The sequence below is a fragment of the Lepisma saccharinum genome, chromosome 1 (genome assembly GCF_977018435.1).
Source record: "Lepisma saccharinum chromosome 1, izLepSacc3.1, whole genome shotgun sequence".
Taxonomy (NCBI): domain Eukaryota; kingdom Metazoa; phylum Arthropoda; class Insecta; order Zygentoma; family Lepismatidae; genus Lepisma; species Lepisma saccharinum.
The window spans coordinates 197,500,879-197,640,170 of NC_139229.1; the positions used below are offsets into that span (position 1 = coordinate 197,500,879).

General features: G+C 37.8%; 3 protein-coding genes across 3 annotated transcripts in view; 2 read left to right on the forward strand and 1 right to left on the reverse strand.

Annotated features, from left to right (window-relative positions):
- LOC145991109 (uncharacterized) overlaps nucleotides 1-10,467 on the forward strand; it is a 44,381-nt gene extending 33,914 nt beyond the window's left edge. Inside the window, exon 4 of the mRNA XM_083126864.1 lies at nucleotides 10,120-10,467. Within this exon, the coding sequence (XP_082982990.1) occupies nucleotides 10,120-10,299 (180 nt within the window). The 3' untranslated portion in view covers nucleotides 10,300-10,467. The remainder of the gene's footprint in view (nucleotides 1-10,119) is intronic.
- A 37,051-nt stretch (nucleotides 10,468-47,518) lies between these two features.
- On the forward strand, nucleotides 47,519-83,373 carry LOC145991112 (uncharacterized). Its single transcript, XM_083126878.1, has 4 exons — nucleotides 47,519-47,676; nucleotides 57,980-58,135; nucleotides 74,585-74,752; nucleotides 83,016-83,373. Exons 1-4 carry the CDS (start codon nucleotides 47,566-47,568, stop codon nucleotides 83,193-83,195), a joined length of 615 nt encoding a protein of 204 aa, XP_082983004.1. The 5' UTR covers nucleotides 47,519-47,565; the 3' UTR covers nucleotides 83,196-83,373.
- A 9,114-nt stretch (nucleotides 83,374-92,487) lies between these two features.
- On the reverse strand, nucleotides 92,488-119,290 carry LOC145991119 (uncharacterized). Its single transcript, XM_083126891.1, has 4 exons — nucleotides 119,173-119,290; nucleotides 111,026-111,181; nucleotides 95,750-95,917; nucleotides 92,488-92,919 (listed from the first exon to the last, which is right to left on the reverse strand). The coding sequence occupies exons 1-4, from the start codon at nucleotides 119,248-119,250 to the stop codon at nucleotides 92,728-92,730; spliced, it is 594 nt and encodes a 197-aa protein (XP_082983017.1). The 5' UTR covers nucleotides 119,251-119,290; the 3' UTR covers nucleotides 92,488-92,727.
- Between the last annotated feature and the right edge of the window lie 20,002 nt (nucleotides 119,291-139,292).

A 139,292-nucleotide genomic window follows, 5' to 3' on the forward strand; every position in this document is an offset into this window, starting at 1 on the left:
GAACTGAGAATTTGGTTTGAAAGTTGCTATGATTCCAGTCTGTTTGTGACTACCTTTGTTTGCATCAGAATTGGTAATCATTCCTTCTACCACATTACAATGGATGTTCAAAGTCTCAAAGGCCAAGAATGTAGGAATATTGCTACCTATGTGTTTGATGGCAGGCTCAAGTTTTGTGTTGTTCTCAAAACCTAGTAGGTTACCAAACGTACCCAGATCAACTGTTTCAGTTGCAGAAACTAATTCTACTCTGTGTGTGTAACATAATTTTGTGATAGTAACACTCCTGTAGACAGATGAGCTTGTAATGTTGATAGATTATACTGACCATGAGTAATAATATTTTTTTTCATTTCCTACTGCAACCCTATTATTGTGTTTTGTGATATTGGGAATAAGATACATACTATAAAAAGCACGTAGAGCTATGGATTTAGGATAGATAATATCATTGTGTAAGCTAAGTTTTAATTCTGAAGTCTCACTGGTAAGATGAAACACTCCCATGATCCTTTATATGCCACTATGCTTTCTGAAAACTTCAATTGGTGGTTTATTTATTTGAGATAAGAAGGCCAGCATAGAAACACATAGGTGGCCACAATTTACATCCTCAAAACCCTGGATACGTTCATCACTATAATAATGATTAGAAGTATTAAGATAACTAGCTAAACCTAATGGAGGTATATCACCAAAAGGATCAAAAACAAAAGCTATGTTAGCTTGTTTGTAATAACAAATCCAGTGAGTGCTTTAATTTTTGAAACTATTCAAATTGACTACTCCACACTCTATTTTATATGGTCCCTTGATAGGTAGAGAATCTGACATGAAACCACCTCTGGAGTGTTTAATTTTCAATAACTTAATCATATTTTAAATATCATATTTGGATAATGGTTATATTTTTTAAATTTATTTTCTCAAACATTAATACCCTTGCCTTTCTTCCCCGTTGCCAGATTATGACGTTTTTGTTCTTCTAGTTCAGCTTTGTTCCTTTTTGCGTCAATTACTGTTTTTGCTATAGCTGCATTACCCCCTGCTGGACTCCCCACAGCACCTATTGGTGTTAAAATAGCTGGAATACTGAATATTTATTTATTTATTCCTTTGCTTCCTACAGAGAGAATCTCCAATTACAGGAAAGCTTACATAAATTCAAATAATAAACATATAAGAGTGTAGATTACATATAAACACATACACACACACAAGATAATAAGTGAAGTACTACAGGACATAGATCCAACCATATACACATATATTCATAGTTCAGAACATAGCCTTTATATAGTATTGAACGGCAAAAAATAATAAAAAAATTAAAAAAAATAGCATAGAATATAAAATAATTTCAGAATAAAGGAAAACAATGCACAGTACAGTAGAAAATAATGGCGAGTAGAATGGATTCACATATGTATATCTAGTCTTTTTCAAATATGAAACCACCAGTGGGTTTCATTTTTCTGGAACTCTGCAATCTCTTCAATTGAGGTGTACTAAGTGTTAATTTCATTCCATTACCCTTATTCAAACAAGATTTTTTTCTTCTCCTGTTGTTTTTTAGTGAGGAGATTGTTTAAGGATCCTAGAGATTTTAGATCTGAATAAAGTACTTGTTATACAATACCTTTAGGTTTCATCATAATTGGTATTTATATATATATTTAGGATTATAGTCCCCACACTAATTTTTGTTTTGTATTCATGACAATGGTTGTACCTAATACTACTATTTTTTCAACTAATGAAGCATATTTGCTGATTAGTCTACCAAATACTGCTTGCTCCAATTTTTGATCAGCCTTATGACAAGCACTAAGATCATTGTGAGTATTGTAGGCAATGTCATGGTCTTTTCAAGCTGTATCCAAAGGATTAATTCCTCTGTCTCCCTTTTCCAGTCTTTGTTCTAGTTTAGTCCCTGGACCACAGTATAAGGTAACCAGGTAAGTTCATTTCGAAAGGAAGTTCGTTATTAATGTCAAACACTAAACTCTGACCTTTCAAGAATTTGGGATGTAGAGAATTAATAATTTTAAAATTATTAATAATAAAAAACTACAACTGAGTTTTCAAGACAATGGTCAAGTGGCTTTATTTCTGATTTAAAGGTAGCTATGCCCAGTCCCCCTTACAGTTTCATAAGCTGCTGGTATTTGTGTTGCTCCAAACTTTTTGAAAATACATATAAGTGTCTGTTTGTAGTTCAATTTTTATATTTTCCAATGAAGAAATCTCAAAGGATTGAAACTGCTCACGCAAATCAGCAATTATACTACCATAATCTTCTTGAGTTTTGATACCCTGGATAATAGCTTGTACGTGTAGTTCTGTTCGAATACTGTTTGTTTAATTATTTAATTGTTGTTTCAGTTGTTCTACATTAGTAGTCTGAGCTTGTCTGAATTTCTCAACCTCATTTTTTAATTTTTCCTACACTCTCTTCTAAGTTTTGAAGATTGTCTATTGAGGCAAAATTAGTGTATGTTTGCAGTAAGGATTTGAGTTCAGCATCAATTTTGAGAATAGGATCCAGACAATGAGACTGAAGGCTAGCTATCTCAGATTGGAGACTAGAGTTGAGAGTTTCCTGCAATGTTCGTATATCAGTACGTAATTTCTTGACTAATATCAAGTACAAGAATTTCATCACTGTGATCATTGGGTTTTGTATGACCAAAAATATCATTAGGTATTTTGGTAATGGTTATTTATTATAGGACAAGTGATATTCAACTCCAAAAGCAAAGGTATAAGTTTGTTGTAATCTTAGGTACAAAATTAGTGTCTAAAAAATTTGAAAAAAATGAAAAATTTGAAAATATCCAAAAATGTGAAAAATTTGGAAAACAATTTTAAAAATTGAAAAAAAAATTTAAAAAACGATGGAAAAAATGATTGAAAATTTTGAAAAATTTGAGATAAATGAAAAATTTGACAAAATTTAAAAAACTCGTCCTTAGTGAAGATGTGTTGATTGAAAGGGCATAATCCAGTCACTTCAAAGCCCTTCATGGCAAGTATAACATATCCAATTCTAACATCTGGAGCATACAACATTGAAGTCATATTAATGGGGAAAGGAACATTAATTTTTGACAATGTTTTGTATAAAGTATTTCTTTTCTCTGAGTGAATTGAACATTCCAAAATAATATGATGAGGATCACCCCCTTAAATCACCACAGTCACAATTCGGAGATTTTAAAATTTGTATTTTAAATAAATGATGATATGTTCTCTCGTGACCACTTCTTAGTCTATTTATTAAAACAATTGCATTTCTTGAACCTTTACAATTATAAAACCAATTTTTTTTCCTAATGTAATCAACATACGGACGATAACTTTCACCAACACTTTCTAATGCATTATTACACCATAAGTTCCATTCTTCAAAAATGTTCTTCTTAACCCTCGGCAAAAGATCTGTGTAATGCAATGGTAACTGGATTGTTTCATTCATCTGAGCAGAGTGTTTTGCATATCTGTCTGCTTGTTCATTTCCGTAAATATTAATGTGTGATTTTACCCACACATAATGAACTACTTTTCCATTGCTAATTAAGCTATTAGTTGCACGAATACAATTGATGATATATGGTGATATTTTAAACATTTTTTTATAATTTGATTGTATTGCTTGTAAAACACTTTGCGAATCAACTAGTATTAGAAATTTCTGTTCAGGAACTGTACCAATATAAATCAAAGCTTGATATACCGCATATATTTCTGCTGTAAATATGGATGCCTCCACTGGTAACCTAAACATTTTTGATATATTTCTTTCAGTATCATAAATAGCTGCTCCTACTCCACTTTCAGTTTTAGACCCATCTGTATATATGTGATAAAATTCTTCCCAAGATTCTCTAAACTCAGCCGAATGATTATATTTCGGGAAATATATATTTTGAATTGGTTGTGTGGGAAATTCTAACGAGTATACTGGCAATGTTCTTGCTATGAGTACTTGACTACATTCATGGTGATATTTACTAAATAGTTGTACCCAAAGCATAGCTGATTTATCATTGGTTATTCCTGAATCATGCAGCTCTAAAATGTTTAATAAAACATCATTGAATGGATGCCATGGTGAATGTTGTATTTTAAATAACATTTTTATTGCGATTAACTTTATCCTCACTGAAACCGAACATTCTACTGACTCCATATATACCACTACATTAGGGGTACTGTTCATTAATCCCAAACATCTTTTTAGGATTTTTCGTTGGTGGACTTCTAGTGGAGAAAGTTTTGTTACTGGAAGATTACACAAGACCATTAATCCATAATCTAATACTGCTCGATAATAATTCTTATAAAACATAAGCATGATTGTAGGATGTGCTCCCCATTTGGTATTTGCCATGGCTTTAATTAAATGAAATATTTTATCGGATCTATTTTTCATCATATTTATTTGATACTGCCATGATAATGATGCATCAAAGTATACACCTAGATATTTTACTTGTGAAACAATTGGAATGTGTAATCTCCTAGCAATAATGTTCAAAATATTTTGAAGACCCTTATGTTTAAATACTACTACTTTGGACTTTTCTAAAGATATTGATAATTTTTCTGCTTTAGCCATTGGTTAAATTCTATTAATTTATCTTCAAACATTGACACATCTTTCAAGTGATTGTTTGAGTCTAAATATATACATACATCATCAGCATATTGTAGAAACTGAAATGGAGAATCTATTATTGTTTTAATATCTGATAAATAAACATTAAATAATAATGGGCTAAGAGGACTTCCCTGTGGAAGTCCTTGTCCAATATATATTGGACCTACCATTTCTGAACCAAAATGAAAATAAAGTTGTCTTTTAGATAACAATTTCCATGTCAATATGAGTATACAATGTGGCACTTTTATTAATTGTAGTTGTCTCAATAGAACAGTAATATCTACGGTGTCATATGCACTTTGAATATCAATAAAGGCTGAAAGTACTGATTGGTTTATTTTAATACACTATAAATATGAGAAGATAATGTTGCTAATGCATACAGGGTTCCATAACCTTTACGAAATCCCATTTGTCTGGGAGAAAATACCTTTTGACCTTCCATACACCACTCAAATCTTTTTAATAAAAGCTTCTCGAAAATTTTTGCCAATACGGAGCTAAGAGCTATTGGGCGATATGACTGACCCAACGAAGGTTTTTTTCCTGGTTTTAAAATTGGCATAATAAATTGAGAGGTTCATGCAACGGGAATTTTACCCGATAGGAATATTTGATTGAAAATTTTACAAAACGTGCTTAGTGCATTCTGTGGAAGATTTCGTACCATAGAATACGTAATTCCATCAATGCCAGGAGCAGAATCTTTAGACCCTTGAAGAATTTCATGAATTTCGTTTACAGTGATAGATGATGTGAACCCCTTTGAGTATTTTTATGTAGATGAAAACGTGTAGAATATATTAGGAGGTTCGCAGGCTGATGTAAAGGGTGTAGGAATTACTTCATTAATAAAATCGGTTTTCCATTCAGTGGACAAAGGTAAAGTCATGTGCATTTCTAAGTGACCTGAACTTGCGCCATATAACGTCTAATTTTGTTTTAGGGTTTATTTCTTCGCAATATTTTTGCCATGAAAATCTCTTAGCCTTTATATATACTTTTCTAGATTTTGCAGTTGCTCGTTTTAAATTTATCAAAGTTGCAGGTGAAGGAGTACTTACAAATTGTTTCAATGCTTGTAATCGCTTCCTTTTAGCTTGAAAACGTTCTTCATTCCACCAATCTATTTTAGGAAAATTTCGATCGTATTGCGGTTTCAGTCGGGGACAGGCATAATCCATAACTTGAGTTATTATATCCACAAATTTTTCATATTGTACAGTATATTGGTTTTGATATTCTTTAGCTGAAAATTTTAAGTCTAAAATTGAATTATATTTCATCCAATCTGCCCTCTTTACGCTCCACTTACGAATTATTTTTTGTTTTATTAATTTTGGAAATTTTTGAGATGATGTTAGCGTGATGAAACATGGAAAATGATCACTTGTTCGTAAATCAATGTCTATTTCCCACACAAATTCAAAACACTGATTATCAGATATTAAAGTTAGATCAATTGAGAACATATTGTTTCCATTTGGTGGTACATTTGTTGGAAATCCATCATTTATAACTGTCAAGTTATTATAATCCATCCAATCATCAACTGTCTTTCCCAAAGTATCAATTCTATGATCACCCCACAATGTATTATGGCAATTAAAATCTCCTGTTATGATAAACGGATGTTGAAAGCCAGACAAAAGAGAATTTAGATGAGAGCTCTGTATTTGTAGTTCAAACATTAAAAAAATAGAAAAAAAGATATGTATCATTTATGACACACATATTTTGTTGTGACAAATTAGCCCAATGGTATCTTTTTTGCATTATAATCTCAAGGTTGTAAGTTCGAATCCGGTTGCGGAAACCATTTCTTTTCATATTTGTACTTTGCTGATTCTGATTATCTCCGTCACTTTCATTGTATCGCGTAACATGATATTGACATGAATCATCGTATGATTCACATAATTCGAAAAAAATAAATATATGAATATTTTAGTGAAAACTCCTAGAAATAATTACGTGATAATTTATAAATAATTTGTAACATGATTAGTTACTGAATCGTGAAAAAATATATAATATTACGTAATATTGAAATTAATATCTCATTTCTAAAAAGGAATGGTCTTAGAAATCAATTTTTCAACTGCGGAAAAATACATTATTGATGTCTTTACTTATTTCTGTTGTATCATAGAAGAACGCTTAATTGTTTTCTCTGAATATAATAGACTTTCAAAATTGTTATTTACAAGTAGCCAGATTACATTATGAAATTTGATGTGACTTTTTCAGCATTCAAGCAGTATTGCATATCAACATTTCATAACCAGATTTTACACATGGGAAGAGTTGTATTGTGCTTATAAATACACTAAGCAGTTTTGTTAATATGCAAATGGTCAAGTTATAATACTACTAGCTTCTGCTGTTGCTGACAGTCATATGTTCAATGATACAAACATTTCTTACAACTACTTTCCAAAGGCTTGATTGATTGATTTGCTTTATTTTACTTCGCTTTTTGTGCTACTTTTGGCTAATATGCGAAGATTTGCTAACCATTCTACCACGGAGACAGGCAATTTTCCAAAGGATTCGTCGCTTTGTCACCAGAAGATTCGTGCGTGCAAGCGTAAAGATGTCAATATACGACATCTTTATGTCGTAAGACATACAAGATGTGTGTGGTTTATATTTCAATACAGGGGACTACATGCGGAATCTACTAGCATACGCAGGATTTTTTTGAGGGGTTGGAATTATGAAGGTGTGATTTTAGAGAAGAGGGTTTAATTTTAAGAGTTATTCAAAGACAAGAATAGTTGGTTATCTGGTGTAATTTTAGGAGGAGTTTGAATTTATCACTTTGGTTTATCCGAATTTTTTACTGTTTTCACGTGACAATTTTGATTTCTCAAATTTACCTCTTTGCGTTCACCAATGGCGCAATCTGAAGGTTCTAGCGCTTAAGTTGATTTTAAAATCTAATGCAGGGTCAATAAACACCGTCTTTATATAAGACTGTATACCTAACGCTTCCTCTTTCGTTATGTTCATAAACGTCTATTTACAGGAAATGTGAACAGCTTTAACTTCACGTAGCTACGAATTAGGGATTTTAATTATCCTTAGATTTTCTTAGAGAGAGAGAGAGAAAGAGAGTGTGGCTCTCGTCGATCTCGTCTCAAAAAGTGTCGAAATATTTGGACTCATTGTCGTCTCAAGTTTTAAAACACTTAACTCGTCTCAAAATTCAAGACGGGACTGAGATAAAAAAGATATTACTCTCATCTCCTCACAATCTCCAATTCCAACAAAATCTCCATAGGCCATAGGATTTTCTTTCGGACAAAGTTCATAAATATGTTATGGAAAAAATGGGTGATAATTTGAAGAGAGAGAAGTACTTAATACTAAGCTGATCCTGTTTCCGACTCCAACAAAACCGTTTTCGAAGTTTTCTTTACTTTTATAAAGCGCTATGATATCCGAAAATCTGAAAAATTATATTTGCTTGGAATTACTTCCAGAGCATTCACGTGAGTCCTCGTGTGGTTTACTTTTGTTGTTGTCTAGATATTTCCAATAGTTTCGTGGCTATGTAAGCCTCTAGACACCAGGCAAATCAAACCACACGAAAATTCGCCTGAATGTTTTAGAAGAAATTCTAAGCAGATTTACTTTCTTACTAAATTTTTAGGTCTTCGAAAGTAAAAAAAAAATCAAAGACTGTTTTGTTGGCGGGGGCCAAAGGCGCAGCCAAACCTTATTGGCACATGTCGTTCATGTCGACATTCACAATTCCTGTTTCCTTTATTCCAAGTCAGATCGTAGACATATCTGAAAAAACAAAATTTCAATAATTGAAGTGTTTTCTTTGTGTTATGTATGATGAGTCTATTCGCAAATTATTAACATGATTATAGTGTATGAAATAAATTTTAGATAATCCTTTTCACTTCCCAATTCTACGTAATTTGGAATAACCTTCTTCCCCATTTAAGTTCGTATTTAATTCGATATTCGACCTACAGTTTAAATTAATATGAACCACTGAATCGAATTGAGAACACCTTGATTCAAACAAATAACATATCTAATTCACCGAAACTTTAATACAATACATCCATTTGGATTAACGTCTTAAATCAACTACTATATATTAGCTTCCGAGCAAGTCACGCCCAATAACAAACGTCATTTAGTTTTAATACCTCTTGAATGTACAACTGCTTCAATTTAATAGATGAACAAATAATATTATACCTAAATAAGAAATTTCGTTTTGCACAAGTCCTAATTATTTAATGAACTAATATTTACATCTTCAAGAGCTAAGAATACATTGAAATCTAGTGTTACAAAATATAAATCTTCAAAGGTTTAAATAACAGATCAGACAGGGAATAACACATTCACCCATCCAAAATGAGGAACATTTTTTTTTCAAATGACTTTGAATGTCTGTCATTCATGCTATAATAATCCATTTGTCAGTATATTTGTAATACAGCAACATTAATTCCATTCTGAATCTGTAGAAATGTAGCAGGTCTGGTAAAAATATTACTACTTTATATTAGCATTAGGTATGTTCATAAACTCTTTTCTATTTATCTGTTCCTCACAGTTGTTTCGAGTATTTGTGTTCGTTGTTCTGTATTTATACATATTGCAACACTGTTCTTTCACATCTTGTTGATAGGTTCACATACATGTAGAAATGCATGCATGCTTCAATGCAAAAGCGTGGTCCTACATTTCGTATCAGGTAATTGTCTGACGTTAGAAACAAGAAACGTGTGGATTTTTTATGAAGTAGAGTGCACAACAGATCAGTCATTGTGCATTTTCCTTGTCTGTGGTTGCTTAATCTATACCTGCTGCGAAATGCGACACGTTCCCAAAAAATGCATCTCTACAAATATTCACAATTTTCAGTATCAAATACCAAGCAAATTAATCATGCGAAGGAAAATTTGTCATATTTCAACTTCGATTACAATGTTCGCTACGAACAATGAACACAGAACGTACATTTTCATTCATGAATCTCCGTTTAAGCAGAGCATTACACACTTCTCCCATGTGACATTTGAAGATTCATTCCCTTGATACGTCACGAGCAAGGAAAAAACAATTGAAGCACTCTTTAGCTACCGACCTTGCTTGGAAAGCAGGGTCTATTCTCAATAATAATAATAAAAAAAAACTTCAAATAAATCACATTGGGCGTACAGATGGTTAACTTGACTAAACTTCGGATTAGAAAGCTACCAAGTGCCCTTTACACTTGAGTTTATTAATTTCAGACGTGTTTCCAGCCAATAGGCGGGCCCCATTCTGACGGAACAAAACTTTCTTATTTAACTGTATATTTAAAATTACAGATTGTCATGAATAGTTTCTGTTTATCGTGTAAAATGAAACAGAAAACGGAACATAAATACCTGTTTCATTAGAATCCTGAAACTTTTTTCCTTGTTTATTTACAGGGAACATATACTACTAGGAATGCCATTTTACAAATTGTGAAGGACACCAAAGATAGTTTGAAACTCAAGAACTACGAAGGAGATTATTACATTAAGTTATTCTACTACCTTAAAGGCGAATTGGCAGGTTGTCAGTACGTAGAAGCTACGCTTAAAGAAGATAAGGGTGGAAGAGGATAGAAGAAAAACTGACAACAAATGACATGAAGTGTTAATGTTAGGTTAAAGTTGCACTCTGATTTTATGTACGTGAGCACTGTTTGTTACTAAATTGTTTTGTATTCACACAAAACTCACTTCAAGCAAATGTATTAGCAAAATGTTAAACAGTAAAACTTAATAATGATTAGTCCGAAAATTTGAATTATTAATGAATTCTACCTTGTACCTGTATATGTTTCGTCAGGGATGTATTTGAGATTTTCTTTCACGTTGCGTGTGGTAAAGTTTTATAAGCAGCTTAAGGATAGCCATATCTTAGATTAATAAGATCCATGATCGCTTTTCAGTCACATAACAGGTAGGTATGTAAAATTCCCCGTGCCACTTAAAGGACCATTTTTGGAGGTTATGTGATTAGCACCACTCCCTGGCCACCTATATCCCCAGGTACCTATTTATTCGAGGCTGGGTGGGCCTCAGAACCACTTTATATGTTGATAAAGCTGGAAACATTTTTACCTTATGTCACCCACCCCGGAATCGAACCCGTTGTCTCCCGCCTGGCAGTCAGACCCCTTACCGAATGGACCACTAATTATACACCAGGACATTAATAAAAATTGGTGGGAATTTTTAAACGGACAAGCACATATGCGATTTCATGATCTCTATTGATATCTTAGATTTAATGAATGTTTGATTATACTGTAGTATCAAATTAAGAGCTTGGTGCAATAACAAGACAAGCCCCATCCGGTAAATCTTAAAACAGAGCAATTTTTTTAATAAAAATATGAGGCTTGAAAAACATAAAATTCATTTTCAACTTTAAGCGTTCATATTCAAAAAATATATATACATAGTGTCCGAAAAGTCACGCAACCCGGTGTTTACGACCGTATAACGGAATAGCGAAACAGAATGCGAAGAAACGCTTTCTGCAAAGAGAATGCCCTGTATAATGGGAAAATTTAGAGAGACAAACATATGTAAGAACATGAATGTTTTAATAACAAATAAGCAAAGTGTTGCCAAAGGCGGAAAATATTTTTTTGCAAATCTTGTGTATTGATACACAGAACTCACTGAGGTAAATTATTGCAACATTTCACAATACCAACGAACAATTTGGATGTCCATCTATTGAATTTGACAGAAAAAGAACTTTGACGAATTTTCAAAAACATTGCACAAGGAAATAAATGAGCTGTTTCAAATGTCGATGATTTCACAATATTATAAGGGACACTGGCGCCACTGTTGTTGTAATGTGTCTCTAACAGACGTGTTTCACCTAAGGCTACCACACTAAGGCACTTTTAACGAAAAAGGAGAAAGTTGGTTATTCTCGAACATAAGCAATAAATTACATACACCTTGCAACCCTGCTATGTTATTACAGAAGAACGTGTATCAATTGTTATGTTTTCTGTGCCTTAGGTGGTTACTGTTTGCCGGGAACGGCATTCCAGATTGTGTCTACTTATGCTGACGTCGTGGGTGTGTTTTCAAGATGCCATATTCTACACAAGAAAGAGTGTTTATTGTTGAAGAATATATCCGAACATCGTCATATTCTGATGTAAGATAAGCATTTAGTGCCAAGTTTCCGACTACTTCCTCTCTAGATAAGTCCTCAATTTTTCGTCTTGTGCAAAGGTTTCGCCAAACTGGGTCAGTACATGACAGGCAACGTTCAGGGCGCCCTTCTGTGTTAGGAGCTGATGTTCTGCAGCGTGTTATTGGTGACGTTGCCACAAAAGTCTGTTCTGAAGCTCGCCTCAGAATTGGACTTACGCAAGTCAACTGCTCACAAGGCTATACGGAAATTGAAATTTTACCCGTATAGAGTTCGTGTTGTTCATGAATTGAAAGCGGTGGATGTCCTGGCACGGTTGCGTTACTGTCATTGGTTTCAATCATTCGTTCGACAAAATGGTGTCAATGTACTCAATAAAGTTTTTTTAGCGACGAAGCCTGATTTCAATTGGATGCGTATGTCAACAGCCAAAATTCTAGGCATTGGGCGACAGAAAACCCACATCAGTTGCATGAACTACCCTTGCACTCTCCGAAAATCGGTGTATGGTGTGGAATATCGCGACGTCGTATTGTGGGACCGTTATTCTTTGAGACAACAGTGGATACCGCTGTGTTCGTGGATCTCATAATGTGTTCGTGGAAGAAGACGAACGTGATGCTTGGCTACAACAAGATGGAACAACTTGCCATACATCTAATGAATCTCTTCGTATGATGAGAGAATCTTTTGGTGATCGTCCAATAGCAAAGGATTTATGGCTGAGTCGCTCGCCCGATTTAACATCCACAGATTTTTTTTCTGTGGGGTTACTTAAAGGGGAAAGTATACCAAACGAGACCCAGAATATTGGAGGAGCTGAAACGAAACATTACACAGGAAATTGATAATATCAGTGCTGCAACCCTCAGGAAGGTATCTGAGAACATGATCAAGCGAACCAACTTATGTATCCACGCAAATGGTGGACACTTCGAACATTTGCTTTAATTTGTAGGAATACCCACATTTCAGGGTTGCAAAGTGTATGTAATTTATTGCATATGTTCGAGAATAACCAACTTTCTCCTTTGTCGTTAAAAGTGCCTTAGTGTCATAGCCTGAGGCGAAACACGTCTGTTAGTGACACGTATCAGCAACAGTGTTGCCAGCGTCCCTCGTAATATTGTGATAACATCGATTTTTGAAACAGCCCATTTATTCTCCTTTTTCTGTCAAATTCAATAGATGGCCATCCAAATTGTTCGTTGGTATTGTGAAATGTTGCAATAATTTACCTCAGTGAGTTCTGTGTATTACACACGATTTGATAAGAAAAAAATTCCGCCTTTGGCAACACTTTGCTTATTTGTTATTAAAACATGCATGTTCTTACATATGTTTGTTTCTCTAAATATACAGGGCATTCTCTTGACAGAAAGGGTCTCTTCTCATTCCGTTTCGCTATTCCGTCATACGGTCGTATAAACCGGGTTGCGTGACTTTTCGGACACTCTGTATATGTATCTCATCCCTGACTCAAAGAAAAGTATGTTGTAAGTGTTATTTTGCACAAATTAAATTCTTTTCTAAAATAATACACACCTTTTTTTAGCTTGTCATGTTCTTTCCCTCATATAACAAACCAGCTGAAAGTCTTCCCGCAACAATGTGATAATCCACATTGCCTAAATAGCTTTAATAACTTTTACAACATTAAGTTTTATTATATACCATATCCTTCAGGTAATTGTTGTTACTTTACGAAGACATCCGATGAACTTCAGATTTAAAAAAAATATATCATGCCGTTAATAGTTTTGTAGCAAATATTTTGCCCCTAGGAAGTTATAAAAATAATAGACATAATATGGAAAGCCATATTTTGTTTATTTTTTATTTACTTTACGACTTTAATACGAAGAATTATCACCTGATTGATGATAGTCAATGTTCTCATCACTATCTTTTATAAGGGAACTGGAATCATCACTAGAATTAGGCAAAAAAGTGGCAAAATTAAATAATTACCTTCTGGGATGGTAATCATATTACATAGTCGCTTGTAATGTTCTTCTCAAAGAAGAGATAAAAAATCATTTGAACAACAACATGACAGTCTGCATGGTACAGCTATCCCTTAAAAATTTACAGAAATATTACCAGAGATAGTCAGGCCCGTAGCTAGGCAGGGGCCAGGGGGGGCTGAGCCCCCCCTGGCATTGTCGTCAGCCCCCCCTGGCGTTGTCGTCAGCCCCCTGGTATTAGGTAAAACTATTGCATAATTTGTTTGCCGTGACAAGTGAAAATGTAGAGTGTGGATATTATTTGCTCATAACTTGATAGAAGGATAAATTCACAGTACATGAAGAGCGGCTATCATATTTGTTCATCTTCTTTATAAACCGAAGTTTAAGTAACGGGAAGTATTTAGAAGGTTCTCCAAATTTCTTCCACAGGGGATCTATGCACCTTCGCTCCCCCTCTTTCGGCTTTCCCTTGTAGCAGGTCCTTTCCATCTGCATCAAAGGTTATCGGCTCCCAAATTTTGCGAAGGGAAGTTTTATTGCCCGGTCGGGGGGTGCAATATAAGGGCTTGCCCATGCCCTGTCGGGGAAAAACATTGACAAAGACACTTTGTTGAGTTCTTCATTCGTGTAAAGAAGGTTTCGCGTTTGCGCGGGTGTTATTGTGTTTCGTATCTTCGTAAAACTGGGTCGTGTGATAGTGAGTGGTTTTAGTGACGAATAATATAACCATGTTTCGTCCTTGAGGTGTAGTATTGTGATATTTTAACGATTCCCCAGCATCATGGATAAATTTATAATTCGTAAAAAAACATCTGAATCTTTGACCACGGCGACCACCGTACCTACTCTTTCCCCATCTACGGCTGCCTCCAATCAAGAAGAGGATTTCTTGCCTACAGAAGCGAAGGACATTTCCAAACCAGGTGAGAAAAGTAAAGAGCTAAAACTCAAACATTACCCCCGAAATTCTGATGGGCGGTGTTTTCAAAGTGACTGGTTTAAAAGGTTCAAATGGTTAGAGTATTCACAATTTTTAGATGCAGCATTCTGCTATGCTTGTAGACAATATCGGCCTTTCGGATGCAAAGAAGTGGCCTTTACATGTAAAGGTTTTAAGAACTGGAAGGCAGCTCTCGATAAAACCAAAGCAGGGCTAGTGAAACATGATGCGACACTTACACACATAGAAGCAATGTCAAGGTGGGCAGAAAAGCAAAACCGTTTGTTGGTGGGAAAATCTATTTCTACACTAGTCAATCAGAATGTTCTTGAAAAGAATCAATATTATATTAAGAGCATTGCTGAAGTTATTCAGTTCCTTGCAATAAACGAATTGCCTCTTAGGGGAACGTACCACTTAGAAGAACATGAGGAACAAAGCCTGTTTCGAAATCTTTTCGAGTTCACGCTTCGAAAAGATGAGAAACTGGCAGACTGTTTTAAGCATTTGCCTAAAAACGCAACTTACTTGTCCCCTAAAATTCAAAATGACATTATTGAAATAATGGCTGACATCGTACGTGAAAACATTGTTAGTGACATTAATAGTGCCGATGTTCCTTTGTATACTTTGCTTGAAGATGGTACACGAGATAAAAACAACAGAGAAAACGTAGCCGTAGGAATCCGCTATGTAAAGAATGGGACAGTCATGGAATCAATTCTGTGCATAGAAACACTGTCAGCTTTTGATGCAGAGTCTTTTGCAGATCTAACAATAAATATTTTTCAGAAATATGGTTTGGATAGTGCGAAATTGCTCAGCCAGTGTTTTGACGGGGCTTCAGTTATGAGTGGGAAGAAAGGGGGTGTGCAAGCTTTAATCCAGCAACGGCTTGGGCGTCTAATTCCTTACGTTCGTTGTTTTAACCATCGGTTACATTTGGTAATTGTTAAATGTGTGGATGAAATTTCTCCAATTAAACACTTTTTCGAACAGAGTTCCATGTTGCACAATTTTCTAAAAAAGGGAAAAGTTGCCATTTTATACGAGGGGAGAAGTCTTTCGCGACTTTTAGAACAACGTTGGTCAGGACATTTAAAAATGACGAGAACAATATTTGAAAACTACAGAGATATAATTCATGTTTTGCGGTTGGTGAAAAATGGAAATTTTAACGGGGATGACGTAGCAGCAAGTGTTGGTTTGCTTGTAGTCATTAGCAAACCTCTCAGTTTCGGTTTTGCTTAGTGTTCATGAAAAAGATCCTTGAAATATTAAGCCCAGTTGATAAAATGCTTCAAGCACGTAATGTTCATTTGGATGCTGGTAGAAAGATGATTGAAGCTGCCACAGAAACATTAAGGAGCATGCGTCAGGAAGATGTGTACGAAGGCATTCTGCAAGAAAGTAATGTACTGCTAGAAGAGGATGGAATTCATGACGAGATTGTTGAGCACCCCACAAGAAAGAGAAAACGAAATACACAGTTGCAAGACTTCGTTATCACTGACGTCCTAGGAGAGGAAAAGCTCACATCTCTCACACAAATATTCTACGAATGTTTAGATCTTGTGCTAACAGAAATAAATAGACGTTTTACCAATAACGGCGACTTATTGGAGGCTATATCATCGGCTGAGTCCCTTCAATTTAGCAACATTGAATATTTATCAGCCTTTGGAATCACCATTCCGTCAAAAGAGGAACTAACTGTTGCCAATGCATATCTCAAGAAACTGGATTCCCCTGATACTTTTAAAGAACTGTACAAAACTAGAATGGCCTACGAAGACACTTATGCTCTACTTGCTGGCATAAGAACTTTTGCATGCAGTACAGCGTTGTGTGAATCCACTTTCTCTGTGTTAACCCGCATCAATAGCCCTCAGAGACTGTCAATGTGCAGCAAGCTTCTGGCAAATCTTGTTTTTCTGGCATTTGAGAAGAAACGAGCATCGCATCGAACATAGATATGTCGAGACTGCTTCACAGGTTCAACAACATGAAGAATCGCCGACTCCAACTTTTTAAGGCAGAGGTATGTACTATTATGTCACTATTATTGAATATTGTGCATTTTTCATATACTAACTAACTAACTCTCTAGCCTTCTTAAACCCGAAGGTTCATGACTGCAGCAACACAGGCCTTCCATCTTTCCCTATCTTGAGCAAGATCTATATACTCTTTTCCATCCCTACTGATTTCCCTTAGGTCCATCTCAACGTTATCCCTCCATCTTCGTCTTGGCCTTCCTACAGGTCTCTTACCATCAGGTTTCCCAACAAGAATCCTGTAAACTCCTCTTTCCTCTCCCATTCGTGCCACATGGCCTGCCCACCTAAGTCTTCTTGATTTAATTATTCTAATAATATCTGCACATGAATACAAATTATGTAGTTCTAAATTATGTAACCTTCACCACTCACCTGTCTCCTCATCCCTTTTAGGTCCAAATATTTTCCTAAGGATCTTATTTTCAAATACTCTCAATTTATGTTCCTCTTTCAATGTAAGGGACCAAGTTTCACATCCATATAATACTACAGGCAAAATTACTGTTTTGTATATTTTAACTTTTAGTTTCTTAGATATTAAACGAGAAGACAAAAGTTTATGAAGAGAGAAGTAACATGCATTTTTCATATGGGATACAAATATTTGTGTAATCAAAAGTGTATGAAGTGTTTAGTAAGGAATGAGGTCAGTAGGATTCAATTAACACTTCGAGAGATGACCGTGTTTTAGAAGATATTGAAAAAGAGGGTATTATTTGAATTATATTTCTATTTCTTTAATGTTTTATATTAACTTAATGACCCCCTTAACACACACAAAATAGCTTACCTTTATTTAATGTGAAACATTTTTTTAAAAAAGTCACCTGATAAACCGTGAGCCCCCCCTAGAGATCAATTCTAGCTACGGGCCTGGAGATAGTTGGATACGACAACAACGCACAACTTGAGCCGAAAGAAGAATTTTCACCAAAAGTGTGGCTTGTCATGTTCTTGCACCAAGATCTTTAAATATATAAAATATACATTGGTGAATACAAGGACGTAGCTAGGTTGTTCAGTTTGGGGGGCCAAAACGTAAGATATTTTGTATCAAACTATTATAAATTAACAAACTATTTATACACCATGTAGGCCTATACTGTATACACGCAATATATATATATATATATATATATATATATATATATATATATATATATATATAGTCTTGAAAAGGAAAGGAGCAAGGACCTACTCGTTGGCGAATGGTAGCATCGTCGTCTGGTAATCAAGGGGTTCCGGGTTCGATACCCGCTGGAAGCTCATAGTAGTTCGGATCCCACTTTACACTGTAGAACCAGTCCCGATTAGCCTTACTGTGTATGAAGTGGACTTAAAACACCAACTCAGTCAATCAATATATTGGAAAGGAACATCATTTTCCATTGTAGCCCCCAACAGTCTCGCGAAATCCACAGCCATTATTCGGGAAACTAAATGCAGAATGTACTCATTAACTTAATGGCTGATACACCAAGAACAATGTTATTTAGTCTTTAGATTTGTAAATTTTCTCGAAGAAAATTGAGAAGTAGATAAACCCTTTTCCGTGGATTTAGATATAAAGTGCTGGAACCAGGTTTACAAGTATGTGCAAATATGAAATGTGTGCGTAATAACTCAAGCTAGGTATCTCAAGCACACAGTTCATACCGGAATCGAATGCAGAATGTCTTAGTTCAAGACTACCGCGTTAAGCACTATTCTATAGGGCGGGCCCGAGTCTTCAATGGCATCTGATTGTTCACTTGGGAAATGATGACGATAAGAAATTTTATGCACACGTCTAATTTTTTAAAATTAATCTTATTTGTGTGTGGAAAACTGAATATATGATGCCACTGGATAAAACAAAGTTCCCACACGCTCAAATGATTACGCTCTCGTCTTTGGTTCGGCAGGTTCAACAAGGGGTCCCGGGTTCGATTTCCGATGGAGTCACATAGTATAGTTCGGATTTCACTTTAAACTGTAGGTCCAGTTCCGATTAGCCTTACTGTGCATAAAGTGCGCTTAAAACACGAACTCGACGATTGGAAGGTTTTAGAACAACTCAACATGGTGTTTTATGCATCGCACAATTTTGCTTCTTTTCACCTTACTTTTACAGTTTTTCTTCCTAAAAATTCCACTGAGTATAACACGCTACGAAACCAGATGCACAAGGTTCGGACCTTGGACAAGTATGGTTATATCATGTCTGTCCCATCGCCATTCCTTCGGCTCATCATTCATCCTCATCGTCGCATTTAACCCAAGAGGTAGAAAAGCGGCGTAATATGGAAATATATAAATGATTGATTTGGTTTATTTGACTTCGCTTTTCTGACACTTTTTGGCTAATCGTGAAGATGAAGATGACAATGAGTGATGTGAAATTGATGAGAGGACCATCGTAAAGATCACACACGCCCAGTCCGGGATTCGAACCCAGGACCCCTGGCATCGTAATGCACGTTGTTAACCACAGCACAACAAATAGAAACAGAAAATGCTTGATAAGTAATTTGCTTCTCGATAACTCATGATTATATTATATAACTATTATTCGCTATATGACTAGGGATTAATTATATTTGTATGTCTAGCCAACCTTACCCGCATTTGTAGGTGGAGGCTAAATGACGAAAAATCACAGAAAGTCAGAAATATATACTTGTAACATAATACTTATAGAGCATGCATGCTGTAAATAAAATTGCTACATACCTAGCTTTCTTCCTTAATTGAAACGTGGTTTATTCTTCATTATACATGAGATCAACCACCCTGGAAGTCGAACCCAGGATCTTGTGTGGTAGTCAGACTCTTTTAGAACGTCAATATGTTGGACATTTGGTCGATCAGATATCCTGATCCATTGTTTCCAGGGGAAGACAATCTGGCAGCTTATCATTCGACATTTCACTCGCGATGTAGGAAAACGAGATCACAAACACTTTGTGATTCTATCTTCTCGCGTTAACAGAAGTTAACCACCGATCAGACCACAAACCCATACTTCAAACTATCTGACAGATATCAAGTGTTCAGTGTTCACGAAATCAACAGATGAACCGACCGCTTCGATGTTTCTCCGAATTTTCAGAAAGTAGCCTTTTCCTCCTTTGCAGGGCAAGTCATTAGCAGGAGGGTTGAGTGCACGTGAGAAGAACCGCTATGTCATTCATTCTCTCGCCGAAAAAGGGACAAGCAATAGAATTCTGTTCTTGGAATTTGAAACGCATGGGGATATCTTTTCTGAACCATAAAATAATAAACCCAGAAAGTTCTAGCCACCCACAGCTAAATCTTCCTGTTTATGTCGTTCTTACGGCGCCCATGGTGTCAGTGCAGGGCCAGATGAAGAGGAAGTACGGGTTTTGGGGGGGGATCCTGGATCTGGCGTGCAGCAGGGAGGAAAAGTGCATTTTCAATAGGTGCCAGACTTCCCTGACCGGGACAGACCACAAAACCATTAACTGCATCCTCTGCTATCTGCTAATACATATGTTTGTGTTCAACAAGCAAGAAAGAGGGAAATAAGAAAGAAATGCCTTGCTTGGGTTCGTGCTACTGAAAATTGAAGAAGTGTTTCAAACTGCATGCAAAATTTACTGAAGAATTATTTTGCAATATTTGTCATCAAAGTAAAATTTCCAGAAAATACAGAACAGTTTCCCGGGGCCACGTGGACGTTTGTCGGGAACAGTGCCCCCGCGTTCCCCCTTAACGACGTCCCTGGGTGAATAACAGAAAATCGCATTCTTCGTGAAATGCCACCATGTTTAGCACTCTGTCATATTACTGATGATCTTCCAAGTTCTTATGAACAATGTGATTATATTTTCCCTAGCTGTTGACAACTAATGTGTTGAGAATAATGTTAAGTATTGAATTTTTAAAATTTACATATACCACGTATGAGAGGAGTCACTCAGTATACTAGTAAAATTGGCATTAATTTTACCTATCCGACATGTTTCATGTTTACTACATCTGTTGAAGAGATTATACAGTTTCTACTATCTGGTGTACATGGTAACTCCTTACAAGAAATACCACATCTGTTGAAGAGGTTATAAAATTTATCCTATCTCATGCGCATGGCAATTCCTTCCAAGAAATAACACATCTGTTGAAGAGGTAATAGAGTTTATTTTATCTGATGTACATGGCAACGTCATCCAAGAAATACCACATCTGTTGAAGCGTTTATAGAGTTTATTCTATCTGATGTACCTAGTAACTCCATTCAAGAAATACACATGTGTTGAAGTGGTTATAAAATTTCTTTTATCTTATGTACATGGCAACTCCATCCAAGAAATACAACATCTTTGGAAGAGGTTATAGAGTTAATTCTATCTGATGTACATGGCAATTCAATCCAAGATATAACACATCTGTTAAAGAGGTTTTAGAGTATATGTGTTTTCAAGAGATGGATATTTATGTATGCTAGTGCAGAAGTTGTCTACAGTTTGCATTGAGTTCTCTTAATTCTTGAAGCTCCTACTGGAGGAAATAATGTGAACGAACATAGTGGTGGACAACTTGCATAGTTATACTCATGGATCACACTGTACATGACAACTCCTTCCAAGAAATATCACATCAGTTGAAGAGGATATAGAGTTTATTTTTACTGATGTACATTGCAACTCCATCTAAGAAATACAGAAACCCGTTGAGGATTGATTGATTGATTGATTGATTTGGAGTTATAAGAGTAAGAAGAGTAAAGCTAATTTGGACAGGACCTATAGTTTAGAGTGGGATCTGAAGCACTATGTGCCTCCACCAGATATTGAACACACATGTTAAAGATATTATAAAGTTAATTTTATATGATGTACATGACACTTCCATCGAAGAAATACCTCATCTGTTGTTGAGGTTTAGTGTTTCTTATATCCGATATACATGGCGAAACTTTCCAAGAAATACCACTTCTGTTGAATAGATTAAGAGTTTCTTCCATCTGATATACATGGCATAGACTTCCCAGAAATACCCTATCTGTTGAAGATGTTAACAGTATATTTTATCGGATGTAGGCTATGTACATGACAAATCCATCTTAGAAATACCACATTTGTTAAAGAAGTTAAAATTTCCTTTATCTTATGTACAGTGGTGGAAAAAAGTTCTTCCCCATAAGACTTTAATGGCAGTAAATAATGCCGGAAGGGTAGACAACACACATTGCACCTTTAGGTGATCGGGTGATTCTGTCTGTCTCAAGAGCAACTCGTGTATCATGAAATAGCCTACAGACACAGGGAATGTAGGAAAGTCACGTGACTTGTCAGGTTGAATGTTGTTCATCAGAAAATCGCATTTTCTCAAGAAAGGTCGCAGAACCGACAATAGCTACAAGTTATATCTCCCAAAATGATTCGCCTGAACGAAACGCTAAAACAATTCTTGCCTTAATTACATAGGCTACTTTACTATATGTGCCGCGGTAGCTCGGTCGTTATGGCGTTTGATTACCATGCGAGAGTACTGAGTTCGATCCCCGACTAGGGAGAATTGGAATTTTGTCCACCGGTTCAAGTGGCTCCGGCGCCCAACCAGCGTCGTATAAAGTGGGTACCTGTAGGATACTCGGGTTGGGGAAGGGTAAAGACGGACAGGGGCGTGGTGCTGATCACATTATTCCCATCTTCGGCCGTAACAAGAAAGTGTGAGGCCATAACTACGCACCCCCTACACGCCTTCATGGCTTGGTGCAAAGCAGAAGGTAGCACTTTGCTTCTTCATTTACTATACGTCCCGATTTGTCGGAACAGAACTTTCTAATCTCTACGTGGACTTTCTTCCAAGTTCCGCAGGGATGTGAATAGGCTCCAATTCTTGACACAATTCATCCATGTTATATTTCGTTATATAAACTAGGGCCGATGTCCTCCTGTCTGTGTGTGTGTGTTGGGGGGGGGGAGCAGGGGTATAATTCAAACATGGGAGGTGATACTTTTCCCACTACTCCATTCTCCGATTCTTCGTATCCGAAATAACTCTCAATTCTACACACTGATGATGTAGCATTTCCTACATCTTAGCATGCAAATATCTAGTAGCAAAGTAATGTGTAGGCACGTAGTGGTTCGGATCCCACTTTAAACTGTAGATGCTTTCCCGATTAGTCTTACTGTGCATAAAGTGGACTTAAGACACCAAATCAACCAACCAACACAATCCCGTTATTGTCCAGATTATCGAATCCAGAACCTTCGTCGCGAATAACATAAGCAGAAAGAAAATGTGAAATTACCGAACAGAAACAGAACCTAAAACGTACAACGGATAGATTGGATTAAGTCGACGATACAGCACGCGTTCTGAAATGAAGAAGAATACGAAAGTTGAAGGACCGCGACACAGACACACACACACACACTTTTCCTCCCCTCAATAGTAAGCTATTCTTCTTGCAGAGAAGCCTTTACGTAGGCCTTCAAGGCCAAGACGAGAAAGTGTTCTACATGCAATGACGGGACCAAAAAATACGTCTAATTTAATATGAAAGTTGTGTGTCTCCTTATTTCGTACGTCATTGATAACATGAACACGTGGCCTCGTCTGCTAACCCTAGTTACGTAGAGCAGACGCCTGTTTGCCACCCTTTGGTTGAGTGACCTTCGCTCGTCGTTAGCAAGAGTGAATGACTCACCAGATACCTATTGCCTGTAAGCATATACAAGAATAGATATTTCGTTAGCGTCTGTAAGTATTGTTTCATCTGCAGTTAAATCAGTTAACGTTCGAATAGTTTCCTAATGGTTACGTTACTTATAAATTAGTTCTCAGTAGTGTGCTTTCTATCTATTTTCACTTGGTTTTTTTATACAGCCTGCATGTATTATCTTTTTCCTGAAACAAGACGAAATTCGAAGACGCAAAAAAAAGTCGTATAAGAGTAGTTAACAAAAAGAAAGAACAAAACGAAAATGTAAATGTTGAAATAAATTATTGTAGAGATCGAGTGAATAACATTTTGTCACGGGGCCTCCTCGATGGCTTAGTGATAATGTCGTCGGCTTGTAATCAAGGGATCCGGGTTCGATATACGGTGGAGGCACGTAGTGGTTCGTATCCCATTTTAAACTGAAGTTCCAGTCCCGAATAGCTTATCTGTGCACAAAGCAAAAAACTAAAATAATAAATTGTCACAGTGTAAGAAAATTTCATGTTCAACCACAAACGAAACAAAAAAATGATAATTTATTCCATGTTGGAGTTCACATCTGTAGCATCTAACCAAAACAATTATGGATCGCAACATATTTTCTCAGATCCATTTTCATTACACGTGTATGATAAAATGACAGAAGTAGAGGAAATAGAAAGCCAAGCGAGACACGGATGCCTTCTCCAGAATTTTAAATCTCGTTACGTAAGGTTCTGGGTTGAAGTCCCGGCCAGACATGACTTTCTTGTTCTTGCCCTTTTATCTGCTCTATTTCATCATAAATCGACGTAATGGTTTACTTACAGGGGAAGAATAATGACAATAATTGCCAATAACAAACAGAACAACAACTCAATTGGGGAGATGTCAAGAAAGAAACAAGACTTGACAGTGTCTCCGTCTCTCGGTTTCTCGATTGAAAATTGTTCCCCCGTTCTCGGTCTCGACTAGTTAAATATAGAAATCGAAAACGTATGTGAAGATACATATATTTCATATATCCCGGTTTTGTAGGAGATTTCGTGAGAGATGAAATAAGTACTCTTCGATCATATTTATTTTTATTATTTTTGTTACGTAACATCACTTTTCTTCCCAATCGTGGACGAGTGACCATTAAATGAAATTAATGGCGAAATACTCAAAAACCTGTGACAAGGACGGTACTCAAACCCGGCAACTTTGGTGACGAGATCGAATGTCGACCACTTAATGAACTTGCCCACCGAGTCTGCTGAATGTTGCTTGTGTCAGGTAATTCGTAATAACTGTCAATATCCCAAATTCATTATCATTTGTTTCATAATTTATCTTATTGATGTGATTAACATGAAGTCGAAGAATTAGTTGAAAGGCAAAAATGCAAGATTGAATGTTTCTGATGTTACTTCGTGCCGAATAATATGACGTGCTATTATTTAATGAATATATTAATAATATAATATACTTAGTCATTCCATTGATTGATCCCAATTGCTCACACAAAATATGGTATAATATCCACTGCTAAACTATCTCCATGGAGGAGTGGTTAGCACAAAATAGACAAAATGGACCCCTGGTTCGAATCTCGGCCTGGCCATGGGTGTTCTTGGTGAGAGTCCCATAATTAATGTCATCATATCATTACTCATTACTCATCTTTATCAACGCTATTTGCCAAACGTGAAAGGGCCGGCCCCGTGGCGGAGTGGCAGTCTGCCTGCAGTTTGTGCAGGAAGCAGTTCGTAGCGAGCTCCGCTCGTCGCGTGAGAAGGCTTAGCGATCGAACTGTCCGAGTTAGCTAGGGCCGTATACGGTTTGCTAGTGTTGAGTTAGTTTTTTTTTTTTTCCTTTGAAGTGCAAGCGAGGTCTTGACTACAATTACCGTGCGCCAGTGAAGATACGATGAAATAGATCACGATGAATACACAAAGAGAAAACACCTTGAAATTTGTTTTCATTGATGTCAAAACGCGACCTACGTCATTGGATTTTCATCGATGGTTTCATGATGTCTACCAAGTGCCTACGAACCAAGTGCTCAGTTTCGAAATTGATTACTTTCGTAAGTGTTTGTACGTGAATTTTGCGACAAAAGTGGTAGGAGAACGGTTACTAAATGATTGTGGTGCTGAGGTAATCTATAGTGACGTAGATGGTGACCATCAAGTTGAAGTAGAATGGACCCACCAGCGACATGTAATGGTCAGAATCCATGTAGTCCCAATTGAATTAAGTGCAGAAGTGATAAGTCGTGTCATGAGGTCTTATGGGGAAGTGTTAAAAATTGAAGACGAGACATACTCTGCAGATCACATTTACCCTACTCGAACTGGACGTGTCTTGATCAAAATGATACTACGTAAACCCATAGCCTCATATGTAATCATGAATGGAGACTCCTATTGGGTAACATACCCTGGGCAGGCTCGTACGTGCATCGCGTGTTCGGGAGAGGGTCAATTTGTCGCCCAGTGTCCCAAGCGTCGATCCCCTGGGAACCAGCCCCGCAGGGGGCCGTTTAATATACCCGCTGACAATGTACCGATGGTATATGAACCTACTGTGCTACCCGTACTGACTAAACCAAGAGATTCAGCTCCATCAGGTGCAGAAGTTCCTGCGTCAAGAGATAACAATGGAGGGAACACGGACAGCCCCACCGACGAGCAGACAGGTACCAGACAACCAGTTAGTGAGAAGAATACACCAACAGGAAGGGAAGAGATGGAGCAGCCAACCTTGTCCACTTCCGAGGAGAAGCATCACATACCCCCGCCCCCACCCCCAAGTGCTTTGTTCGCGGAGGCCGAATTCCTCGTAGTTACCTCTCCTAGGAAATCACGGTCAAGATCTGTATCAAGGTTACGGTCAGTGGCGGAAGAGTCCATGGTGTTACGAAGAAAGAAGAAGAAAAATAATGAATGCGTAAGTTCCACAATAGTTCATAACGAATTTAGAGTAGAACCTGGTACCCCAAAACAAGATGTTTCAAAGGTTAGTTTAACAAGTAATTCAGCAAATGTAACTAAATAGAAACCTTCAACGAGTAACAAACTTACCCCAGATTTATTTAGTGGAAAGCTTAGTTAATGCATTATAGGCAGAAATGAGAGATCAGTAATGTTGAAGAATGTAAGAAAGTTTAGTTTTCTTTTGTGGACAGTTATCATCATGCAAACCTTTACCTTGGCATCTATAAATTTGAATCAAATGCAAAGTAAGACCAAAATAATTGCTCTCAATGACTTTCTCATTAAATCCTCTATTGATGTGGCCCTCTTACAAGAGGTCGCCATAGACGATTTTTCTGTACTGAGCATGTTTAAAGTATACAACAATTTTACTCCCTTTGCACAAGGGACTGCCATAGCATGTAGGCGACACCTGGATTTACGTAATGTAGTGCCCCATCCCACGGGCAGACAAATAAGTGCCAAATTAGGCTCAGTGTTTCTCTGTAATGTGTATGCTCCGTCAGGAAGCCAAAACAGACGGGAAAGAGAAGATTTTTTTTTCAACAGTTGTAGGGCCCGAGTTGACATCCCACACACTAGACACTATACAAGTGGGAGATTTTAACTGCGTAATTCGTTCACAAGATCAAAATCCAGGATATAACTTCTCACGTGCGTTCTATGAATTAACGCAGGGGTTACAACTGCGTGACGCTTGGATACACGCCAACGGCGAAAGTCAAGGTTACACACATATCACCTCCAATAGTACGTCAAGGATCGATAGGTTTTATGTCGCACCAAGATTTCAGGAATAATTAGTGTTCAAAATTTTCCAGTATGTTTTAGTGATCATAGTGTACCAATTCTCAAAATAAATTTAGATTTGGTTAAACCCCGACAAGGTAGCGGATACTGGCTTTTAAATTGCACATTATTATTAAATGGTAGTTATGTCCAGCTAATCAGGGAAACGTGGAACGAACTCAAGGCCTCTCGGCCAGTGCAAAAGACCCTAATCGAGTGGTGGGAAACTCGAGTTAAGCCTAAATTTCGTCAGGTCAGTAAATTCTTCAGTGCAGAGGTTAGTAGAGATCAAAGAAACAAATACAATTTTTTGTATACAGTCTTGAATGATCTCCATCGTTTAGCACTGCAAGGTAATTTCGATCGTCCTTCTTGCAAATTAAATAAAAGCACAATTACTTGCTATACATAGGAAACGAAAATCTGCAGCAACAATAAAGAGCAAGATTCTTCCTATAGACCCGGACGAGCAAGCCACACTAAGTCACATTCTTCAAGAACATAAACACGCCAGGAGTCACGTTATTCATAAATTAACTTTAGCTTCCGGTGAAGTTGTCACCAGCCCTCATAGTATACACGACAGGTTTTTGCAATACTATAAAAATCTTCTTGGTCAAGCCTTTAATCCCGCAGAAACGCAATGTAATTTTTTGAACTACCTCCCTGCATCACTGACGGAAAATGAAAGAACTGAGCTCACACAACCGTTTAGTAAAAAGGAGGTTCATGATGCAGTATTCAAAGCTCCGAGAAATAAAACTACAGCCGAAGATGGACTACCATCAGAATTCTATCAATGTTTCTGGGATCTAATAGGAGACGAATTAACGGAATGGGTCAACGAAGTGTTGACAACAGGAACAATAGGAAAGACCAGTAGCACGGGAGTTATAGTGTTAGTTCCCAAGAAGGCAAATAAAAAATTCGTTACAGAATTTAGACCAATTTCAATATTGAGTAGTGATATCAAACTTATAAGTAGGTGCATAAATCAGCGTCTAAAAATATATGGTTAAACTTATTGGCAATTTACAGTTCGCTTGTAATACGTCTCAAATATACATCACTTGCTGCAAACGATAAGAGACGTCATTATTACCAAACAAAATAAGAATGCATCAGAGGCAATTCTATCTTTAGACTTTTCACAAGCGTATGACAGAGTGAGTCACGAATATCTGTACAAAGTCTTAGAAGCATATGGCTTCGGAGACACTTTTATTAATTGGATAAAAACATTATATAATCATATGCTGCTAAAACTTAAAATAAATGGTTTCTTGACAACAAGTTTTAAAATGCGACGGGGTGTACTACAAGGTAGTCCCTTGAGTAGCACAGTGTACGTCCTCACAATAGCCCCCTTTTTGTTTAGTATCCAGCATCATTTACAGGGTATTTCTATGGCTTCCACCACAATACAAGTTGGCAGTTTCATGGATGACGTCACGATTTTTCTCAGGGATGAAAGAGATCTGGACAGTGTTAAAAGCCAAATACATACCTTTGAGCTCACATCAGGAGCAAAACTAAACAATCGAAAGTCATTCCTGATGCCCCTTGGCAAGGAGAATCCTTTCACAAATAATACGGAGATCCCTGTAGACAAGAAAATAAAAGTTTTAGGTATAAACTTCTATGCAAATATCGATGAAACGATCGAAGCCAATAGTAACCTCACGTGCGAGAGGGCAATCTACGTCCTCAGAGTGAACAAGACGCGCTCTCTGAGTTTAAAAGCACGAGTAAGATTTATAAACGTTTTTGCTCTCTCTAAACTTTGGTATGTAGCAAAAATCCTACCTTTCAAACCACAGCACTTAGCCAAGGTCAACAAAGCTGTTGGCTGCTTTTTGTGGCACGATACAATTTTCCGGGTGGCAATAAATGTTTTCACGTTATCAGAGAAGACAGGTGGGTTGGGACTAATACACGTGAACACACAGGCAACATCATTGTTTGTACAGACTGGCCTTCAAACAGCTTTCTCACTGCACGAGTCAAAGACCCAAGCATGTATACAGACGATCATACGAAACATTCCATTAGAAGCTCCCATCGATATCCAAAGTATCCCCAAAAGGTTTTTGTTTTATAAGGACATCGCTTTACAGGTATGCTACCAGTTATTACGACATGAGACAATTACACCATCTGTTAAAACGTTATATAGTGAAATCATTAGTTCAAAGCACACAGTACCACGAATAGTAAGGGATTTCAATACACATAATTGGCCACAAATATGGGAAAATGTCTCCGCCAAACACCTTTCAAAAGCTGGCCAATCAATATGGTACAAAGTGGTTCATCGTGTTATAGTGACAAGAGATAGGACATACCAATATGGAATCAGTGACTCTCCTAACTGTATATCCTGCAACATGCCAGACTCTTTAACCCACAGGTTAACGAAGTGTCGAAACTCCTCCACGGCATGGAACAAATTGAGAACAATGCTCAGTCGTATATGCCGCACCTCATTAACAAAGTTTACGGATACAGATATAGTTTTTCCTGATTTCAATTTTTTTTCCACCAACAAAACAACGAGCAGTACAATGGTTGATAACTGAATACTTATTATATATATTTCGCAATGACGAGAGCAGTTTTCAGAAACAATTCAGGATCTTCTTGCAAGAACAATACGAAAAAATTCCTCTCCAAGCAAGGAAGAAATGGTATGCAAATTTCTTATTAGTGCTTTATACTTAATTTAGGTCAAACAAAAATGTAAAGGTTAACCAGATAGAAATACAAATTGTCATAGCAGTCATATACTTATGTCAAAAACAATGTAATTCCATAACTTGTATATCAGAATGAGACAATAAAAAAAAAGAGTGGTTAGCATATCGCGCTACAACGCCATGGGTTCCGGGTTCGAATCCTGGCCTGGGCATGGATGTTTGTGAGTGTCTATTCATCAATTTCATCATATCATCACTCACCCCCATCTTCGCAAATTAGCCGAAGTAGCACAAAAAGCGAAGTAAAATAAAGCAAATCAAACCAAACCAAAAGTGAAATAGCTACACTAAATAACAAACATCCAATCAAATGGAACACCTGCACCGATTTAATTCTATACCGTACCAAATTCCCACTTTATTACTGCATCTTGCTTCATTTTACAGCGTGTCAATTGTTTTCCGATTCGAAAACAATTGGAATGTTGTTTTGTGCAGTTGATTGTGTATTGTTTCGTTGTTTAGATTGTTTAATTAACGTCGCATTAATTAGTTTTAGACCAATCGTGACAGATCGAATCGAGAACACAAAGGAATTGTCAAATACAAGTTAGAGACTACGGCTCTCTTTAAAGGTAGAATTCCGTGAATACGACTGAAGTGACTGCAGAATATTATGGATAAAATTTGTTTCTCTTTTTCCATTTTTTTCTGTTTCAGTTATTTTACTTCGCTTTTCTTGTACCACTCTTGTTAATCGTGTTTGCGAGGAACAATTAAACTCGTGAAATGGTCGATGGGACAAAAAAATCTATGCCTCTCCCACGGTTCAAAACTGTGACCACAAAATATTGTCTTATTTTTAAAATTTACGCCAAATATGGTTTTCTCGTCTTTTTCTCAAGGCGTTCCATTGGCTCTCCGATGGCGTAGTGGTAACGTCTGCGACATGTAATCAAAGGCTTGTGAATTCAATACCAGGTTGAGGAACAATATTTTCGGATCCCTTTTTAATCTGTATGTCCAGTACATAAACTTGACTTAAACAATTAGCGTGTGGCATGTGGTCAGAGACCTGCACAAGACCCGGAGAAAACCCGTCTGCGAGGAGGCGCGCCTACAATAATATGCAACACGCACATCAAGCCCAGGTGTTCGACATCGCGCAAGCGAGCTTCACGTCACAGTTTTGCACAGGCATCGATGCCTTCCAGGTTTTTCTATTACCCGGGTCTTAAGAAGACCCGTGAGACTCGATGTAGTTCTTGCAGGTAGACGACGAGCACTACTGTCAGTGTTGCCAACTGCCATTATATTTCACTACGCATGAAAATATTTGAATTTCTGCTAGGCGCAGGTACCTTGAGGTTTCTTCTGTGTCGTGACCTTGCATAGCCTACCCGATTTTAATATGTTAACGGTAAAGCACCTCAAACTGCCACGGAGCAAAGTATGGGGCATTTAAATGCTTCTGGTGTTTTAAACTGAAGAAGGGTATGGCTAATATTAGCAGTTCTTCCTTCGTTCCTACAACTTCAGACGCAGCTATTGCCCTCTGTAACGGGCACGAAGATGATTTATATTCCGAATTTCCTGATCAAGTTCTATGTTTCAGGAATGTGCTTAAATCTGAAATCAAGTGCTTTAGGAAAGTTTCTTCTCCTTGATAGCTCTACACTAGCTTCCAGTGTTCTCTGTATCCTGTACCGCCTTCTGTTTGGGGGAAGGGATAAGTAAGTATTTGTATTTTCTTCTTTTGAATACATAAATGTCAAAGAAAGATATGTTGTAATATGTGAAAATTCAGAGTTAGAGCATCGATTTGTATAGTTATTAATGTAAGTGCAGCCACAACCAGCCATTCTAAGTAATTACGTAAATTTCCTGGAAGAAGCTGACTGTACTTGAGGGACCCAAGTTTATTTCTTGCGGAAGCGTAATTTACGATTTTGTTACGCCACTGCGTCAAATATTTAATATTATAAGAACATTCAGACGTAACAACAAAATGAGATTCACAGTTATTATTATCATCTAAGTCCTAAAATTCAAAGTTAACTGGTACAATTTATGTGCAACAAAGTCAAAATTGCTAATTAAAAAAAAAGTCAAAATTGCTAATTTTAAAAAAAAGTCAAATTAGCTGTATCAGTTGATTACACCAAACATTTCACATTTATTGTGCAAATGACTATCGTTTTAAGATTTGCTGATGTTGAAACCGATTGTGTAGAAGAGCTTGTAGGTAGATACATTGGGCCCCTAGACAGGATTGTGGTTTAGCGCACTCCCTTCCCCCCGCTCTATCAAGCACTGACATTTTATGTGCGTCCTTCCATATTTTCTACTTAAGCCATGGTTTGTGACATTTACATCCTACAAACTTCGAAATGAGGAAACAAAGAACGACTCATTAAATAATATATAGGTTATATTTCAAGATTCTTAGTTTGTATTCCTGATTTTTTTAAAAAACGTTTAGCACATTTAAGGATATTTCAGTTATCTTACTGCCTAAAGAACATCTTAAAAAACGTATTATTACTACTACTTTGGTTAATGAAAATTCCAGCAGCGTGTTACTGTAGCTCTGTCAAGTGTAAATTTCTCTGTCGCGTACTATTAAATATAATTTTCGTCAGAAATTAATTATTATTGTAGGCTATTATATAAATATGATAATTTGCTGACGTTTCCTTGATGACTGTGTATCGATTTACATTGATATTTCAAACTTAAAGAACGATGGGGCCTTGCATTCAAATCTCGCCCAGGACCTCGCGATATGTTGCTAAGCCACTGCACATAAGATTTTGTAACTTCTCAAATCAGTGTCATTATTATGTCAAACCAACTACCACATATTTTCTAAATTTGTTTCGATGGTCTTGAAATAGGTCTGTGTGTCTTGTTCATTTTATGTCGCCTTTCTGGTCTTGAAATCGTAAATCTTCTCTCGGTTTCAATTTTACGTTGCTTGTTTGTTGAAATGTGTAAATAGCATTGCGTATTATTTGCACCCGTGTGAAAATACAAGCTAACAATTATATTTTGTATCGTATTACTATCAATGCGGTCTGAGAACAAGATAACTAGCAACAACACTAGCGAACGACGATTTGTTGAAAGAGATGACAATATTCAAAAACCTTTTATAATGCAAATTCTGATTTCATGTTCTATTTTATGGACCATCGTGCCTTAGTGTTCAGGGGGGGGGGGATCTTGAGCAACTAATTCGGATATTGAATTGGCAAAATTACACTTGAGAGAAAATCTGTTTGATTGATTCATTCATTTATTTGGTCAATTTATGCACAATAAGGCTAATCGGGACTGGACCTATAGTTTAAAGTGGGACCGAACCATCATGTGCTTCCACCGGGTATCGAACCTGGTACCCTTTGATTACAAGGCGACGACAGTACCACTGCGCCATAGGGGAGCACCCCAAAAAAGTATAATGTAGAACAACCACCAGTCACACAAAGTATTTACGATGGCACTTTTTGCGAAACTTGGTTCGTGCTCCTGTACAGGTGTCAGCAGTGGCAGCAATTAGGGGCGGGGCCGAGAGAGTGCAGTTGTCCCCCCCCCCACTTTTTGATACTTTTGCACCACGTTAACCTCATGTACCAAGGGAAATTAAATTACCCTTGCCCCCCTCCCCCGTACATTTGCACTTTGACCCTCTAGTTTTGGAACCCAATCGCCGCCACTGGGTGTGAGCGATACAAATGTTTTCTAGCAAGGAATAAATGTCTGCAATTTCAAATTGATAAAAGTGATGAACATTTTAAGTGCTCCTAGAACAGTTTAGAATCTACAAGTTGGCAACGGTGACTGCGTGACTCATGTATCTGGAGACGGTGCAAAACCGGAATGAGCACTCGCTGAAGATAAGCGAGCTTCGTCTTGCAAGGCCTTCCAGTTACCCGTGGGCTTTCGATGCTTGACGGGTCAAAACTCAGGTATATAGTTTTACTCGCTCGCCCGACCAGCCAGGCGGGCCTAGTAAGCGATTCTGGCCGTTGTGCAGCCCTCTGCATGTGGTCTGTGATGAGAACCATCATTTCAGTGAACCTTCTTGACAATGACTAGTATCACTCGAAAGAATATTTCCTTAGGACTAGCTCTTCCTTAAATTTTCTTTTGTAGGTCTCGTAGCACCGAGCTGTTTGTTGTGGCTGGGGCATGAGTCATGTGGTGTGGCTTTTGCTATCAATGCTCAATCCTTCCCGAGAACTCAGATCCACCAGACAAACTTAAACTACGAGGGCCACTATTTATATTTTGAGCCTAACAATGAAAAAACAGGAATTTGGCATTGAAAACTGCTTTATTGTTTTGAAGTATTCTCCTTTATGGTCAATACACTTTTGCATTCGTTAGAACCATTTGTCAAAGCAGTTTTTCCAATCTTCTTGAGACACCTCCATAATATGGTTTTTGAACGCATCTTCCGCCGACGAAAATCGTTGTCCACGCAATTTATTCTTGACATTCGGGAACAAGAAGAAGTCATTGGGTGCCAAATCAGGACTGTATGGTGGATGACCCATCAATTCGATTTTTTGACTGTTCATAAAGTCGGTTGTTAGACGAGATGTGTGACAGCTGGCATTGTCTTGATGAAGAATGATCCGACGGCGTTTGTTTGTTTTCCGTATTTGACCGAAGACCTCTGGCAAACAAATTGTTGTGTAAGATTCAGAGTTGACCGTCCTACGTTCCTCTAAAGGCACAGTTGCCACATGACCAGCTTTCCCGAAAAAACAGGTGACCATTTGTTTCGATGTGCTTCGAGCGCGAACAACTTTTGTTGGATTGGGTTCATCTTGAAACACCCATACGGTCGACTGCTGTTTACGTTCCGGCTCATATGCATATATCCATGATTCGTCACCTGTTACAACCTTATATACGTCTTTTGAAGCACCATGATTGTATTTATTGAGCATTTGTTTCCTCCAATTGACGCGAGCGTCTTTTTGAGTTTTTGTCAAATTGTGTGGGATCCAACGAGAACATACCTTTCTCGCAGCTAAATATTCATGTAATATTTTATATATGCTGGTGGAACTAATGCCTATGGTTGCCTCAATCTCACAGTATGTCACATGACGATCTTGCAGTATTAGGTTTTGCACAGCATCAATGTTTTCTTGAACAACAACTGATTTTGGACGACCTTCGCGAATCTCGCCGGTGAGCGAATAGCGGCCACGATTAAATTCGTTATACCAGCGTTTCACAGTGGCAAAGGATGGGGCTTCATCGCCAAATGTGGAAGTAAGTTGATCGATGCACTCTTGTCTTGATAATCAACGTCGAAAATCGTAAAAATCATCGCACGAAAATGTTCACGAGTTAATTCCATTTTATTGTTGTCGCGCAATCTCCAAGGCAACATAAACAACACAAATGAAGCTATTGACAAAACATTTGAAGTACGTTATGGTCAATAATGCCAGACGATTCCGTGCAAACGTCAAATAGCGCCTAACTTCAATCAGTGTTGCCAAGGCTCAAAATATAAATAGTGGCCCTCGTAATACTTTGTTATTTGGGTTGCATAAACAACAGGCTTTAAGACGTTACGAAATTCTAGGTCCCGTGGCCCAGGTAATTGTTTCTTTGACTGTACATGGCACATTTTTCATTCCAAGAAATTCCACATCTGTTGAAGAGGTTCAGAGTTTCTATTATCTGATATACATCCAAGAAATGCCACTTCTTTTGAAGAGTTTAAATGTTTCTTTTATCTGATATACATACAAATTCTTCCAAGAAATACCATATCTGTTGAAGAAGATAAGAGTTGTTTTTTAAAAAATCTGATATACATGGCAAATCATTCCAAGTATTAGCGCATGGGCAGCGTAAAAAAAAGACCTTCATTCCGTACACTTTTACTCGAAAACCATTTGAGACATTTGAATGAGCTTTGTGGTAAATTGATTACAGTGAATATTGAAAATGTTTTATCACTTGTATAGTTTAAAAAATATTTAGCTGTCAATTATCTTAGATTTTGGATCGGCGTATAGGGCCCGATTCTAAGTTACTGTAAACATTAACCCTTTTCAAATCTTTCTTGCATCCTTCCTGAATTACCTGATTTTTATTTTATTCAAATTCAGAGGCCCATTGTGATTGCAAACATTGATATGCATTTTCAAGACCTCAATGTACCTTTGATATCTTCTGTCTAACGTCGCTATGTTCTCGGATGTTCGAGTCCTACAAGTACAGCCGTCTGCCAATAGAGGACTCTGACCAGGTTTTGCTACAGAAGGCGTGGCCACTGTAGGTGGTTTTCTTCTTCTTGCTCTACCCTTGGCATTGTATTTTCCCTTGGGGGCGGCTATTTACCGTGCTCCAAGCATTTGGGAAACTCCAAAGTTGATTTCTTTCACCCGGCTATTTGTTCATTGTGTTTCATTTGCCTTATTTCTATTTTCCAAAAGGATAAATACATTAATACAGAGACTGTCCTAATTGAATCTTACATAAATTAAATCAAAATTAAAGTTTGTTTTAAGTGAATTCCCCCAGGTACTCATGTCATTCGACGCTGGGTGGGTGCCAAGGCCGCTTCCAACGTTAGAAAAGTTCACGGATTGGAACCGGCCGGGATCGAACCCGGAACCTTTAGCATGGTAGACAGACGCGTTACTAATTGAGTCACCGCGGCCCTTATTACATAATCGATGGTTATAATTTCCTTTGAACTTATTGATTCCCTTGTTCTTTTTAAGTCCACTTTTTGCACAGAGAGCATAATCGGGACTGGACCTTCATTTTAGAGTGGGTCTCCATTGAGTATCGAACCCGGGACCCCTTGATTAAAAGGCGTCGAAACTACCACTGCGCCATCGAGGATTCCCCCAGTTTGAACTTATTGGAAGGCAGATTGGAATCATGGGGCTTCGAAGGACAGTACTAAAGATTTTGCTTGCACGCTACTATTTATAACAATATGTATAAAATATTAATCAGGAACTTTACTTTTCGCCAACCGGATCTAGCATTTTATTTTATTCAATAAAAATTCAACTCTTCATCAATTTGAAATGAATTTCTTTGCCAGTGCACTTGTTTGTATGCAAATTATACCGATCTTAACTACAGGTAAGCTAGATGATGAATACGTGAAGTTATTCGATCTTTTTACCTATTTAGGTAATAATAATATAATTTTAACGTAAACATCATATTATTATTATTATTATTATTATTATTATTATTATTATTATTATTATTATTATTATTATTCCTGACACACTTGGTTGAGTGTATTTCTAGATACGTGCCTTTGGAGGCTCTACAGAAATTGCAGCGAAGGGAAGTGAGACAGTCTGGTTCTCTTTCATACTGTAAATCTCGTTCTTGTACCAAGTTATGTAAACGCTCTCTCGTTCTCGTCTCGATCTCTGAATATAATCTCAATTATAGTCACATTAACTTCAACGTATTTTAAAGATACAATTTGTGTCTATGTAAAGAACACACCTGAGCAATGCATTCACATTTTGAGAACATCGATCTATTTCATAAAGAGGTAAGACAACTATGCTGAAGGTAGATATTTAAATTTTAACACATTGACTGCCGTGTGTATGGTATGTCATACACATGGCTTCTTGCTTCTGGGCCACGTGTATGCTATTCCATACACAAACAAGAACCTGGTTCTTGGCCGCGTGTATGGAAACGCATACACAGTTCAAGCAAAACTATGTGACTGTTAAATAGCCGTGGCGTACAGCTAAGATGGGGCAGTAATAATTTTAATTTCTGCAATGTCTTACAAGAGTAAAAAAATCTTCAAAACTTTATTTACGCTTACGTATTCTTTTCACTAGTACAAATGTATTGACAAGTAAAAAAAGAAGGGTAAATGTGTAAGTACAATTTTTTTTCTGGTTGGAATTCACAGCAAACGATTATACATTATGGAATACATTGCTAGTACGTCATAATTCTTACAAAACGATTCGTTATATAATATTATTTTTTTTGTAAACTTATGTTCCTTGTAGATATATAGATAGATATAAGGATGACATATTTTGTACCGAACACTTTGGAAGTTCAATGATTTTTGTTGAAACACTCCCGGCACATAAAAGGATTTTTGGGACATTTGTCACATACTGTCTTCACCTCCCCGGCAAACTTCTTCCTTGTCGAGTCAGAATTTCCACTTCTGCCATAGATTTTGTAGCAATGTACACAGCGTCCTTGCTTCTTTCTTCCATTATCCCCTACTTTGTCTATCAAGTGATACCTTGTTGCACAGGTAAAGTGAGTTGCTGTCCAGGAGGTAATTGTTCAGAAAGAATATTTAGGATTACAAGTTTCCTGAATTCATTTATGTGTATGTTACTGGACTGGATGCAGTCACTGTAGAGAATGTAGGCATTCACGAGAGCCGTTCCCCATATAAATTCAATAATAACTTTCTTGTACCATTTTGTAGTCTTTCGCAGAGCATTCCCATATGAAGCCAACTGACCACTTACGTCAATGAAGGACTTGCTAGTATTGTAATCAACAATTGCGGTAGGCTTCCTAATTTCTGAACCACGTCTTCCTGTTACAGTTACCTCTTCAGCAGAGTGAGCTGTAGATAGGACTAACACATCTCTCTTATCTTTCCACTTCAGAATAGTCGCACCTTCCTAAGTTTCCTACAATATCACCTTTCCTCAATTTATCTTGAACAACATCTGCTTGCAAATATTTACGGTTAGACCTAATTGTACCGATTAGATGTGTATTATTGTCAATGGCAAGGTAAGCAAGAGGAACGCTGGTGTAATAATTATCTGTGTAAAGGCGCCGGTCGTCACCGAGAAGATCTCTTACAAGCTGTAACACAACAGTTTCAGGAACTGACATGTTACCAGACGTTTATATTTCCAACATAAAGAATAATGTTCCATGTATAGCTCCTGCTGGCACACAACTTGAAAACGTTCACTCTGTATTTATTCTTTTTGTAAGGGATGTACTGCCGAAATGAAAGTCTTAACCGCCATGGTATCATACTTTCGTCGACACATTTTTTCCCCCAGGTGTGTATATTTCTTGGAATTGTGAAATGAGTTTGTTGGTGATATTCGTAATTTTATGAAATCTATCATTAGGGACAGCATGTGAATTGTCTGCAAAATGCCACATTCGTAAAAGCAGTTCAAATCTGTTTCTACTCATTATACTTCGGGGAAGAGGAAAATCAAACAAAGCACTAGTGCTCGCTCCAGTAGTCTGATAATTTTGGTACTTTGATCACCACAAAATTTTAAAACAGTGTGATATTCGGAAAGAACAAGACAAAATGTGGTAACACAAAGCGAATAATTACGTGTATGAAATCATATACACGTGGCATACAACGTCAAATTGAAAACCTACGCCGCGTGTATAGAAAGGCATACACACCACAAAAACCTCAACAATGGGCTTAATTTCAATTGTATTGAGATATTATGCATACACATATCATTCACAGTCGGTCAGTAACAAGAAAATCGGATTGGCCCAGAAGAGATACATTTTCAGTTACACGGTGGCAGTCAATGTGTTAAAAATAATTCACTGCACATTCAATTATACTGTACGTAATGTTATGTTATAATAATGGAACCCACATCATGCAAATTTTCTAATTCTAGTTTCATTAATATTTTACTTTGGCTATTATGTGAATACATTTATCGTGATGGAGAGAGAAATCACACCGGAGCGACAAGTGACCGGCGACCGTGTCGTTTGAGTATTTCACCAATCGAGCGTAGGCTTGTGTTGCCTGTCATGCAGCTTAGGTGTGAAACGTTGCTGCTGATTGGCTCGTTCCAAAGCCACATGTGTTGCGTGTCGCTTCGTTTTGAGTTCTCCCTAAGAGGGCGAGTGACAATGAGTTTGGTTTGAGTTGGTGTTTTAAGTCCACTTTATGCACAGTAAGGCTGATCGGGACTGGACCTACAGTTTAAAGTGGAATCCGAACCACTTGTGCCTCCACCGTGTATCGAACCCGGGACCCCTTGATTACAAAACAATGACGCTACCACTGCGCCATGTGGGAGGCCCAAAGAGAGTGACAATGAATTCAATTACATCTTCATAGATTGTTCATGTCGTTCGGACTTGGACTTTCTCTCAACATCGTGTATCGTGTCGCCTCGGTTTGTTGTTCGTGCATGTTTTGCTTTAGACTGAATTGACTCCTGTTGCTTGATGTGAATGTTGCGTGTCGTTTGGGAACGAGCCAGTCAACAGCAACGGTTCTCACTGTAGCTGCAGACCGAAGTGACAAGCGACACATATCTCTACAGAACAATCCGATCAACAGCAACGTTTCACACAGCTGTAGGATAACATGTCACAGAAGCATGCGTTCACTTCGTGAAATCCTCAAGCGAGACGGGTATTTCACGCCGTCTAAAGCAAAATATTGACTGCGCATGCGCGAACAACATGCCAGGGCGACATGATGTACGGTATGAAAAAGAACTCAGTCCGAGGGACACACAAGCAACAAACAACACAAGCTGAATGATTGGTTGCATTTATTACGGAGAGCCAGTTACCAAGAAACACATATCACTTGTCGCGTGTTGCTTCGATATGAAGTCTCCCTAAAAGTAAGCACCTTTTAAAGTACAGAATGAATAATTAGTAGGTAAACAGTAGTGACAGCGCCAGACTGTCTTGCGTGGGAGAACTAGTGGATACCTGTCAAAGATTTGGGTGAACCACATCTTCACATAAAAATATTTTGATATTCAAATTTTACGTGATCCATACAAAGAGTGTCTTTACCCTTGCAGCCGCTTCTGTAGCCTTCTTAGCGCATATGCTCTTAAGCTGACAATAACTATTAGTTAATCATTTTCAAATGCCATTTTAACATGAATTAATTCAGAGAACAACCAGTGTAGCATATGAATAAGCGCATGACTTTCTAATGTCTGTCTCTGTTTGCATTCACCACAATACAGTTGTGAAATATAAAAACATTGTTTGAAAAGTAATAATAATTGAAGGGAATTGTAATGGTACATATGGTACGGCTAAATGATCAGGCAATAAATTTTATGCTAATTGCGCAGTACTTCCACATTTATGGTAAACACCAACAAATACTGCTGTTTCACTACATCTAACACGGATGATCTTTCTTCTTGCAGCCTGTCACCACTTTTCCTCATTTCTTCAGGTTTTATTTTTTTAATAGTAGTATCTCATACTCTCTGTCTCGACTACTTCAAACATACCTAGATGTTATTAATCTACTTCATTATATATAGATTATCATAATTAAAATTAGAATCATAAATATAAATCGTAAGTGTCAACTGTGACCCTGCGCGCCATGGTGTCACATATTCAGGCGAATTCAGTTTTCCGGGTTTCCAAAAGTTGAAACGAGACGCCAGACAATAAAACATGTTACTTATCAGCCCCATAGATCGGCACCCTGGGCAGGATTGTGGTTTGGTGTCCCCCTTTCCCCATCACTACTAAGCACGGACATTATATGTGTTTCTTTCGATTCTTTCTTCTTATGCAATGGTTTATGATATTTACATATTACAAATTGTGGAATGATGAAACAAAGAAAAACTCAGTAAATAAAACAACAGCAAAAAACGACAACAACAACAACAACAATAATATACTAGTCCTTGGTGGCGTCCCTTCATCATCATTGCGATTAGCCAAAGTTGGCTAAAAAATGCAAAAATTGAATAAAATAAATAAATGATACGTGTTATATTTGAAGATCAGTAAAGCCGGCGAATGGCAAAACTGTCATAACACTAACAACAATAACAGCGGCGCAGCGTAGCGAGCATTTTATTTTCGGAAAGGGTTTACGTTCCTAGAAACTCCTCTATCCCTCTATCCCTCTACTCCAGTAGTCAACCCATCTCATGGTAGGTGTAAACAAAATCCAACCACTGTTTATAAGTTAGACTGTAAATATTTATTTCCCACCAGAATACTTACATTCGCTGGCAGGAAATTTGAACACCAGAGCTTGAATATATTGTTGTAATGCCCTTTTACCACGGATCTGAGGTCACAGAGATGCAACAATGACACATTTAGGTAGAGCTTAAAACACTTGTAATCGAACCTGCTCCGACGGAGTGAAAGGAGATATGGATGTTTGATTTGGACTATACACGCTTGTTCATACCTCGTAGACGGATGATGTATCTCTGTCCAAATGCTCCCAGCTGCCCGTATTGTGAGTGATGCCGAGGTTCGGTACTGCGACCCTCGGCTCACTCTTCCGAGCAATCCCGCACGAGTGTCTGCAAGGCTTATGCAGCCGTAAACTTCGTACACAGTCAAAACTCTGAGAAAATAATGATGCGTGCACATTCTTGAGATTGCTCGGACAATTCCAGTTAATGAACAAGCATAAATAATCTCTTGACGAGGTTTTCTCGTACTTTCAATCACCATATCTCTACAATATTTACTGTTTTTAATAAACGAAGATATATAGATACTGGTTCGTCTAATATCACTAAGATAGCCAGGCTAGGACGTAGGGCAATCCTCAACACCCATAGCTACTTGGTATCCTTTCTTGTAGGTTACTTGAGATCCAGGCCAACCCGACTAAACAAACACTTCAACTACCCTTTAGTAATTTCAACATTCTGAAATATTACATGCAGATATTATGAAAATGCACAGTTTCATTTCATGCAATGGACGAAGAGAAATCGCACATTCTTTTAAATTGACAGTTCCTGTCACAAGATTGATAAATTTTCTTACATTGGGGAACTCAACTCAACTGTACAGTAACACTTCACAAAACTAGAACATTTTTAGAAATATTTTACCCAGCAATAATATCTGATTATGCTTCGGTTAAAACTGCACATCACTGCCTGAACATCAGGGAACCCAATTAATGTTTATGTGTTACTAGTTTCATACCTGAAAAGCGCGCGTAATTTCATAAGCAGGTATTCGTATTCATAAAAGGAACATGAATATGTCTTCACATTTTGAAATACCATGAACGATTGTTAAAAGTTTAAAAAATCTCAAGACTTTTCACACCACAGCAATCGATTCTACGTTCTAAAAATACTTAATATTTTTTTTGTGAATAGCTTCACGGCAGTTCGTCAATTATTTCATAACATCCTTCACGATTGAAAGTTTTGTCTCAAACTTAATTTTTGCTAATATTTAAGTAATAAAACAAGTTTCTTCCAACTTCTTTGCTAACTTCAGACAAATAATTTTTACATATAAATAAATGTGCATGGTATGTAACTATATTCCATGTTTGTTTGAAAGGTGGTCAATGAACATCTTAAGGGTAAACCGTAAGCGCATCTCTGGAGAACAAAATAAATATTATTCACACTGTTATCTACATGGACATATACAGTCAATATTTAACTTCGGTCAAGGACTATGCAGACTAACGATATGGAGGATTATGATTGAATGCGATTTGATTCTATCCTTCTTGCAGATGTGAATTGTTTACTGGATGTATTTTTTCGCTTAGGATTTTTCTTACAGGAATCTTGAGTTATGTGCATAGCGCTTCCCTTATTAAATATCGTAAATTACAAAACGACACATTTAGAAGGTACAATCACCGGCAATAAAAAATGGGACACCTAGGTCCTGAAATACTCGCTTCCATGCAAAGCGTTATGTCTGTTGCCTAACGCTACGCCGGTGGTAGAAATTGCCCTTCAAAATTTACTATTAAAATCCACTTATCGCCGTACGCTCACTTACATAGGAATTTTCCTGTAGGGTCATTCCACGCCATTTCAATTAGGTCATGACACCCACCAACTCCGATTTCGATGAAATTTGGTATACACCCTACCTTCATGGTTGAAAGAAACCCCTTAAAGTTTTTCACTCTATCTCAAACGGTTTTGATTTTACAGCACTTTGAAAATCAAGCAAATCAGTGTTGTCTGTCACTCTTGAGACCCTCGTCACAAGATACCCATGCTTACATTTTATTTCTTTTCTCCTTAACTAATCATCAGATCTCTTTGAAATTTTATACAAAGTTCAATGAAATAATGAGGATTTCAGAAAAAAATACATGAGCGCTCAAAAAAGTTTACAAATGCCTATAAAAAGAATAATCATGGATTTGTATTCTAATTTTTGTGGTGGGAAAACTAGGTTACGAAAATCTAAATTTTCATCATGTGGGTATGATGGAAACAAAAACTTTTGATGTTGAAAATCATTGCAAAGACATGCTCATTCTCCACAAAAAATAAAATTTTTGTTTTTTTTATTCCTTCTAAAGAAACATTTACGTTTTTTGGAAATTTCCTAAAATTTCAGGGTCAATCCGTACCAAATGGTCCAGCACTGGTCACTCGACCATTTTTAAAATTTTTAATTTGTTTGTCGTTGTAACCCCTGTAAAGGGTAGTTATAAAGAGGCATTATTTTTCTAAAACTAGACTTCGTTTGAAAATGGCGGTCATTTTTGTTTAATGACTTGCAACATTTTTGGCCTTTATAAACAGTTGCGATAATTATGATAACTCAGCTAAGAAAAATTATAGAAATCTGGGGTAAAAAACATTGTTTTCAGAACACACCAAGATACATTTAATGTTTGTATCTTTTTCACCACATCTAATGAAAATGGCTGAAATTTAGGGTGAAATTTGACTGATATTCAATTTTGAAGTGAAATCAATGTATAGGATATATTTTGTTTAGTAGGTAAGCAATGAAATTTCAGAGCTATAATTTTTCTTAGACGAAACATGTACATCCAAAGTTTCAGCAGAAACTATTTGAGCTCTGTTACTGGTTTCCGCATTGAGTTAAAGCTCTTTGAAAATGCTCATTTTTCTCAAAATTTGGGCCTCAAATATATGTCTGGTTGGAAGGGTCTTCCCGATGGCGTAGTGATTATGTCGTCGTTTTGTAATCAAGGGGTCCCGGGTTTGATACCCAGTGGAGGCACATACTGGTTTGGATCCCACTTTAATAAACTGTAGGTCCAGTATCGATTAGCCTTCCGTGCATAAAGTTGACTTAAAACTAAAATCAAACCAATATCTGGTCGGGAACCTAATAAAATTTGATATTTACTGCATAAAGAGGTACCTGAAAAAAATTTCGAGATTGATATTACATGGATAGCAAAGTTACAACAGGGGGACGTTTGGCAAAAACAGACAAATTTACGTTATTAGTTACAATTATAATTATTTACTTTTAATGAGCTATCATGCAAATACAATTATTGCACGTATTAATTAATAGCAACATACGAATGGCATAGAAAGCCCATTAGTAGCTATTATCAAAGAAAAGGTGTGTACGGCTGTGTCAAATATTTTCTGCTGAAACTTTGGATGTACATGTTTCCTCTAAGAAAAATTGTAGGTCTGATATTTCATTTCTTACCTACTAAAAAAAATATATCCTATACATTGATTTCGCTTCAAAATTGAATATCAGTCAAATTTCACCCTAAATTTCAGCCATTTTCATTAGGTGTGGTGAAAAAAGATACAAACATTAAATGTAGCCTGAAATGTACTGAAAACAATGTTTTTTACCCCAGATTTCTATAATTTTTCTTAGCTGAGTTATCATAATTATCGCAACTGTCTATATAGGCCAAAAATGTTGCAAGTCATTAAACAAAAATGACCGCCATTTTCAAACGAAGTCTAGTTTTAGAAAAATAATGCCTCTTTATAACTACCCTTTACAGGGGTTACAACGACAAACACATTAAAAATTTTAAAAATGGTCGAGTGACCAGTGCTGGACCATTTGGTACGGATTGACCCTGAAATTTTAGGAAATTTCCAAAAAACGTAAAAGTTTCTTTAGAAGGAATAAAAAAAACAAAAATTTTATTTTTTGTGGAGAATGAGCATGTCTTTGCAATGATTTTCAACATCAAAACTTTTTGGTTCCATCATACCCACATGATGAAAATTCATATTTTCGTAACCTAGTTTTCCCACCACAAAAATTAGGATACAAATCCATTATTATTCTTTTTATAGGCATTTGTAAACTTTTTTGAATGCTCATATATTTTTTTCTGAAATCCTCATTATTTCATTGAACTTTGTATAAAATTTCAAAGAGATCTGATGATTAGTTAAGGAGAAAAGAAATAAAATGTAAGCAAGTGTATCTTGTGTCGATGGTCTCAAGAGTGACAGACAACACTGATTTGCTGACATTTCAAAGTGCTGTAAAATGAAAACCGTTTGAGATAGAGTGAAAAAAAAATTAAGGGGTTTCTTTCAACCATGAAGGAAGGGTGTATACCAAATTTCATCGAAATCGGAGTTGGTGGGTGTCAAAATCTTAGTTTCTTGCGTTGATTTGATGTGGAATGACCCTGTAGTGACTAACATATTCGTGGAACTGCTCAAAAATAGCGGGCTCTGGTCTCGATGGCTAGAAAACAGCGGCGATAGGATTCGATGCGCTGACCACGTAGGATCCAATGAAAAGGATGATTGGTAGGCCAATGCTCTCACAAGGGTGTTACGACATGAAATACAGTTTTCTTTACTTGTTATGGATACTATTCATCCCATGAAGTCTATTGAGGACAGTAATCTTCACCATTCCTTCTGGCTGACATGTTTTGATATTGTGTAATAAAGTATCCCCAAACATAAAACCGCCACCTATAACAAGTCCTTCATTGTTACAGGGATTGGGGAATGGAACCAACTCCCTGCACCATTGACTAACATTATTTGCAACCATAGTTTAAGAAAAGAAAAAACCTATAGAACTTAATATTGTCCCAACATCTACATTAAGGTACATAATATGTAGGTTAATGTAGTTGTTGGGACAATATATATTATATTAATATTGCACCTGCAGTTACACACCATATAATGCATACCAAACACACACACACACACTACTGATGACTTATTACTTATCTTTACTCCACAGTATGCATATTAATCAATTCAATGTATTATTTTATCATTGTATAATATTCATACGATTGTATATTTGTTCGAATTATCTTTATTGTATTATCGTGATCATTATGCTGTCCCCATTTTTTTTATTGGTTCATTTTATCTGTAACAAGAGTTGGTTGTTGGCCCATGAGGCCGAAACAAGACTGCTCTATCTTTTTAAGCGTGGTAGCTACAAGACTTTGCTTGTAGCCATTCTTACGTGTAATATGTTGTATTAATTCTGCGACATATGTGACTGCCCATTGCGTAACTGTCCAAAGATTTCGTAACGTTTTGTGTAATACTTTGAATAATGGAATACCACGCTTTTTTTACCAACATCACGACAATATTCTACTATAATAACACTACGGAAACTAGAGAGAATATGTGAGCAGGCATAAGAGTTGTGGGAAGATTGCAATCACATGAAATGTAATGTTGACAATTAAGAGGATGTGTGTTCCTGTCTGCAGTGCTACGTAATGACGCCATACTTCGACCACAGGATGGCGACTGTGTAATGTCCTGGATTGATTGAACACTGATAACAAGAGTCCATAAATGTTCCAGGGATAAATTCTCCTCACGATTGTAGATCAAGGTCGGTAAGGATGAAGATGTTCCATGGATTTGTTCTTGCTCTTCTCTGTCTGTATGTGCAGGGACATCCGCAATCGGACCAGGCAGAAACGGATGGCGAGCAAGGTGAAGAAGAGGGTGTGGTAAGTGCATTTAAGACACTTTATTGTTATCTTTAAATCAACTAATTCTGGTCACGATCTTTTCTTTTTTTACATAGAACGACTTTACTTCGTTGTGGAATTAATTATGAACTTAAATCCCCACATTTACGTATTTCAATGTTACAAAATCGAACCAAAGATATGCACGCTCTTATGGCGTAGATGTAACATTTTCGCCTTGTAATCAAGAGGTCATGGGTTCGATATCCTGTGGAGGCACATTGCATCGTGGTTCGGATCCTACTTATATCTGTAGGCCGAATCCCGATTAACCTATTTGTGCATAAAGTGAAATTGAAACAAACTTTTTTGTTAGAGGGAAACTAAATTCAACATTCTACCCTTTTAATGTTGCATGTTTGTCTGTAATGATTAACGTTCAAGACATGTAACAGTATGGCATGTGCTTGACAATTGGAAAAGGATGTACGGAATGGTCGAAAAGGGTTGTTACTTCCCGCGGAGCCACTGACGAATTTACTGATCCAAAAGGTGTGTTTCACCTACGTCACAAACTGTTGCATTGTGGCTTCGAGCAGTCATAATTGAGGTCAGTTCTTGTAAGGGTACGGAATTCAAGAGGGTGGGCGGGATATACTAACGCAGACATCCATTATTTTAAACAAACGTGCAGTTTGTGCAAATGTAAACAACGCTACGTGGTGAATATTTCCTTGCGAACGACAAATAAAATTGGCCTCAAACATGGCAGGTGAGCGCATCCTGACGTCACATGAAACCCACCTATAGGTCAGTATTACTTCGTATAATTTTAAAGGTAAAAAATAATTTGTCTTCATGTTAGAGGTTTTATGCAGACAAGCTCTATCAAGTTGTGTAAATGAAAAACAAAGAGTGGTGAACGTCCCTTATTGCTTTCCCGTTCTGTGTACATATACAGGTAGGGCACGAAATGTCATCCATTGAAAATAGTTTGTACATTGTTTATTATACAAAATACGTAGTACAAGGAACTTGGCTTACTCTTACTATAATGCGGAGAGCTAGCCAGTATGGAGCACATGTTCAATATGTCCACCTTCCAGTGGCCTATGCTGGTTTTAACTAGTGGGTAATCTCTGACACTTGATTCATCCACCCACCCCTGAAGTCACCCTGAAAATTTACCTCAACATTCATACAGGATGTATGAATATATGTGTGAAAAATTTTACCTAATTGTTGCGACCACTGTCGAATAATTGTTGTGATTGCACTTGCAGTTAATCTACGTTTAGAATTTCAAACAATAAAACAAGAAAATATAATAAATCTATAAGAAAAAACCTGTAACAAAGAATATTAAAGAAATTCGGTAGTGAAATAAAAACCCTCAATATTAATTGAAGTGTAAAATTCAAGTTACACCAGTACCCAGTTACTCGTGCATTCCCGATTTTTGTTTTTATACACGGAAGTTTAAGTTCAAGACCTGTGGTACAGTGGCTCTCAAAAGTTTTAGGACAACGACATTTAAAACTAGGCAACCCAACTTACCCAAGGCGTTGTTGGGTTGCGTGTAGAGTTAATCTAAATTTCAGGGTTGCCACATGCACAATAGATATTTATAAAATACGCGAAAGAAAGAAATCCAAGTATTATTGCATAAAACTAGAAAAAATATATCAGTATTACATTTGTTGCAAATGAGAAATACTTTCTGTTAGAAAGAAAATCGATTTTCTAGTATTTCATAGCTGATGAGTCTACACAAAGGAAAGATGAGAGATGAAACAAAAGGGGACAACAGAAAGGAGAAGAGGGAAAGCAAAAGGGGAAAAGAAAAAGCAAAGGAGGGAAGAAAATGAAGGACAGAAGTGCATAGGAGAAGTAATGAGGAGAAAGGCAAAAGATGCGAGAAGAGATGAGGAAACTGGAGCAAAGAGAAGAGAAGAGAAGAAGGCAAACAGAATGAGAGAAGAGGAGTTTGGAGAGGAGAGAAGGTGACGAGAAGAGGGGAGTGGAGAATAGAGTGAAACAGAGAAGAACGAAAAGAAGAGGAGAAGAGTGCAGTGGAGTCGGAAATATAGGACAGGAGAGGAGATAAGAGGATTGGAGAAGAGTGGGATGGAGACAAGAGGGGAGAAATGGAGGGAGGGCGATATGAGATAAAGCAGAGGAGAAGGAGGGGAGAGAAGAAGGAGAAGGAGAGGAGAAGAACAGAAAAGACTGGAGACGAGAGGAGGGAAGATGTAGTTGCATACAATATCGTCTCGGCGTCAAAAATTGATGCATTGATCAAATTATCAACATGAAACATTCAATAACCTGAGCACACCCGCGACTCCTGTGCACTGTACTCCCGCGTGGAGGGGAAGGGGAGAGTGGAACATGCTTCCTTAGGGCCCGAGCTGAACGGAAGAAGGGAAAGCTGTATTAGATGCCTTTTGGTTGGGTCAGAGCAAGATAAAAACTTCCACGTAAGATCTTTGATTTTACCTGCGATTATACCACTAAAAACATGAATGTAATTTTAATATTTATAAGAATTATCCAATATTTCTCCACTTCTCGGTTCGTTGAAATGGAGATTTTGTTATTTCCCCTCCCCCCAAACCGTTAATTCCAAACTGAATCATTCCGTTTCACACGGCGTGGACAATGAGCACAATGGGATATGTATAAAACTTATGAAAATTTTCTGCCACCGGAGGGGTTTGAACCCACGACCGGCATGTTCACGATCCTTAACGGTATCCACTACCCTACAAGCTTGCACTCCTGAAAGCAGGTAGAAGCAGCTGACGAATGTGAAATGTAGATCAAACTCTCCTCCTACATGTAATGTGCAAAGAATACTTGTTTGTAACAAAGAAAACGATGGTACTACGAATCGGCGAAAACATTGAATGGAGAATTGCACTTGATAAAAATTGTTCTTTTGATATTTACGGAGGTATCCCTGCATTGAACTTGAGTGGGAAAAGGGGTAAAATTAGTATGTCCTGAATTGCCACAAACATAAATAGTTATTTCATTAATATTTGTAAATGCCTTTGAAGGAGTACACAATTATTGTTAGAGTATCATAATTCACGATCTTAAATAAAAAAAAAATATCCCTTTGAACGTGTATCAATTATTATTATTTTTTTTTAGTAAATTTTAGTAAACTACCTGCATAATATGCGTGGAAGTGCCCGTTTTTTTCGTTTTCGTGAATGCAATTGGCATATATATGTTAATGATTAATTGGAACGATAATTATGAAGAATGATAAATGGTCAGACATAAATTAGAACCAACTTAAAATACACGTTTATGTAAAAATGGATCTGTAGTTTTACTAATGAGAAATTAAATGTGCACTTTATATATGTAGAATATCTTTGTTTTGCGTTGGTGTATTTAATCTCCTTTTTACCTTTAAGATTTTTTTTCTTATTTATTTCATTTTTATTGTAAAAAAATCTTTTAATCTATAAACGAATGAACGTTCTTGTTTAATATACATGTACACTATGTGATCAAAAGTATCCGGACACACCGCGAAACGTGTGTTTATCATAGAGGGCGACACAGTACTGCCATCTACCGCATGGAACACATAGTCAGCGAACTCAGTAGTCTGCAGACAGTGTGAGACAGCAGTATGGGGTGGTCTGAGGAACTCACAGACTTTCAACGTGGTCAGTTGGAGATGTGCCACTTGTGTAGGAAGTCTGTGTGTGAGATTTCCACCCTTCTAAACATCCCTCTGTCCACTGTTTCCAATGTTATAGTGAAGGGATATGTACAACCCAAAAGCGTGCAGGCCAACCTCCCATGTTCACCTCCAGAGACCATCGAGTGTTGAAGAGGGTCCTACAGCATTATCGTCAATCATCCATCGCCACCATCACACAGGAATTCCGAACTGCATCAGGATCTACTCCAAGCACCATTACTGTTTGGCGCAAGGTGCGGCAACTTGGTTTCCATGGCCGAAAAGCTGCCCATAAGTCAAACATCACACAGACAAATGCCAAACGCTGCCTCGTGTGGTGCAAGGAGCGTCGAAACTGGACCATAGAACAGTGGAAAACCGTTATGTGGAGTGATGAATCGCAGTACACAATGTGGCGATCCGATGGTAGGGTGTGGGTGTGGCGAATGCCTGGTGAACGACATCTATCAGCCTTTATAGTGCCGACAGTGAAATTCGAAGGTGGTAGGGTTACAGTGTGGTCATGTTTCTCCTGGAGGGGGCTTGGCCCCCTTGTTGCTTTACATGGCAATGTCACGGCACAAGCTTACGTTGACATTTTAACAGCTTTCATGCTGCCTACCGTCGAAGACCAGTTCGGGGGTGACCATTGTGTCTTTCAACACCACCGAGCACCCGTCCATACTGCAGGGCTTGTGGGGGAGTGGTTTGACGACAACAACGTCCCACTAATGGACTAGCCTGCGCAGAGTCCTGATTTGAATCCCATAGAACATCTCTCTGATGTTTTGGAATGCCGACTTCGTGCTAGACTACACCGATCCACATCAATACCTCTTCTCATTTTGGCGCTCTGCGAGGAATGGGCTGCCATTCCTCAGGAAACCTTCCGGCACCTGATTGAAAGTATGCCTGTGAGAGTGAACGCTGTCATCAAGGCTGAGGGTGGGCCAACACCGTATTGTTTGCCAGTGTTCCCGATGGAGGGTTGCCCAAACTTGTACTTTATTTTCAGGTGGGTGTCCGGATACTTCTGACCACATAGTGTATATATACCAACGAAACCTTTAGTAGAGGATCAACATTGTCTCGGAGAAGATTACTATTGTTCCATAAATCTTGATCCAAAGGCTCCGAGAACTGATCCATTTCTTCGAGGTATCTTTGTTTCTCTATGTCACTTAAAAATTACAAGTTATTCATATTGTATCCGCTCCTTTTTAACAAAGTAAGCTCGAAGACAATCTGTATTCTATTTGCTTATTGTAAACTTGGTCAAACCGGAAATTCTTCTATCGCCTTCGATAATCGAATTGTCTGATCGATTATTTCTCGTTTACCCAGTAACATCCCCCATAGGAGATTTCTGAGACCGGGTTACGCTATTCAAGCTCCCCAATTTTATCAGGATGGTGCAGTGTACGGTGGCTACATTGTTCTGCATCTGAAATTTGCTAAAAATATATAAACAAATAAATGAATTGACACACGTTCAAAGGAATATTTTCATGTATAAGATCGTGAATTATGATACTCTAACAATAATTGTGTACTCCTTCGAAGGCATTTACAAATATTAATGAAATAACTATTTATGTTTGTGGCAATTCAGGACATACTAATTTTACCCCCTTTTCCCACTCAAGTTCAATGCAGGGATACCTCCGTAAATATCAAAGGAACAATTTTTATCAAGTGCAATTCCCCATTCAATGTTTTCGCCGATTCGTAGTACCATCGTTTTCTTTGTTACAAACAAGTATTCTTTGCACATTACATGTAGGAGGAGAGTTTGATCTACATTTCACATTCGTCAGCTGCTTCTACCTGCTTTCAGGAGTGCAAGCTTGTAGGGTAGTGGATACCGTTAAGGATCGTGAACATGCCGGTCGTGGGTTCAAACCCCTCCGGTGGCAGAAAATTTTCATAAGTTTTATACATATCCCATTGTGCTCATTGTCCACGCCGTGTGAAACGGAATGATTCAGTTTGGAATTAACGGTTTGGGGGGAGGGGAAATAACAAAATCTCCATTTCAACGAACCGAGAAGTGGAGAAATATTGGATAATTCTTATAAATATTAAAATTACATTCATGTTTTTAGTGGTATAATCGCAGGTAAAATCAAAGATCTTACGTGGAAGTTTTTGTCTTGCTCTGACCCAACCAAAAGGCATTTCGCACACATCTAATACATTCTCCAATACATTTTAAAATGTTATTGAATGTTTCATGTTGATAATTTGATCAATGCATCAATTTTTGACGCCGAGACGATATTGTATGCAACTACATCTTCCCTCCTCTCGTCTCCAGTCTTTTCTGTTCTTCTCCTCTCCTTCTCCTTCTTCTCTCCCCTCCTTCTCCTCTGCTTTATCTCATATCGCCCTCCCTCCATTTCTCCCCTCTTGTCTCCATCCCACTCTTCTCCAATCCTCTTATCTTTTCTCCTGTCCTATATTTCCGACTCCACTGCACTCTTCTCCTCTTCTTTTCGTTCTTCTCTGTTTCACTCTATTCTCCACTCCCCTCTTCTCGTCACCTTCTCTCCTCTCCAAACTCCTCTTCTCTCATTCTGTTTGCCTTCTTCTCTTCTCTTCTCTTTGCTCCAGTTTCCTCATCTCTTCTCGCATCTTTTGCCTTTCTCCTCATTACTTCTCCTATGCACTTCTGTCCTTCATTTTCTTCCCTCCTTTGCTTTTTCTTTTCCCCTTTTGCTTTCCCTCTTCTCCTTTCTGTTGTCCACTTCTGTTTCATCTCTCATCTTTTCCTTTGTGTAGACTCATCAGCTATGAAATACTAGAAAATCGATTTTCTTTCTAACAGAAAGTATTTCTCATTTGCAACAAATGTAATACTGATATATTTTTCTAGTTTTATGCAATAATACTTGGATTTCTTTCTTTCGCGTATTTTATAAATATCTATTGTGCATGTGGCAACCCTGAAATTTAGATTAACTTGTTACGACCTTACTTATTTTGTAACTTTGCAATGCCGTGTTAAAAAGAGAATTTGATATAGTGTTACCTCAAGTCATTGTTAATGTCCGTGATACTACATGTTGTGACGCAAATATGAACGCGCCAATCAAGGCGTTGTTGAACTAATGTATTCACCTTTCTGTAACTATCTAATGAAGACAGCTCGCTTAAGACAACGAGCATTTATTATGATGTAAATATAGATTTGCCAATCAAAGATTATCCATGTTTGATGAACTAACCTAATTGTAATTAAATAATGGCGGATCATTTAAATTTGTATATTTCCAAAATGTAAGATTTTATCAACGTTAAAGAAATAATTGTTAACTCAAATGAATATGTAAACTTTCTTTGTAAATTATTAATTGCCAAACTATGTATTTTTCAAATATCTTTCTGTTATAATTTAGAGTATTGTAATAAGAAATTACCTAAAGACCGGTGTTCGAGGCTGGAAGTTTGGGTATAAATACGAAGGAATTTGGTCCGTAAGGGGGTCTGTTCTGGTGTCAGTCTAGGTAGAAGTGAATAGGTGCAAGCCGCTCTTCTTTAAAGACCTAGACTGTCCAAATAGGAACGGTCTAATGTAGGAAGAAGTGAATAGGTGTATGCCGCTCTTCTGTAAAACCTAGGTTAGCCGAATGGGATATAAGTTCCAATTTAGGAAGAAGTGAATAGGTGCAAGCCACTCTTCTGTAAAAACCTAAATTGGCAATCTCGGGTGATAACTCCAAGTCTAGGAAGAAGTGAATAGGTGAATGCCGCTCTTCTGTAAAACCTAGGTTTGGGCCACCCTAGTTTGACCTTTCTAGAAAGTTCGAAATTATCTATTAACCATTAATCTCCAAGTTCCAGTTGCGAGTTACCTAACCACTGGCTGTAAACACTCAAGCAGTAAATAAACTTTTCATTAAAACTTCACGACGTTGGTTGGATTTGTTCTGCACCTACCCTGAAGATAGGTTTCAGTGTAGACCCTTAGAGACTCCATGCTCCCGACTATAGGAGTAAAGGGTGAGGAAAGTTGCTAGGTACGTAACAAACTCTACACGCAACCCAACAACGCCTTGGGTAAGTTGGGTTGCCTAGTTTTAAATGTCGTTGTCCTAAAACTTTTGAGAGCCACTGTACAAGAGATACTACTGGCCTACCTACATTAACTATTTGCAATTTCTCCGGAAGACATCCCGTTCCAAATATTTTCACACGCAAATATTGTATTATATCCATTGCCTTTAACTTCAGTAAACACAGCACTAGCACGAATACTAAACCACTAACAGCTAAACAAATATTAAATTCTCGAATCGCTACAACACGCACTCAATTCCCTGCACCAATCTTCTATTGTGGTTCCTTTCTGCTTGACATAGAATTAAATTCCCTATGGATGCTGAAAAATTCCCTTTCCCAGCTTTATATTCCCTGCGATGGGCGAGGTTCTACGTATAAGTTGGAATCATTGCGTTTTTTTGTTTATATATTTTACATTCATACATCCTTTATCTTTATGATCGTTATTAATCTAAAGAGGGGGGGAAGCAACTTAAATTAACTAATATATGTGTACGTATATATACAGCGTGACTTGTAATTAGATGTATTCCCTGAAAGGGGTTAAAGTAGAGACAATTTGCAATAAATTTGACTATATGAGACCCCGTCCGAAAATTAGTAGTTTTCGAGATATTCGAATTTCTATTGTTTTTTTAAAAAAGTTACTATTTTCCACATAGAAAGATTAATTGAGAAAACATAACTCATTGTATGGCACACATTTCAGCGTTTTCTGATAGCTAACAAATAAGAGGTTCGTTGAAAAAAAGTATGTCCCAAATAACAATCACATGTAAGTAACGGGTGGGTCTATACTTACAAGTGATGATAAAAAAAATACACTCATAGATTACTTGGCAACGTATTAGTAAAAAAAATGGTATGACACGAAGCGTACAAATTACTTAAATTACTTCCTTGTGTCATCAGCTATCCAACAAGGTACAAATGTTGGTAACATTCACATTTGTGAACAAGACATAATACTTCATTCATCTTCATGTGAATGGAATCAATGAACAATACAATTAAAGAACATTATACGTCTTGCTCAAAGTGGGCACCTCCGTTACGAATGCAGGCACGCAGGTTTTTACGGACATTTGGTCTCGTAACTCGTGATGTGATGGTGTCTTTGATGTGTTGACCAGCTGTTAAGATCCTCTCCCTGAGCTCTTCTTGCAAGTTTACTGGTGTCTTGTAAACTAAGTCTTTCATGTGGCTCCTGACGTCAACAGATTCCACCAGCTGGAGAAAGTGGCTGAAAGAATCACGGACATTCCGCGGCAAACGGTTGAAAACATTCGCGCGCTGGAAGCAAAAGAAATATGTGAATCAAAGATTGGTTCGGAAGAATATTGCGAAGAAATAAAGAACAACTTTTTAAAAAAATATAGCCGGGTCATCTCCGATTACCTAGGTGACCCAGAGTATACGCCGCTGCCACCTTCTTGTGGTAGAACCACTTCCAGACGGACTCTCATGTTATTGACAACTCAGCGACACAAATCCTCTCCCAATACCTGGGAAAAGGTCATGATGTTGGCTTGCACTTGCTCTATAGCTGCAATTCTCTGTGGACATGACACGAAGGCCAAAGTGATTATGCACGAAGTCCAAAACAATGTTGCTGTATGCGGGCAAGCACCATCTTGCATAAACCATTGTTTCGAAAAATACCACGGTTTTTACTTTCTGCTGCAGTGTCCCCCGTCTACCATGTTGCACAAACTACATTCGGGGCCGGCGCGGGGTGTCTATGCTTCACATCCTTACGGGCTATCATTTGTTGAACCATGCATGAACTAAGCCGCGTTGTATGAAAATATAATTCTCCAACACCCAATAGTATGAAAAGTATAAGTCATTTTCAATTAATGACATTTCGTATATATATGCTGCTCGCCATTCTTCCACACTGCAGTTGCTTGTCAGCCATCTGAAAGCAAAGAACAAATTTAATTAGTTTTGCTGTGATATCCACCTGGGAGTAACAAGATATTGGACCATCCAGAACATACAGCGTGTTTCAAAATGATTACAACGATTTCAACCCATTATATTTTATTCATAAATTGTGAAAATAAGATACAACTTCACACATATGTAATATAACTGTCCAAGTTTAAGTGCCAATGATTGTTGCAAAGGTAACTCACAAATGCTCAATGTGAGCACCCTTCATTACTCTGCACATTTCATTACGTTAATCTAACTCCATCCAGGCATGTTTTACCATGTTTCAGAATGTTCTCATCAATAATAATTAATGCGCTAATGCGGCGAATCTAATAGAGTTATTTGGTGGAGGATCTTCATGAAATCGCGTACAAAACTGACGTTGCACGCTCACGACCGACCCATTCTCCCTTTCTCCTCACCATTGTACAACTGGTCAGCCTGGCACCTGGCGGCAGAATTTAAAACTACTGGGACCGTTCCAAAATGTATTGCTCATGGAATGTGTTATTATCTTTCAGATAATTTTGAAACACCTTTGTACTATATAACGGTGCATATAATGTGCAATGCTTGAAGAAATGTATATTCATACATAAACTTAAGATCATAATGCGCCTATTTATATTTCAGCAAATGACAGTCGCCCTGCATGAATTCAAGCCCTGTGAAAATTACGAGGATGGTAAGCTTGTGTTTAAGGATACTGAGACATGGATGATTAATAAGACTTGCATGGAAGTGAACTCCACCATTATCTTCGAAGAAGATATTGACAAGTCTTTCAAGGTAATATTTTTTTTAATTAATCAAGTTTTTTATCTACTAAGAATCGTGAAGTATTCTCTTTCATTTTGAAACTTGTGACTCTGTATGGTAAGAAAATTAATCTGAATTGAATGTGGGCAAACACTTAACAAGTGAGTAATCATGAATTAATACAGATCTTTGTGTTCAAGAGAACTAATGTGGCTTGCTAACCTAAATGTGTGGTATCTGAAAACATGCTAAAATATGAAAATGGCTACTAAAAATATATTGGTGCTTAAAATACATATTATTAAGTAACTTTTTGGAATTTTTATTTAAATACGTTACTTTTCAATGTATTCATCTCCGTTCATAAAATAAAGCACCACAAACGACATATGGTGAACCAGTCCGATGTCTCAGGTTCGAAACCTGGGCAATTCGCTTCGTTATTTTATCATAATCTTTGCGATAAACCCCAGAACTAGAAAACAACGAAGTCGAAACAAGAAGAAAAGAGAAATATGGGTTATCCAACCTTAATTTTGCTAAAAAGGATAAAAATTATCGAAACTTGAAACATACTATCTTACTCAACATCAAGTTTCACCCGAGAGATACTGTACAATAATTCTTTCACATCTTGATCGGCTCCCCTCCCTGTACAGAAAAGTTCCAAGATTTTCCTTTCAATACAGGTACAATTTGTTAATGGCCTACATTCTCTCTAAAATTCATTAAATTATCCCCAGGTCTCCCCAAACGAATTTTCACAACGGCGTGGTGGTTGTTTTTGTTTTTATACAGGGTGTCATTTTAATGGCGCCCACGGACCACAGATTCATATAGAGGACATCAAAGCAAACAACTTTTCTCAGTAACATTTTTCTCGTTGGTGCATCATTTCGGCGCTACAGCCGTTCAAAAAAGACCGTTTTGCCGCCTGGATGCTGGCAACCCAACACAACATTTGATCGTATCTCTGATGCCATTTCCTGCGGCGAAACAGCGCAAGGCAGGGTTGCAAGGAAAACACAAAAAATTTATGAAAATTGACAAACTACCAACCACATGATTAGGTGTAAAACGAAGCGAGAAACTCGTCCATTAGACCGAACATCATAGCCTACAAGTCAGAAGATCAGAAGTCATCTCAGGGGAAGGGGGAGTGAACCAACGATATGAGAAATGGTAAAAACGTATTCAAAATGAAGTGTCAATATCGAATTTTGTCTCAGCCTGAATGTCAAATATCAACAACAATACATTTTATTGGACTTACAGCTTACATGTGGCTGTTTACGCCGAGCTATATGTCAAATATTTGCAAATCTCGTTGCAAGGTTGATATCTACAGGTTTGTGTCCAGATGCCTTGTGGTACTTTTGTGCTGATAACGGAAGTATCCGAGGTTCACGTTGTTGCATTACGGCTAAAACACGTACAACCACAGTAACAATCTAGTGATGATTCAGTAGCGAATATACTGTCCTGTTCACAGTTGCAAACTATTACATGTGTATCCGGTGCGTAGATAAGCACAGTCGTCGGAGAGCTTGTATTGCTACTACTTATATCCCTGTATTTTCAACCATTTTTGTCACTTGCCTCATAATGCCCTGAATATACATTATATTATGTGTTGCTTACCTTTGGAATCTTGAATTCTTTCATTTATATTTTGTCCTCTGTTCAGTGTGTCACCACGGTGGCCGCGGTGGCTCAGTCGGTAACGCGTCTGACTACCATGCTAAAGGTCCCGGGTTCGATCCCCGGCTGCTTCAAATCCGGGAACTTTTCTAACGATGGAAGCGGCCCCGGCGCCCACCCAGCGTCGAATAACATGGGTACCTGGGGGAAACCCTGGGGGGTAAAGGCGGTCAGGGGCGTGATGCTGATCACATCACCCCCACTCACGACCGGATCAATAAAGTGTGGGGCGTTACCCCTATACGCCTTCATGGCGTAGTGCTATGCACAGGGGAGTACTTTACATATTTTTTTTTTTTACCTTCAGTGTGTCACAGACAACTAGTATCAGAAGGACGAAGTGGATAGACGAAATTGTAGATGCCAACTTGGTAACTAGATTTGCATACATTTTATATGTTAGCTGAGACAAAATTCGATATGACCACTTCCACTTGAATTCTATTTTCTTTCTACCATTTTTCGTATCGTTTGTTTACTCCCTGTTAGGTTACAGAACGTGTTTTCTCGCTTTGTTTTACGGTACATAATGTGGCTGATTGTAGCTATGTCATATTTCACAGAATATGAGTGTTCCTGGCAACCCTGGAACGCATCGCTTCACCTCGGGATATGACGTCACAAATGCAATCAAATGTTGTGTTGGGTTGCCAGCATCCAGGCGGCAAAACGGTCTTTTTTGAACGGCTGTAGCGTCGAATCGACGCACCAACGAAAAAAAGTTGTTTGAGTTGTTTGAGAAAAGTTGTTTGTTTTGATGTCCTTTATACGTTTCCGTGGTCCGTGGGCGCCATTAAAATGACACCCTGTATATTTTACATACATATCTTATTTGTTATTTATTACATATGGTTAATAATCTTATATAAAATGAATTTAATCTGTATTAAAAATGGTCGTATCATCTTCTCTTCCACATTTACGCTCTTTTAAATAATTCTCCCTTGTTGTCAGAAAACGAGACTATTGTACCTTATACTACAATACTCTCACGTATATATCTCGCTCATGATCGTTAACGGATTTTTAATTCAACGTCAATAATGACATTTTTAAACCTTCGTCGACCATCTCGCAAGTGCTGCTCGTTGCAAACTTTGTGAGGATGATTTCGGCTATTGCAATACGTTTCTTCCACAGCCAATCAAAAATTAAATTTGCATCCTCGAAATACAAGGGCCATTTTTTTTCAACCTCCGATGGACAGTAAAAAAAAGACAGGTGTAAGTAACAAAATGAATTTATTACCGAAAGTTATGTACTGGTTACTTTTCGAAATAATCGCCGTGAAGATTCAGGCATTTGTCATAGCAGTGACGGCGCCAGCCTGAAATAAGTGTGGGGGGGGGGCCTAAAGATTTCGGAGTCAAATTCTCGGGGGGCTAACTTATCCCAGCTAAAAGAGATATTTACGTAGAACATTTCTACTGTATATTTTTAACAGTGACATATTTTACAGTTAGATCGAAGGATATATCACTGCATTTTGTTAAATCAAACACAAAAGTACTTTTAGGCATGGATCTTTCATGTCATGTAAAATGTAATAATTTTATTGTTGTCTCTTCTAAAGCAATTTTTGAGTGGAATAATATCACAGACTTACAAATTACTATTCATATAAACAGTACAAAATACGTTATAAAAGCTACGGATAAACGTATAAATATAAACATAACACTATTTCTATGAAAAGGGTTTGAGTACTTTCTTTTTGCTGAAATGAGAAAATCAACGACATCAAGAAATACGATAAGATACGTATATTATCATGAGCAGATATAACCTTGTTTAAATCCAAAGATTTTGCAAGCTCTTTCTCAAAGAGAATAGATAGAGCACTCAACCTCTCGTTACCAGTTTGATTACGAAGATAACACCTGATTTGCTGGTAAAAGCTGTTGATGGGGTATGCACATTTCAATAACTCAAAGCTTGTAAAGTTCGTAAAAGGCAGTTTCTAATGTTTCAACCATTGCAAGGAGGTGCTGAAGGGTCTTTATTTTTGGTTTCTTTCTACCTCTTAGTGTGCCATAACTCTAATTTGTCCAAATCACAACAAAAGGGAGCGGCAAAAGATTGTAGCTTTCTGTGCTTCAGAAAAGTGGTACTAACTTAATAAAGTAGGCATGAAATAAACAACACCACCCTTGAATAGAAAATGTGTTAATTATATTATATTTTCTGCTATCATGATGAAATATCTTACGTTTTCTTGCTCAATGAGTGAAATTCAGGTCTTAAGGCTAAAAGTGGGGAGGATACGAGAAATACCGTCGACATAGGAGGTGCCACTCTTAAGGAACAAACATATTTTCACCACAAATTCACCTCCATTAGGAGACAAATATATTGACATAAAAGCAATTAATAAGGTTGTAACCCTTGCACTGAGCATTTTGATTAGTGAAAATCCGAATTGGATCAAAGATTGATTCTCCTGCACGGATACCACTTTGACGGTACTGCAGAAATTCCTTTCTAACCTTACAAATGATACTTAATTAAGATGTAGGACTAAGACTGCGAGCAATAAAATTGTCCAAGCATGCTGATTTTCGCACTGTATTGCAATGTTTAGTTGATTAGATTTGTATTAAGGTCCACAATACGCACAGAGAGCTACAGTATTCACGAGAGCTACAGTTTCTAGTGAAATCCCAACCGAACCACTAAATGAAATGTTAACCTCAACCGGGGATGGAAGCCAGGACCCCTTGACATCAGGTTTACAACTAGACTATCGGGGCTGGGAGCCCAATTTTTATGTTAGCATTTAAGAGCCCGTATCACCGCTGGTGACGATACCTAAAAAATAGGTTCTTGCGTCGACCTTCTGTGCTCGAACAGTCAAGTGTGTGGCATTTAAATTTTACTGAGTTAAAGATCAAATATGAAGTTAGTTATGTCGCGCAGCCTTTTTTCAAATATATTATTTATTACGTAGTTTTCCTTATCTCAATTTCGTAAAATTCACTTGCTCGCCAATTATATGTAATAACTTAAATCAACATTTTAAAGCGCAAGAAAGCTTCAACTGTTCTTTTACAGCAAAGAAATGAAACTGATCTTACATAATTTTCTTTAGAATGTCTGTAGTTTGTCGACGTACAGAGCAATGTATGTAAATTTTAAATTCGACTTTTCTAAGCTGGTCGCGCTAGCCGTTTCCCCCTCTGTACCGCTCGCGCTCAACCCCCCCCCCCCCCTCCACGGCCCTTTTTTCTTTTACAATCGGTCGGTCTTCCAAGAAAACCGCATGCTGAGAGCTAGGAAAAGAAAAAAGAATGCAGGGAAAGGTTTTGGGGGAGAATCAATGGTTTGGGCGATGCTTGTAAACAGTTCTTCACTACGCTATATCCTAATACTAAATCACGATGGGGTTGTAGTGCAATGACAACAGTGAAGAACGGTGGATTTCCCCAGTATATTGTTCACAAATGGGAAGGGCTGGTTGCACAGACTCAAGTACACCTTTACAAAAGGTTGGCCTGCAAAAGAAAAATTGTGCCAAATTATAACTTTTTTTTTGTGAGAACACGAAAGTCCATTACCAAGGGATTTTTTTTAGGGGGAAGGTGACTTTACTCAAAGTTTTTAGGTAAATATTGTGTAAATTCTATCTGGTGGTCGATTATCAACCAGCCACGCAAATTAATGACTTTTTAGCTGTCGATCATAAATAAGTTCAATGAACGTTCATTGTCAGTTTGAGATATTTCTGAGGGTCAATGGTAAAAAATACTTGATGACCTGTTATGGAAATAGTGCTATTTTTAAACATTTTGAACGTCCGTTCAACTTAATTTCGAATTTGACTCCTTTCATGATTTGTAAGTAGGGGGATAAAATATATTTACTTAATACTTTACTGTGTTATTTTATCACAAATTACATATATATATATATATATATATATATATATATATATATATATATATATATATATATTACAGTCAGACCCAAAGAAGTCACAACATAAGATAGTTCTGTGTCATCATATACAAAAATACTTTTAGGCATAGGTCTTATGTAAAATAAAATACATTAATTATATGTTGCTTTTTCTTTTCCAAATACGTTATTTAGTTGAATAATATGACAGACTTACTATTGATAATGACCATACAAAACACACTATAAAAATTTCATTCACTTTCAACTTTCTGGGGCCGGCCACCGTGGGGGAGTGGTTAGCACATCGCGCTACGACGCCAGGGGTCCCGGGTTCGAATTTCGGCTTGGCCACGGATGTTTGTGAGTGTCCATTCATCAATTTCATCATATCATCACTCATCCCCATCTTCGCAAATTGGCCAAAAGTGGCACAAAAAGCGAAGTAAAATAAAGCAAATCAATCAACTTTCTGGATATACGACAAATAACACTATTTCTGTCTCAGATCCTCCGATTATGGGGAGCAAGGGCCTTGATAAGAGTTCAGCTGACGAAATAAAGCCCTCATTCCATCTCACTGTATTTATTACATTGGTGGGAACAAAACAGGGTCGTGTGTGTCCCGACCCACCTAAAATCACTTTATTAGATGAATTTCAACTTCAGTGGCACCATTGTTCTCTGCTGGCGCTTTATTTTCCATATCTGTCGTTCAAAGACTAATGTACGTATAAACGTGGTTTAGTACCGCAAATTCAAAAGAACTACACATAATTTATTCATGTGCAATATATGGGCAATTTATTCTGCAGACACATACAGATAATACAATTACAGAATGAAATATGTGGAGGTGTTAATAAGAAATTTGCTAGTGGGAGAGTCCAATTACATAGGAAGTAATTCACTACCCTTTCCTTAAGTAGTTACTTGGAACTTTCGTAGGTTTGAAAATAGTATATACTTGTATTTCTATAAAAGCATAATGTTGTTTAAGAACGGTTATTAGATTCCTCTGCACTAAATTTCTAAGTGAGACTATTAAGGGGGAACTTCTTCCTTCCCCCACATTTACTCACCGTATGCAAAGAGTGTGAATACTTTTTTGCTGAAATGGGAAAATGAACCACAGCAAGAAACTAATAAAATACGTCTGTTTTTATGAACAGCTGCAGAATTATCTACAATCTTGTTGAAATTCACAGTTTTGCTAGCTTGTACTCATTGGACGAAATACATACAGCCAGGGACGGAGCTACAAGGAGGTTAGGGGGGATGAAACCCCAACAACAGATCTAAGCTCCCTGTAGCCCCCAGATTTTTATAGTACGGTAGACGCCTTGCGATCGAAAATTAACTTCCCTTAGGGCAAGGCCATTGCAATGTTCAAGTACATTTCCTGCTTTTATAAGATCGCAAGATTATTACAACGTGTTGTACGTAAAATCGTGGTTGGAGGTGGCAGCTGCAGATCTGCATGGTACAACAACGGACCAAAGGCTACCCTCTACCAACCTACCACACACAAACATAAACACAAACATACCCTCTACGCTCTATTTATAATATGTGTGTGTGTTTGTGTGTCTGTATGTATATTACGAGGCGCATCCAGAAAGTAAGTTTCCCTATTTTTTTCCTGTGAAAGTAAACATAATGAGCCGTGTAAATTGCACATGCGCAGCAGAGCTAAGACGTATCAATCATATGCCAGGCGGACAGATCCCGCCCGGCGCCAGTAGCGAGGCAGCAGTGGTCCGAAGTGGAAGCTCGTATTCCTTCTCCCGCCGCATGCCAGTAGCGAGGGAGCAGTGGTCCGAAATAGAAGCTCGTATTCCTTCTCCCGCCGCATGCGAGGTTCGGTCGGTGATAAAGTTCCTGAATGCACAAAGCATTGCGCCAATTGACATTCATCGTCAGCTCTGTGAGGTCTATGGGCCGAACATTATGAGTAAGCAGATGGTGCGTCGCTGGTGTCCGCAGTTTTCGGAAGGTCGTCAAAGTGTCCATGATGAAGAGCGCAGTGGATCATCACTGATGATCTGGTTGAGCTGGTACGGCAGCGCATCGTAGAGAACCGCTTCACGATTACGGAGTTGAGTAGCCTTTTCCCGCAGATATAGATCCACCAACTTATTTGAAACCCTGGCCAGAAACAAGTGGCGCTAGTGTCGAATGTTTAGGAGGGGAGCTCGGAAACTCTAGGGCAAGGGAAGGGATGGCAGAAACACGTGTTTTCCCCCTGTGTTGCCAAATCTAGAAGTGGGCGTGTGCCGTGAAAGGTTTGCAAGTAAACAAATATGCAGGCCGAATATTAAGTTTCGTTTCTAGATGTGGTAATTCAAATAATATAGCATAAGAGAGAGGAGGGAGGGGGACACTAAAGTTAAAAACGCCTGCTGTCTCGCAGAAGGATATCAACAATTTAAACACATAAGATTAATATTCTAAATTATGTAAACTATAAAAAAAAATTATGTAAAAAAAAAAGAAAAAAGCATGAATCCAAGTTTCATCAATGTAAACAACAGGCCTCCCTTCGTTGCGGAATCTGTTGATCGCACGAAGATATCTTGCTCTCCAAACCACAATGTTGCTTCGTTCAACCAGAGCTAAGCGAGAGTTTCTACATTTTTTAAATTTAAAGCCGATTTGTTTCATAATTTTCCGTAATGTTTCTCGCCCCCCCTGATAATTAATTTCTTCCTTAGCAATAGCTAAAAGTTTCAATATTGTAGGAACTTCTCTTTTCACTACGTACATTTCATGGACAATTTCTGGTCAGGGGTTTGTAAATCTTTTTTCTCTCTTTTCAGTTTTTTAAGCAATGACTCCAACAGTCCCGTTAGATATTTTGATTTGATTTAGTTTATTTTACTTCACGTTTTGTGCCTCTTGGCTAATTTGCGAAGATGGGGATGAGTGATGAAATGATGAAATTGATGAAAGGACATTCACAAACAACCAAGCCCGACCGGGATTCGAACCCGGGACCCTTGGCATTGTAGCGCCCGTTAGATATACTGCTCTCTTTAGGGGTTGATCGCGAGGATAATTCCACCCTTCTCGATGATTCGTAGTAGCAAATTTCGCTCACTGCTGTGCACAACTTTCGACACTTTACACTTAGCCTACTCAAAAACACGTCTACGCACATCAACAACACTCCTCGAATTCTTGAAGAGAGTAAAATTAGCAACACTGTGTCAGCGGAAGTGGGAAGGTCCTTGCCTGACCAGCACCAGAGCAAACACCGGGGGTGAAAGAAGGGGGTGGGGGAGGCCGGTTAGTTCGCATATTTTCCGAGGTTTCAGAAAGCTTGGTGGATCTATATCGCGATCCGTGTTGCATGAGATTGTCACGCAGCGCCTGCTGTTCAAAAAATTGTGCCAGGTGGGTGCCGAAAAACCTGACACCCGAACACAAAATGAAACGTTCAGGAGCAGCACTGACATTCCTGCAACGGTACCATGATGACGGCGATGATTTCCTCGACAGGATCGTCACGGGCGATGAGACGTGGATTTCGCACTTCACCCCGGAAACCAAGCAGCAGTCAATGCATTGGCGGCATAGTGGATCTCCGGTCAAGAAGAAATTCAAACAGACGCTGTCGGTACAGAAAGTGATGTTTTGGGACAGGAAGTGCATTTTGCTCATTAACTTCCTCCCCAGAGGTGAAACGGTGAACGCTGACCATTACTGTGAAACACTAAGGAAATTGCGACGTGCCATTCAAAACAAGAGGCGTGGCATGCTTACTGCAGGTGTTGTGCTCCTCCATGACAATGTTCGTCCACATACGGCTCGGCACACAGCAGCTGTTTTGACGGAATTTTGCTGGGAGTTGTTTGATCATCCACCTTACAGTCGTGATCTGGCTCCCAGCGATTTTCACGTTTTCTTGCACCTCAAGAAATTCCTGTCCTCCGGTGAGCGTTTTGGCAACGACGAAGAGCTGAAGACGTCTGTCACACGCTAGTTCCATTCACAGGCGGCAGAGTTCTACGACAGTGGGATCCAAAAGTTGATACCACGATACGACAAGTGTCTCAATTCTGGTGGTTGCTATGTTGAAAAATAGCTGAACCTTTGCTGTACCTGTTGCCAATAAATGGTTTCCTGAAACTGTGTTGTTGTTTTTTTTTTAAAAAAAAAATAGGGAAACTTACTTTCTGGATGCGCCTCGTATAATGCATGTGTGTGTGTGTGAAGTTCTTGATCTCATGTTGACAAAGTCACATCTAAGAGCCTAGAGGGTGATTCAAAAGTCCCTCAACAACTCATATATAAACACATTGGTGTGTTCCAAGTGGTCGTCATGGCACGGTTCTATATGCACAGGGAACTTTAACTTTACCTTTACCCAGTGGCGGCGATTGGGTTCCAAAACCGAGGGGGGGGGACAGTATATTTCCCATTGTAGATACTGTACGGTTTAGCATAGTGGGGGGACAAAAGTGGCGAAAAGTGGGGGCCGACTGTCCCCCTCGCCGCCACTGCCGTTACCTGTATATCTTGTATTCGTTTCTGAACCCCTGAGTAATTAAGTTTAGTTTTTAAATACGCATATACGAACCCTATACTATGTCAATCACTGAGGGCCTTCTAGAGACTTACTTGTCTCTGCCCCCACCCCCGCACTGCGGGGTCTTGCTGCTTGTAGATCCGGCAGTGCTCGTTTCTGTGTTCTTCCCCTGTTCTTGTATTCGTGTATATAAATTATTTTTGTATGAGATCCATATCTCAGTGCCAGTGATGATGATGTATTATTGTCCTGTAAAGACATTTCCAAATTATCTCATGAAAACTGAAAATTCTGATTTTTTTACCATGCATTTCCGTCCGAAGTTAAAAAAGAAAGAGCAAATTCTGTCGAAAAGACAACTTTGAGGTTACTAACTCGAGAATTTGTTCTGCACATTTTTCTACCAGAATGTTATGAAGTCTGAATTACTAGGAATTATCACACTGATAATTCCACTTACACATCAGCAGGTCAGTGTTCGCGCAAGACGTGTGAAGTAGAAATGGCCAAATCCAGATATTTTTTTTTTACTATTCGGGAATCCGATGGAAAAATGAGAGAATCCGGATTTCGGTGGTAATCTCCCCATTTCGGAGACAATCCGGATTTCGCTACAACCATAACTTACGTAGAATTTTCAGTGAAAAATGCAGGCTCAACGAGGACTCGAACCCAAGGATGAAAGGATGGAGAGAACATCGCTGACAATTATACGATTGCCAGCAGGCAGGGTTTCGGAGCTAGGTCGCGGTGGTACTAAAGGAGCCCTCCGGAGCGGAGTGATTCAGTTCTTTTTCACATACATGCTCGGATCCGGAGAGATAGTTCGCAACTATGAATAATAGGAGTAAACAGTTAACAGAATCAAGCATATCTGGAAACTAGTAAGCCACGTGAAAACTGACATACGTGTATTTCAGGATAACTATGATAGATATGAACAAGAAACTGTATTAGCCTTATCTGCGGATGTTTGAAAAGACCTGTAGTAAATTCACAAATTCGTTGTTCCGGTTCAATATGAGTAATATGCATTGGCTGTAAATAGTTTTAATTGTATCAAAAATGCTAAAAGTACACATTTTACTAACTACACGACTTTCCCAATGATTTCAAATGACTAACTTGGAGTGATATTCATGTGCATTAGCACTGGCCTCTGTGATGGAGTGGTTAGCACATCCGGGAGTTCGAATCCCGGCATGGATGCTCTTTGTGAGTGTCCGTTCATCAGTTTCATCATATAATTCATCCTCAGGCGGAGCACAAAGCACGACGCCTTAGGTTGCAAGACACGTTTTTATTACGTTAAGAAAAGAAAGAACATCAAAATCATCTCACCTAGGATAATCCACCAACTGCAGAAAACACAATAGAATGTCTTCCGCCTGTTCTGCACATGTGTCGCAACAGGCTGAATAACTATGCACTACTACAAAACATCGTCATTATTTCCCTAGTTTACAGCACCATACAGGAGAGATATCCTGCTAGTCGATGTTATAAACTATTCCATATATGTTGGTCATAGGCGTGCGCACGGGAGGGGGGGGGATTGCCCCCTAATCACGGACGTTCGCAGATTTTTCCACAAAGGGACAAGAAAGGTATTTTTTTCATGGGGCATATTACCCCAATACTAGTGCTGTCCCCTCTAAAAACACCACTTGAATTTGAAATTATCGCATTCCTGCGTCCCCATTACATAATAATTAATGTAAATTACTATGACTGAAATCTAATTATACTTGTGAAATATATACTTTTAGGTTGACCTTCGTTTTGAAGGTGTGGTCATCCTTGCCCCTCTTCCAGACGTTCCATGCCCCTATATTATTATACTTTCACCTAGAAATTTAGTGGAGAGCAATATTGTCGCTGTTATTAAACAATATTATACTCTAAAAGGAAATGGCGCAACCACAATGGGACAGGGGGGCATTGCTTATGCCTTTTTCCAACCTTGGACGGAAATCGTTGAATTAAAAGAAAGCAAGACTAGCAGAATCTACTAGTAGCAGGACAAAAGGATACTCAAGACAGAATTAGTTTTCACGTCCATCTTGCATTATTTCTTCCAGAGGGTCAGGATCACTTGCAGGGGGTTACAGAGGGACAATTGTCCCCTCGACTTTAAATTTTATACAAATAAAAATACATTTCGTAAAATTTTCTTTCTCGCTTCGCTCGGGGTACCTGCTTTTCTTGCAGTCTTGTCAACTTCCGAGCCGTAGCTAGGAAGTAGCGGGAGTTGGCACTGGGCGCCGAACAATCTGATTGAGAAAAATTGTAAAAGAGAATGCCATGCCGTCCCATGAATTTTTTTGCGCCCTACTAAATCAATACTGTTTTCAACTTTCAAAAATTTGGATCGAAAAATTTTCTTCCTCGCTTCGCTCGCAGTTTCTTTTCTCCAATACATTGTAAATTACCAGAAAGAAAGTAAGAACGAATAAGTAATTCAGACAGTTGCTGCTATAACAGTTTGGTTTTGAGGAAAACGAGCGCTCACATTTCAGAGACAATCTATATAATTTTTGCTGTTGGTTTGTTAAGGGGCGGATGAATAGATTACGTAATGTATTTAAATAATATGTTAATACCTAGGTATATATATATATATAATATACACACTCGCGCGCGCGAACACACACACATATATATATATCACATCAATTCAAAAAACTAAAACAGTGAGAAGAAATGAGGTTTTTCTTTGCCGATCTGACTTAATTTTTAAGGTTTTTGCCACCCCCCCTTATCAGAGGGTCTGTGCACGCCTATGATGTTGGTACCTTCTTCTAATAATAAAAACAAGTTAAAATAACAGTAATATTAAATTAATAATATTAAAATATTAATTAATATTGTTATCACATGAATGGGAAAAGATGGCATAAGAATAGGAATATAATAGCACGTATTCATTATCTAGCTCATGAATAGTTAAGATCGCTTCAATTTGTATAAAAACAACTGACTGGCAAAGTGATTGTGAAACAGATAAGGAATTGAATATATATTGAATAACGAAAAAGGATGTTAGATCCATTTGGCGAAAAGTAAAGCTCTTAATTTAATATTTAAGCATATTACTTAGGTAGTGGTGTGTATAAATCTTCTTTGATACAGTCATCCAAAGTTGTATGACCCCAATGTAATCCTTCCCTTACAATAAGTTTGACGGAAATACACCTCTCTCGATTATACGACAGATGCTAATCAAAACAAGCATATTTACATAATTTAATTTTAGTACTTCGTAAGTCTCTCGCGGAAGATTCGGGCTCCCTGGACACCCCGCCTCCCCTAAATAGTCCTTGGCTCTATTACATGTAAGTTGTATTGCGATGTTCGTCAATGTGTGTTTTTCTTCTTTCAGACACTCGGAAAAAGTGTTGTCCTGTCACAGAAACCCTCTCGGCTCGGAGTTATAAACGTGAGGGCTCAAAAGAAAGGTCTTTTATGGTCAGAGCCTGACCTTCCAGGCGGGGGGGGGGGGGGGTGAGTAGCGGACAGGGAACCTTGTCTTCTGTTTCTTTCGACAAAGCAACCCTCCCACCAGTAAAGTCTCAAACGGTCTACCATGCAATGGATTTGCGTTCGAAGGGGGAAATGGAATCAATATTGGCAAGACTAGGAAGAAAATTTGACATCTGTCCGGTGCTTTTTCGAGTGACGCTGATACGGGCTCTTAAGAATCAGGTAGTTTCTTAGTCAATGAGAGAATATCGCTAATACTTGTGCAATTGTCAGTACTCCAAACAGAAAAGAAACATAACGCTTCTTTAGATTTTGAACGTCGTACTAGTTATTCATGTAAAATTCATTTGTTACACCTGCTAGACCTATTCAGAAACTGTATATGCCAACAATGAAAGAACAATCTCACAGTCACTGAATACGTTCACCTACCAGACAAGCCCCAGATGACGTATCAAGTTTGGCGACTAGATTGGCCAATTACTTAGTATCAAATAAATGATCAGTTATCCAGGCATATCTGCAGCTGTTCTCCAAAAAAATTAATTTTACAACACATCATAAATAAGGTAACCATGCGATCTAACCGAACTAGAAAATGTATTTGAACATTGATGGAAGTTTTTTAATGGAAAATGGAAAATTCTACTTTTTAAGTTTTCGATCGAAATGCATCTAAGGTGTTACTAAAATCTAGGGGGCTACGGGTGGGGGGGCTGAGACAAGTTTTGGGGGGCCTCAGCCCTCCCCCCCTAGCCCCCGTGTAGCGCCGTACCTGATCGTGGGATGAGCTTTCCGATAACCTCTGCGAAGAACGTTGCCGCCAGTGATGTGAGATAGGCCTGAACGGTGTTTTGAAGATCCTCCTGGGTCTGGAAGCTTTGGCCTACTTACCCGTTATGAGGCTGAAGGTGCAGGTTTCTTGAAAACAATTGTTACTGGAGATGAGACCTGGATTCAGTACATCACCCCAGAAACAAAACAACAGTCAAAACAATGGATGCACTCAAACTCACCAAACAAACCGACGAAGTTCAAACAAACCTTCAACAGCCGGAAGGTTTTGGCGTCCGTTTTTTGGGACCACGAAGGTGTGTTGAGTTTATGGAACCGGGGGCTACGATCAATGCAGCTGTTTATTGTCAGAGGAGCTTCAAAACAACGATCAGGCCCATCTCACATCACTGGCGGCAACGTTCTTCGCAGAGTGTATCGGAAAGCTCGTCCCACGATATGACAAATGCCTGAATCTTCACGGCGATTATTTCGAAAAGTAACCAGTTATGTACATAACTTTTGGTAATAAATTCATTTTGTTACTTACACTTGTCTTCTTTTTACGGTCCATCGAAGGTTGATAAAGAAAATGGCCCTCGTCCATTTTCAGCCGTTCTTCAAACCCATGGGCAGCCGCAAGGGGGTAGCAGGGGGAGCTCTTGCCCACCCCCCTGAGATATCTGTGAAAATACAATGTAATTCGAGTGGTGACATTCCATTATGGATAGGTAATACTGTTTTCTGAGGTTTGTAAACTGTAAGTTATAGCAATTACTGCAATGTCTAACAAAATAACGAAATAACGTTTTCACAACAGGCATTAGAATTATCTTGACTGCCGTAACTAGGAGTATGCAGGACTAAATTTTTCGACAGGATTGGATTGGGAAGGAACATTTTTATAATCCCGTCAATCGAGACTGAAAAAATGCTATTTCCGGAGCAGTTTCAGGACTTGACATTTTCAAAATTTACGGACGCAATAAAAATCTTGAATTCTACACTCTTTCATCCATTCTTGAGTGATTGTTTTTGAACTTCTTAAAAAGAAAACCTGTTAGTTTCAAGAAATTGTTGACACTTTTAGAGCAAAAATACCAATAATTTATCACTTTCCAACACGATCCTTTTGAATTTCTCTACTGTTCGGGATCCTCTAAAATCGGAAATCATTTCCCCAAGTCGGCGTACGAATTCGATAATTCACGCGCCGTGGATTTGAATTTCTTCTTCTTCTTTTTCTTTTTTAAACAGTACTCTGTGATCATAGTGGACTCAGAATTTGTCAATAGCGCCAAAGTATTTCCAATCAATTTCAATTCTATCATATTTTAAATAATAATAATATGATTTTTTAAATAATTATAATAACGACAAATATACAAGTTTTATGACTGAGTGGCAAGATATAGAATCTTATTCTGCCCCCCCCCCTGAGTAAAGATCGTGCTGGGGCCCTTCTTCAAAACGTCCTTGTTGTAAATTATTTATACTTGTATTCGGTTTGCATTTACAGGATGATATCTCGTCGATATGGTAAAGCAAAAAATACTACAATGGAAAGTTTCTTATTGCAAATAAAGTTTAGATGTGAATCTTATTATGTATGACTTACTTCATTTACTTATTAGTTTCTGTGCAACATGAAGGATCAACTAAACGTCGCCATCTCGTCTTTATCTTCAGTTTTCTTCTTCTAATATCACATCTTCTTCACGTCTGTCTATGTTCTCCTCTGCTTCATCTCTCCCGACAGCATCATTTCTCTTCCTCAATGTTTGTCCTATCCACTTTTGTTGCCATAATTTCTTTCACCAAAGTTCTTTATTGTGTATACCTTCGTAATCTCTATCTAGCAAATTTATGAAATTCTGTAGTTCAGATGCCATCTTTTTTTTGTTACTTTTCACATCTATGGTTCACATAACAGCACAGACTTCTAAAAATAAATTGTTTTCGATACTGAATGAAGTTTCACAAAGGCACCATTTGCTTTTCGAATGTGCTGTGAAACATTTTTGAAAAGTAAACTTTCGCTGTGTTTTTTACGATAATTAAGAACTTCATAATCAGAAAGTTGATTCTCTTTACAGGCTAAAGTACAAGTAAAGAAATGTCCAGTAGGTGACAGTAATAAGTGTGAAGACTTGCCTGAAGGGGAAGTGGAAATGTGTGCATTTCTGTTTGACAAAAATTCCTTTTGGGGCGCTATTCTGGAATATGCAGAAGGTCTGGACGTTGATGACTGCCCGATACCGAAGGTAAGTGCATTTGAAATACAAACGATATAACAAATATAGTAGTAGAGAATAGGGCAAATCCGTTTGATGCCATAGCCTATTTTGGCCAAAATTAAGCTATATTTTCATATCTTCTGGTGGATTTAGCTACGTTCTAGGTGTAGCAAAATGGCCAACCATGCTAGTACCCTCGTACTAAGTGATTAACAAGAGCTTAAATTTTTTAATATCTAGCTTGGGAATTCTACCGTTAGAGTCATATGACACTGTGTTGATTAGTTGTGAGTGTACTTAACTTATGCTCCAAACAACTCTACTGCCAGGTGGCTAGTTTTATTTCAAAATGGCGCCAAGGTAGTGTTTTAGATATGAAAACTACTGACTACTTGATTACTAGTTATTTTGAGACACCCTGCTTTGCTTATACCTAATGTAGTTTCTTAAATATTATTTTGGTTACTAATATTATGAAAAAACTTTTGACGCATCCTATGTAAGAGACTAGTTTAGTCTTGTCTAGTAACAACTAAAATTGTTCTCTGACTCTTTCATTCTTCACATCATAAACAAAAGTCTTCTCTGCAATAAGAATAACACTACATAAAGTGTTGTTAGGCAGAGGCTCATGGAAGTCACATACAATCATGATATTAGTTCTGTCATTGATTACCACTTGTTTTCTTTTTGATGTGTTAATAACAAACTTTGGTCTGGGTGCCTTGAATTCACTAGGAGTGTAGTATACATCTATGTTTCCTTCGGTTACTCTGTTGTAAGCAGTGTAAGCCTCATATAATTTAAGAAAACCATCTTGTGCTATGACCAGATTATAATTTTCACGAGTGAAAATCCATTTTTTTAAAAAAAAAATTAATCTTGCAATCATCAAATTTGCTAGAATCTATTTCTTGACAGTTCTCTCTCCCAGTCTGGAACAACACAATTACAAATTCTGGCATATCATACTGTATACTACTGAATTGATTAGTGGCTGGTTTTTGGACACACTGGTAGGTGTAAAATCCAATAGGAACTTGTGGATTTTTTAGAATATTTGATTTGTATTTGAGAGCATAATTAGTTTCATATTCCACTACTGGTATCCTCAGCTCCATGGTCTTGATGATACACTTGGCTGCTTCAGGTAAGGTGTTGGGTAATGTTGTACAATCAGGATTCAAAGTACTATAACACATTAGTGCATTATTGTTATTAGCTGCCCTGAGAAAAGTGACCCTCAGACCTCATTTCCATATGGTGTCCTTGTAGTCTGAGAAGAAACCTGGCAACAGACGCATGGAAAATAGTACTGTGTGGTTTTTGTCAGAATTTTGGTTCCTGATTCAAATCCCTCTGCCTGGTAATGTGTTGTATCTACTTTGGAAAATTTAAGTGTTCCTATGGCAGTAGAGGTAATGCCAGGATAGTCTACTCTATCTATCACAGTACCATGTTTTCTAATTTCTACTTGAGACAACAAGTGTGGTACAAAATAATCTACTAGTTTTATGTTTGCACCAGCGGGAAATGCTTCATTATTTTAATTTTTTACTACTTCAAATTTAATATACAAGTCAGCCCTGTGAGGATGTACAAAACTGTCACCTACGTACATGTCAAATTCAATTTCACGATTTTGTTCATTGAGATTAGCAATTGTACGACGATTGGGAGGAAAATATTGTAATTCATAACTTTTAATATGCTCCATGTTAATGGTTATTTTATATATTAATTTCTATGATTGCTGTTGTGGAGGCACCAGCAAAATCTACTACTCTCGGTTTTGACACAGATAATGCTTTACCAATTTTCCTTACTTCTTCTTTTATTTTTTGGGAAAAGTGTTTGACAGCATTAGGTCCTCTTTATACATAAGGCTCATTAGGTTTTAATGAATTACGCCACAAAATTACATAACCATAACTACAGACCTCACGGAGCTGATAAGGTGTAGTAGAAGATATTTCAGGATTAGGGTCTGAATAGTTGAATGGTTTGAGAAATGCCTCAAAATCTGCTATTATTATAGCTGAATGCTCCAACAGGGCCTTGTGTTGTTTGAATTTTTCAACTTCTTTTGGTTTGGGCATAATCATACGTACAGGCTTGTTCTCACCACAGTATTGTTTGTGTTCTTTAAGTTTTTGGATAGCATCATAGTTCTGATTAGGAAATATGGACAAACACCTACGACAAATCTTGATTTCCCCATGATGTTTTTTTACTTGGGTTCTAACCAGACGAGAGAGATTACGAATTAAGCAGTAATGGAAATGCTTATCATCTGAAATAAGTAACAAATTGATAACAATAGTATTATCACTATTAATATTAGTTATTCTGAGAGAATATACAAAATTATTTTCTGTATAGGCATACACATTGATTGCGAAGAGTTATTTTGCTTGTTTTTCAAATTTTGTTATATCAGATATAGCAAAAGGATACTGGATATTTGACATAATATGTTTATACTCTGTCTCATACTGTATATAATGATGAACTTGCAATGGATTGTCTTTCCAATGAATTGGGTAAAGTTTTGCCAAGACACACCACAGAAAACACTTGTTATCTTAATTTTTTATATTGACCACTGCTTTCTTATTTTGAATATTCACTGGAAGAGGGGCATAAGCAGAAGCAGAAAAGGGTGAGGATTGACTTTCTTCAGTTTTAGTTTTTGTGGGAGTCCACTTAACATGAGGGAACAAAGTCGTACAGAATAATAGCGGTGAATTTTAAGGGAGTTCCCTGCTATTCTTGTTCCAGACAGAAATACTAGCCCCATCTAGTCTGTTGCATTTCTTGACACTAGGTATAGTGCAGGTGTACCCGGTGTCAGGCTGCTGCAAGGAAATGTTGTTCAACCAAGTAGACGAATAGCGATGTTCAAGTTCAGAAGATTCAACAATTGCCTGTCTGATGCTTTAAGCTTAACGCGTTAAACTGAGACGCGGAGCAACAGACCCGTTTCCTTGTTATTCCAGCAGCAATAATAAATCTAGTAATTAATATTATATCATGTGCAACTCCTGCGGATAGGGGGGATATACCATTTTAAATATTAAGAGATAGAAACCAACCGTCTCAGTGGGCAATAACCTTTAAGATAACCTGCAGACTTCTGGCACGGAAATTCCGCGCTTCAGTTCAGCGTGTTTCCCTGTAGTGGGCGTTTCACCATTTGATTTCAATGGAAGCAGACAACCAGTGATGTGCGTCTACTCGTAAACAACGATAGTCTACGTTCTACACGTAGACAATTTTATACACTTAGTATAAGTAATCTATGTAAACAACATGGCGAAAGGTGATAACTTAGCAAAAGGCGCCGTGGAATTAAAAGAAAATTATACTGCGTATCAGTTGCTGATCTGTGAGAAGAACTTTTCATACTCTTTCTTCCAAATTCGAACAATTTCTCACCTGGGAATAAACCAAATGTGGGAAATATTCTAGTGTTTTATGGGAAAACGTCCACTCTTGCCTCACGACTGCCATCTGTTGTTGTTTCTTGCATACTATTTATCTTCCTCCATAGTTGATAATAGAAGTAAAGAGAAATTTTGTTGTAAATAGGATTATTTTCATTTCGTTAGGAACCAATACAGTTGAAAATGTCACTTTCCATTCATGAAACCTTTGAAAATTAATTTTAATGCACTTTAGATTGTCTACGTAGTCTATGTAAACTACAACCCAATGTAATCTACGTGTAGATTACGTGTAGACAACGCATGTAGACGTAAACTTATAGTCTAAGGCACACCACTGCATACAACAGAAGTTCTGTTGCGGCATTACTCTTCGTTTCCCCGCGTCTCAGTAGGTGTTAAACTTTAAACGTTCATTTGATTAGAAAACACGCACGACGTGTGCCATGCACGACACACTACACCTCCCCCTCAGAAAGTATTGCAAACGGTGCAGACACCAAATACACTACTTGACACCAAATCAACGAAGTAGACGAGACTAGTCGGTGCTGCACCGTGCAACCAAATAGACTCGCGAGTGCAAAGAGAGCCAAGAAGTGCAGAGTCAACAAATTTAGGAAAACAGCAAGGTTATTAGAATTATATAAGGTTGGGGCGTAAGCTTGTTTACTCAAAATGCATGCGATCTGATGACGAATCATGGGATCCAGTGAATCTAACCCCCGAAAGTACACGTAGAAGTGTTGCATTATCCACATATCAAAAAAGAGCACGAAGTAAAAACTTAAAATGGAGCACAGAAATGCTTATATCTTGATGTGATAATTCATTTATGGTTCGTAATTACTAAAAATCTTAAGAGGTTTTCACTTTAAGGGGGTTGAAATGGCTTATTTTCAGATCTAATGTGCAATCCCAGGCCACGCTTTAGCATTATAGATGTTCTGAATTAATGTTTTGAGCAATAGTTTTACACAATTAGTATCACACATGAAACAAAATAACGTGCAATGGCAATCTCCGTAATTGAAATGAAATGTAATTTGTTAAATCAGTATATTTCGATTTCTAGTTCTAAATCAATAGAAAATATATTTATCATTCATAAGACACAGATTTTGTTGTGACAAATTAGCCCAATGGTATCGCTTTTGCTTTATAATCTCAAGGTTGTAAGTTCGAATCCGGTAGCGGAAACCTTTTCATTTCATATTTGTACTTTGCTGATTCTGATTATCTCCGTCATTTGAATTGTATCGCATAACATGATATTGACATGAATCATCGTATGATTCACTTAATTCGAAAAAAATAAATATATGTATATTTTAGTGAAAACTGGTAGAAATAATTACATGATAATTTATGAATAATTTGTAACATGATTAGTTATTGAATCGTGAAAAAATATATAATGTTACGTAATTGTGAAATTAATACCTCATTTCTAAAAAGGAATGGCCTTAGAACTCAATTTTTCAACTGCGGAAAAATACATTATTGATGTCTTTCCTTATTTCTGTTGTATCATAAAAGAGCGCTTAATTGTTTTGTTTTCTCTGAATATAAGACTTTCAAAATTGTGATTTTCCTGTGGCCAGTTTATATTATGAAATTTGATGTGACTTTTTCAGCATTCAAGCAGTATTATTCAATAATTCATAACAAGATTTTACACATGGGAAAAGTTGTATTGTGCTTATAAATACACTAAGCTGTTTTGTTAATATGCAAATCATCAAGTTATAATACTACTAGCTTCTGCTGTTGCTGACAGTCGTATGTTCAAAGATACAAACATTTCTTACAATTATTTTCCAAAGGTTTGATTGATTGTTTTGCTTTATTTTACTTCGCTTTTTGTGCTACTTTTGGCTAATATGCGAAGATTTGCTAACCATTCTGCCAAGGGGACAGGCTATTTTCCAAAGGATTCGTTGCTTTGTCACCAGAATATTCGTGCGTGCAAGCGTAAAGATGTCAATATACGACATCTTTATGTCGTAAAACATACAAAATGTGTGGTTTATATTTCAATGCAGAAGACTACACGCGGAATCTACTAGCATACGCAGGATTTTTTCGACGGGTTGGAGTTATAAAGGTGTGATTTTAAGGAACAGGGTTTCATTTTAAGAGTTATTCAAAGACAAGAATGGTTGGTTATCTGGTGTCATTTTAAGAGGAGTTTGCATTTATCACTTTGGTTTATCCGAATTATTTACTGTTTTCACGTAACAATTTTGATTTTCTCAAAATTTTCCCTTTGCGTACACCAATGGCGGAATCTGAAGGTTCTAGCGCTTAAGATGATTTTAAAATATAAACCTTTAAAATAAGACTTGTATACCTAACGCTTTCTCTTCCGTTATGTTCATAAACGTCTATTTACAGAAATGTGAACAGCTTTAACTTCACGTAGCTACGAATTAGGGGTTTTAATTATCCTTAGATTTTCTTAGAGAGAGAGAAAGAGAGAGTGGCTCTCGTCGATCTCGTCTCAAAAAGTGTCGAAATGTTTGGATTCATTGTCGTCTCAAGTTTTATAACACGCAACTGGTCTCAAAATTCGAGACGGGACTGAGTTAAAAAAGAGATTACTCTCATCTCCTCACAATCTCCAATTTCAACAAAATCTCCATAGACCTATATAGCTGTAAGTATAGGTATTTCTTTCGGACACCTTTTGACAAAGTTCATAACTAAGTTATGGAAAAAATGGGTGATAATTTAGAGAAGTACTTAAGACTAAGCTGGCCCATTTGCCGACGCCAACAAAACCGTATTCGAAGTTTCCTTTACTTTTATAAAGCGCTATGATATCGAAAATCTGAGAAATTATATTTGCTTGGGATTCCTTCCAGAGCATTCACGTGAGTTCTCGTGTGGATTACTTTTGTTGTTGTCTAGATATTTACAATAGTTTCGTGGCTATGTAAGCCTCTAGACACCAGGCAAATAAAACCACACGAAAGTTCGCCTGAATGTTCTAGAAGGAATTCTAAGCAGATTTATTTCCTTACCGAATTTTTTAGGTCTTCAAAAGTAATAAAAAACAAAAAAAAAACTGCTTTGTTGGCGGGGGCCAAATGCGCAGCCAAACCTTAATGGCACATGTCGTTCAGGTTGACATTCACAATTGGCGTTTCCTTTATTCCAAGTCAGAAATAATGTATTCTGTGTAGGATCGTAGAAATATCTGGAAACAAAATATCTATAATTGAAGTGTTTTCTTTGTGTTATGTATGATGAGTCTATTCGCAAATTGTTAACAAGATCATTGTGTATAAAATAAATTTTAGATAATCCTATTCACTTCCCAGTTGTACGTAATCTTGAATAACCTTCTTCCCCTTTTAAGTTCGTGTTTTAATTCGATATTCGACCTACAGCTTAAATTAGGATATGAACCTCTGAATCGAATTCAAAACACCTTGATTCAAACTAATAACATATCTAAGTCACCGAAACTTTTCATTCGAATACAATACATCCATTTGGATGTATGAACTACTGTATATTAGCTTCCGAGCAAGTCACGCCCAATATAATAAATGTCAGGGTAGTTTTAATACCTCTTGAATGCGCAACTGCTTCAATTTAATAGATGAACAAATAATATTATACCTAAATAAGAAATTCGTTTTGTACAAGCCCTAAATTATTTAACTAACTAACATTTCCATCTTCAAGAGCTAAGAATACATTGAAATCTAATGTTACAAAATTTAAATCTTCAAAGATTTAAATAACAGATCAGACAGGGAATAAAACAATCACCCAACCCAAAAAAGGAACTTTTTTTTCAAATGACTTTGAATGTCTGTCATTCATGCTATAATAATCCATTTGTCAGTATATTTGTAATACAGCAACATTAATTCCATTCTGAATCTGTAAAAATGTAGCAGGTCTGATAAAAATATTACTACTTTATATCAGCATTAGGTATGTTCATAAACTTTTCTATTTGTCTGTTCCTCACAGTTGTTTCGAGTATTTGTGTTCGTTGTTCTTTATATATGCATATTGCAACACTGTTCTTTCACATCTTGTTGATAGGTTCACATACATGTAGAAATGCATGCTTCAATGCAAAAGCGTGATCCTACATTTCGTATCAGGTAATTGTCTGACGTTAGAAACAAGAACCGTGTGGATTTTTTATGAAGTAGAGTGCACAACAGATCACGCATTGTGTACTTTTCTTGTCTGTGGTTGATTAATCCATACCTGCTGCGAAATACGACACCTTCCCAAAAAATGCATCACTACAAATATTCACAATTTTCCGTATTAAATACCAAGCAAATTAATCATGCGAAGGAAAATTTGTCATACGTATTTCAACTTCGATTACAATGTTCGTTACGAACAATGAACACAGAACGTACTTTTTCATTCATGAATCTTCGTTTAAGCAGAGCATTACGCACATCTCGTGACATTTGAAGATTGGTTCCCACGATAAGTCACGAGCAAGGAAAAAACAATTGAAGCACTCCTTAGATACTGACCGGGGTTGGAAAACAGGGTCTATTCTCAATAATAATAATAATTAAAAACTTCAATTAAATCACATTGGACTTACCGATGGTTAACTTGACTAAACTTCGGATTAGAGAGCTACCAAATGCCCTTTACACTTGAGTGTATTAATTTCAGACGTGCTTCCAGCCAAAATGCGGGCCCTATTCTGACGGGACATAACTTTTTTATTTCACTGTATATTTAAAATTACACATTGTCATGAATAACTTCTGTTTATCGTGTAAAATGAAACGGAACATAAATACTTGTTTTATTAGATTCCTGAAACTTTTATCCTTGTTTATTTACAGGGAACATATACTACTAGAAATGCCATTTTACAAATTGTGAAGGACACCAAAGATAGTTTGAAACTCAAGAATCACGAAGGAGATTATTACATTAATTTCTTCTACTACCTTAAAGGCGAATTGGCAGGTTGTCAGTACGTAGAAGCTACACTTAAAGAAGATAAGGGTGGAAGAGGATAGAAGAAAAACTGACCACAAATGACATGAAGTGTTAATGTTAGGTCAAAGTTGCACTCTGATTTTATGTACGTGAGCACTGTTTGTCACTAAATTGTTTTGTATTCACACAAGACTCACTTCAAGCAAATGTATTAGCAAAATGTTAAACAGTAAAACATAATAATGATTACTCCGAAAATTTGAATTATTAATGAATTCTACCTTGTATATGTCTCGTCAGGGTTGTATTTGAGATTTCCTTCACGTTGGTGGTGGTTAAGTTTTATAAGCAGCTTAAAGATAGCCATATCTTAGATTAATAAGATCCATCATTCGAATCATACAACAGATAGGTATGTGAAATTCCCCGTGCCGCTTAAAGGACCATTATTCGAGGCTGGGTGAGCCACAAAACCACTTTATGTGTTGATGAAGCTGGAAACATTCCTTCCTTAGATCACCCAACCCGGGAATCGAACCCGTTGTCTCCCGCCTGGCAGTCAGACCCCTTACCGACTGGACCACAGCGGCTCTAATTACACACCAGGACATTAATAAAAAATGGTGGGAATTTTTAAACGGACAAGCGCACTTGCGATTTCACGATCTCTATTGATATCTTAGATTTAATGAATGTTTGATTATAGTATCAAATTAAGGGCTTGGTGCAATAACAAGACAAACCGCATCCGGTAAATCTTAAAACAGAGCGATTTTTTTTAAAAAAATATGAGGCTTGACGAACATAAAATTAATTTTCAACTATTACCGTTCATATTAAAAAAAACATCCCTGACTCAAAGAAAAGTATGTTGTGTTATTTTGCACAAATTAAATTATTTTCTAAAATAATACACACTTTTTTGTTAGCTTGTCATGTTATTGCACTAATATTATAAACAACCTGAAAGTCTTCCAGCAACAATGTGATAATCGACATTGTCTAAATAACTTTGATGAACTTCAGATTTTAAAAAAATCATGCTATTAATAGTTTTGTAGTAAATATTTTGCCCCTAGGAAGTTCTAGAAATAATAGACCTAATAATATGACAAGCCACAAATTATTTTATTATTTATTTACTTTACGACTTTAATACGAAGAATTATCACCTGATTGTTGATAGTAAATGTCCTCATCACTATCTTCCATAAGGGAACTGGAATCATCACTAGAATTAGGCAAAAAAGTGGTAAAATTAAATAATTACCCTCTGGGATGGAGAAAGACGTCACTGCATGACATCATCTTACGTAGACGTTTGTCATGTCCTTCTCAAAAAAGAGATGGAAAATCACTTGAGCAACAACATGACAGTCTGCATGGTGCAGCTATCCCTTCAAAATTTACAGAAATATTACCAGAGATATTTGGATACGATAACAACGCACAACGTGAGCCAAAAGAATAATTTTCACCAAAAGTGTCGCTTGTCATATTCTTGCACCAATATCTTCAAATCTATAAAATACTGTACACTGGCGAATAACAGAAAATCGTATTCTTCGTGAAATGCGACCATGTTTAGCACTCAGTCATATTGCAGATGATCTTCCAAGTGCTTATGAGAAATATGATTATATTTTCCCTAGCTCTTGACGACTAATGTGTCATTCATATATTTAGCGATTAAGAATGGGAATAATATAAAGTGTTGGAATTTCTAAAATCAACATATACCACGTATGGAAGGAGACACTCAGTATACTAGTAAAATTGGCACAAATTTTACCTATCTGACATGTTTCATGTTTACTACATCTGTTGAAGAGGTTATAGAGTTTCTTCTATCTGGCGTACATGGTAACTCCATACAAGAAATACCACATCTGTTGAAGAGGTTATATAGATTATTATATCTGATGTGCATGCCAACTCCTTCCAAGAAATATCACATCTGTTGAAGAGGTTATAGAGTTTATTCTATCTGATGTGCCTGGCAACTCCATCCAAAAAAATACCACATCTGTTTAAGAGGTTTTAGAGTTTATTTTACCTTGTGTGCATGGCAATTACTTCCAAGAAATACCACTTCTGTTGAAGAGTTTGGAGAGTTTCTTTTACTTGATGTACATTTTAAGTACATCCAAGAAATACCACATATGTTGAAGACCTTGGAGAGTTTCTTTATCTGATGTACATGGCAACTCCATCCAAGAAATAACACATCTGTTGAAAAGGTTAAGAGTTTCTTTTACATGATGTACAGTAGGATCTATGAGTATTACCGTGCAAATTGTCCATGACTATTTTCATTAATTTTTTACTTGCTTCCTATGTGTTTTCAAGGGATGGATTTTTATGTATGCTAGTGCAGACGTTGTCTACAACTTGAATTGAGTTATCCCTTAATCCTTGAAGCTCCTACTGGGTCAAATAATGTGAACGAACATAGTGGTGGACAATTTGCATGGTTATACTCATGCAGGCACGTATCCAGAGGAGGGCTTAGGGGGCTCGACCCCCCCGAAAGTTTTACGTTTACACTAGATACAATCAGGTTTTTTTGTTTCTTGTGGTGTGAAATTAAATAATGTGACAATAATTTAAGGAGAGAAATAATTATCGAGGCAAGACGGAGAATGTTCCGTAACCCTGTTATTGATAATAGCACGTATCCAAGATGAGGCACAGGGGGCTCGACCCTCTCCCCAGGAAATTTTTCAGTTTACGTTAGATAAAATTAGGTTTTTGGCTTCTTGAATAATGTGCAAATATTTTAAGGAGAGAAATAATTATCGAGGCAAGACTGAGAATGTTTTTTCCCCTGTTATTGTTAATAGCACGTATCCAAGGTGGGGATGAGGTGGCTCGAGCCCCCACCCCAGGAAATTTTTCAATTTACACTAGATAAAATTAGATTTTTGGCATCTTGAATAGTGTGAAGATAATAAATTTATAAATCCTGAGAGAAATAATTATCGAGACAAGACGGAGAGTGTTCTATAACCCTATTATTATCAATAGCACGTATCCAAGGTGGGAATCAGGAGGCTCGAGCCCCCCCTCAGGAAATGTTTCTGTTTACACTAGATAAAATTTGGATTTTGGCTTCTTGAATAATGTGATGATAATTTGGGAGAAATAATTATCGAGACAAGTCGGAGAATGTTCTATAACCCTGTTATTGTTAATAGCGCGTATCCAAGGTGGGGTTGAGGTGGCTCGAGGCCACTAGATAAAATTAGGTTTTTTGCTTTTTGAATAATGTGAATATGATTTAAGGAGAAAGACAAGTATCGAGGCAAGACGGAGAATGTTCTATAACCATGTTGTTGATATTATTGCACGTAAACGTTTCTTGCGCTTTCGATGTTGTCGCAGCGCACTTGAGCACTATGTAGAGACTTGTCAGCATTTGGAAGCTGCACAACAAATGTAGCGCCACACGTAGGGCGATTAGTTTTAATTTCTAATCTCTGGAAGGCGGGAGAGGGTATGTTCTTGAATGAGAGAAGGAGTCAACTACTGGCAATATTAACGAATCGTTTTATCAGTGGAACGTTCTAGAATATAATGAGGATATAAATACGCGGATTCAATTTTTTGGTTCATCTCTACAAAGAATCGGTTAATGAGATTTCAGAGGTAAGTGTGACAGACAATTCATACAGTCGATTAGTGATCAGTCAGCGTCCTCTGGTTGCTTTATAAGATATAGTGATTCGAAAATGAAGACATTGACAACAGCAGAACTACCGGGGCCTCATTGTAGTGCTAGTTCGGGTCGAGGTCCGAAGAGAACAAGGCCTGCCCCCCCCCCCTCTCTCTCTCTCTCTCTCTTTCTCTCAAGTGAATATTTCAGCAGTACAGGATATTGGAGTGGTTTATTAAAACAGAAATAAGCTGCATAGATCAACTGAAAATTAAAGTTTTGAGTGATGATTTAGTTTTGCCAGAACTAAATTTCGTATATGCAGTCCGAGAATTTCATGATATAAAAATACTTTTGTTTAAGCCTACTGGGTTCGAAACACATTCAAACTCTTAACTACCATAAAGAGACAGTCGAAAATTTTATGAATGTCGAGAAGAGAAAGCAAAAAGATGTTCCATATGTAGACATTTTAGGTAGAAATTGCAGGCTCTACCAGGACCCGAATCAGGGCTCTACCAACTGAGCCACCTAGCCATCCTTGACTTCAACCGATTTTTCGTTAAAATGTCTACATAGTACATGTCCTGTGTATATCAAATCGTAAGGTGTTGCCTGTACAATGAACAAGCACAGAAAATATAGGAGAGAGAAGAAAACTAAGGAGCATTCCCACCGGTTGAGGAGAATTTTTTTCTTCTGTGGTCAACAAGAGCTACTATTTCTAGGTGACAATGACAGTGGCCTAATAAGGGAGATTTCACACCGTGTCGCCTGAGGATTTCACAAGTCGAAATTAGGTTTGTGCGGCTTTTTGTGTCGCTACGGTGTGAAACGTTGCTGTTGATTGGCCCATTCCAATCGACATGTATTGCGTGTCCCTTCGGTCTGAAACCTTCCTAAGTCTAGAAAATCCAAGTCACAAGGATGGAAAATTAGGCCTTGTTAAGGTTAGGTGTGAAGGCAGGCAGACGACAGCACCCTAAAGGATCATATCCAAACCTGCAGGAAGAACGCATCTTACTTCAATCTCCAATACGGAATGATAAAAACTTCTGGTGAGTTAATTTTAAAAAATGTGTCCGAAGATAAAGAGTGGCGTGCCCGGAATTTTCGGAAGGGAGAGGGATTACGGATACTATTTTTGGTGGTCAGTCCTGATTTTGCCATTTTTTTCCAGTCTTTGACTTTTTTTTAAAAAAAAATAAAAAGGAATACCGGGTCAAATGGGGTTATGACCTCACCAACCCTCCCTTGGGCACGTCACTGGAGATAAATGAATAAGCATTTGATCATACTGGGAGACGAAACATTAGATGTGTTGGGAATGGAAGGGTTTTCATTTTGCATTAATTGTTTTGTGATCCAGCTGCATTCGAGAAGACTTCCTTTGTTTCGTGCCGATATATGACAAGACAGCGGAAGCTGTGACAGGCATTTTTGAACACTTGTGAGTGCTAAGGCCTGAATCTGAACAATTTGGTGGGTTTCGGCTTTTATAAGAGCTGCAAACATGGGAGGACAAGACACGTTAGTTGTGTTCAGGCTCGAATCAGAGAGAAATATTCGAGAGCTGTCTGCATCCAGTTCGCAGCCCACAATTTGAATCTCGTGTTGTGGAGTGGATTGTCCATCCCGTGCATGTGTAACAGATTCGTAAAAACACTCAAAGACACCACAGATGTTTTTATACCTGATGAGAAGAAATGGACAAACACACATACTGAGATGGTTCCGGCACACAATGTTAATGCATGGAAACAGAGGAGTCGAGTGGTAAAACAATGTTCCGATTTCACGTTCTGATTAAAATGACAGAATAACAGTGGCGACGATTTAAGGGATAGTTGCTCTCCATTTTTTTTTCCCTCAACATTATGGCCTCTTAATGTTAAGCCTTGTCTACCAAGAGAAAGTAAACTTTCCTTGCACCGCCCTCCGCCCCCCCCCCCTGTTTTGGAACCCAATTGCCACCACTGGTCTTAAACATACAATTGTGAGGTTCTTACTATACCCCTTAAAAATGGTGTTCAGCCCCCCCCCCCCCACCAGAAAGGAATTCCTGGATACGTGCCTGTACTCATGGATCCCACTGTACATGACAACTCCTTCCAAGAAATATCACATCTGTTGAAGAGGATATAGAGTTTATTTTTACTGATGTACATTGCAACTCCATCTAAGAAATACCACACCTGTTGAAGATTGATTGATTGATTGATTTGGAGTTTTAAGTACACTCTATGAACAATAAAGCTAATCGGTTCAGAGGTTGTTGAGGTTCAGAGTTTCTTATATCTGATATACATGACGAAAAGTTCCAAGAAATACCACTTCTGTTGAATATAATTATCTTATATACATGGCATATACTTCCCAGAAATACCCCATCTGTTGAAGAGGTTAAGAGTCTCTATTATCTGATATACATGGCAATTCATTCCAAGAAATACCACATCTGTTGAAGAGGTTAAGAGTTTTTTTTTTTTTTTTTGTATCTGATATACATGGTAAATCCTTCCAAGAATTACAACATTTGTTGAAGATAGACTTTCTTTTATCTGATGTACATGGAAAATCCCTCCAATAAATACCACATCTGTAGAAGAAGATAAGAGTTTCATTTATCTGTGTACAATGACAATTCCATGCACGAAAGGGTTGAAGGGGTTATTGAGTTTCCTTTACCTGATGTTCATGGCAAATATCTCCAAGAAAAAACAAATCTGTTGACGAGATTAAGCGTTTCTTTTACATGATGTACAGTGGGATCCACGAGTATTACCGTGCAAATTGTAAATGACAATTTTCATTAATTTTTCTCTTGCATCCTATGTGTTTTTACACGATGGATTTTTATGTATGCCAATGAAGAAGTTGCCTGCAGCTTATTTTGAGTTATATTTTATTTCTTGAAGCTCTTACTGGATAAAACAAAGTGCACGAACATTGTGATGGACAATTTGCACGGTAATACGCATGGATCCCACTGTACGTGACAACTCCTTCCAAGGAATACCACATGTGTTGAAGAGGTTATAGAGTTTATTTTAACTGATGTACATTGCAACTCCATCCAAGAAGTTCCACAACTATTGAAGAGATTATAAAGTTTTCTTTTTATGTGATGTACATGACAACTCCATCCAAGAAATAACACATCTGTGGAAGAGTTTCTTTTATCTGACATATATGGCAAATCACTCCAAGAAATACCATATCTGTTGATTAAGTTAAGATTCTTTTATCTGATTTACAACGCAAATCTTTCCAGGAAATATTACATCTGTTGAAGATGTTATGGAGTTTCTTCTACCTGATGGCAACTTGTTCCTAGAAAAAACACAACAGTTTAATTAAGGGGTTATAAAGTTTCCTCTTATGAATATGGCTACTCCATCCAAGAAATACCACATCATCTAAAGAGGTTATAGAGTTTCTTTTATCTGATGTAAATGGCAACTTAATCCAAGAAGCACCACATCTGTTGAAGAGGTTATAGAATTTATTTTACATGTTTTACAAGAGTTATTGAGTTGGTGTTTTATGTCCACTTTATGCACAGATAGGTTAATCGGGACTGGACCAACAGCTTAAAGTGGGATCAGAACCACTATGTGCCTCCACCGGGTATCGAACCCGGGACCCCTTTATTACAAGGCGACGACGTCCATCCAAGAAATACCACATCTGTTAAAGAGGTTATAGAGTTTCTTTTACCTGATGTGCATGACAACTCCATCCAATAAATAACGCGTCTGATGAAGAGGTTTTAGAATTTATTTTATGTGATGTACATGACAACTCCTTCCAAGAAGTACCAAACTATTGAAAAAGTTAAGAATTTCTTTCATCTGATATAAATGGCAACTTAATCCAAGAAATACCACATCTGTTGTATATGTTAAGAAATTCTTTTATCAGATATACATGGCAAAACCTACCAAGAAATACTACATCTTTTGAAGAGGTTAAGAGTTTACTTGATCTGATGTACATTGCAACTTCTTCCGAGAAATAACGCATCCGTTGAAGAGGTTATCTAGTTTCATTTAACTGATATACATGGCAACTCCTTGCAAGAAATACAACACCTGTTGAATATGTTTTCTCTGGGTATCAACGAGGTAATTTCCGGATAAAATTCCTAGCTTTTAGAGCTATTTGTCACTCTCATCTTCAAGGAATTGATGATCCCCGAAACTCGCGCTGGACTGCCACAATCGACTTGCTTGAAATAAAATGCTCGACACAGAAAATGTGCTGCTGCACAGACCAACGCTCCATGACTAATTCAATCCAATATCATACGAGACCCAATCACTGTGCTCAGAAGAAACAGCATTAGCTCCTACTCATATTTTCCATTTCTGTCAAAGGAGCGGTATTGCTGCCAACTTCAAAACCTGAGAAAATATTATCTGAACTTGTCATGATTTCTTGAAAGTGTTCATATACTTGCTGACTCTCAGAGTCGATAATTCTGTTCAATAATATTCCTGGTGAATTTGGTCATTTGGTTGAACATGGCAATAATTGCTGTAACTTACAGCATATAAGTCACAGAGAACAATATTACTCGTAACAAAATATCCCTACAATTTCACCATTTACCCCTGTGGGCTCCCGTTTCTGAGTTACATTACGTGACATAATAATAGTGTTATAATTAGACCTCGGATTTTTAAGTTCTAAAAAGTGTGCTTTTCGGATCCTAAAATAGGCTCTAAAAATCCTAAAATACGTTCAAAAAACTTAAAATAGGTCCTAAAAATTTTAAGTTAGGCTCGAAAAATCTTGTAGTAGGTTCAAAAAAACTTAAAAAAGTTCAAAATTCCTGAAAAATGCTGATTAGGTATAGTCACCGGCAACGAAAATGGGACACCCATATCCTGAAATCAACACTATCTTGCATAACGTTATGTGTGTTGCCTAACCCTACGGCGATGGCAGAACTTACCATTGGAAATTTGCTATTAAAATCCACTCTTCGCCGTATAGTTTGGCAACAATCGTTTTTCATGTTCTCCACAGTCAAAATCCGCAATTTTGTCTGTGAGGATAATCTTATATGCTGAAAATAATCTGTCAACAAAAACATAGTCAGTGGTGTAAAATTCAATGCTGAAATGTTAGTTTGCAAGGCGTGAATACCACAAAGCACCAAAATGACGCGAAAGTGAGCAAGACCACACAGGTCAGATCACTTTGGACTGTACAGGTAACAGTGTCACCAGACATTTTTCCTTGTTTAGAGCTTTGAAAAATCACCATGGGCTTGGAGGAAGGGAAATCGACAGCGAGTACGTTTCAAACACGTTCGTCACCTAATTTTTCGTGACCAAACAAAGCAAACGCCTCTGTGCTACATAAAAAAATCTGTAAAACCTTTAAAAAGATATAAAAAAATAAATAAAAGGCTTCATTTAGGCAGATAAACCTAAAATAGGTTACTAACAAGCAAGATAGTTTTTTATGCACTGTAAAACTTCATCAGTTGTTATTTCTTACATACCTGTAAAGGAAATAAATAGGTTTAAAACCTAAAATCCGACGTCTAGTTATAATGTACTATCAAGATTTTATAATGCGCGGGGGTTCTTGTCTGCGCATGTGAAGAAATGTTTGTGAGTGCGTGCGTGTGTGAAATTTGAAAGCAAACAATCACACATGTGCAATTTATTGATAGACAAATTCTTAAAATGAAAAGAAAGCAGTTTCAATTCTGGGAATATTATATTATTGGTTAAACATTTGGATGATAATTTTACAACACAAGGAAAGAAACGTGTGCAGATCTGAACTCGAATGAAACATTGTTTTATCGTGGCTTAGTGATTTAGAACCTAATGCAATATACTTATTTTGAGTGTAAAAGTATTCATTGGTGAGTTCCAAAATTATTTCCACACTGCATCTTGCTTGGAGATTATTGTTGCAGGACTCTTGATGTTGCCTTATTTCCCTTTCTTCTTCTTCTTCCCATCGTCTGGTTCTACCATAGCCTCTATGTGCTGGCACCCAATTTTTGTTTCGCCAAGATAATAATAGAAGCGTACAAACAGCTCTCCCTTGAAAGCCTCTAATTTTGCACTGTCCACTGCGTCCTTCAGTATCGTCATCTGAGCGTTAACTGCTTTGTATTCTCCCTGAAAAGATTACAAGATGTGTTAGAGTCTGGTTATTATCGGAACATTTCCAGCTGACCGTCGAACCTACAAACAGTGCAGAGTGTAAACAAGAGGGTCAGCGATAGATTCTGGGTTGAGATTACGTCAGTGGTTCACTTGTTGATTGGTTGATTCTGGAGTTATGACTCGCTTTCAAGCTGCAAATGCAGAACAGCCAGAGATGTTACGAAAATAATTTCACTCTGCCAAGTGATATGAAGTTTGTAATATTATCTAAAGAACTAATTGTTAACAGAAATAAAAAAAAAACTCTGTGAAGTAAAAAGAATGCGAATAATCTAATTTTAAAGACTGGTCTCGTGCTAATTATAGTTCTTCTTATAAACTAACACCCTGCAATATTTTTACTCACATTCATTGGTCACGCTAAGGTGGAGTCAGGAGGATTTAGCCCCCTGAAAATTGACTGGACTCAGCATGCTTTCTCACAAGTTTCAGAAACGAAATTATTTACTGTCAATTTTTTATTATACTGTTTCAAATTATTAGATATATCCAGAAAATAAGTTTTGTTTGTAAATATTACCTTTTCAGCGCTGCGGTAAAGATGATGCGCGAACTTGCTGAGTTTGTTGATTCTTGGGCAAAGCACAGACTCAATTTGCCGACATTCGTACATCATCTTTGTCACGTGCACGGAGAACATGCCACGAGTGATTCAATGGTATGGGGGATAAGTGCCACTCTTCAATGAGTGATGCAGAAATTTGCATGATGGTCAACTGAGCGTTCGACCCGCTTTGGTACATGACATTTGACTGTAACAATTCGATCATCTGCTTCCTACATCCCAGACTTAGCGCCATGTGCGTTTCGTTTGTTCCTACATCTGAAATCTTTTCTTGCTGATGTAATGAGGTCAAGGAGGCTGTTACTACGTGTCTTTCCTTACATTCTACAATGAAGGGATACAAAAACTGATGCCGCGCTACTAAAAGTGCCTCAGCAACTATGTCCTAAAATAGGGTACGGTATGAACAGGAAATGACAATATAAATGGTAAGTAAATAAATATATTGTTGTCCTTCCTTAACATAACTTAATTTCTCGATGACCCTCGTATATTACCATATGCATTTACTTTATTATTAACTTTGGAACTTCTGGAGAAATTTTTGTTAATTTACGATTATGTTTCACAAGGAGGAGAACGTCTCAATTATTTTAGTGAGTGCTAATAAATATTAACATTTGCCTAGTCCAAATTTAGCACTAAAGCCTGTTCGGTGAAAGAACGAACTTGAAAATTATATTTTGATCCTTTCCGTCGAAAGCCAGGGAGAGTCACATGAGCCGCAGTACCAATCGGCTTTGTCCAGTTGGCGTGGTGAGGGGAAAATTTTCGTGGTTTTTTGTTTCGAGTCGTTTTCGAAACAGGTGGCACCTTCAACAAGGTCAAGCAAGGCGAAGCCTAATCACTGTGGCCTCATGGTTGTCGCGAATGGGTCTCCGATTTCCTGCTTCTCCCTGGAATGCGAGCGAAGGGTCTATGTTGACAGCACAAAGTGTCGTGTACGACAGGCGTGTAGCAACACCGCTTCCCCCATCCCCCTGAAACTAGCACAAGTGGAGGCGAAAAGTCTGGGTTTCCTGAAGTATATTCAATGACCGGTCGGGCTCTAGCAATAAGTATAAATAATGATTTGTACAGAAGCATCATAATATTATTGCCCTGCGTTAAATCCTCCTAGTCCCAGGAGCAACCCTAATTTCTATATTCTTTGAAATTTCTTCAGATATACCCTTTAGACAACGTTTATTTTTAACTTTCTTGAATTTCTTTGTTAGTTTAAAATAATTAATAATAATGCATGATGGGTTAATTTGACCTTAGAATATGCTGTTAGGAAGGTAAAAAAACTAACGAAGGACTAAAATTAAACGGTGTGACCCAGTTGTTAGCATATGCAGATGATGTAGACTTATTAGGGGATGATATAAATACAATTAAGAATAATGATAAAATATTTTTCAAACCAACTAAAGAGATAGGTTTCGAAGTTTGCAATGATAAAACTAAATATATGCTTACGGGCCGAAACCAAGTGTTAGGTAATAATCAAAATCTAATTATTGATAACATTTCGTTTGAACCAGTTTCCAAATTCGAGTACTTAGGAGTAATACTAACAAATTAAAATGATATTAAAGAGAAACTAAGAGCAGGCTTAATTCAGGAAATGCATGTTACTTTTCTCTTCATACACTTTTGTACTTTTTATTAATATCTAAGAAACTAAAAGTTAAAATATACAAAACAGTAATTTTGCCTGTTTTTTTGTATGGATGCGAAACTTGGTCCCTTAAATTGAAAGAGGAACATAAACTGAGAGTATTTGAAAATAAGATCCTTAGGAAAATCTTTGGACCTAAAAGGGATGAGGAGACAGGTGAGTGGAGAAGGTTACATAATTTAGAACTACATAATTTGTATTCATGTCCAGATATTATTAGAATGATTAAATCAAGAAGATTTAGGTGGGCAAGCCATGTGGCACGAATGGGAGAGGAAAGACGAAGTTATAGGATTCTTGTTGGGAAACCTAATGGTAAGAGACCTGTAGAAAGGCCAAGACGAAGATGGAGAGATAACGTTGAGATAGAGCTAAAGGAAATCGGTAGAGATGGAAAAGAGTATATAGATCTTGCTCAGGATAGGGACAGATGGAAGGCCTGTGTTGCTGCTTCGGCTTTAAGAAGGCTAGAGAGTTAGTTAGTTAGTTTAAAATAATTTAAAATAATGTAAAAGTAGATTAAATGAATTTAATGGATCACTTTTTTTCCTTACTGGTTGAATTGGGCAAGAAAACTTCTTGTGTTCCTGTGCTTTATCCATGATGGGTTGATACGATGTGTCTTTCTTAAAGAGTTTCTGACACAAATCTTCGCATTTCATCTCTGGAAAATCCTCACAGTTGTCCATACCTCCCTCGCACTTTTTGATCTCTACCTTTCCCTGATACAGAAAGAAGAAAACATTAATAATGCTGCACCAAAATCATATCCAAATAATTGCAAATTATACTTTAGCGCACAGGTTATATAATTTATTGATTGTATAGTCAGAGGAAATTTAGTCTATGACTCACGTGCTGAAGATTTCTAAACTTATGCCTTTTAATGAAACTGAAACTTATATGGTATATTGTCCTTTGAGTTTGAGCCTTGTTTGGTTTGTTAGCTGGTAAGATTGTAGGAATTTTACCATGTGTAAGTGAGCCAATAGTCTAACGTCAGAACATAAAAACATTGGGAGACAAAAAAACTAAATCTCCTTACTAGTACATTCAAGTTACAAGGTACAATTATCTTTTTTCAGAAATGGGAGCAGATAGAAATACGAGGGTTGTTTTAAAAGTTGTCGGCACTGCCGTGGAGAGGTCGTATTATCTAGTACACTCGATGTTGTGAGGACAAAGTCGATTGGTCAACTTTGCAAAAAGCTTGAGTTTTAGATATCGGCTGACTGAGTGTCAGTGGCTGCAAATTCGATTGTCTCTACAAAAAGATCTGCAATTATTATTGCAAATCCACTAATGCCAATTTATTTTTCAGAGCCGAAAGCACGATTGAAACCTGTGTTCCGAAAGCGGTTAGAGTCTTCTTCTGAACCGCATTCCCTTAGCTGGGACGGTGAGGTTGGGGATGAACAGGCTTTGCCGACACCCAACGATCCACTCTCGGTTCGCAGTTAGTAAGTCACTGCACGCTAGAGGCTTCGTCGCAGAACGTCAATGAATTTAGAGATAATTTCTCTCCTTAACAGAAGCAGGTGAAACTCTAAGATTGATTTTCAGTTTTACAAAAACGAAACGCGGCCCTTCTTATGAAAAAACCCGGACGGCTACCGGCAAAACAGACACCCCAATATCCGGGACTCTGATTGGCCGAGAGTCAAAACAGGATCCGGCACTCCATTGGCCGAATCGAAGGGGAATCCAGAGGGACTGGAAACTCTACGAAACACGAGCAAAATGGGGATCCCTAAGAACCCCAAAGAAAGCAACATGGGTATCATCGAAATGATACATGAGGAAAGCGATAGTGAGAGCGAGCGCGCTTCTCAAAGCGAAGAAGAGATGGAGGAGCTGAGCTCTGCGGAGACCTCCTCCAACGAAGAAGCGTGTGGGGAAAATAGTGAGGAGGAGATCGAAGACATCGATTCCTCCTCAGCCCAGACCCCCCTGCACCCAACACGCAGGAGCCCATGCTGGCAGACACGCAGAACGTACTCACGCCAGCACAAATATATCAAGCATGTCCGACTCAACTGAGAGGCAATGACTTTGTCTTCCAGTTCGGAACAGGCAACGACCCCAAGAAAAAGAGCCGAGGCGATAGACGGGTGCGAAAGGGAGCCACAAGCTCTAACAGTGCACCAAATGAACCCCCGACGCAACCCAGTAAAAAGAGGAAGCAGTCCGCCAGGCACCACTCCAATGCTGGTACCGATTTCGACGAGCAAGCAGGCGGGAAAGGAAACAAGACTGCAAAACAGACCGCGAAAGAACGAGAGGAAATGATCCTCAACGTTTTTCCGGCCTTAAATGTACCCGAAGGGCCAAAGAAAGATATTTTCATTGACCACACACATGATAGGGAGGACAGCGCAAGATGGTCGCGCGTGAACAATCTCCCATCTTCATCGTCATCAAGCACACCGGGTGTGAACCAACCCATTAAGGGAAACAAAAGGCCCCCCCACCCTAACGGTGCAAAACTCCTCACGCTTCCTGGCACTATGTAAGTCCAGGAACATCAAGAATTTCTAGGAACTAATAAGGGGAACATGATGAAGGTCAACGCCGGAGACGGCGAGACCTATAATAAGGTCCTCATAGAACTGCGGGACTCTAATTTTGAGTTTCATTACCTCAAAACCAAAGAGCATAAACCCCGCAGATACGTGGTCCGAGGGCTTATAATAACAACTGACCCCCACGAACTAGAAGAGGAAATCTAGGCCGAGATGGAAATCAATTCCGAGGTCCTCCAAATGACGAGGATGAACCTGAGAACCTACCCACCGAAAAGGGAAAAGAGCGCGTTATTCCGTATCAACACGCTCGAAACCGACAAGCAAAAGCTATGGCATATTAAATCCGCAAGCTCATTCCTCCAACAGAGGGTAGTCGTGCAAGACTACAGAGTCCAAAATAGGACAATGCAATGTTTCCAATGCCAGGGATTCAACCACAGCCGTTATACGTGCTTTGTACAATTGAAGTGTGTACGCTGTGGCTCTGCACATGACGTAGCCGTCTGTGACAGAGAAGAGACCAAAGTCCAATGCGCCAATTGCCGTGGTGAACACACGGCAAAAGCGAGAATTTGCCCGATCATGAAAAAGATCAATCAGGGTAAAACCTTACGAAACTACTAGCAGGCACCGAATCCTACAACGCCGCCTCTCTCCCACGGGAAAAATAACAATAAAAAAAACAGTAGGGAAGAAAGTGAACGTTGGTCCTGAAAAGGGCCCTCAGCACCAGGTCAGGGACCAACCCGCCGACAGCTCCGCCAAGCGAAGTGCCCCCAAACTGTTAGGCGGAAAAGCTTCTGGTGCTGAAAAGGACCCTATGATCCAATCTATCGCCGAGGAGAAACGTCGTGGAAACACCCCAGATCAACCGAACCAGGCCAACCGCAAAGTACCTCTACCGGTTCCAGCGAAAATACAAGTACCGCCGAAGATATCCGAACTGTCGGTACCACAACCGACAGTGACCGATGTAAATAACGTAACTCCGACTGAACAGTCACAAGAAATTGGACTCACCCACCTCTTTGAGGCTTTACACGCAACCATGCACCAAATGCAAACAATGCAAGCTGCCATGAATCTGATCAACATCTGTGCGCAAATAACAAGTGTCGTAGCATCCCCCGTTTATGACAGACACTCATAACCACATCTGATCCACTAAAACGCTAGAGATCTCATACAGCAAATGACGAAGTTCTATCCCTGGCTGCTTTTCGGGCAGCCAGAAATAGCGCTACTATCTGAAACGCATCTTAAGCCCACCGATACGGTACACTTCCCCGGCTACGTTGTATAGGGGCTATCCACCGGAAGGAAGTGCCTTCGCGCGGACGCCATACTTGTAGCACAACAACTTCCGGTTCGTAGGCTCACAACATGCCGCTAAAGGGAGCTGAGATTGTGTCATGTATGAAAGGAACGAATGGGTGTGTACAAGGAGGATGTAAACTACGATCAGGGCTAAATAATCTTTCACGGATCTTTCTTCAACCATTTCCTCGAGATCTAGGCGCCAAATTATTGCATTCAAGCTGTCAAGCGTGAAAATTGGAAGACCATCAGCAGGAGTAGACTGCGCAGTAATGACAACGGATGTGCAAAAACCCAAAAAGTCGGGACCTAACAAAAAAAAAAAATCCCATTCCGATCCAGACTTCGGAAAAAATGATAGTTTAAAACTAGTTTATTCCCTACATTTTTTTTGTACTAAATGTCCAAAATTTATTGAAATTAGCAGTTTTTATTCCAGAAATGCAAAATAAATCATCACCCGAGGGTAAAATTGTGTGTATAATTAACATTTTTTTTAGTATCGGGTAATGTTGAATATTTTCCGCTCCTATAATCTTCCAATTTAGTCGGGAAATAACATTATTTTTCCCGTTTTGAAATCCAGGACTTTAAAAATACCCCGTCCTGTTTCCTTCCCAACCAAAAATTTTGCGTCCCGCACCCCTTGCACTTCATTAAAGGTAGAAGAGAAATCATTCAAATCTCGATTTTCTCTCTGTTTTAGTGATATGAGCAAAAATATTACTTTTCCTTTCAAAAGATGCTCGGTCATAGTCAGCTAGGTTTCACGTTACGTTCTTGAAGTATACACGAACTGTATTAAATTTTTGTGTAACCAGATTTTTTTGTGTGTTTGTAATCAGGGGAAATAAATTTTTGTGCAACCAGAAGAAATATTTTTTTTGTGTAGCCAGAAAATTAAGTGCGGGTACTATTATTAATTTTCGTCTTTTGCAATGGAAATCTTATCAACATTGATAGATAAAGAGTGCCTCCCCGGTGGCGTAGTCGTAGCGTCGTCGCCTTGTAATCAAGGGTTCGATTCCCGGTGGCGGCACATAGTGGTTCGGATCCCACTTTAAACTGTAGGTCCAGTCCCGATTAGCCTTACTGTGCACAAAGTGGACCTAAAACACCAACTTAATCAATCAAATCAACATTGATAGAGAAGAGGTCCTCGGTTTGAACACCATGGTGAGGCAATGGTGTATCATTGTGTCTGTCCCATCATTAATTTTTCCAGTTTATTATTCATCTTCATCGTCATGTTTAACACAAATAGCAGAAAATTGACTTAAAATAACAATGAGCGTATTGTATTTCTGCGTTCAAACGGGAACGAAACCAGCAAGTGTGCATTACCGCATCCCTCTGACTTGCCCTGACTGAAGATAGAAGAAAAGTTTTCCGTTTTTTATAGGTCCGTACATCTCGCACTTTTCACTTAAAACTTAAATGTATGCATTTAAGCGCTCTCGCTCTGTAGGAAAAATTACTTTCTATTTAATATGTAGGCTACAAATATCGCCAATGAAACGACGATCAGCAAATGGATGGTATCCTGGAATAATGCCGTATTACTTCCTATTTGCTCATCCAATTGATATGCAAAGGCCTCTACTTTGCCCTGATATCTCTTATTCTCCTCGTCGTCAAGTGCTTTTATATGATCCATTTCATCCGGTATACAAAACGAGAAGAAATGCCACAAGTACGCGCTTGAATTACCCGGCCGCCGTGAACCGGAAGTTGTTGTGCTACAGTTCGACAATCGATTGTGCCGTTCGATATGTTTTTGTTTACTCGTGGATAGCCCCTATACAGGGAAGATCGAAATATGGAAGCAGGAGGAGCAGCACTTCTAATCAAAAACGATATAGTGCACTCATGCATTCCGATACCTCTACTCAGAACAATAGAGGCGGTCGCAGTCAAAACACGGATGGTCTCACGCTAAATAATACTCTTATCAGCCTACCGTATTCTTCAAAGCGACAATAAACTAGATCCCGAGGACAATGCGAAACTTCTCCAACTAGGACCTTCAGTCCTAATAGGTTGTGGGTGATCTTAATGCCAAACATCCGGCGTGGCACAGTCGCGTATATAATCCCAGTGGCAACATTTTATTTAATTTCATTAAAAATGAGCCAATACTGGTCCCAGCTCTTTCGTCTGACCACAACCCGGTATTGGTCACGCTGTTTGACAAGCCGGTGCGAAAGGCACAGATGAAACGCTATAATTACAGATAAGCCAACTGGGAACTACGCGCAGATCTCGAAACAAAATTTGCAAACGAACAACTTCAAGCCGCAATAACAAGCGAGGCCCAAGCCAAAGAACGCGTGGCCACATTCACGTCAAAAATCAAAGGTGTAATGGCCAAGCACATTCCGCTTTATCGGCCAAAAAGGCCAGACTCGGCGCTCCGGACCCCAATTAATTGAGAAAATTCGACTCGGAAACATAATTCGGAAACTGTTCATGCGGACGCGCCAACCGTTCTACAAACAAGAACAAATGGCGCTCACAAATGAAATCGAGAAAGACATAAAGGGTTACCGAAACCAAAAGTGGCGAGCTCGGGTGGATAAGCTTGCCACAAAGGATCTCTCTCTTTAGAAATTCACTCAAAGACTTACTCGTAACAATCTGGATACACCCACATTGCACGGAAAGAACGTACGATGACAAGGAAAGGCCGACGCGCTAGCCGACACGCTTGAAGAGGCTTTTAAGCAAATGAAAGAAACCGATATAACGTACGAAGACGAGGAAGACACCCTCGAAACAGTTGAGGACTTTCTCAGCACAAATGGCTAACACGAGGAACCGATAGTGCATACAAACGTAGCCGAACTGTTAAATATTATCAAATATAACCATACGTTAAGGCCGCTGGTTCGGACCGCAAACAAAACGTATTCAAACACGTGCGGATCAACACGGTCCAGGCGATCAAGATTCTAATCAACTCGTGCATGGATCCCCACTACTTCCCAGTAAATCTGAAAGTTGCGAAAATCATATGCCTCCCCAAACCCGGTAAAGACAAGAAAGTCCCTCAGAATTCCAGGCCACTCAGCCTGCTTAATAATCTAGGTTATCGAACGAGTTCTCATACGGAGACTTCATTTTATAGTTCGAGAAGGCATCCTTCTTCCCCTGGAACAATTCTGTTTTCGTGTGAAACACTGAAATATACATCAGTTAATACGCGTGCTGGAACACATCACCGAACACTACAACACAAAGAAAGATACTGGAATGGTTCTCCTTGACGTCGAGAAAGCGTTCGACCGTGTCTGGTATGAAGGGCTTATCCATAAGCTACTCATGCTAAACATCCCCGCGAAACTTGTCAGACTCATGCAATCGTTCGTGAGCGACAGAAAATTCTACGTGCCCATCTTACAAGACCGATAGAGGCCGGGGTACCTCAAGGCTCAATCCTGAGAACCTCCTCGTCAGTCTTTTCATTTCCGACATCCCGAAAGATAGAGAAGCGAAAATAGCCATCTACGCGGACGACGTGACAATTTACCAATCATCGTAGCGGCAAACAAAGATCTCAATGGGACTCTAAAATTATCTGCACGTATTACAAGAATACTACGATCGCTGGAAGATAAAAATAAACGCGACTAAAACAGAAAGCGATTGATTATCTTCACTAAGCGCCGACAACCTCTGCCCCCGAAAATCACCTAATGCATATTCCTTGGCAGCACAATTTTAAATACCTAGGGGTCACGATGGACAGCAGGCTCTCCTTCAAGACTCACACCGAAAACGTACTCGACAGAGCAAGAGTCAGGTTTCATCAAATCAAATCGTTGATTTATCCCGCGAGCCCGCTGGCTCTAAAGTACAAACTCTTGCTCCACAAATTTGATGAAGCCAATACACATGTACGGTTGAACGGCATGGTTTACTGGCAACAAGGGAAATATCCAACTGATACAAAAATATCAGAACCGGATATTAAGATGCATCTTCAATCTCACATGGTGAAAGAGAATTACTCTCATCCACGAGCAACACAAGTTGCCAAAGATAAATAAATTCAACCTCAAAATAACGAGGAAATTCTATGAAGAAAAGGGAAAGGTCGATAACGCGTTAGTCAGAAACCTCGGTTTGTATCATCCCGAAAGATACAAACACAGGAGACCTCTGAACATTCTTTGGAACAACGACATACAAAGATAACAATAGAGGAAAATAAAACCGACTTGTGGGACCAACAGGAGGCGTCGGGAGTGTTCCTGAACTATGTCCTGTTCCTGGAGGATGCACTTCCGCACATGATGTGGGGGGGGGGGGGTAGAGCCCCCACAATTCCCAGGTTCTAGTGAGATCAGGGTCCCGGCGGTCCCGCCTCCCTAGGCCCCGCAATTGATTAATTAATTTAATTCAACTCATTAAATTAAACTAATCGCCGATTTATGGATCGAAAGGTGAGGAGGCTTCGGGTGTGAAACATAGCCTGGTATTGACGCGGGCCCTGGATGGTGCACTCTCGCACATGCTGGGGGGAAGGTGAGCCCCCACATCCCCAGGTGACCTGGAGTACCCAGCGGCCCGACCGCAAGGCCAAAATACCCAAAACCTTCCTCTCCTTATGCCTACCGCCGCTTGCAGCATCTTAAAGCTAGGAACCGTTAGGGTGTGTGCTTTTCCCTCCCCTTCAACGTGAGGGTTTTTCACACATCAGAATCTAGATGAAGCTAATGCAATTCAGACGCAGCCGAGGTTTTTGCTGGCTTGCCAGTTTTTATCTTCGGAGTATCCCTTCTATTTCTCTTCTAGTTTTTTCAACATCCTTTCAAATTTCGACACTTGGTAAAGTCTTCTTTAACAAGACTATAAACTAGGAAGCATTATACCCAACATCCTGTAGGTAGTTAGCTACTAGTGCATGCCTGCATGAATGGAGGTCTCCTCAAATGGGCCGCATCCATCGCTAAACCTGTATTTTACTCTCCGAGAAGAGCTATCCCCCGGCTGCAACCAAACCCGGTTGCCTTAATCAGCCTTACGGGGCAAAATTAAGACCCTAGGCGAGGTTAAAAGCTGAAAAGGAGAAGTTGCCGGTTAACTCAAGTCGGGCTCCTCTCATCCCCGCGAGCTCCTTTGGGGGCGGGGTTCTTCCCCTCTTTTTTAAGTTGTTGGCACTCTTTTCGGTTGTGAGAGACGGGTGGCAACATCTTCCGGCTCTTGGCGTTGGCTGCCCTTGGATGCATTTTAGACACTATGGATGGTGACAATGACATTCCATCCACAGCGTGCTTTCGTCCCCTTTCCTCCACTTGCTTTGTACGACACCAAGCGACATTCATTGTCAGTTGATTCAAAAATGCATGTTAAACTTCCGGAACGTGAAAAAGAAGTGCTGTGATCAGTGCAGAAGTTCGAGTTCTCATTCACAATTTCTGGTCTTCACGAAGGAAGAACTAATGTCGTTTTTGGAGGCGGTTCTTGAACGATCTTCTACATTCCTATGATATGTTGTCTGACCGACTTGTATGTGCCTTCGGCACGTTCGTACACGAAGTTCAGTCTTCTTCCAACTTGTGAACCAAAGACCGCACTTCTCTGCGTATTTCACTCAACTGGGAATCATCCGTAGCATCTAAAAATCATCCACGAGCAGCCGGCCCTATGAGCCTTCTATAATTCGGACGAATCGTCAAGGATGGTTTTGAAAGAACTTTCATGTTTCCACCTGCTCCCATTTATAAAAGAAAGGAAATAAAACAAACATTTGGATTTGAATGCACCTCGTATATGAGAATTGTACATTTGGACAAAGTTGAGGTCCTGTGTCTGTGTCTGTGTTCAGTTGATTTGGAACTCCTTGCCCACTCCTTTCCATAAAACGCAAAATTTGGCCTGATTGTATACGTTTTTCTTTCCTAGTAGTAGGTTCCTATAAGAGTACGCACTTAGTGTTTAAAGTCATATTACGGGAACGTAAACAAACAGAAACACAAAACAACTGCACCTACTTCTTAAGTAGTATCTTTACTTTCGTATGGAACTAAAAATAAAATGAATTGAAACAAAATATAGGATATGCAATTATCTTTTTAAATGAATGCAAAATAGTGTTCTTAGGGGACTAGTCCTTAAAGAGTACGCAACATGTCCTCTAAAAGTGTCGTGGAGATGAAGGAAATAAAACCTCTATCACATGTCACACTGAAAGTCACCCTGTCATTCATATGAAAGCTTCATGCCACCATTCCTCGGAACCTCCACATTGAATCCAGTCTTCTGTAATTGGTTCCCAGTAGATTTCGTGGCATCCTGGGCAGTTGACAACTTCTCGAAGGTCTGTAGATGAGGAAGGGTACAGCAGCATCACATTTCAAGCGCTTTTTCCCTTTGCAACGGTTGCCTCCTTTACTTGGCACCGTACTTTGAGATGATGCACACTCCAATGTTGCTCGATATGGTGATGTCATTATTTCGGATTTCTTTCCGCATCTACTGCGCTACAACTCATGCTTGACTATGGGCAGGGGAAACAATTCAGAAGGAGATACTCGTAGGTCAACTTCTGACTGTCTGTTGCTGTCATTGTCACTTCGACAGTGAACATCATCCTCATGAGGCTGAATTGAAATATCTGAGCAGTGACTGGTTTCTTCTTGGAATTCCACCAATTTATGCTTTGTTTTCCTTTTGTAGCCTGACATCTTTCCTGTAGATTAAATAATAACTATTGTCGAAAACTAACTGGCCCGACCCTGTGGCCGAGTGGTTAGCACATCTCGCTGCGACGCCAAGGGTCTCGGGTTCGAATCCCGGTCGGGCTTGGTTGTTTGTGAATGTCCATTCATCTATTTCATCATTTCATCACTCATCCCCATCTTCGCAAATTAGCCAAGAGGCACAAAACGCGAAGTAAAATAAACTAAATCAAACTAAACTAAAACTATTTACGGATGAAATTATGTGCATAGGGTACTGTACTTTCATTTTATTTGTGATTCAATCTATGTAAATTCTTCTAATATTACAGAAAATTATTGAGAAATTGTGACCTCAGCCATCTTTTAAAAAATATCACAGATTCAAGGAATTTTACTACGTAGAAACTGCCTTGTCCCTCAAGAGTACGCATGCAAACTCTTTGGGTACTGTTCAATGCGTACCCTTTGAGGACAACGCCACATTTAATGTTTGGTCACCAGATGGCAGAATCAATCAGACTAGACATGTGAAATACACACCTATGTATTCTCAAGGCGTGCACAGATTTTACTATACAGGTCATTGTTTTCCCGTTTTAGCATTAGTGGGCAGATGTTATATTCTACAAGCGTAATATTACACTGAAATGGCATTAAAGTACTTACCTGCTAATTACTCAGTCCCTGCCAGCCGCTTATTACTTCCTTCATGCTCATACACAACCTTCCGCACTGCTGCTTGCTAACGCCTAGAAGCTACCATCCCACAATGCTGCCAACTTTGGAAATTGGCACTGCGTAGTCTTTCAAGACCGCGTACTCTTATTGGAACCTACCCTTAATACAATGCAACTACAATGCTACATAATGTGATGCTTTCAGAAGGGAATGTGATACAGGTCCTGAAGTAAATGGTACATGGCAGGAAATGAGGTAGAAAGCCTGCCTGCATTTGAAATCTTTGGTGAAGTATTTCACACGAAATAAAGGTGAAAAGTATATAGTTACACAGTTACAATACAAATCAAAGCAACAGAGACACTACATTGCTTCAGTCTTTCCTAGTCTTCAGGAGCCAATGTGCTCGTATGTCTCTCTACACGACATACTTCGCAACAGGTTGTTTAGTGTATCATGAGGAACACGTTCCCATTCCTGGCAGTCTCTGTGAGGCATCGGTGGATTGGGACATTTCCATGCATTCTTTTTATGCAGTTGAGGTTAGATGCACTTGCAATCGCATATGATTATGTGGTCCTGCAGGAATTGAGTGATGAATCTGGCACCGTGGAGCAACTCCCAAGGTTGTCAGAATATGCAACATTTTTTTTAGTACTGTAGATTATCTCTAGGCAACTGTCATAATTCATGAAAGAGCACTCTTGTGTGCATGCGTGGATTCAGATGGAGAAGCTTTGCTGTACCGTTGTAAGAGGGGCGGAAAGTAGGAACGAGGAAGATAATATTATGTACTTTGTCCATATGGGAACTGAAACTTATGAGCAAAAATAATTATGTTTACAGGAAATGATGATCATATATCGTTTCTTGTCACAAAAGTTTATTTTATGTGGATAGAAATACCTCAAATATACTATGCTGATAATATAATGTGCAATCGTAATATATTGCAGAGGTCCACCTAGCCCGGTGTTATATGGATTATGTACCACTAGCATATTATTTCTTCTTCTTTTTAAAATTGCTTCTGTTCCTCTCACATTTATAACATAACTAGCTGATTTCCCGGCGTTGCTCGGGTATTTATTTATACCAATCTTCTCTTAGACAGGAAAATAATGAATTCTAACTATAGTGTAAAAGGAACTTGGAGTTGAACGGCATTGGGAGTGTCACTATTCATCTTAGCGACCCCGTAAACTATAGATTCCACACTAATATCGGTCATTTTATATGTCACCCCCTTCCCACCCCCACCCTTAGGAGTGCCAGCGTTGTCTTGGAGTTGAACGGCATTGGGAGTGTCACTATTCATCTTAGCGACCCCGTAAACTATAGATTCCACACTAATATCGGACGATTTCGAATATTTTTACGCGTCACCTCCTTCCCACCCCACCCCTAGGGATACCAGCTGTCCCTTCCAGTTGAACGGCATTAGGAGTGTTACTATTCATCTTAGCGACCTCGAAACGTATAGATTTGACACTAATATACGTCGTTTACGATTATTTTTACATGTCACCCCCCTAGAGGTGCCAGGCGTGTCTTACCCCCACAGTATTTCTTTCGAGATTGCAAGTGGTACGTGTACCAAGTTTGGTTGAAATTGCTCCACGCGTTGAAGCAAACACACACACACATACACACACACACTCATACACATACATCCATTTTTATATATATAGATTTATCGTCAGCATATGCCGCTAAAATACTATGATTCAGTACACATATATAGCAAAATTGTAGCAATTATTTTAAAGGGGGTTCATCTCGACTGCCTTGTCTCCCTCCCCTCGTAACCGGCACCTGTGATGGTATCAATGACGAAAACTTATATCTATATTTATAATGCTGTTGCTAAAACACAATACTTGTTAAGTTATACGAGGAGCGTTTAAAAACTACTCTCTCTCTCTACCTTCGGATAACACCATGTAACAAAAATTTGTTTAAGTGAAATTTTTTCCTGTTTCCGATGCAGTTTACTACAAAACACTAGAAAAACACAATTTTAAATGTGGGAAATTGTTTTTAATGAAATGACAACGACTATCTGATTTTTTAGTAAATGCATGTATTTGAGACAATGAGAGCTGGTTTACATTGATAAACAAGTTTGAACACATGTCAAAATGGAATGAAGAAATATAAAGAAAGGGCTACAGTACATGCAGACCTGTACATTCCACGTAAAGATAATAAGGTCTCTAAAAATGTGTTGTTTTCCTACTTTTCCTATTGAGATATCCCTGGTACCTTCTTTCAAACAATTGTAAGTCCTGATGGAACTTTTCGCCCTGTTCCTCTGAGTATGCACCCATATGGGATTTGAAGACATCTAGATGTGAGTGGAGTACATGCACCTTTAGAGACATTCTGCATCCCATTGCTTTGTAGTTATTCAGAAGACCCTGTACTACATCTCTCTAATTTTCCACCCTGTGAACCCTGTACTACATCTCTCTAATTTTCCACCCTGTGATTACCCAGGAAAATATTCATTATGTCCCTGAAGCTATTCCAGGCATTTCTTTCAACAGGTTGAAGCTTTCTGATGAAGTCGTCAAAGTTAAGAAGTTTCTTCACTTGAGGGCTCACAAAAATTCCACCCTTTATCTTAGCCTCTGATAGTTTGGGGAAAACAGCCTGGAGGTACTTGAAAGCTTCCACATTTGTATTTAATAATCTTTTCACAAATTGCTTGATGAGACCAAGCTTAATATGCTGGGCAGGCATTAGGATTTTTTCCTGCTTGAGAAGGCGTTCCCACTTCATGGTTTTCTGTCCAGTCTCTAACTCCGTCCTTAATGGCCACTCAACAGTCTCAAAATGCCTACCTGTATCCCTGCTGTCCCAAAGGCAGAGAAAACAAGGATACTTTGTAAGCCCACCAAAAATGCAATCATTTTAAAGTCACCGATTACCTCCCACTGATGTTCAGCATAGCTTACCACCTGCAGAAGATGTTGAACACTGGAGTAATCTTCCTTTACATGAGTCAAATGAACGATTGGAATTGATAACTCATTTCCATTGTTAAGACTCCTGCAGGAGCTGTCAATGAAGAGCCGCCAGTCCCTTGGTTATATTCAAACCCTATTTCTTTGAAAAGGCCATCCACACTGTGGCAATAGCATATTGTTTATGTGAGAAAATTTCATGACGCTTCCTATGGAGGGATATCTGGCAGGTTTTATCCAATAGGTTCCACTGCTTTAATCGCGATATTAAGTCATTTAACTCAGTTTGCGTGGGGAAGGGAGGTGTATCATTTGCATCCCCTGAGAGGCCTTCTTCGTGGTAGATGTAGGTATCCGATTCAATACTGGATCTATACGTTCATCCCATACTGGGGGAGGAGGAGGAACAGGAAGCTCCTCACTGTGTGGAATGGGACGGAGAGATGATGGCAGGTTAGGATATTCAAAATCACAGGTTTTCTTACCCCTCTTGTGATGGGACAAGTCTACAACATAGAAATAGTAGTTGGATAGGTGATCCGTAGGTTCTCGCCAAATTCTAGGTACGTCAAATTTCATTTTCCTGTTTTCTCCTCTATACCGGGCTTTGAGAGTGGATCTACAGCACTTGCACACAACACGTGGTGCCCATTTTTTGTTTGGTTTCCCACAGACATACCGAAATAAGATTTGAACGCTGAGCAGAAGTTGTTGCCCTCCTTTATCCTATGTTTTAGTGCCTTTGAACTAAGCAAGATGCCACACACATAGCAAAAACTGTCTGTATCATGCTTACAAGGACGGGAAGATGCCATCCTTACATACTGCGACCCTCCAAAACAAAAACAAAACAGATTTCAGAATACTAGGTTGCACAGTTTTATCTTATCATGAATTTTCCTATGCTTAATTTATGTTAACCAATACATTTCATATAATTGCCCACCATTACCAGAAAAATAATTACATGAAGGTAGCAATACCACATACATATTAGTTTTGACCTAATTTATCATAAACAAAACAAAAATTCACTTAAACAAAAGAAAACCTTTTTTGTTACATGGTGTAATAGGTAGAAAAGAGATATGAGTGAAGGTCGTGTTCTCAATATACACCAAACAAAGTTGCAAATGTTCCCCAGTGATGAACAACTTGCTGGATATCCTCCCTCATGAAGCCATACCAGTGGCGTGCCCAGGATTTTCGAAAGTGTGATGTTACGTATACTTGTTTTAATAGTCAGTCCTAATTTTGTTATCCTTTCCTACTTTTCACGTTCTTTTTTAACGAATACTAGGGCCAAAGGGGGGGGGATTATGACCCCCGCCAACACTCTCTCTTCTGTACGTCACTGAATTTTAGTCATTCATTAATATTCACCTCAAGGAAGACCCAGGGCGTGGAAAACAATTGAATGTAGCTATAATTATTTGATGTGGAGAAGTTTGTCACCAAACAAAAGTATTGACTACAGCAACAATAGTATCCAAAGAGTAATACAGTGTCTGGGAAAATGGATATGAGAATCAGATTAATAAATGTGAAAAACTTTTAGTAATGTATCCCTTAACGTCCAATCCAAATATACGAACTTAGAGGTATCATCATTAAGGTTTAAGCTTCCTGTATATACCCATAATTGTTCTAATTACCCAAGCGGTGTCGTCTATTACCACCTTGACCTCCAATGTACAGTTCATTTCAATGGTTGACTTGTTGACAAACCAGAATGACGCATCACGGAAGACGAGCTTGTTGTCCTCAGATTCATCACACGGGCGGAATTCTGTCATGTACATTTTCATCGTCTGCAGAGAAATACACGTGCAAGATTACAGTACAAGTAAGAAATAATACTTGGAAATATAATAATAATAATAATAATAATAATAATAATTCCTTTATTTAGTGGGCGATGTTCAGCCGTAGGCTGCTCTACCACCTAACCCTTGTCATGAGTAGATCTCGAATATTAGGTTTTTAACCTATTTCTTCCTTTACAGGTATGTAAGAAATAATAAGTTATGTCAGCGTTTCGTTAAATATCGCAACAACTGATGATGTTCTATAGTGCCTAAAAAAACAAATTTGCTCGTTAAAACCTATTTTAGGTTTATGTGCTTAAATCAAGCCTTTTTAAAGGTTTTACAGGATGTTTTTGTCACAAAGTGGCATTTGCTTTGTTTGGTTACGAAGATGTTCAATGACGAACATGTTTGAAACGAACTCTCTGTCGATTTGCCTTCCTCCAAGTGCATAGTGATTTTTCAAAGCTCTAAACAAAAAAAAAAAAAAAAAAATGTCTGGTGTCACTGTTACCTGTACAATCCAAAGTGGTCTGATCTGTGTGGTCTTGCTCACTTTCGCGTCACTTTGGTGATTTGTGGTATTCACGCCTTGCAAACTAAAATTTCAGCATTGAAGTTATCACCCTGACTATGTTTTAGTTGAAAGATTATTTTCAGCATATAAGATGATTCTCACACATAAAATTGCGGAGTCTGACTGTGGATAACATGAAAAACGATTGTGGCCTAACTATACGGCGAAGAGTGGATTTTAATAGCAAATTTCCAATGGAAAGTTCTGACATCGCCGTAGGGTTAGGCAACACACATAACGTTATGCAAGATACTGCGTATTTCAGGACATAGGTGTCCCATTATCATTGCCGGTGACTATACTTAATCATCATTTTTCAGGAATTTTGAACTATTTTTAGTTTTTTTAACCTACTTCCGGAATTTCGAGCCTAACTTTAGATTATTAGGACCTATTTTATGATTTTTAGAGGCTATTTTAGGATTTTTAGAACCTATTTTAGGATTTTTAGAACCTATTTTAGGATTTTTAAAACCTATTTTAGGATTTTTAGAACCTATTTTAGGATTTTAGAGCCTATTTTAGGAACGTAAAAGCACACTTTTTAGAACCTAAATATCCGAGGTCTAGTCATGAGCTACATAAGAAATTATAAGTATATATAGCCTAATATAATATATGAATACAAATTGAAAACTTGATTACACTAAAGAGAAATAAAGAATTTCACATTACCTCCAATTACGAATATTTTCATTACAGTAATATTAGTCATAAGTAGGGGCGGATTTATATGCACCAAGAAAAGCTCAAATATACACTAAAAAGAGTCCAAAATATGCACTTAAATTTTTCAAAACAACCTACTTTAACGTTCTGTACGCCTTACAATGGGAAGTACATGTATCAGTAACTCACTGAACACAATTATAGAAATGAAAGTGTGATACATTGTGCTATGTGCCATGAAAACGGCAATAAATATATCAATAAGTACACAAATCCCACTGAAGCTATTTCAGTATCTATAGGACTGCCACCTTTCTCCTCCCAATTATTGTAACAGTAAAATTAGCACTTCAAATCACTACTACTTTCGTGAAGAAAATCACCCAAAAATCATGTTTAACCCTCAACAGGATGTTTTTTTGAATATTTAGCTGCAATCCATCGACAGACATACCAAAAGGTTATTGTATTTTTACTACGACTAATTGAAGAATAAAATACGCTCATAGTGCATATCTTCATCATCTGACCATCCTTCCCTTAGTTTCTACCGTATTCTTATTTTAAACTCAAGTAACAGAATGACTCTTCCATAGGTTATACAGCAGCATTGTTTGCAAAAATTAACATAAGTTTATAAATATCAGTGTCCAGGCCTATGCAGGCAACAAATGTTTTCTGTTACCAAAAATAAAAGCTCCGAGCAAGGTAAATTTACATTTCGGCAAATTTCCATGTAATCTGCAAAAAACTAATCTAAATACCTCATATTGCATACTTGGCAATAAATAACTCTGCTGGCAGTGGTAAACGCATCGTTGCCTTCTACCCACTGTTGGTACAAAAATATGCTGTTACTTCTCCAGCAGACACACACACTCACCACTCACAGATTTATGAAGATGTCACATTAACGGATAATCCTCAAAATACACAACCATAGTGTTGTGGCTGGAATTTGGAAATGTGTCTTACATCTCTCAAAACTGAAAAGTCGTTCGTTGATGAAAGGGTGGGTTTTTCGTATCTTCGAAACCAGACCAGCTGCAACGCTGCGAGATGAGTTTTGGAACGTTCTTGACACAACTAGTGCTCACGACCAAACAAAAGTAGACTATTCTTTAATGCTGACACAAAAAACGGGGGAAATAGAGCAGACAAACTTGAAACGAACAATTACATGAAAATTACTCCCAATATATGCAAATTATATGCACGTTAAGTTAAAATATGAACTAACGTCCAAAATATGCATTTATATGCACTATAAAATTTTACCAGAGCAATCCACATAAAGTGAAATTTCCGTTGAGAGCATATGAATTTTCGTTAAAGAAAAAAAACATGCAAATATGCCAAAATCCGCCCCCTAGTCATAATATAATATAAATGTGAAAGAACAAAAAATATTAGAAAATTCGTATGTAAAAGAAAAAAATGTAAATTTGAATGTTAATATAAGGTTGCATTGAAGTAAACAACAATAATAATAATAATAATAATAATAATAATAATTTGAAGATAGTAATAAAATTCCAATAGTTACAGTTATAGAATATGAGTGTTTTATCGTTTGTTGAGTGTCAGTTTACTTCTAGTATGTGCTACTGTTCTGCTGCTGTTCTTGTAGAAGCATTTCTTTCAATTTAATTTTGTTTGAAACTCTTATTGAGTTTTATGGATTTAACATTTGTTGGTAGTGCATTCCATGCTTTCAGGACAGATATAGAATATATTCAGAACATAATAATATATTAAGTTGATTCGTAAAGCTAAGTGATTATTATTGTTTAAACTCAAGTCTACTGAGTGCTCATGTATTCCACCCCTTCTTCCAAAAATTGTCACCAATTTTCAAGATCGAAACAAATGGAATATGTTAATGATATTTGTGAAGTGATCACAATAGTTAAGGAGTCTTATGTGTTGTTGCACAAGTGTGAAATTGAGAAACAGTTCAGTGGAAACCATGAGTATTACGAAGCAAATTGCCCATCACAAAATCTATTCTCTTTGTTTATCCAATGAGATCTTCAAGAATTTAATCAAAGCCCCAAAAGAACTGCTGACTACCTTTGCACCAGCATATGCAAAAATTCAGTTCTTAACTACAAGTAGGATGCAAGAGAAAAGTTAATTAAAATAGCCATGGGCAATTTGCCGAGCAATACTTTGCATCCCACTGTACAATTTCAAATTACAAATTATGAAAGATGGCATAACGAACGTAAAATAACAAATATTCGAATGCAAGAATAGTTTTACACTTAAGGTAATATTTATATTGTCCGTGTTGCACATTATCTATTTGCATCTTTCCATACGAGGTGTGACAATTTAATTTCCGGACTGGCTGCAGCGGGTCGCTGGGGTGTTGAGTCAGGCAAACTGATGTACCCAAACGTTTGGACATGTTGCAACTTGCTTTTTACTGAGTCGCAGACCAAATTAGTTCTTCGTTCAGGGAAAGTCGATGTCTATACAATACTTTAGTTAGTGGTGGGAAAAATCACAAATATGGTGACTTGAATCTTATCAGATGATCAGAAACAATTCCGTTTTCACATTTTGTCTGATCTCTAACACCTCTCTGGTGTTAAGACTAAATGTATCCCACATGTTGCAGATTCACACTGTGCACATAGAAAAATGATTGATTTGGTGTTTTAAGTCCACTTTATGCACAATAAGGCTAATTGGGACTGGACCTATGATTTAACTTTGGATCCGAACCACTATGTGCCTCCACCGGGTGCACATAGAAAAAATACCACAATGGAACACATAAAATTACATGCGTGAATGCTCATTTTCTTACGTCACTTGACTTCGTCATACTCATTAGAAATTAACTTAGAAATAATACGAACCCGAAACAAAAACGCCAGAGCATGGAATGGAAAACTCAGAATTCACCTCGACCGAAAAATCACACAGTTCAAGACCATGCTTGGGAGTTTCCTCGTTCCATAAGGGGATAGTACATTTAACATTTATTTCACAACTTTCCAAAAAAAAATCTGGTGGAGACGAACATTAGCTGATATTCCTGGCATCCAAGAGAACGTTACTGAGATGTATTCAGGAAAACGATTTTCAAGATTTTTCCGGCAGTGTCACGAAGAGAGTATTTCGAAGGTGACAGCAGCCGCTAGTGCAAACTTTGCTTCCACAGGGTTATTCCGGGAACAAAATTATCACAAGTGGTACATCTATTTCTTTTGTATATACAAATTAGAGCATTGTTGTTTCACTATACAATGATAAGCTCATTCATGTATTTCACATCGAAATGTTACGCTGAAATAAGCTAATAAAGATTTGACCTGCAGCTTAAAGATGGTTCTCAATCCCGGAGACACCTTGATTACAAGGTGATACTACTCTCTCGATGGAGCCGTAGCGCTTTGAAAAGTGAACCATACAAAGTTAAAAAAAAATATTGTCCAAACTCTTACAAGACGGCTGTAAGGCGTATGAAATGAGAACAAAGTAGGAATTGAGAAAATAAGGGCTACTGTGTAGATATATAGAAATGTAAGATATTAATGCTGGCATATTTTGAATATTTTAACTCATAAAAAGTATAAAAATGTATTACCTTAAGATTGGATTGGATTGATTTGGTATTTTAAGTCCATTTTATGCACAGTAAGGCTAATCGGGACTGGACCTACAGTTTAAAGTGGGATCCGAACCACTATGTGCCTCCACCGGGTATCGAACCCGGGACCCCTTGATTAATTATTACCTTAAGGTTTCTACTCTAATCACTAATATACATCTACGATGCCAGGAGTCGCGGGTTCGAATCCTGGTCTACCCCTTCAACGGTATCATCATATCATCACTCATCCTCATCTTTGTGATTAGCCAAATTTGCAGAAAAGCTAAGTAAAGTAAACCAAATCAATCGATCGTGCATATAATTTAATCGGGATGTTAAGATTAATTTATAGTATAAGCATCAATAAACTTAAACTTAAAATATGAAAGTCACTAAATTACATCTAATACGAGAATATAGAAAATTATTGAGACAGAGAATTATCGTGAACGATTTTCGTTTGGTTTGTACTCTAATCCTAGATTAATCCCTTAGCGTAACTATTATTATACACTGGCTTATTAATACAAATATTCACACCACTTTGGCAAGTAACGTATAACATTATTAAGTGTACGGAGATCTGGAGCAAATACACAGTGTGTACAGGCCCGAATTTCCCAATAGGCCTCATAGGCCTGGGCCTAGAGCGGCACTTTGGTAGGGCGGCATGATTGTTTGTTTTAAACTTATAAGGAATACCTAATTCTCGAATTGCCTCTTTTTTCTCCGAACACACGACTGGAATGACTTTATGTAGTTGTATTGTAAATATAAGTTATCGAAGAATATTTCTTAAGAGAGATAGGCTAGCACGACTCGGAACTAGTTTACTAATTTGTTGTTTTATTTACCGACGTTGTTGTTTCGAATGTACAGTATTGTGCTGAGCCGGGTCGGCGATTGCGGCAAGAACGTGGAGCCTGCCGCTTGCTTTTGAAAGACAACACCGGCTTCATGCGTTCCAGGAACGCCGTCCCTTGTTACTGCCGGAATTGGCCGCATATCAAAAACATGTGATTCGCATTGAATTGTTGAGAATTAAACTGTCGGCGCAAGCATTATTAAAGGGGTTTCGCATTGTAACATTCTTCTATTAGTTGCTCGAGAAGTAGATGGTGTGTCGCGTCTCCCCTTGTGTCAGTGTCCGACGTGCTTTTGTTGGGGTAAGTTTTAAACGTCATTACGCTCATTATGAGTGATCAAAGAGTGAGACTCAGTGGGTCACAATACAAAAAGAGAAAAGCGGAGAAAGATGAAAACAGAAGGCATTTCTGAAGATGGTTCAGAAAATCAGTTCTTTTTTTATATACAGAAATATAATCAGGAAAAAAGTGAGGAAAGTGTCGTTGATAAGCCCAGTGTGTATTCTGTCCTATCACTTAAATGAAGTGGGCCTCCCCGATGGCGCAGTGGAAGTGTCGTTTCTTTGTAAACAAGGAGTTCCGGGTTCGATACCCGTTGGAGGCACATAGTGGTTCGGATCCCACTTTAAACTGTAGGTCTAGTGGACTTAAAACACCAAATCAATCAATCACTTAAATGAAGTAAAAATAAGCCTTCTCTGAAAAACAAGGTAAATATTAAAATGTAATTTATATAATTTATGTCATATCGCTTTGTTACATTTTCTGTATGCTACTCACTGCAGATGCTGGCAATGACCTTGAGGAATTATTTTTCTTTTCTGAGGGTCTTTCTCCACCGGTCTCTTACTTCCGGGGCTGCCAGCGATGGAAATTCTTCCACTGACTACTCACTGCAAGTGCTGGCAGTAATTTTGAGGGAAATTTTCCACTGGGTGCTCATTGCGAACGCTGTCACCGATCTATAGGGATTTTTTTTCTCACGGGCTGCTTACTCACTGCAGGCGATAGCATTGATAATGAGGGAAATTTTCACTGACTACTCACTGCAGATGCAGTTGGTCAGTATTTCGAGAAGTAATAGTAACAATAATCTTTCAATACACTGGAATCACTCTCAGTCTCAAGCGCAACAAGCCTTAACACTGACGATCATTCACGTACGAATAAATAAAAATTAAAATAGAGCACTACTTTGCAAAACTGAAAGAAGAACCCTGATGCGCCGATCATGTCAATGTTAACTGTCGGTATCTCAGTAACTATAAGAGCTATAAAAATAAGTCTTGGTGGGCTGATAGGCTTACGTAACATAAACTAACATGAACCTTTCTGGCCGAGAGAGACACCAATACATCTAAAGTGATCTAATCTGTCAAAAATTAACGCAACATATTTGTATTGCTCCGTCCTATCAATTACTCACTCCAGGTGTTGGAAGCGATCTTGAGGGAAACTTTTCTACTTACTACTCACTGTAGGCACTGGCAACGATTTTGAGAGAAATTTTTTCCACTGGATACTTACTGCAGCCGCTGACATTGATCTTGAGGGAATGTTTTCACTGGATACTCACTGCAGGCACAGTCAGCGATTTTGAGACAAACTTTTCCACTGGCTACTTGCTGCAGCCGCTGACTTTGATCTTGAGGGAAACTTTTCTACTCTCTGCTCACTGCAGGCACTGGCAACGATTTTGAGAGCAACTTTTCCACTGGCTTCTTACTGCAGCCGCTGAAATCGATCTTGAGGGAATTTTTTTCACTGGATACTCACCGTAGGCACTGTCAGCAATTTTGAGAAAAACTTTTCCACTGGCCACTCACTGCAGACACCGGCAGCGATCTAGAGGAAAACTTTTCCACTGGCTACTCACTGCAGGCACAGGCAGCGATTACGAGGGAAACTATTCACACTGGCTACTCACTGCAGGCACAGGCAGCGATCTCGAGGGAAACTATTCACACTGGCTACTCACTGCAGAGGCTGGCAGTAATCTTGGGGGAAACTTTTCTACTGGCTACTCACTGCTTTCGTGCGTTTATTTGTCCTATCAATAACTATCAATAATTTCGTTACGTCTTAAAGTTTCGATGAACCGAAAAATTAAAACTACAATTACACCCTTGGTAGCTCACGATGTATTTTCAAATGCAGGAAGTAGCTCCATGACTTGGAGAGTTTGGCCACCTTCGGTTTAGGACCTAATATCACTTACATCAACACAGCAATATCGTTACTAGAACCTAGGTTTTCTAAAAAGCAATAAACTTACTTTTTCGGCTGAAACATCGTCAAGCTGAGGAGCAGCCTGTATGACGCAGAATAACCCCAGAAAAAGAAATATGGTCATGTTGCTGGAAAAGATGTCCAAGAACAAGGATGACCTGCATGGAGTTTACATCTATATATGAGGCCCGTGGGAATTTAGATTGTGAAACATGATTATTGTTATCGTAACAGGAAGGCTACCGAGCGTCACAAATGTTCCTCTGCATTGTTCAATGGGAGGATGTATGCTTAGTTCATTCATGGTGATTGACAGCTATAAGTCCATATATTCGTGATCCGTACAGGTTGCTCTTTCGTTTCCATGAAATCGTGTCGACATCCTATGATATGTGTCTTATCTGTCATAAATGTAAATTGTTCATGCCTGTTTGGATTGTATATTTTTATCTAAGCTGAGCCGATACCACCATTTGCCAATACCGATACCGATACTTGAAAATAAAATCAGGTTTCGGTCTCTCAGGTGGGCCTTTTTTAACGATCTCCACTCTTTCGGCGTCACTCAAAAGTGGATTCCATTTTGCTGGATCTGTATATTCTTCATACAGTTCCACTACATCCTGACCATCGACATAAGGAGATTCAGTTTCACTTTATTGCTGAAATACACCATTATCATCAGGATCGCAATTAGAACAATCTGCAACGAGTTAAGAATCACCAGTTTCGAATTCTTCGGCTTTCACTACATCGCTTGCCTCAAGTTTCAGAAATGTGTGGAAAGCTCCACTTTGTTTTTCTATATTGCGCTCTTTTTCTCGTTTGCGTTTACGATATTCTGCACCCGAGAGTATTTTAACTTTTTATCAGACATACTTTAGTTTACAATTACAAATGCAACAAATAATTTTTAAATCTCTTACGACGACTTGACAAACCAGTTGTTTTAATGACAGCACAAATACGCAAGTCTCTCAATACATTGTCACACTCAAACGCGCTCGCGTTCTCACACACGACATACACTAACTGCACTATCGTTACACCGTCAAGATCGTAAATGAGGTGCAACCAGCAGATATTCGTACTTACTATTGCGTCTTGCGCGATTCGGCAATACCTTTCATCACCACCTTTCGTGATTAACACGTCAAAGAACAATGCAGCTCTATTTCCGACTACCGAATGCGACACGTCAGTTTAACTCAAACCTCGATAACAGGGGGCGGGGGCAGAGGACTGGCGACAAGAAATTGCTGAATCCACTTCCCGCTGGAACGTTGATAAAACAAAAATAATTTAACAACGACTTCATCGCTGTTTTCAAAGAACTCTGCAACTGACCCGGCATTAGCGCGGCACCCATCTTACGACCACGAGCTTCAAGCAAGAATTGACAATGAATGGTTTATTTCCAACAGAGTTAACTAAGCGGTTACATGCCTTCATGGTCACGTTTGGGTTCAGCTCTCACTTACCCATGCCTTTGATCTTGTCATCTGCTTCCCAGGAGGGTGGGGGCTTATGATCCACTGTTTCTAGGAAAATCTATGGAACTTCTTGTGCTGGTGGTCTCCCAGTCTGTCAAAAGGAAAAAGGACAAATGTTGAGACGAGCTGTTGCATTTGCCCGCTCTTCTAGCCACCGAAAATCTGTAGTATCGGTAGAAAAATTCAACCGATACCTAAATTGACGTTCGTACACATAGAGGTGCTGACTGTGCCAGTGACCATTATTTAGTAATTGCTAAATTAAGAGAAAGACTCGCATTGATTAATCATAAGCAAGAAAATCTAAAAGTTCTAAAATTTAATACAGGAAAATTGGCTGATGAAAGAATTAAGAAAGATTACCAAATTAAACTGTCAAATAGATTTGATGTTTTGCAGGATTTAAATGATGATGAAAATATAAATGAAACAGACGTAAATAAGAATTGGGAGCACATACGTAATGCAATAGAATCAGCAGCCAAAGAAGTATAGGATACCATAAACCAAGAAAAAGTAAGCCATGGTTTGATAATGAATGTCATAATCTAATAGAAATAAGAAATCAGGCTAGACTTAGGTGGTTAAATAACTCTGATGATACAAATCTAAGCAATTATAATAGAATAAAGCGAGAAGTTAACCACACGTTTAGAAGTAAAAAAAGAGATTACTTGAAAAGCAAAATTAACGAAATTGAAACAAACAGCAAAAACAAAAATATCAGAGATTTATATAAAGGTGTAAATGAATTTAGAAAGGGGTGGCAACCTAAAGTAAACTTGATAAAAGATAAAGACGGTGATTTTCTATCTGACCCAAGCGATATTCTAAATAGATGGAAGAACTACTTTAATGACCTTTTAAATGTTCATGTAGGATATAAATCAGAAGTAAATGAAGTCCACACAGCAGAACCTTTAGTTCCAGAACCTAACTTGACTGAAGTTAAAGATGCTATTAAAAGGCTAAAGAATAACAAAGCACCTGGCATTGATTTAATACCAGCTGAGTTAAATAAATATGGTGGGAATTCGTTAATATGTCAAATTCATAAATTAATTTGTTTAATATGGAATAAAGAAGAAATCCCTCAACAGTGGAAAGAATCCATAATTGTTCCTGTGTTTAAAAAAGGTGATAAAATGAATTGCAATAATTACCGTGGAATTTCTCTACTCTCAACAACATATAAAATATTATCTAACATTCTTTTAACAAGACTAACCCCATATACTAATGAAATTATAGGTGATTAACAATGTGGATTTAAACGTAACAGAACAACTACAGATCAAATTTCCACATCAGACAGACACTTGAAAAAAAGTGGGAATATAATCAAAATGTCCATCAGCTATTCATTGATTTCAAAAAAACATATGATTCGGTCAAAAGAGATAAATTATATAATATATTAGTAGAGTTTGGAATACCTAAGAAGCTTGTTAGTATGATAAAAGTATGCACCAGTGAAACAGAGAGTAAAATTCGTGTGGGTATTAATGTGTCTGACAAATTTACAATTCATGATGGTTTAAAACAAGGAGATGCATTATCTCCATTGCTCTTTAATTTTGCCTTAGAATATGCTGTTAGAAAGGTAAAAGAAACTAACGAAGGACTAAAATTAAATGGTATGACTCAGTTGTTAGCATATGGAGATGATGTAGAATTATTAGGGGATGATATAAATACAATTAAGAATAATGCTAAAATATTTTTCAAAACTGGTAAAGAGATAGGTTTGGAAGTTAACAAAGAGAAAACTAAATATATGCTTTCAGGCCGAAACCAAGTTTTATGTAATAATCAAAATCTAATTATTTATAACAACTCGTTTGAACCAGTTTCGAAATTCGAGTACTTAGGAGTAATATTAACAAATAAAAATTATATTAAAGAGGAAATAAAAAGTAGGCTTAATTCAGAAAATGCATGTTACTTCTCTCTTCATAAACTTTTGTATTCTCGTTTAATATCTAAGAAACTAAAAGTTAAAATATACAAAACAGTAATTTTGCCTGTAGTATTATATGGATGTGAAACCTGGTCCCTTACATTGAAAGAGGAACATAAATTGAGAGTATTTGAAAATAAGATCCTTAGGAAAATCTTTGGACCTAAAAGGGATGAGGAGACAGGTAAGTGGAGAAGGTTACATAATTTAGAACTACATAATTTGTATTCATGTCCAGATATTATTAGAATAATTAAATCAAGAAGACTTAGGTGGGCAGGCCATGTGGCACGAATGGGAGAGGCAAGAGGAGTTTACAGGATTCTTGTTGGGAAACCCGATGGTAAGAAACCTATAGAAAGGCCAAGACGAAGATGGAGGGACAACGTTGAGATGGACCTAAAGGAAATCGGTAGGGATGGAAAAGAGTATATAGATCTTGCTCAAGATAGGGACAGATGGAAGGCCTGTGTTGCTGCAGCCATGAACCTTCGGGTTTAAGAAGGCTAGAGAGTTAGTTAGTTAGTAAAATTTATTCTAACAAGGTCAAGTAAAACAATTCATAACTTTGCTTCAAATTATGGTATAACTTTCATCTAGGGTTTGTTTTGAAGATAAAGGAGAATAGGTTTAATAAAAGAAACGTTTCGAGGGTACATGATGTGAATTTTGCCCTTCAGTATTATAAAATATCTATGTTCCATTTCGGAGGGAATAAAGTATATCATACTGCTAAATGCTAACTCTGTTTGGTGTAAGTGTCATTTTGGGAAGGGTTTGGAAACAGGAATTAAAGAAATCTGCCATTTCCTCGGTGCCTGCATTACATTAAGCAAATGTATAGGATACGAATTTGAGACCTCGTTAAAGACGGAAACAATCCAATGAGAACTTCAAAACAGATTACTTTGTTAATAATTTTCAATTTTTGGTATCATCATCAAGATGTGTTTATTCTTCTAAATAATGAAACAATTTAATATCTTATGAATTTCAATGACTCCTTTGTTAGAAATCAAGTTGAGTTGTTTGTAAATTGAATTTATCTTTATAATCTTATTTAAGATAACTTTATAAATATAATAAGATATTATTTTGAAGGTTCAGTTCATTTAAAATTTTAATAAAATCCTTTAACAAATATTTAATTTCTTTACAATATATAGAATACTATTGTTTGGTTTCTAGAATTATTAAGACTTTCAACTTGTAGTTATTCTCATCAGATATTATAAATAGTGAGTTTCTTCTGCAAAACTACTATTTTCTACATTTCAAAAAAGCTTTAATGACTTATTATGAAAGTTTACACTATCTGGAACATTTCTGAGAAAACCGGATGTTGATAGGTGGGTGCCATTGTTACCGAGAAATATCAAATCAGAAAATATCGAATATTGTGGGCGTCAGCAATCAGATAGCGACTGGCTACTCGACTGAAAATACATATCTTGAATGGTATAACAATTCATCCTACCAAGTCTTGCTTTTATCAAAAAGCCAATTATTCTGTACGGCCGCCGCCGCCGGACTGATAAAGGTTGACACTACGAAACACACTTTTTGGGACATTTCTCGATTTGGAGACATGTTTTATGGTGTATCATTAAAATACATTAAAACTTATATTGTTTTATTGCTTGTAAATTAGGCTACAACTTTCATGCCAAACAATTTCCCATCAGTTAATTTATTGAAGTTTCAAAGTAAAAAGTTTAACGTGTATTGGAAAAGTTACATTTTTTAAAAGATTATTTTTTAAATTACGGCAAAATCACTGACATTAGCATAAAAAACAGAATCCTTCCTGTAGCGCACAAGAATGAACACTAAGAAAACATTATCTGTTTATGACCATTAGTTACGGAGATATAGGTCAGGAACTGAGGTTTGGGCAGGGGGTCACTAGAGAGAGGGGTTGCGATTTTGCACTGCTAGTAGTGTTCTAACAATTGACCAAAATTCAGATTTTACGGAATTAATCCAGACATTCAAAGTTTTCTTCCCTTCATTAATTGGGCTATAAGGTGTTCCATTGTATGTGACACATATTTCTGTTCCCAAAGCCATCCCAAAATGACACTTACGCCAAACAGAGAATGCATTTAACTCATAAATATTATTCATTTTAATTCTCGTAATCTACCCAAGATGTAGGAAAGCGACGTAAAGTAAAGAAATCGTCCGCTTTATGCACTGTTACGGTGATCGAGACTTGACCTATATATGCTTCCACCGGGGATCAAGCCTTGGATACAAAGCGACAGCTTTAACGCTGCGCCACCAAGGACGCACATAAATATTATGTTTCATTTTTATTTGCCACCAAATGTTTTTCAAACACAAATCTTTTTTAGTTAAATTTTTCGTAAAACACATTTGTTTCCAAGCATAAATTCCGAAACAAACTCTGCTGGAAAAATGGAAAAATGAAAAAATTCTACAGGGAATTCGTTATTGTTGATGCACAGTTAATACAAAGAGGGCCAAGCGGGGTACATTTTGTCCCCCAGCCGTAATTTTCTGTAATATTTCTTAAAATAATGTTTCTTGCTTGTCGGTAATTTTTATATTAATTTAAATAATAGAGAAATTTAGCAATAAAAGACTCAACTAAAACGACATATCAGTTTCTGTTTTTAAAAAATACATTTATTTGTTGGGGTACAAAATGTACTCCGCTTGGCACTTCATGTAACATTTTTTAACTTTCTTGAAACTCCTAATCTACACACACATGTTATGAGATCTGCGGCAACACTTGGAGTAATAAGACAACAGATGAAATCGAGTGAACTAATTGGAAGAAAACGCGGGAGATGTTTTATTTGTCCGAGAACCAAGGACAGAAAGACTGATTCCAACTGCTCTTCATGATACAAATTGATTTGCAAAGAACATTCTATAAAAACAGTTACATTCAAGTTGAAAAAATAACGAAAATTTAAATGTTCACAACTGGAAAAGGCATGATCAAAAAAGGTTTCAACTTTATTATCTTTACATTGTATTGTTCATATGATTTTTGAGAAAATTATTACTGGCTGTAAGGGAGTTAATCCTTTCAAGGCACTGTTGTATTCCTTGCTGTGTAAAAATTGCCTCATTGTGTATTAGAGTTTCGTTACACCTCCTATGTGCATTAAAGCCTATAACAATAATTATAATTATTATCATGAAAATATTAAATTCAATCATTTAGACCAGTATTGTCTGAAACTTTCGTATAATCTAATAGTTGTATTGCTATTTATGAATAGTCCGTACCATGATTTAAGCGTATGAAGTCACTATATTATATGGCAAAATAGCCTACGTTTGTTGAAAAAGTAATGCACCAATGGCGGTTTCAATAACATGCCCGAACTGAGGAACAGCCTGCACGATGCAGAAATATCCAAAAAAATGAGTAAGTTATGATGGCGGGAAGAGACTTCTACCATATTTCCCACGGCCTTTATATTTATGTGTGGTGTCTATGGAAACTAGATGACGAGATTCTACTATTTTCCTGATAGCAGGAAATCTACTGTGCTTTACATATCTTCTGGTTTGCCTGCTCTTCATTGTGCAAATAGAAGGAAGTATCTTTGTTGTTGTTGTTGCATGCCGACGATGGAGAGCTTTAAAACTGTTCGTGATGCATAGAGGTTATATTACGTTCGCATTTAACAATCTACATGTTCTATGAACCACATAGGATATTATACAATCCTGTTCTTATTTACTTACTGGCTGATTGCCCGGCGTTGCCTGGATATTTATTTATGAACTTGGAGTTGGACGGCATTTGGAGTGTCACTATTCATCTCAGCGGCCCCGAAAATTATGGATTCCACACTAATATCGGTCGTTTTACATGTCACCCCCTTCACCCCCACCCCTTGGGGTCAGGGACGCACTACAGGGGGGCTAGGGGGGCTGAAACCCCCCAAACCAGGCCTCAGCTCCCCCGGTAGCCCTCCTAGATTTTTGTAGTACGGTAGACGCATTTCAACACAAAACTTAAAAAGTAAAATTTCCATTTTCCATTATGAAACTTCCATTGGGGCAAGTACAATGTTCAATGTTCAAGTACATTTTCTAGTTCTGTTAGATCGCAATTACATTATTACGATGTATTCTGAAATCAATGAAGTACTGGTCATTCGATACTAATTTATTTGCCTATCACGAGTCTCCAAACGTGCTACGAAATCATCTGCCTGCCTGAAAGATGGACGTATTCAGTGGCTGTGAGATTGTTCTTTGATTGTTGTTGGCAGCCTCTGTAAATCGTATCACTATATTTCGTATCACTATATTTCGGAATGGTGGCCGCGGTGGCTCAGTCGTCGACCTCCGTGGCGAAGTGGTTAGCAGAGCGCGCTACAACGCCAGGGGTTCCGGGTTCGAGTCTCGGGTAAGGCATGGGTATTTGTGATTGTCTGTCCTGAAAAGTCCTGAAATAGAAATGTGAATGAAATGATATGAGTGTATGAAGTGTGATGGGAAAAATAAAAAAAAGTCGGTAACGCGTCTGACTACCATGCTCAAGGTCCCGGGTTCGATCCCCGGCCGGTTCAAATCCGGGAACTTTTCTAACGTTGGAAGCGGCCCGGCGCCCACCCAGCGTCGAATAACATGGGTACCTGGGGGAAACCCTGGGGGTAAAGGCGGTCAGAGGCGTGATGCTGATCCCATCACCCCCACTCACGACCGGATCAGAAAGTGTGGGGCGTTACCCCCATACCCCTATACGCTTTCATGGCGTGGTGCTATGCACAGGGGAGCACTTTACCTTTACCTTTACCTTTTATATTTCGGAATAGGTCTAACAGGTGTGAAAAACGAATTTTTATAAGTAGGATGACGTTCAAAATCTAAAGAAGAGTTATGTTATGTTTCCTTTCTGTTTGTTAGTTCCTCATTGGAGTACCGACAATTGCATGAGAGTTAGAGATGTTCTCTCATTGATTTCATCGTTATATCTATTCTTAAGTAACTAATTCTCCAGCATTCTTAAACCCGAAGGTTTATATCTGCAGCAACACAAGCCTTCCTATCCTTATCACTGCAAATATTCTAGAGGGACAAATAAGAAATTAAAGAATGAAAGAGTACACAAACTACGCTAAAACATTGGAAATATTAAAATTGGCCTCCTAGACCTAATGGTGTAGCGATAGAATTGCTGTCTTCATATCAAGGGGTCCCAGGTTCGATCCCAGTGGACGTAACATTTCATTAAGTCATTCATATTCCACTAGAAGGGCTTCCCTGTGGCATAATGGCAACGTCGTCAACTTGTAATAAGGGGTCCCGAGTTCGTTACCCGGTGGAGGCACATTGCACAGGTTCGGATACCACTCTAAACTGTAGATCCAGTCCCGATTAACCTATCTGCAAATAAAGTGGACTTCAAAAAACAATTCAATACAATTCCACTAGAAGCTGTAGCTCTCGTCCCGATTAGCCTCTAGGGCCTTCCCGATGGCGCAGTGGTAGCGTCGCCGCCTTGTAATGAAGGGGTCCCGGGTTCGATACCCGATGGAGGCACAAGTGGTTCGGATCCCACTTTAAACTGTAGGTCCAGTCCCGATTAGCCTTACTGTGCATAAAGTGGACTTAAAACACCAACTCAACTCAACCGATTAGCCTCTGGGCATATAATACACCATAATACAAATTCAATGAAGTAATCATTGAAATACGGTTCGAATATCAGCAGGGTTGGGCAATTTTCTTTTGTCGCAGTCCTAGTCCTACATGTTAATTAATTATAATTTGTGAGGCTAGGAAATAATTTCTGCAGTACCACCATAGTGGACAAACTTGATTCTGTGCAGAAGAATCAATCTTTGAAGCAAATCTAAAACTATTGATCCAATTCTGTGCAGTACTTATGCATAATATATTCTGAAAAAAAAATCTTCAGCAGTTATTTTCACTAATAAAAATGCCCAGTGAAAGAGTTGCAACTATAATCATTGCTTTTATGTCAATGTATTTGTCTCCTAGTGGAAGTGATTCGTAATAATAATATTCTTGTTCCTTGTGAGTGGCACCTCTTAAGCGGACGGCATTTCAGCATCCTCCCCATTTTTAGCCCTAAGTTCTGAATTTTAGTCGTTGAACAAGGAAAAGTAAGATATTTCATCATGGCAGAGAAAATGGCATCATTAACATACTTTCTATTCATGGGTGGTTTGTTTATTTGATGCCTATTTTATTAAGTTAGTGCCGCTTTTCTCGTGTACGAAAAGCTACAATGGCAGAGAAAATGGCATCATTAACATACTTTCTATTCATGGGTGGTTTGTTTATTTGATGCCTATTTTATTAAGTTAGTGCCGCTTTTCTCGTGTACGAAAAGCTACAATGTTTCGCCTCTCCCTGTTGTTATAATTTGAACAGTTTAGAGTTATGGCACACTATGAGGCAGAAAGGAACTCAAAATAAAAACCCTTCAGCAGCTGCTTGCAATGGTTGAAATATACAAAATTGCCTTTTACAAGCTTTATAAGCTTTGTGTTACTGAAATGTGCCCACCACATCAACGACTGCTTACGGTAAATCAAGTGTTGCCTTCATAATCGAAATGGTAATGAGAGGTTAAATGTGATATCTATTCTGTCCTTTGAGAAAAAGCTTGCAAATCTTTGGATTTAAACAGGGTAGTAGCTCTTCATAAAAACAGACGTACCTTATTGTAGTTTCTTGCTGTGGTTACTGTCTTATTTGAACAAAAAAGTACTCACATTCTTTACATAGAAAGAGTGTTACGTGTAGTATTTATACATATTTCCAGCGAGTTGATAATGAGTGTATTTTTATGGTGTATTTTGTTTACTGTTCATATGAATAGTAACTATGTGATAACGCCTTAGGAAAAGAAAACAATACAATTATTGCATTTTATTTGACATAAATGATTCCTGCTTGTGAAACAAAATGCAACATAACATCTCAGTGATTTATCTTTGGATCTGACTGTAAAGTGTGCCACTGTTAAAATTATACCATAGTAAAGTATTATGTAATTTCCATTTAGCCGATATTAGTTAGCCCCCCGAGAATTTGACTCCGAAATCTATAGCCCCTCCCCCACTCCACGCAATCCCGTTCCTCTCACGTGTTCATTTCTGGATCTGTTTCGCGTCACTACTTGCGCAGAGACTTGTATTTGTTCGCCTGCTACAGAGATAGATGGGACAGAGTGTAGTCGATTTTGACCCCTTGTCGGTTTTCATACACAGAAGCAAGACATCTACTTGAAATTTCTATAGTAAAATAAAAAAGGTGCGTCATATTAAAAATATAAATACTGTGTTCTGTTATTTTGCTTATGTTGCGTGGAACTTTTATGTTTCTTTTTTATTTCCAATATAACATAATCATTCTAACACATGAAGTTGAACTTGATTGATTCAAGACATTCATAGTCCTCACGATCAATTCTACTGATTTACAACAGGGAAAGACTAAGTGGTTAACTCCAGCTTGACAGCACTTTAGCCGAAAGTTCAACTCAAGTTTGGTTCTAAATTAATTTATTTTGGAGTTCAACTAAATCAGCGCCATCTACGATGAAGCAGATATTGTTCTTGTACGTTTCGTTTCCAGCTTGGTGTCTTTTACCATTACCTTCTCAATCTGTAAGCCTCATGGCTTGCTCCGGTCACGTGAATAAGCGTCATTAACTGGAGGCGAGATAGCCGCTATGTTTGATTTGCTTCTTTGGAATCAATGTTGGACCTTTTTAGTGAATATGGAATTTTAATGCAAATTTAGGAACTGTAATCGAGTTTTCATGACGTGTAATTATGCTTAAATGTGCAAGAGGTATGTTGTATAAGTGTTGTGTGCTAAATTGCAAAGGCAATTATGATGACAAAGGTAAGACTAACGTTCTATGTTTCTTCAACATGTTGCTGAAAATGAGAAATGTTTAGGGCAATTCCATGTGATTCGGTCCCTATGAAAAGATACAAGTAACAAAGGTTTTATACTCATAAATAAATAAGAGTAATAGTTCATGATGTAAACGGTTCATGTGTACAGAATAGGCATCTAATATAATCTTAAATGTGGTCATGTTTTATCTCTTGTCAACATTTTTTTTTTAGAAATATCAAATAATTTACCCTCAATTATTACAAACGTTGGTAAACGTTAAGATTATTGTTTATGATTGCAAATTAATTTGTTTCAAGATTTAGCCAACGTTTAAAATATTACGTTCGTGTCTACTAAAGCAATTTGTTAGTGTAAATTTTATGCAAGCATTCGATACAATTTTCATATTATTTACACAACTTTTCAGTTTCAAAATGTTCTTAATGAAAGAAAGCTATACAACGGAGCAAAGTTGATACACGTGTACATTTACATTCTCATTTTATCCCGCTTTATACGTCTTTATACTAATCGGAAGATATGTTGTACATTCAAATACAAGGGTGCGATGTGTAACAAGAACTTTGATGAAATATTCGTGTGTAATACTATCCAAGAATATATTACTTATGTTTCAAATACAAATGTTTTCACACAGAAAGCATTTTGTTACCTAGCTATGTTAATATGAAGTACAAATTTGTTAAATGTTATAAAATTGTTTCATATGAACTGCTATTTATTTTTTGTCTTTGTGAAGCTTCAATGTTTATAAAATTATTAAATCAGTGATAATGTTTATTGTTTCATAATTTATTAACATTCTTCAAGATGTTATTAACACAATGTAAAACAGTGTAAGGAAATATTCCAAATGTTTATATCCCAAGTGAACGCTAAGATCGAAATATTAGTCTGCTTTTTTTCAATGAAACTCTTAAGATATTGTCACAGATCTTACTAACGACAATGAAAAGATTCAATTTGTTTATTATATTTCGTTCAATAAAGTCAATAGCATCGAAATTACAATATGACAAATGATTTAGATTTAGTCTTTATTCACAGAAATGTAACATTACCCTTGTACCAATTTGTTTCGCTCTTGCTGCAAGGATATAGAAATTAAGCTTTTGTATTGAGATTGTATAGCTAAGCAGAATATCTGCATTATCTGGTTGATTAATTTTGGGTAAAGTTTAAGTTTATATTGTCTTTGATTAAAAGACAATTTAATTGATTAGGTAACTTGGAAAGTTTACGGTCAACCTAACATGTTTTTTTAAATTTAATCAATTGATTTTACATACAAAAGTTCATACAAAAGCGATTACGAGTTTTACTGTAGCTAACAAATATTCCCGATAATATTTTTCAACGATATACAATGTTTAAATTCTTCCGCCAGGAAGTTTCTAACGGTTTTCAACTCTCTCTTTGTGCTATGGTAGGAATTTTTGTGGTGGCCTGAATGAAAATTTTGGTGTAAATATTCAATATTATACATTTTTCTTCTATATTCGTCGGGAGGGTAAATGTCAAAATTTAACTTCATAAAATAAATAAATATACCTTAATAATCTACGGTAAAATTACGACAAGGGGTTTACATCGTTAAGACGATCGCCTCCAGATGATGACGTCTTGACTGAGCGCTATGGCCTGAACCTCAAGATGGTCTTGGTTTGACGGTGCTCGTTGCTATGTGCAGTAAGTTTGGTGCGGGGTACATTTAGCTACTATTGACACGTCGGAAAAATCGGAACAAGCAGGTAATTGATTTTGTCGCATTCGATATATTTTTATTGTATTATTTCTCTTGAAATGAGATTGTTTTGTTCATTCCACCTATAATCATGCCTAATTGTGCAGTAACAAAATGTGAGAATTATAAGCAAAAAACTAAAGGAAGTGATATAAAATATCATAGATTTCCAGCTGATAATCGTGGAAGTAAACAGTGGATTCGTGCTTGTGATCGAGAACATAATATTAATATTAAAAATGCGAGAGTGTGCAGTGCCCATTTTTGTAAAGAAGACTATGTGCGAGATCTAAGAGCAGAACTTCTGTGTTTGCCAACAAAGAAAGTACTGAAGCCAACTGCGGTGCCATCACTAAAATTACACCATATTACTTCAGTGCAAAATAATAGAGAATGTGGTGTAGCAAATTCTTCTGAACCTTCCTCTTCAAAACATGAATCATTTTTAGGATGTGCTGATAAGGACTGTGGAGATGTACGCTACGAAAGGTGTGAAATAAGGAAACGTTCCTTAAATAAGCTAAATACTATGTCGCCGAAAAAAAGAAAAATAGACGTAGGTACAGAAACTGCTAGCAATGTTTCGATGTTGGAAAACACTATTCATCACTTACAGAAGAACAACACACGTTTACATAAAGAAATTAATAAGTTAAAGATTAAGAACAAGCTCTTGCAACTTGCTTTAACAAAAAAAACTAAACAAGTTCAAAATCTTCAACATAACCTAACCGACAATGTAACAAGAAAACTCACGAATATCTTGGGGAAAGTGTTCATTGACACTCAAATACAATACTTAGTACACAGTAAAACGAAATCCCTATGGCAGGCATGTCAAACTCAAAATCTGAACTGGGCCAAATAGTCAGTAGTGTTAGATAGGGCGGGCCGCAAGGAAAAAATTCAATTATCTTTAATACTTTATTTTAAAGAATGACTAACATAACACTTAATAAAGTATATTGAACATTCATTAAAACTTGATCATTGCTTCTTGCCTGACAGCTGGTATCTTTTTTCTGCCACCAACTTATCAATATCAGGAGACATCTTATTTAAAGCAGCTACTTTCGGAACACAGCTAAGATGAACGTCTGATAATCTGGATCTCGTTGGTGACTTGTTTCCTTTCACGAGTGAGAAAAGTTTTTCACACTGGTAAGTGCTACCGAACATGGAAATTATTCCACACGCAAATGTGCGGGGGTCTGGAAAACGTGCAGGCAAGTACTTGTAGAAGTCAGGGATACACACTTTGCTGTACTTTTGTTTCAAAGTTGAGTCTCACTGAATTTCAATTACTTTCATCTGCAAATGTGCTGCCACTTTTTCTACGTCAGTCGTAAACAGGGCTGAAAACAAGGAGATCTTGTCTTCGAAAGAACGAACATCGTGGAACCTTTTCCCGAATTCAGTATTCAAAAGCTGAATTTTTGCGACGTACTTTTTCTACAAAACAGGGTCCTTTGAACTTGATCTTTATTTAGAACAAGTTGGAAAGTGCGTCAAGTCTTCGTTTCTTAACTGTCTTTCCCAAAGCAATAACTAACGCTCGAATGTTTTGACTTGATCATTCATGTTGGTCATTAATTGATCTTTTCCTTGCAGTTTCAAATTTAAATCTCACAAGTGTTTCGTTATATCAACAAGCAAGGAAAGATCTTGTAACCACGTTGGTTGCGAAAAAAGGCTGGTTTCTTGTTCTTTCATTTCCAAAAATTGGCATATTTCATCTTTCAAGTTCCAGAATCTTTCAAGAACCATAGAACACGATAGCCAGCGCACTTCTGTGTAGTAGCGCACTCCAGAATATTCGCTTTCTAAATCTGCTAAGAAAGCAGAAAATTGTCGCTGGTTAAGCCACGGGATCTTATGAAGTTGATAGCTTTTTTCACAGGCTTCATCACACTTTCCATGTTGATTACTTTTGAACACAAGACCTCTTGGTGAATGATGCAATGCACATGATGGAACATGTGTTTATCGCAGGTTTCACTAAATTCGTTTTGCAGTTTTGTCACAAAACCATTGTTTTTTCCCGTCATTGAAGGGGCACCATCCGTAGCTACACAGGATAACTTTGACAAAGGTAAATCATACTTCCCCAAAAGTTCATGAACAGCAATAAATATATCCTCACCGGTAGTAGTGTCACGCAACGGTACAATGTCCAATAGCTCCTCGAAAATGTTGAACTCCTCATCACAAGCACGAAGAAACACAGCTAAGTGAGCTATACCACCGATGTCTGTACTCTCATCACAAGCGATGGAATAAGCAATGAAATTTGACACTGTTGTTTTAATTTGATCACTCAAATCACAGGCCAGTTCGGTTACTCTTTCAGCAACCGTGTTGCGGGATAGTGAAATGCCTTGCAAAGCTTTTACACTTGCGGGATTAACTATATCAGCAGCTTTTACCAAGCACCGTTTAATAAACTAGCCTTCGGCAAAAGGTTTTGAGTGTTTAGCTATCAACTCCGACTACACTACATTCGTCAACCACCCCAATATGGGGTGTAAGGGGTGCTCCTTCCACGTAGTGCACCCAATAGTCAACCTCACTTCCACGTAGTACACCCTGGACTTCAGACTAACGAGGCACTGGCGACTGGCTTCATGGCCAGTATAATTTTGTTTGTGTTGTCCTGTGTTTTGTCCTTATTTGTGCTGAGTGCTCCTTTACAGCCTCAGCTTTTAACGAAAGTCAGAAGATTTTAGTATTTTATGATTTTAGTTATGCGACGTTAGAGTTGTTATGTGTAAAGATAAGGGGCTGGACCCCGTATAATGTGACGGGTGGAAAATAGCCTTAGTGCTGACGCATCCAAAATTTTAAATTCCAATTCCACCCCAATAATGCAACACGACCACCTTTTTTCACCTACCGACGGGTATATCCTGTCCAAGAAGAAAACGTGTGAAATGTCACATCGTGTTATATAATAACACAGATATTTTAGCAACTACTACATCTGAAGGCTCTACTACTTAAAAACAGGTAATAGCAAAGGGGCCGCACAAAAATATATCGAGGGCCGCATGCGGCCCGCGGGCCGCGTGTTTGACATGCCTGCCCTATGGACTAAAGATGATATAAGCAAAGCGTTGACTCTTTGAGCCGTTTCAAAAAAATGTTACGTTTATTTGAGAAATACAGTTGGTATATCTTTACCTGGACTTTCTACGTTAAGAAGATGGGTGACGAATTCATTTCGTTGCCAGCCAGGTAATGTACGTACAGTGAGTCACATAATTATTCGGACACACAGTAAATTTCTAACGTTTAAGAGCGGGAAGGGAGTGAAATCTGTGTACAGCGTTGAAGTTTATTTTCGTTTAAAAAATGTCATGTTTAGCACAAAATTGGACGATAAAAAGTTAAAAAACGAACATCAGCAACAATATAACGAAGGATGAATCCTTACCGTTGCAAAAATAGTGCCACAAAATTATTCGGACACATAGTAAATGTTAACGTAAGTTGCGATACAGTGACAATTTCGATTTACGAATTGATTGATACTCTGTTCATATATATTAACTCTGGTTTGCTGTAGGTTTCTGTAGCAATTACGATCCGTTTTGTTTAACAAAGTTGTGATATAAGAACATTTTCTATGTAGAAATGGAGCGAAGAGGAAAGGAAAGTTCATTTGAACAACGTCAGTTAGTGTTATGGCACCACGCTAAGGGTAAAACTTACCGTGCAATGGCCTCAATGTTGAAAATGAAAAAAAGTACAGTTGCAGATATTATTAAGCGATTTAAAGATGAAGACAGGATAGAGTCCCACGGTCATACAGGGAGACCAAGAATTTTTTCCCCCAGAGAAGAGACAGTAATCGTGAGGAAAATTTAAAAAAACAACAAAGATGAGTGCTCCAATGGTGTGTGCTGAGGTAGCAGCGGAGTGTGGAAAGCATAGTCATCCTGAAACTATACGAAGAGTGCTCAGAAGGGCAAACTATCATGGCTGTGTAGCCAGGAGAAAGCCATTTGTAAGTAAGCCAAACAGGACAAAAAGACTGGTGTTCGCAAAGGAACACTTAGGAAAGGATCAGACATGGTGGAATCGGGTAATTTTCACTGACGAGAGTAAATTCAATATTTGTGGGTCAGATGGGAGGGTAACAGTGTGGCGTAAACCAAATGAGGAGCTCGGAGGGAAAAATTTGCAAGCAACAGTGAAGCACGGGGGTGGTCACGTAATGGTTTGAGGCTGCATGTCGGCCCAAGGCGTTGGTAAATTGGCTTTCATCGAACAGACAATGGACAGGTACCGTTACCTTGACATTCTGAAGTCAAATCTAAAGACTAGTGCTGAAATGATGGGCATTCTCTGTAACTTTATGTTTTATCAAGATAATGACCCGAAGAACACTTCCCGCGTACTACAAGAATGGTTATTGTACAACTGCCCAAAAGTGCTCCATCCTCCACCGCAGTCTCCAGACTTGAACGTCATTGAGCACCTCTGGTGTAAGTTGGAAAAAGAAGTGAGGAAAACACCTATAACCTCGTAGGCAGACCTCAAGTAGAGACTTCAACATGAATGGGCCAACATATCGCCAGTGTACACCAGAAAATTGGTAGAAAGTATGCCAAATCGTTTATCCGAGGTGTTAAAAATGAAAGGGATGCCTACAAGATACTGACATTTCTGTTCGTTGCTTTTCAAGCGTGTTTTCCTGTTTCTCCTTCCATGTGTCCGAATAATTTTGTTTAACCCACAAAAAATGTTTGTTTTGTTTAATGAAAATATTTTACTAATATATTATATTAAACATAATTGAAGATAATTAACAGTGTGCTCATATTGAGTTTTATTTGTTAAATAAATATTAAACATTTATCATCGTATTATATCACGGCTACGTCAGTAAATATTCAGAAACCTTATCTGTCCGAATAATTATGTGACTCACCGTAGGTGATGTTTTGCAATTGATGAAATATGTGTGAACTCTCTCTAATTGTAAATCACATTACACTAATAATTTGTTTAAATGTTTGTTTTATTTAATTTCGTATTAATTATGTTCGGGTCTCTGATTTCCATATTTTCGGACATTTTACGTACAGGAGGATGAGGAAGTAGAGTGTAAGATTGGCATTTCGTGCTACAAAATTTGTGTTGTAAATAAAACACCAAACCTTGAAAACGCAAATCCAGTTTGTAATTTCCATAAAATGTTAATTTTCGATATCAAAGTGAGGTTGTACAAGTTACCGTGCTGATAAGTTACAGTTGTGTGAAATCGTTTTGCGTATTAAAAGCTATAATACGTGTACGTGCAAGCGAAGAGCGAAAGTGTACAAATACGAATGCAACACCCTTAACTAGCCGAACCTACTCGAAACTGGATGCTAAGAACACCAAACCTAATTCACCTAACCTACTAATTCAAGCGTACAGGAAGGGATTTACGAACACAGAAAATTTAGCTCATTGATAATATTAAGCAAAGCCAAAGCGAGATGCAAAGGACAACACGGTAAGCTCACGTATAGTCAGGAGAATGTTGCCACTATTACTGCATTTTTTTGTTTTCAATTCCATATAAGCCAGGTAATGGTAAAAATCAAACAGTAATAATGCCTTTGAGAATAGGGCGTGAGATGTAGAAATTTCATGAAGTCCCTAACATGACAACGGCAATCTACTTCTGGCATACATACAGTCATATGGTACACATGTACCGAAATCTTGTCATGTGATTTTGTGTGTAATGAAGAGATTATCACCCTGCAATCTAAACTTGGGCCAAATTACGATTTCAAAGGACATAATTAATTCTTCAGAGAATAGTTTTTCTATTAACTCTGTCAATTTAATTGATAATCATTAATTAGATTTAACTTGATGTTCACTGACATTAGGCTAATAATGTTGATAATTATATTTCTCCCTTGTACTACATGTGGCATTTAGAACAGGTTAAGATAATATATCTGAAGCATAAATAAAAATGTAGCAAATAAGTTACAAGAAATCACAATGAAGGACTGTACAAGGGTATGAATCGTTAAATAGTAAAATTTCATTTTTGGACTTTGTCTTGGATTTTCCTATTACATTTCCAAATACATTTTAGTCGTCTATAACCAGGAAAAACTATTCTATATGCCGAGCTCGTGGCACAAGTATTTAGTTCGTCAACTACACCACAAATAGCTTACTGTTTTAAAGAAAATTTTCCACGAAAGGAGAGTATGACATCCATTGTTTACACTAAGTAGAAAGGTACAAAATCATCCACATTATATTTGTGAAATATTAAATTGAACGAAGTAGTAAAACTTCATTAATGGGCATTATATTTATTTCATACAATGCTCAATATCATGTACATAATGTTATAAAACCGGAATATACATTTTATTCAAGAAGTGTAATTTCCTTTACTGTCGTTAGAAGGCAATTACGTGACATTTTACTATCTTGTCTTCGCGAATAGCCCAAAGTGGCAGAAAAGCGGAGTGAAACAAATAAACAAAATAAATCTATGAAACGATCATTTCTTTTTTAACTCTTTCATTCATGAAATTCTTCTTTAGCATGTTAAAATTATAGTATACTATGATTATAGAATGAAGACATGGTAAATGAAAACATGCGCAACTATCTTTGTAACACATCGATCAGAACGTTTGGATTTTCAAAATACGTTTACGAGTTTTCAATTATGTTACTACCAGTGCCTCCCCGATGGCGCAATGGTAGCGTCGTTGCCTTGTAATCAAGGAATCCCGGGTTCCACACCCGGTGGAGGGACATAGTAGCTCGGATCCCACTTTAAACTGTAGATCCAGTCCCGATTAGCCTTTCTGTGCATAAAGTGGACTTGTTGAAACACCAACTCAATCAATCAGTCATGTTACTAATCATTAAAGGAATGCCTCAATACCATCCCGAAGTTTCGATAATTAGTAATTTCCCCTCCTCAAAGTAATAAAACACTTTCCCTCTCTGAACCTCGCATAGAAATTATAGCGGCCGTTTGCTTCGGCCAAGCCCCGAACGAACATAACCGAAGGGGCACCGAGCATAACCGATCCTCC

Excerpts from the sequence above, each read along its gene's own strand:
- LOC145991112 (XM_083126878.1), top strand. The coding sequence starts at position 47,566 with ATGAAGATGTTCCATGGATTTGTTCTTGCTCTTCTCTGTCTGTATGTG. Across the intron at positions 58,136-74,584 it reads ATATTGACAAGTCTTTCAAG|GCTAAAGTACAAGTAAAGAA; the intron begins GTAATATTTTTT and ends TTCTCTTTACAG. Across the intron at positions 74,753-83,015 it reads ATGACTGCCCGATACCGAAG|GGAACATATACTACTAGAAA; the intron begins GTAAGTGCATTT and ends GTTTATTTACAG.
- LOC145991119 (XM_083126891.1), bottom strand. The coding sequence starts at position 119,250 with ATGACCATATTTCTTTTTCTGGGGTTATTCTGCGTCATACAGGCTGCT. Across the intron at positions 111,182-119,172 it reads ACGATGTTTCAGCCGAAAAA|ACGATGAAAATGTACATGAC; the intron begins GTAAGTTTATTG and ends ATTTCTCTGCAG. Across the intron at positions 92,920-95,749 it reads TTTCTTGCCCAATTCAACCA|GGAGAATACAAAGCAGTTAA; the intron begins GTAAGGAAAAAA and ends TAATCTTTTCAG.